The sequence below is a fragment of the Corvus hawaiiensis genome, chromosome 1 (genome assembly GCF_020740725.1).
Source record: "Corvus hawaiiensis isolate bCorHaw1 chromosome 1, bCorHaw1.pri.cur, whole genome shotgun sequence".
Taxonomy (NCBI): domain Eukaryota; kingdom Metazoa; phylum Chordata; class Aves; order Passeriformes; family Corvidae; genus Corvus; species Corvus hawaiiensis.
The window spans coordinates 52,382,258-52,526,436 of NC_063213.1; the positions used below are offsets into that span (position 1 = coordinate 52,382,258).

General features: G+C 39.8%; 2 protein-coding genes across 4 annotated transcripts; both read right to left on the reverse strand.

The window, feature by feature from the left end:
- Positions 1-9,011: 9,011 nt before the first annotated feature.
- ARL4A (ADP ribosylation factor like GTPase 4A) lies at positions 9,012-12,242 on the reverse strand. 2 transcript variants are annotated; one of them, XM_048304527.1, is made up of 2 exons: positions 12,151-12,242; positions 9,012-11,553 (listed from the first exon to the last, which is right to left on the reverse strand). In XM_048304527.1, exon 2 carries the CDS (start codon positions 11,485-11,487, stop codon positions 10,885-10,887), a length of 603 nt encoding a protein of 200 aa, XP_048160484.1. In that variant the 5' UTR covers positions 11,488-11,553; positions 12,151-12,242; the 3' UTR covers positions 9,012-10,884. The 2 variants fall into 2 exon arrangements, with proteins under 2 accessions (XP_048160484.1, XP_048160475.1); XM_048304518.1 differs by lacking the exon at positions 12,151-12,242 and adding an exon at positions 11,786-11,911.
- Positions 12,243-28,278: 16,036 nt separating this feature from the next.
- Positions 28,279-101,503, reverse strand: SCIN (scinderin). 2 transcript variants are annotated; one of them, XM_048304549.1, is made up of 16 exons: positions 101,326-101,503; positions 73,755-73,909; positions 72,114-72,275; positions 59,520-59,669; positions 44,082-44,174; positions 42,116-42,248; positions 40,268-40,356; positions 39,854-40,069; positions 38,609-38,730; positions 38,335-38,425; positions 35,749-35,919; positions 35,076-35,253; positions 34,024-34,145; positions 32,250-32,327; positions 30,913-30,973; positions 28,279-29,965 (listed from the first exon to the last, which is right to left on the reverse strand). In XM_048304549.1, exons 1-16 carry the CDS (start codon positions 101,360-101,362, stop codon positions 29,832-29,834), a joined length of 1,992 nt encoding a protein of 663 aa, XP_048160506.1. In that variant the 5' UTR covers positions 101,363-101,503; the 3' UTR covers positions 28,279-29,831. The 2 variants fall into 2 exon arrangements, with proteins under 2 accessions (XP_048160506.1, XP_048160496.1); XM_048304539.1 differs by lacking the exon at positions 101,326-101,503 and adding an exon at positions 77,589-77,816.
- Between the last annotated feature and the right edge of the window lie 42,676 nt (positions 101,504-144,179).

A 144,179-nucleotide genomic window follows, 5' to 3' on the forward strand; every position in this document is an offset into this window, starting at 1 on the left:
CCCCCAGGAGATACACCCTCACTGTGCTTTCACATGATGATAGGATGATTTAGGGGATGTAGATCTCCCCATAAGCCTGCACAACAGCTTTCTTTTAAGACCAAGCAATTACTTCAACAAAACAAAGTCTCACACTTTCCCCAAGCTGACAGGAATACACAATATGCTGTTTAGTCATTTGCTGAAATCCAAAGCTCATAGCACCATACCCTAAAATCTCCACTTTCAAGGTATCTTCCTCTCTCTACCCCAGCTTCTGGCATTTCAGTTGAGTTTCCTAAAGAAATAAGTTATATGCAATTCCAGAGTATTATCTGTAGTGGATTTTGAACCTTTTAGGCCACAAGAAGTTTGACCATTATAGATACTTAAGGAAAACATTAAACTATTACAACTTTCACAACACAGGGACAAAGAAGCCCCTTTTTCATACTCCCACCCCCCCAAAGTTAGGGGGTTCTCATCAGAAAGGTTTTCAATTACTCATACCCTATTAGACGGAAGGAAACCTGGAGCCAGCATAGCAGGTTACAATCTCCTCTGTTTCACAGAGCTCTATACTCACACCTTGTTTCTATGCTCAGGTCAGACCTAAAGACCAGCTAGCAAACTTTCTTTCAGCAAATCCCCCTCACCCTCTAACAATTTCAGGCTGATTGCCAGTAGCCTTTCTGTGGTCACACCAGAGCAATTGCAACTCCCAACACATGCATAAGCAGGTGCGGATGCTGCTAGACTCAATTACAGCATCAGTGAGTAGGTGGAGATCTACTTGCATTTTTAAAGCAAAAGAAACAAAGTTTAATACTTAAAAGCTTTTCTAGATGATTTTCTAGATGACAGTTTTGTTGTACAATTCTATGGCCTTATCTCCCATTCACTGAATTTGATGGAAAATCTACCTTAGCATGCATAAGTAGATTTACTGAGACATAAAACACTCTAAGAGGAAGTAATTTGGTTTACGATTTCTCTGACAAGAATATCTGGACTGTGAAATGTGGTCTTCATGGTAAATAAAACATTTCACTGCACTTTGTAAAATACATATTATTTAATATACTGGTCTTTGTGTTTTCCTTCTACAAAGACTGTTGCCATTGACCAACACCCAAAAGCACTGGGATGGGTTTGCTATGGCAAAGCACTGCATGAGGCTCTCAGCTGCCATAGATTGACACAGATTTCAAATGGCAGACACCTGCATTTTCCAGCAGAGGGGCTGGCACAAATCTAGAGCTATCATTTCAGATATAAATATAGACAGTTGGTGTAAAAGGCAGGTGTCTATATTTGAGTTAATCAGCTTATGCTTTCTGTAGAGCAGAGAGAGAAACAAGCCACAGCACCAGGTGATTTATCTCACCTCCCTTAGATACTGCTCCTGAACTAATATGAATCACACCCTAAACAAATATGTTTCTTGCCATGAATTGTAAAAAGACCTAGAGATGCCTGAATTGAAAAAGAATACCTAATTTTTATAGCTCTAATATTAAGTAAATTGAATCCTGACTGTATTATACTGAAAACGCACCACATTACTTCTGCAAGGATATTATAGATGTGGTGAGATTCCCATAGGTAAATAAGAAAAAGAAATCAGGTTGATTGGAAGAGTACTCTAAACTTAATCCTAAGTGCTTGAAGTAAGGATTTTCCAACACAACATAGCTAATTATGGTCATCCCACTGAAAGTGGGAACTAACAGGAAGGAGAAAAAGAAAAGTGGGGTTTTTTTTCAGCTATAGAGGTTTTGTACCCTTTATAAAATTGGCTGGGCAAAGCAAGAGTGAAGAGTATGTCTAGTCTTCTGAGCTGATCAGTGCTCCTTGGTGAGGAAGAGTGCTTTGTGCAGGCATGTACGTGCAGATGAAATGAATGCAAAGGAAGAATGAAGTATTGCAGCTTCAAACAGCCAGATTCTATACCCCCTGTGCAGAGGCTTAAGTGAATCCATAAGGAAAAAAGCCAGGAGTGATTTAGGTCAGACTAAAGCTATTATTAAGACAGGATCTCTGTATTAGTTCTGCCTTTAAGAAAAAATGTACATCTATGCAAGAAGATATTATAGCCAGGCAAGATATGCCCTTAGTAACCTTCAGAATAATTTCAGGGTTATCTAGATGGGGTGAGCAAACATCAAAAGATTCAACACTTCTATTGACACTAGAGGCTGCTCCAATTTTTATTTTTTTTAATGGTTTTGAAAACAGCCTGGAAATTTTACAAGCGTGGGGGTTTTTTTCCACAAGATGGAGAAAACCCTGCATTTGATTTACTTCACCATCACCACTGCTAAGAAAATGTACTTTGTTAAGGAGAGGACTTGAAATTATTAATCAAAAAAAAAAAAACCAAAGGAAAAGCAGGTTCGTGTTTCTGTTCTCTGTACATGTTCAATTTTACAACTCTTACTGCACAGAAACAGCTCTACTGACACTGATGAGAGAATTTCACTCACTGTGAGTGAGCTCCGCAAATTTGTGTGATGTGTGTAGGCCTGATTTGCAAATGCTAACTGTTACGACTTTTAACTTAAGAAAAAAATTTCAAAGGTTTCCATTTGGAGCTGCAAGTTCAAACCATTTCAATTCATAAACAAAACTAAAAACTTCTTTGAGATAGAAGAGGCAGCAAAACACAAACTTATTTTTTGTTTATTTACATTCCCCTCTAAAATAAATATATATTTTTTTTATTTAATGTGGTAAAAGGCAAAATTAATACTCTGTGCCAAGTTTCAGACAAGTATGAAATTTCAAGACTTGTTATGTTATTACGCTTCTGAAATAAGGATTTATATTTATTAAAGAAGTGCTGACACAACCTGAACTCTGACCAGTAGTAATGCCACCACACACAAGAGCATGGTTCACATGCAATTCAAACAGCTCAGATTACCTTAGCCTAATAAAATGAAAGATTTAAAACAGAGGAAATAATTGCAAAGTATCATATTTCTAGTACTGTCATGTTTGCAGTCACATTTGGGTTTAAAAAGATGGGAAAAACGTGAATCTATTTATATATTCTCAAATTACACCCACAAAACAGGATCCCAGAGAAATTCTCACAAACAGGGTTTGCAAGAACACAACAGGAGTGTGTGGAGGTAGATGTGGGTGTCTGGATGGATTACATATGTAATCAACATGTAAAGCTCTATAATACTGAAAATAATAAATTGTTGTGAAGGGGTAAGGGTGGAAAGTGCATATTACATGGATTATCTGCCCTAGTTCCTGTTCTTATTTTTGGAAAGCAATCAGCTCTTCGTGAGAACTCAGCACCACGCTGAGCCACCCTGGGGCTTTTCATGGCCCAGCCCTTCACTTTGCTTTATCATCTGTTAGCAGCCACATCCTGTGCAGACTGATTCATTACAGCCAAGAAAGGCTGTGAGAAGAGGAGACCCTCTGAATCCTGAGGTCTGAAATCACACTAACATACTTCTCTCAGTATACTATATAAAATAAATCTACTTTTTCAAAGGCATTTCCAGTCATTTTTGTAATTATTCAAAATAAAAGCTTATTTTAAGACAATGTTATTTTAACTCAAGATCTTTGCAAATCACCTTTACTTGAAAATACTCATATGCCTGATTTGGATGCCCATATGTTCATCCCAATTTAATTTAGACATAATACCAAATAATTTTGACCACTTTTGCTTAATAGCTGTGGTCAAACGCAAACAAAAATCAGGTAATCATAAACTGATACAGTTTATGAATATTTATTCATTGATGTATATGAAGTACATTATTCTTTTCAACTATGGTAATATTTTTGTTTTCTGTGAAGCTGAAGTGCATGCAGTCAGAGATAATACAGTATGTTGAACTTGTATTTTTAAACTCTAAAATGCATTACTTTTGAAATGGTATGATTTCCTGATGCATAACTACTGAACACAAATACATTGCAAGTCAATTGAAAAATCTGAATTAATGTCGCAGTCTATTACTTTCCTCTTCACTGTGTTTCTAAATATCCTAATATCTCACAGCAGCTTTAACCATGAATTTAAATGTAAGAGCAACTATGAGATTCTTGTTTTACATGTAGATAAAGAAACTTCGGGAATAAAATGACCAATGATCAGTGGCTGGGCTGGATGTACCAATCTTCAGTCTGAAACTTCCAGTTTCCTGCATTAACTCTGGGACTTTAAATTACATTCTTTGGTGTATTTAAGTTTCAATGTACAGCTGAGTCTTTGTATAGAATTTTTTCTGTCTCCTATCATGATTACAGCAACAGCAGGACATAAGCAAACTCTGTACATAAGCCAGTTCTATGACAGAGTGGCAGAAACAATTGCTGAACCGTGTAGAAGCAGAGTTTGCTGGTACCAGTGCTACCATAGCACACAGTGAGGGATGTATTGATGTGGCAATAGAAGAGCTGTCAGAAAGCATCAGTCTGGGCGCAGTCCATGAATCCCATTTGTCTCCAGTGTAACATGACTGATTACAGCTAAATTACAGTGACTTTAAATGTACAAGTCAATTTTCTAAGGTAATTAGAATCAGGGAGACTAGTACTTCTATGGTTAGCAAAATTCAGCTCCTATACAAAATACAGTATAATCAAGGACAACGGAATATATATACATATCTGATTCAAATAGAAGTTAATTGGCTGGAGTTCAAGGGAAACAGTGCTATTAATAATCCATAGATTGCCATTTTACTGTATCCTTTATAAGAGGAACCAAATAGGAATAAACTGTGTTTGCAGATATATTAATATATTGCGTTTCCCAAAGAATCAAGGTTCTATTAGAAACTAAACTGACCCACAGGAATACCTCAAGACAGCTAAAAACATATATCATAGATATATATATTCAAAACCACTGTGGAGACTTTACACTCATTGTCTGCAAACGGTTGAAGGCATCTTAGAAGTCATCATGCAACTGGTGTCAAGAGAACAACAGCAGCCAACGGCTTCAACAGCATACAATAATTGTAAGACTAGTGTAGTTCAGTTCTTGTTAGAAACAAGAAGATATTTTTTGAAAATTTCCCTCTTTAAGGTCATCTCCATCCCGTTAAGCCTGCTTTACAAAAAGATTCGTTTTATGTAGCCAAGTCATTGAAGCACAGGTGAACACTCTTTCCTGATCCTCTCCATTCACAAACTCATCCTTCTGACACCCAATTCATTGATGCTCTAATATCAAAACAACCTGTTAAAAATTTCAAGGCAAATGACATTGAAACAGGAAAAGGTTGAAAATGTCAAGCTCCAAAGGAAAAAATCCTAAATTATCAATCCTAAACTGGTAACAGAAGATAAGCAGTTACAGGGTTGGTGGTACCTCTGGACTATGTGCAGTGTCTGAGGTACCAGGCTTCACACCTTTACTTTGTCTGACCTAAATTCTACCATTTGGTATTTTTAGAAAGAGCCTCGAAATACAGCAGCTTGTGAGCCAGCCAGGAGCCCTCAGCACATTCAACAAGGCTCAACAACCTTGCTTTCTCTTTTGTCAATTGAGATTAATGCAGTGATTAGGGGACTTTCTTAAATGAGGTATTGTTTCATTTCAGCAATAGGAAAACTAAAGTGTATAAAATAATAAAGATTTTGAACCAATTAAGCAGTCTAAAATCATATCTATTTCCCTAGGGCTCAATGTGTCTTGAAAAGCTAGGGAAACCCAACAGTTTCAAATCCTCTCTCCCTCCACTCACCCCACAGGCAACAACTGTACTTGACCTTCTCCTTTCTAACTATTCTGTCATCTTTAGCTCTTAATTCAGTGGAGCAGCTTTGTAAATATAGCTGGAGCTAAGAAACCGTAATCTTCAAAGCTCAGGGATTATTCTCTCTTACTTTTCTGAGCTGTTTGCAGGCAGGTATTTAGCCTGGAAGTACTGTCAAGCCTCCCTGCCTATTTCTTCTCCTTAGATTTTGGGTTTGCCTTTGAATAAAATCAGTGTGTGACTACTCGGCCCTGCAGTGAGCAGGCAGGCAGCATCACCCACTCACCCAGAGGTCCCTCTCTCACTCCCAGCCAGCACCAATAGAACAGGACACTGGCAGGGAGAAAACTTAAGTCCTTCATTTGCCGTGTGGGTCTTTTGTCAACTAGGTCTACAAAACTGCAGTTTTGCTTCTTTACAGCTGGTTTAAGAAGACTAACTAATGCTTTAAAGAAGGACAAGCTACCAGCTATGTATTGGCGCTTTATTTTGTTCTCAGATAGGCAGAATGGCTGTGGGAGCCCACATGACAACCCCTAGCATCACCCTGCTGTGAAGCCAGGCTGTGTATTTCCCTCCAGTTTATTCACACAGCTCTGCAGTCTCATACCGCTCCTAAAAATAATCACAGCCTGCAGAGCAGCATGAGGGGCAGGCCTTCACATACCTATGTCAATCAGGATTTAAAAAAAAAAAGAAAAAAAAAGCCTTCCTCATCCCCCAGACTAAACAAACAGCTCCCCACACATCCCTTCCAGCAGCAACAAGGGTTGTTTTGGCTTGGGGACACAAATCTATCAGAGCGGGCTGTAAACTGTGACCCTCTCAAAAGATGAGTCAGTAAAGTGAAAACACTGATCCTAAAAACACTGATTCAATGCCGAGATTTCTCTCTCAGAAGTTAGGCAGCATTATGAGCACACATTTGCCAGCCTTCATGCACTGCAATCTGACAGCTGACTCACGACTGCATGTTAGGACTAGTGCCTTATATATAGTGGATGCAGATTGCCTATGTTTTCCACACTCTGCCTTACCAAGTCCTTTGTAGCATCAATTTGTAACATCTAAATCCTCCCTCCATGTCGAGAATGACACTCACCTTTCAACAAGTTTCAGCCAGACACTAATTAACACTCTGCTATTAGTAAACAAATGATCCAAGATACAGACAACACGCCCCATCAAGAAGACAAAACTGCCTTCAGTCAGACCTGCTGAAGTCCAGAAGGGCTTAGCTAGCCCCCACCTGACTGCTTTCAGCTCCTTGCTGGTCTCTGACCGAAAAGTCCTGGGTAATGAACTCCTGCAGGACCAGAGTGCTGCATCAAAGGGTACAGGAGCACCCAAGTCAGGCTGGGAAGCATGGGCTGGCTGTGGGTATTGCTTTCTACACAAAGGATCAATCAATCATGCCTCACTAAAACATGAAAATTTGAAAAGCGGGATGTTTAACTTTTTTTTTCAAATATAAATGCACATTTAGTGCAATGCAACTTAAAAGTGATGTTAGAACCTGAAGCCTCATCCCACAGTATTTTTCCTAGTTGACAGTCCTAAGCTAACACACTCACAGCTAGAAAACAGAGACCACATCCTGAAGGCTGGTTAACTGTAAACGACTGCATGTGCATAAACAGCTGAGGCAATGCCATGCCAACTTTTGTAAGCTAAACCAAGTGATGAGGTGACAAGACCTTGTAGTTAGTTCAATAGCTCCAACTCAGATGCAATTCCTTACCTCCTTAAAGAAGCAGCTTAAGACAGTCACCTGAAATCTTGAAGAACAGAGTGTTTATGTGTAGCCCTTTTGGCAAAAAGTATTTTCAACTTTAAGATTTGTAACTCCAGCATTGTAACAAAATGACACCTGCTTATTCAGCTACTCTAAAGATTTTCTTACACCAGTATTTAGGCCCGAACAATTAATCATATGGAAGAAAGTGATCCCAGGCTGGCAGGACTGTGCCAGCAGAAACTCAATCAGTTCAGATACCAAATGCTCTCCTTCAATTGTTGTTTTGTTCATAGCTGGAAGACTTTGTCATAGTAATACAAAACACAGTTTCAGAGGTCCAGCTACATTTGTATACTGTACTCTCAGAACTGTCACTGTAAAATCCCAGCAAAACAGTTCTAGTATAGATAAAGGCATAGCTTGAAAGTAAAACTCATCCCTTAGAGTCTTCTACTTCCAAGTCTGTATTAACACAGGAAGAACCATGACATTTTAGAAACAGTACTCTCTACCTTCTCTCACTTTTTCCTCCAGAGTGCTAGAGCACAGATCTGTCAAGTCTTTGTAATTAAAATCATTCAGTGCTGTTTTTATGCATAGAAGAGTTTAGGGAGACTGCCACCAGATAAAACACAAGCATGTTTAATATGCAGAACAAAACACAGTTCTTTTTTTTTCAAGCAGTATGCCTTTTCACCTATTCCCAATAGAAGCCTAATGAGTACTGAAAATGAAGCAATTACTATTTGGTATCAGTTTGTTTACTGGGTACAAGGAGCCAGCCTGCCATCTCACCTTCCTTAGCCTAGGAGTACAGTGCATCCAATAAGAAGGAAAATATTAGCCAGATTATACCAGTTATACACCACATTCATAGGACTCAGCATCACTAACATAGCTTTTTCCTCAGGACTACGAGTAACCTACATTTTGATGTGCCATCAGTTACATAAACAGAAACCAAAATATCAGGGTTTTGAGAGAGGATTGGGTATTCTTGTTCAAACTCAGCCATTTTCATTTGCAGGCTAAACAAAGTTTTTCTTGTCTATGCTTGCGTCCTGAAACTAATTAGAAGCTTCCCGTATCGACACATTCTACTCATTGCTGTAACATCCCAGAAGATTCACCCAAGGCTTAACTGCAGATGAATCCCTCAGACAGCTTCAGACACACAAGCCTAAAGACACTAAACCACGTACCACCTGAGAGTACATGTGATATATACCCAACATTGCCTATTAAGTGTTGCACATAACACAATAGGTTCAGCTATATACAAGATTTTTCAAATTATGCAAGAGCCATCACTTTGGAAAAGAGTCACTACAGCTGGTATTTCTTCCGTGAATATAGAGACGAACCATTGATCTAAGGTTTTCAATGAGATACCTCCAACTTCTAACACCATGACATTTATAAGCCTCACCACATTTTAAGACTTTGGTTATTCGACAGAAATACTGATTCAAATAACAGTAGAACTATGTGCACAGAGGTTGGTAAGAATGTACCACTGCAGTACAAGAAGTCAGACGCCTCTCTGCAGGCTTGTTTGAATTGTTTATTGAGGTTTAAGAAGTCATCCACATTTCTATAAATATAGACATTACTTGAGTAAGTGACTTACAATGTCACCAGTGCAGGTACATATATAACCAACATACAAAAGCTCCACTGGAAGCTACTTCAGTTTATTCAAAAAGGACCAAGATGTCATTAAAAAAAACAAACAGCTGTCACTTTCAGTTATTGAAGACACTAAAGTGCATTTTTGGTTACCTCCTGGTCAAACAGCTGCTGGTTAAAAAGTTTGATTTTTTTTTTTTTTTAAACATAGCTAAATTACATCGATTGACATTCAGGTTTGTAGCTGTCATCCTCCTGATACATGGCAGCAGGTAAGAAAAATGTATTTCTTTGCTGGTTGAGAGGAGGAAATTGATTTTTCTATTTTTTACTTTTTTTTTAATCTGGTATTTCCAACAAAAGTTTAAAGATAATCTAACATTCTGATTAATTTCTACAGCACCACTAAAGTTAGTTTTAAAAATCCAGGCTCTGCTTTAGCCCTTTTAATTGCTAACCAAGTATCTAGAAAGTCACTTGAAGCTCTGTACCAGTAAGAAAAACTACCCTCCCTTTTCTGTCAAGCACTATCCTGCCCAGTTAACACTGTTTGCACACTCTGTAAACAAGAACAGCTTAAAGCGTAATTAAAGCAGAACACAGGCCCATCTTGAAAATCTTCTTCCCCCTTTCCCTCCCCCCCACCCCCGCACCCGGTAGTGTCTAATGTTTGAGTGTATAAAGCATTATTACATTCCTAACCACAAAATACTGTAAGAGTCACAACAAAAAAAGCATACGTTGAAAGTGACATAGCAATACCACTTTAATAAAATGGGGTATTTTGGGGAGATACAAGATGTGCTCTGCTAATTTTAACTCCATCTTTACTTCATTATAAGTATGTTATATTGCCAGGAAAGTCACCAATAGGGCAAAGAATGCTGCACTGGTTAGAACCACAGCAGCCATAGTTGTTCTTTACAGCTCTTTTACTGAAATTCATTGACTTTTGATACTAGGAGGACATAATACTCACCATTCAGAAATTAATTACTAATTTTGAGTAACAGTTTAAACCTGATTAGCACTGTATAATGATGAATGGCTACTTCTAAAAAATAAAAACCTTACATACCAAAAAACATGCTATATGTTGGGAAACCACTTTTTCATGCTCCATCGTGTTGTTTAGAGTTTTTACTTGTCAAAGTCTTTCTTTTACCAGTTGAAGAATCCACAGCACTTAAAGTTTCAAGTATATGAACTGAACATGATTCAATTTCAAAATGTGCCAAATTAAAAAAACCCTACACATGTAGCCAAGCTTTCATAGAAATCCTCAAACAAGGTAAAAAACCAGCCTCAACGAAATTATGGGTTACTAGCTTCATCCATGTTTTTAAAGCTGTATAATGTTCACCTAAGCACTCCACTTACGAGCAGTAGAAGTTTAAAAACACAGAACACCTCCAACGCAAATTGCTTGCAGAGGGCACCCTCAAACATATGAGTACAACACTAAGCAGAAAACCCTCATTTTATTTGGCTATTTAGACATCCATGTCACATATACCCACCCATCCATTTCCTGATAGCATTACATCATCTATTAGGGCATCTGAAATAATACAGAGCCAAAAAAACTCAGAAGAGACTAGTTTAAAAAAAAAAAAAAAAAAAAAAAAAGTTCCACAACTGCACAGCCTTCCTCCACACAGCAAGGTTGTGCAACTGATTGTTTAACATAATTAAGCTTAACGGCATCCAAACAGGCAGGCCTGGGTTTGGAAGCTGTCTTGCGTCAAATTTTGACCATATAACTACTTTAAAATAGATGGGTCAAAAAAGAACTCATCTTTTCTTTTTCTGCTGCCTCAACATTTTCCTTCGCTTAATTATCATATCATGTAGTTTCTCCAGTCCCTCTTTAAGTCCATCTCCAATGATTGCACAGGTAGGCTGCAAATGCCAGGGTGTTGAAGAACTCAGCTCACTCATTGCTAACATTTTCTCGATTTCAGAAAGGGAGAGAGAGTTCCTCAGGTCCTGCTTGTTAGCAATGATAAGGACAGGCACTCCTTGATTCTCAGATATCCTAGTAATCTTATGAAGTTCTGTTTTGGCCTCCTCCATCCTCTCAACGTCGACGGAGTCCACCACAAACACGATGCCATCGGTGCACCTTGTGTACGACTTCCACAGCGGCCTCAGCTTCTCCTGGCCGCCCACATCCCAGAAGTGGAAAGTGACCGTCTTCGAGTTGCCCAGCGTCACTTTGATTTTCTCCGTATTAAATCCTTTAGTGGGGACAGTGTTGACGAACTCATTGAACTGCAGTCTGTAGAGCACCGTCGTCTTCCCAGCGCAGTCCAGCCCTAGGATGACGATGTGAAAGCTCTGGAAGGAAGGCAGGCTGGAGAGGATCGGCGTCTGGTCCGAGAGTCCATTCCCCATTGCCAGAAGGGAAGGTGACAGCAGGCTGCCACGAGCAGAGGCGGCTCCCGCGGCTGCGCTCCGATCCTGCCAACGACACAAGCGACGTAAGATCCCGCTCCGCCAGCACCGGGGCTGCGCGGCCGCAACGCGCCGGCCACGGCGCCGCCGCCCCGACTGCGGGGGCGGCCGCGGGCAGCGCGACGCGGAACGCCACGAGTCCCCCGCCCCGCCCGGCCCGGCGGCTGCGGCCGCTCCCGGCACTGCGGCTCGCCCGGCACCTGCGCGCCCGCCACCCCTCGCCGCGCCCCGCGCCTACCGCTGGTCCCTCAGCGCGGGGAGGCGCGCGCTGCCCGCGACCCCATGCCCACGCGCCGCCGCTGCTCCCGCTGCTGCCGCTCCCGATCCCGCCGCTACTGCCACTGCCGCTCCCGATCCCGCCGCCACTGCCACTGCCGCTCCCGATCCCGCCGCTACTGTCACTGCCGCTCCCACCGCCGCCGCCCGCACGCCTCTCCCCTGCATCTGGTGGTGGGAGCGCCTCCCAGCGCGCGCCTAGCCCCGCGCGCCCCTCCCCGCGGCCTCCCATTGGCCCCACCGCGCGCGGGGGGCGGGGAGCAAGGCGCGCTCCGCCTCGCCCATTGGCCGGTGGCGCCGGCCACTCATGGAGAACCCGAGGCGTACCGTCCGCAGCCGAGCGCTTCGGGCCGAGCCTCGCCCACGCCCTGCCTTGAACGGCCCCCGCTCCTCCTCTACCCCCCGTGAGGCGGAGCCCTTGCCTCACGCGGGGTGCCCGGGGAAAGCCAGCGCGGCCGCGCCCTCCGCCCACGGCAGCCCCTCCCGCCCCGCGGCGGGCGGCACCGCCCCTCCGGCGGACCAGCGCCTCGCCCCTTCTCCGGGAGAGCGCGCGCTCATTGGGCGCGAGTGCTGTCACTCCATCGCGCCCGCGGCCGCCCTGGGACGCGCCGGGGTTGGCTCTGCGGTGCCCCGCCCCTTCCCCGGGAGAGCGTGCGCTCATTGGGCGTGGGTGCTGTCACTCCATCTCGCCCCCCGCCGCCCTGGCGTTGGCTCTGCGGTGCCCCGCCCCTTCCCCGGGAGCGCGTGCGCTCATTGGGCGCGGCTGGTGTCACTCTAGCACGCCCCCTGCCGGCCCGGGCGGCCGCCGGGCGGTGCCTCCCCGCGCACCTGCGCCGCTGCCAGGGGCGCGCGGCCCGGCCGGGGCGGGAGCGGCTCTGTGCGCGCGCCGGCCTGCGCGGCTGAGGGCCCCGACAGCGCCCTCAGCACGGGCGGCCTCGCAGGTGCTACTTAAATAAAAGTGCCCCAGGCCCGGCTCTGTGCTGGCATCGTACGTGTTGTATGTGCCTTTGGCCTGTCCCCGCGAAACCGAAGACACAGACCGGGAGGGGCCGAGTGTAACGTAGTGGATGACACCGTCCTGATGGACGCCTGGCGCACTGGGCTGGCAGCAGTGCTCGGGTCTGAGTGAACATGCAGTAATACTTGGCTTAGTTACAAGAAAGGTTTCCCACAGCACAGGGAATATGTTAAGTAATTCTGCATTTTCATATCTCAGACTGATTTGAGCAGTAAAGTGTTTCCCAGAACTAATTACGAGTGCCTGATAACACATTTACTACATTTACTGTTTCCAGAGCATACAGGTGTTAGAGGAGGCCTGGAGGAGTATTTTATCTCCACTCTTCTTGCTGTCTCACCGTGGTTCTATTCTTCCCACTGCTCTTTTCGCTTCCCACCTTTGCCACTGCCGTTTGCACGGCTGTGGCAATGCAGATGGTTACTTTTGCATGTGTCAGATGTACCCTGGCTCAGTGTAAAATAGCACACAGAAGGATCAGAGCAGAGCATATTACAAAAGTACACTTCATCTATAACCCTTAGATAAAAATTTAATAAACCAATGTTTATGATAAAAGCATATGTTTAACTGTTAGCTAAAGCTATTGTGCTGCTCTAGTCTACCAGTCCAAGTGTGTGTTTCTCTACTCGGTATCGCAATCATAGACCCATAGAATGGTTTGTGCTGGAAGAGACTTTAAAGATCATCTAGTTCCAACCCCACTGCAATGGGCAGGGAGACATTTCATTAGACCAGGTAGCTCAAAGCTCCATCCAACCTGGCCTTGAACACTTCCAGGGATGGGGCATCCACAGCTTCTCTGGACAACCACCCAAATCTTCGACCAGCTGGGTTTCAGTAAAAGAGCTGAAGCAGCATTTTCAATATTAGTCTTACCTTTTTTTCTAGAGGACTTTAAGATTTCTTGATGTGGCTGATGAAAAGTGTTAAATTATAAGAATATTCAGACAATCATATTTACTTTTTTTTCCTTTTAAAGTATTGTACTCCATATTTTAAATCACAGAGAATTTTGTATAAAAGAGATGTAATTTAATAATAACGGGACATATAATAGCAACAAAAATTCTACCGTGTGCTGTAGGCAATGTTTCCTATTATTAAAGTAAGATACCCATTCTAGTCCTACTAAAAATAGCAAAATTCTAATTTGCTTACATCTGAGATTAATATTTCACTGCTTTTATCTTTGTTAGTTATTTACATCCTGATCTTGCAGCTGATTCTCTTTGGAGGAAGTGGCCTGTTTGTATAGGAAGGTGATTTTACATCTATGGAAAGGAGGGGTAAGTTACTACCGCTAAGGCCAACTGGTACCTTTCTGATTTGGCAGTATTTTACACTACTTTTGCATAACATAAAGAACTGCACAGCATACAGTGTAATAGAAAAACATTTATAATGACAGTAAAAGTGGGCCTTAATTATTTCATGGATGGTTTTCAGTAATTTAAAATTGGAGGAAACCAGCTAGAAATACCTTGTTAAGGAATATTACTGCAGATAATAGATTTATTCATAAAGCTTGACAAGCTGAAATAAATCAAATTGACCTTTATCTCCACCTACAAAATTAACTATCCCCTGTTTTAAATGGAGAAATAAGTCAATTAGATATTACAGTCTTCTAAACCTTCATGTCTGATTGTTACCAAGATCCGTTCAAACTTTAACGCAGCTTCCTAGTAATACATTTTACAATTAATTCCATGAGGATGGATATTGGCTAGCTCCTACCCTCCCTGAAGGTATTTTGTTTTTAAACATAAAATGCATAAGGCTTGTTTTTAATCTCTTGTTCTGCTGAAAAGCAGTCAGTACATAATACTGTGTTGAAAAGAGAGGGATACAGAGCTGGTGTTTTTTTTGAGGTGTAGCATATCCAGCACAGTAGGTGGAGAAGGAATCTCATAGATTACGCGTTTCTTTGGAAAAAGAGTTTTATGACATCAGGGAGGTCATTTTAAGATTAGACAGAAATTAACATCTTCAACAACATGAGCATACCTGTATTTGTAAATATATACATGTAAATAATCCATGCTCTCCAGACAATGCTTGGACACTCCCTACAGTTAATTTATCACATTTACCTGTTGTAACTTGCTATGAAGTGAATTATGATCTCTCTGGGGCTGAGACTATTTTTTACTGCAAGTCTTCTTTGCACCTTGATCTTAATTAATGCCTGTAGGCACTTCTGCAAAACAGCTATTAAATAACAATCCAAGTGGATCAGCTCCTCCCATACACTTCCATGCTACTTTAGAAGTCAAACGTGCAGACTGGGCAGGTATTATGGAGTAATGGTATCTAAATTAGTGGGAGTGTAGTAGAGTTGACACATTCAACCTCTGATAATTGAAGGTAAGGTTAAAGCAAGGCTTTGATTATCCTGTAGAAGCCTTGAATGGAGGTGTACAGAAAGAAGTGTACTTACTTTCTTTTCAAGTGTGTAGCTAAATGGGGGGGAGTGGGCTGTTCTTAGATGACAGCTGAAAATAACTGCAAGATGCATGTAAGAGGAAACAATAGAAAACGGCTCAAGCCATGTGCAGAATTTTTAATGCAAAATAAGGAGGTGCCTAACTTCTATGTTGGGGTAATTTCACGTTCTGATACTTTTCTCATTTCCTATCTAATGTCTACGGATCTGAGCTCTTTCTGGCTCAGCATTCCTTAGCTCATGAAAACAACTGCAACTTCAGATTCTCTGGGCTAAAAACCTTCTCCCCTTTCCTGGATACCAGTTTGCCAGTGTAAATCATAATGTATTATTTTCTACACAGGTTTCATACATATATGCTGCAAGTATTTTCCGCACAGAAGAGGGCCTGGGACAAATCTTTGTGTTTCAAGAAAAAGAAGTAGTACCTGCATAACATGCAGCTTTTTCACTATGGTAAAGTAGTTTGGTTTTTGTTTTGTTTCGGTTTTTTTTAATTCCTTAATGGTCCAGGGGTAATTTTGGTTCAGGGCAAGTTTGAGAGGGCCAGGCTTCCAATGCTGCAGTTATTACTGCCTTTGTGAAACTTAGATAGTCCTTATTAGGGATATGGACCTTGAAATTGGTTGAAGTGTTGCCAAGAAAGAATTGGCATACAGTGGAAAGATAAGATTCTTGGAAATTTTAATATTATTACTCAGCATAGACTTAGATTACCTTTTAATACATATCACCTCCTTCACTGCAGGAGCTGTCTCACAGTGCCCAGGTAACAAAAATGCAAAGGATCATCAAACATCTACTTGCAAGGCTGCGTGTATTCTTCACAATAGATTGTCTTTCATCTGGAAATAACAATTCATGGAAATTAAAAGTTAGCAGTTCATGAGAGGTTCACTGTAGCAGGACATTAAATCAGAGCCTTCACTTGTACTGGTCATTTTAAAGTTAAATTCCACTCAAGTAGATATGACTGTTGTTATACAGCCACATCTAGTGATGCAGCAGATGAGAAATTCCTTCCAAAGCAAAGATAGTGGGCTTGAATGTCCATGGCCGGATAAGCACAATATTCCTTATATTTTCATTAAGTATCATAATTCTGAAGAACAGGCTAATAACATTTATTATCCAGGGCAATAGCTAATCACCTTAGAGTCGTTTTATAATAGCACCATGTGTTGTGTGTAGCAAATCTGATGCAAATCAAATGAAAAATGAAACATCAGACAAATGATCCTGAGGCTGCATAGTGCAGATGCAGAGGGATATGGCCGGCCAGAACTATAGAACAGTAAAAGACAGAAGAAAATGTGAACAAATGCTGAAGGAGGGATAGGAAGGAACCTGCTGCATCAGAGAGCTGAATTAGTTGTCAGACACAAAGGAATGAAGTCATAAGAAGAATGGAATTATTGCAAGGACTGTGCACTGCCAGCTACTGGTAGCTGACATATAGCAATGGGATCCCAATGCCCCATCTTCATGAGAGAGATGTGTTAGCAACCTCACACCACCAATTATTGCTGCTCCATGTGGAAATCGAGCAGATTTCTCAATGTATATGAAAATCAGTTGCATTTCAGTACAATGACATAGCAGACCTAGGCTGGGGCAATATGTGTTAATGTTTGTGTAATAGCAATAATGTTTATTATTACAGTAACCAATTCTCTCTCAGTTGTACATTCAAAAATTGAAGTTACTTCTCTTCAACTATACCCTAAATCTCAAATTAGAGCTAAAAAAGTACTGCTTTGAATTGTCATATGGTTCTGAAATGCTTTGTTATATGGTATATAAAATATTACAGCAGTTTCACCATGAATTTTGAGAACCCCCTTGAATATGAACAGGAAGAACGAAATAGCTGACAAATTTCAACACATGAGGTTTTGCTCTTAAAAATTATCTCTAAATTGATGTACAAAATGTTTTGCACAAAGAAGCCTTTTATCATCTTTGCTACATCTGCTGAATTCTTTTATAACTTACGTGCTGCATGAATTACTTTGCTTTGATTATTAAAAAGTAGTTGGTGGTAGAAAATATAATTTATTTCCTCACAATAAATAACAAAGCTTAGAGCAGTAGGGAGATGGAGTCACTGTGTGTTACGATTTAAGTTACCACTCTGATTAGACCAGTTAATTAAACTTACTCTCATTTCCTACATACCTTTACATGAAGTCTAACATCTGTGTTTTGCTGCTTTCATTTTCATAAATAAACATAATGCCACATAGCAGGCTAACAAACAAACAAAAAGCCTCTTCTTTGATACTGACAGTCAGACTTCGTTGCATCTTCAATTCTGTTCAGGTGTGTTAGCTGAAAGGAAAACTGTAGTAGCTCATTAATGTTCTTAGTCACTCTGTGCAAGTGCTGGCTCAGGGTAACTGAAATTGTAACCTCCACTTTACAAGCTCTGTGAATTTCGGTTGTTTCATCCTCTGATGGGATGGCTGTAGTGGTGGTCACTCCATGTCTGCAGAACACGGGGAACAGTCTGACCACTTTGTGTACATGTGGTTGTGCAAGTAATGCAGCTTCTTCCTGTGACAGGGTGGGACAGCAGAAGGGTCGTCCCTGACAGCATCTTTGTGTTAAGGACTTGAATCACAAAACTCTCAGCCACACTGATTGTTCATTTAATAGCAGAGTGTAATTAATAAAGGTTAAACATAGATCCACTTTTCATATGATTCAAAGTTTATAGTCACAAAATCCAAATCTGGTCATAGGACTTGTTATGGGGCGGTTTTAAAGAGTAGAAAGAAGCATTTTTGTTACAGGAACCCCTGGTTTTCACCCCCACTTCACTAAGCAGCTGGTGCTAAAAGAACCCCATCAAATATGTTTATTTAATAAATGGATAAAATATGTTGTACTTTAATCCTTCAGTATATGAGGTAAGACTTCTGCACCGTGAGCAATTCCAGTGTTCAATGTGTGATACTACATACGACCTAGCCTTGGCTTGCTTGTTTTCTTCAATGGTTGTGTACTGATCAAAGACTTATATTCACCTCAGCAACAGGTTCCTCACCTCCTGCCCCAGGTTTGTGACAGCACTTTTATTTTTATTGCTTTTTTTTTTTTTTTTTTTTTTCCTCTGGAACTACTGACTTGAGTCAATCACACTCTTGCTGAGAATGCAGTACTACTTAATGCTACTGTTTGAAAATCTTGTCAGTTAGAGAATGGCTTCCAAGATCTTTATATTCCCCCAGTATTTTCTCCCCCAGAAAAGCCATGGGCACTTTAGAGGTGGGGGTTTTTTTGTACGTCAGAGTAATTCTAAACAGTTTAAAATTCTATTAAGCTGAGATTTCAGTATCAGCTGCCATCTTCTCACATTGCTCCCTTTGAAAAGGGTTGCAGAGCTTTTAAATATATCCCTTTCTTACAATGGGAGCAGTTTGCAAGCAGATTAAAAGTACTACAAAATTACAAATACAAGAGCAGCATGTTATATTTTGCCCCTGCATAAGCAGATTTAATATGTGAAGGTATTTTCCCAGCTCCAGAATAATAATGGAAATGTTAGTAGTATAACTACTGCTGTTTGACATATTGCTAGCACAGAGCAACAATGAAGGAAAGAAAAAACTGCAATTAAATGTTTTTCTTTTCTAAAGAAATTTATAAATATTATATAACTCTTTCGCATGTATAAGGGTGCTGATGTTTGCTGGAATTGTAATAGATAGGAAAAAACAAACAGACCTTGGACATCAGAATGAAGAAAGTTTTTCTTTGATAAATTTATATCTCAGTTGATTTACTGTAGTGGAAAAAAAAAAGATACAAGTCCTGACTGAAGCTTCTGACTAAGTGTTTATGGGATGAAACATTCATTTAAGCCAGTTATTTCCTAACAATCCATCTGTTTGCAACAGTTACTTATTTAAAAGCTATGCTTTGTTCTTCAGGTGCTACATATATCCAAAAGGAAGTGCCAGGACAGGAAGAAGCACACAGCACTCAGTTCACAGAGTGGGGGTAAGTATAGGGTTAATTAAATACTTAAATGGCAAGTATAGTGCGCTGACACCTGCCATGAGAGAATTTCAAAGACAGTCACAAAAGACAAAGCACTGAAGCTTCACTAATTTGCAGGGTCTGGCCTGTCCCTATGGCTGGCTGGAGCAGGGAGCCTGTGCCTGTGTGGTGTGCACAGCTGGCTCTTGGATGTGTTCCCACACATCGACACATCCCACACATTTTGGCAACAACTGAGAGGTGATGCCCACCCAATATACAGGGTTCACTGTGAGAACAAGCAGGCTGTTGATCTGTAATAAGTTTTCGTGTAAATCAAGTTAAGTGCACGCCTTGGAGAGGAAATTCAGTTGCTCATCTCTCCTAAAAAGGCACAGCAGCAATAGAAACAGATTTCACAGAGATTGCACTGTATGGAAATAAAATTTTATGGGAGATATGCCTAAGCTCTCAGGAGAGCTGTGAAAAATCTAAAGTCTCTGCTTCAGTGTATAATAGTGTACGTAATACAGTGATAATGTCACAGCTCCTTGAGCCTGGTGCTCAGAGGCAACAGCTAAGAGAAGTCCCCACTGAGACAATGACATAGACCACAAACAATCTGTTTGATATTTTCCAACCACTGTTTGGTAATTTATCAGTGTTCCTAATAATAGGAGTTTGCGAGTGCTCCTTATAACTCCTGGTCACATACAGAACAAATACTATGGAGTATAACTACTCTCTGGCTTTCTGAAAGCATCTGTTTTATAGATGAATGGAAAGAGAGACCTGCTGGCTCCCTAGATAGAGAGAAGGGTTTTTTTTTAATTTTTAAAGAAAGAAACAATTTATTATTAATTTTAGTCAGATAACTGAGCTCAAATGTAACATCTTTCATGAGGTAATTAATAGATTAACAATGTTCCTGAAGAAAAACAACAAATGCATGCTTTAACAAATAAATTAATTTGGTCTTTTTAAACCACAGAAGTCTGGTAAAGCCCACTGAGCATCTGTGCAGTCCACTGTTCTCATTCTCTGCAGTGCTTGCTTCACTTCCTACCAGAAGTCTTTCCCAGGCACTTCATTTTAGCTCTATAGTTGTGAGGCATTTGTGAGTTTTCAAAAACTGTGTCACTGGATGGATCTTTAACCTGTCTTTTTAGTCAATAGGCATCTGAAGTGCACAGTGAAATACTTAATGTGGCCCAGCAAAATAAAACATAAATTTTCACTTAAAATTATATATGACCCAATTCTTTGCTTGCAAAGAAGGTCATAGTTCTGAGTGGATTTCAGTTGGAGACTCCCAAGGCACTAGGAGTTTTGAGCTAAGACTTACCTGCATTTGCCCCTATTCCAACAGCACTCCCAAGTGTAATACATACAAGCCCTGTTACAGGAGGTCCTACAGCTTTGCCAGCTGTGTGGCAACTGCATCCAGTCCCTTTTGGATTTTGACCAATACATTAAATTCTGTTTTGAAGCAAGAGAGTGTTAAAAATCAGCTTTACAGGAGGGAACGGAAAGAGCAAATACTCCTTTGCTTTGATTTCTGGTATGAAAAGTAAACTTCAGTCCACAGAATATGAGTGAGAGCTAAGCATTCTAGATTGGATTTCTCTCAAGCCCCAAGAGAGTTTTTTGGCTGCCAGTGATAAGAACTACAGAGTTTCAGTGCCTTCAAATGAGTTCTTTCCTCCAGGGCCATGGACAGTTTCACCAGCTAGCCTGAAATGTGGCATGAAGGTTTCAGTCTCTTCCACTGAGAAATGATGGACATCTTATACTTAAGTACTGGATATTTATTGCAGTTTCTAAAACTTAAGCCAAGAAAAAAAAAAAGTAATTCTTCTCAGTTACAATACTTACGAGTTTCAGTGTGAAATCTGAGCCTATTACAGTGTATTGTAGCAAAAGAGAAACCAACCCTTATCCTAGGGAGGTCCCAGGTTTGTATTTATGATTAGATGAAAAAGGGAAGAAGAAACAAACCAAGGAGAGGAGGATGAAAGAATAAGGTTTCGGGGAAGACAAACATTGTGTGGGTGGGGAGGAGTAATTTCATCTCCTTGCTCAGCTGTAGTCTAGATTTTTTAAATCTTATCAGCTCACCATGTCTTCTTTTTAAGTTAACAGTAAATCTCAAAATGACTTTAGTGATTGCAAGATTAGGCCTACTGTTTGCTAAACGTTAAAAGCTAAGTCACTTGAAAACTGATTTGAAAGCTAATCATGGGGGTGCTAGGCAGAAAGCTTTCTTTCACACTCCTAGGTTTCAATTCTTGGAGGGAAGCAACAGTAAACTCACTTTGAAGGCCTTATAAAACCTGTCCCTACAAAATTGTTTTTGCTTTCCTCTCCCAGGCAATATGATTCAAACAAACCACATCATACATTCCAATTCCATAAAACTGAAAAAGAGAAGCCTTTCAGAGAATTTGGCACAGCTTCTGCCACTAAAATTGTAAACTCACATAAAACTCTGCCAAAATATTAATTTTGAAATGCTTTTTTAAGCCTTTGTTGATATCACAGCATTTTATCAGAATATAGGTTTCCTCTTCTCTGGCTCTCATGGCCACACCACACTACTTAGCAGGCTTTAAACAAAGTAAGGAAGGCAAATAAACAGACTTGTGGAGGAACAGATTATTTAGCTGAGATTTTAATTGTGTTACTGAACCCCAGTGAATGGAGGCAATACTGCAAGAGCCAGTAGCTGAAGTGCTGCAAGGGTAAGCTCTACGGTTTTCATCGCATCTTTGAAGGCCTTCCTCTTCACCTGTACCAGGACTGATCATAGATTAGGGAAGAGTCCGGGCAGGACTCTAGGGAGCGGAAGCAGCAGTAGGATACTATGAACATAATCTTTTTTTTTTTCTAATTGAATTATTCCATTCAAAGCCTTTCTACTGCTGGAAAAGAAAAATAAAACAAATAATACCTCCTTATGTAAGATAAAAATAAGCATGGACATATCGTAAACAGAATCTATTTAAGGAAGTCTGCATGCTTTGAAAATTTTGTATTTCAGATTGCAAGTGATATGATAAATATGTGATACGTTCAGCACATGAGTAGATGCAACCCCAAACTGAATCTTCAAAGGAAGCATGAGAAAGCTTTAAAGATGACAAATGGTTATATCCCTTCCTCCTGGTTTACTGATGGAATGCCTCTGAAGCCATAGGTCATTCTGTGAAAGCCTTTTACTAAATCTGAGAGATCCTGCCTGCTGAGGGTCACTTAAAGAGCTCTGCCCTTCTGCTTAGGGACCCCAGCATCTGTACAGTCTTTCATCTCAGCACAACTGCAGATACAGGGATTTTTAGGTTAGCACCGCTGTACTCCCTATAAATCATTCATCTTTGAGTCCTTGCTGAGGATTGATTGAAGGCACAGCAGTCTGGCACATAAAGCATATATGTGTTTCTGTATTTTTCAGACCTGTGATAAGTCAGAGTTGAGATAAAACAATAGCCATTAGCAGTCACCACAGAGGCCCTAACTCCAAGCTTTCACTGGGACAGTGATGAAATTGTGTGAAACCAACAGCAGCAGCCAGCAGATATTTGTTGAAGAATGGAGACAGCATTTAAATGTGAAACCAAAGCCTCAAAATAAACAAGAAATTTGGTAATCTTCATCCCTCTATCTTTTTGTTTCTCTTAGTTCATACCCATGACTGTGGACAGGACCCCTTATGCTCAGTCTCTGGATTGAAGCCATGTCAGTGGGTGTCTGTTACCCAATATAATTCAGTAATAATAAAAGAAAGATCTAGTACCTTATCAACAGCCACAGTCCTTAAGTCAACCACGAAACAACACTTGCCAGAAACAAAATGAGCTGTACTGCAGAGAGGCCTCCTGTCTTTAATAACAGCAGCAGAAAAATTTCAGGACATGGGAGATCAGACAAGATGCCATCCCTTTTAAAAGCAAATGTTCTCACTTTCCAAGCTGAAGTAAAGAAACACCTGAGGATTTTGCTATTTCTTTGTAAACACAGCAGAGCCTTCTCTTTGCTTCATACTTATAATCCCCAGAGCAGTTGCTCCCAATCTGGAGAGGAATTTTTATGGACCTGATGCAGACATACCCATAGCTACAGCTTTGATGGAGTGTCAAGGCTGAACAGCACTGCTGTGGGGGCGAGGGATCTATTTTAGCTTATATTGTGTTATAATATAAAAGCTTTACTTCTCAGTTGAACTGGCCTCTGCCCTTCCTCTGCTGCCCTAATGTCACTGCTGGTGGAACTGCACCCATTCTTCAGCAGGTCTCTGAGGCATCGCACTCGTCTAATCCTGCTCTGAGCAAGTCTGTGCAGCATGGCACCAATAACCCGGGCAGCTGTCTGGATTATGAGCAGTACCTACAAGACGACAGTGTTGAGAAGTGACTTCACTAGGTCAAGCATTGTACAAACACACGGTAAGAGACAGAGCAGCTTAAATAAACAGGGAAAAGATTGAGGAAATCCTCATTTAATCGGTAGAGAATAGAAGCACTGAAATTCAGTGATTTATTTCACACTGACAACAGGAAATACAGGTATCAGAATTCCTGTTTGCTGCTTTGAATATCAGACAAGTCTTCATCACCTTTCCTCACACAATCTTAAAAAAAGATCACTTTGAGCTTTAGGAATTCACACATGAGATTATTTGGATGGTGAAGCACATCTGCAAATGCTAGGATGGGACAGTCTGGCAGCAGAAGGCTACCTGGGTGTCTTGTTTTGAACGACAGGTGTCTGCTAAGGAAGGCAGGAGCCTCCCTTGGAATGGCAGATGTGACCTCCCTTCCGTCTGAAATTAAGGGGCTTTTAGGCAAAGATGTGGGAAATAGGAATAACAGTTCTTTACTATTAAATATATATAACCAGTCAAACAAAACAACAACAACTATGGCAGTAACAGCAATCACAAACCCAGTGCCAGCCTTCCCGGCTGTCGGGCCCTTTCCCCTCGGGTGCAGTTCCGCTCGCAGCCGGCAGGGGCGCTGGCGGCTCCCGGTGAGCAGGGCAGGTGCGATGGTTCCCCCGCGGCTGCAGGGGGCGCTCCGGAGCGAGCTCGGGGAGCACGCGGCACCGGTGCCCTGGGATCCCAGGAAGGGATGGGACAAAGGCTTCACAAACCGCTGGGCAGCCGATCCCGGTGTCCGGCCGGACTCTCGGGAACACCAGGCTGGAACAGCAGGCTGGAACGGCAGGTACAAGCACAAATCCCGGGTGGCAGACGAGGTGTATCCAAACGGAGAACACCTCTGGGGGTCCGGGCAGGCAGGACGAGCACGGCTACAACGCAGCGAAGGCTCGGAGCAACGGAGGGGTAGGGCGGCCACAGCCCGGCTCCCAGCGGGGCAGGGAAGGTGGGCTGGGGATCCTGGGATTTCTCTGGCAGAAGGAAAAAGCAGCCGAAGGAAGCAGCTTCCCTCTCTGTCCAAACAGCCAGGGACTGACTGACCGCACACCCAGGTGAAACAAAAGAGTAGCCAGATGCACCCCTCCCCCAGTGGCTAGGTCTTTGTTTTTCTTAAGTATCCAGCAATTTGTCCCCCTAGCAACACGTATGGGGAAAATTCCTTTAACAGAAAAAACAAACCAGGAGAGCTCCTAAAACCCCAACACTGGGCCTATCTAGAAAGTGAGTAGGGGATTGTTAGAGTGGGCTTCTTGCCTGTCCTTGCTGGTAGGACATCACTGCCACTTCTTACCCAAGTACAGTAGGAGAGTAGCTGGTTAGTATTGGAAAGGACAGCAATTTTTGGTGACATTAGAGATATCTGCAGCCCACTCAGCTGGTTAAATGGGGACTCTGATTGTGCTGCAAGGCCCATTACAGGAAACCTGTGACCTTTCTGAGACACCACTGTGAAAATCTAAGCCCCAAAGGAAGTTTGTAATCTTCCAATCAGTGATCTGTTTTAATCACAATTGTTTTTGTCGCTGCTGCTGCTTCTTCTGTAGCAAGGGCATCAGACAGCACAAAGCATGGTCAACTGTTGGGCAAATGATACTAAAATCACCTGATTGCATCCAGCCTTGATGTTAATATTGCCAAATGCTGGTAAATCACCCTGAGTCACCTCATATCTGTTGAAGAGCAGCAAGGAGAGCTATGCTCTTCCAGCACTGGTCAAGAGGCTTTTTTTAAAAATAATCAAAGCATTGTTGCTGCAAAAGCAAACATGTCTGTCTCTGGGCCTTTCAGTGGGATACTGTTCAGATTGTTTCAGTCTCCCCTGCTTGCCTCCATGTGGCTAAATTTTGAGGCAATGATCTGCAGTCTAACAAACAATAAAAATCAATGCCTTCACCTAATGCTTTCATTTCATGTGCACAGAGGCCCAGATTTCACTGCTGACGGATTAAATGTGGTGGTAAAATGTACAGTGTTGTGGTTCTCAGTACACTCATAGCAACCCTTTGAGGAGAGAACACTCACAGGGTGGTAGTGTAGATGTGTTTAGGAAGAAGCCTGGTATAGACTGTTTCACCTTCTGCTTATGCCCCTGGAATAATTCTGCCTACTATTATTTAAAAGTAGAAATCAGCTTACATATTCTGTTCTGTAGGGGCAATTTTTTTTCCCTGCAATGCAAATATGCTTTAATGTCAAGAGGAAAATGACATGCAGAGGGAGAAGGGCCAAAACAATCATCCACTAATTTTATGCCATGGTGGGTCTCCCAGTTCCCATTGGTCAGCCCTTCTCCTCCTTGCACATTGATAGCTTTAATTGAAGTGAGTGTAGTATGTTCATTTTTAGCATAAAGTAATGGGCTAACAGGCAGAGAAGGTCAAAGTAACTTTAGGCCAGTCAGGAGAGGATGTATTTAGACATCAAGGACACGTACATAAAGATCTGATTGTGTTTTCAGAAGTTCCTTTGATTTTAGCATCAGAACTCCTAGCCGTAAGACTGGAAAAGTGCACTATTTCTTTATCTAAAGACAAAATTATTGTCTTTAAAAAAGAAAATGCAAGGATTTGTCAAGTCAGCCCAGCAAAGTATTATGCAGCTCTGGTTTTATCAGATAATAATTTTTTGGCTTATATACTTGCACTTGGCTCAATTAAGCCATAAAGGCAGAACTTCAGTGAGATGCTGATGAAGCAGCTATATCCTAAAGCAAAGTTTGAAAGTTTTTTCAAAGCTTTCCTATAGAGAAGTTGACTCTGCAGAAGAACTTCAGTCCATGGAAAAGAATAGGCTTGTTTAGGCCATTTTTAAAAAAAAATTCTTTTACATTCAGTAAAAATGAAGACAAGAAGATTACAAAGTTCATAACAAGAAGTGTTCCTGTAGCCTATAAAGATGCCAAAAGATGTCTGAGAGCATCTCCTGCTGTAGTCTAGTGAGCAAAATATTTTCTGTATGATTCCTCAGTTCTCCTGTGAGAGATAGTACCATAATCCCACTGTCTACCATCTTCCATCTCCAGTATTTTCTTGCTGCAGTTGAAGCCTGTGTGAGTCTGCACTGGCAAGAAATCATACCGTTCAATTTAATTCAGCTGCATTTAACATAATCATTTACAGCAGATGTAATTCTTTATAGCACTATGTGCTATGGTCAAAATGGGTATTTAGAGCACTGGTTCCAGAAGCTGGCTCCTGTCCTGTGCATAATCTGTAGTTGTGCTCTAAGATTATGGTATTTTGTGTAATATGAATACTACCTAGTACTATGATGTCCTGTTAGTTCTAAGGATTCCTAACACCTTTCTGTTGCAATGAAGTAAAGATGAAAAATGATGCTGTATTTACAACCAATAGAACATGAATGCTTTCTGTTTGGTAGTAGCATAATGAAGCTCCTAAATCAGGGTCTAATTTTGCCATTACAAGTAGAGTGAACATACTATTACTGTGTGATAATACTGCAAGACGTATCTTATTCTTGAAGGAGCTTGACTATATATAGATCTGCACAATTTTTTCTATTATGAAAACAAGGCAGATAGGTTTGCTATGTGTATTCCTAAAGTTATGTGCTTAAATACTTTCTTGAAAAAAACTTAATCTTTAACATTTCCAAGCCCTCATAGTCTGTCTTCCTTCCTTCTTTTCTTCTTGAGAGAAAGAAATACATCTTTGTGTGTACTGTGCATATATGTATGAAAAATAAACTTCCTCACTGGCAAGTAAACCCAAGAACAATGTTGCTAGCAGCTGTTGTGCTTAAAGCCTAGTGGAGAACACTGTTCCCTTATGAGCTCTCAATGCTCTTCTCAACATCAGTAATCAATATGCCAGAACAATGTATTACGAACTCAAAAGCCCAGGCTAGGAGACCACAAAAGCTCCTCTGTCTCATGTGAGGGAACTGAAAAGAGGCTTTCATAGTGCTGGAGAATATGCTGGCAGACTGTGCCAGTTCAGAGCCCTCAGTGTTCCGGAAGATGTTTATGTACAAGAAGGGCAAATCTTGTCTAATCCTTGGTTCAGAAGCTACTATAACTGTTATTATTTAAAAATGAGAAGAATCATATGTATGTGTTGAAGACGACAATCAGATAATTACAGGCTACTCAGTGGCTGAGACATTGAAAAGGTCTTTGTGCTCCTTCCAGCAGGAGAAGGACATCTTATCTACTCTCACAAGTGAAAAGCAAGATGTATCCTTTAAAAAAACCCATAAATCTATTTCCTCCTATTTTATAAAGTAGTTATTTCTGTAGTCAATTATTTTTGCAAGCAAAAAGTTATAAAACCGAAGAGTTGGATAACAACAATGGTGTTTTTTCTTAAGGATGAAAATAACAACCTAATAAGCACCCAGTTCTCAGATTTTCACTTAGGTTTGTAACTGTCAAGTTGCTGAGAAGAGTTAAGCTTCCATTGCGTAAAATGGCACCAAAGTAAGAAAAAGTAACTTCTCACTGCATTGTCCATCTAAAAAGGAAGGTACCTACTTGGGTTTTCAGGAATTCTTGCTAGACACCACTGCCCTGCAATATGTCAGAGAGAGGAAGATCAGCTTGGCATATAGAATACTGGTTTTTGTAACTTTATTTTAAATGAAATTACATTCAGATACAGCCCAGCTATATTAGCAGACATTTAAACAAATGTTTAAAGCTAACTTCTATGATTAATCTCTTAGCTTCACAATTCTTTTGTCATTGATATTACAAGCTCAGACTAAATTCACTCTTTTGCATTACCCTGATTCAAAATCCCAAGCATGTTAAAAAAATACAAAAATGTCTAAAATTTCACTTTCCAACCTAACTTATAAGAATAATAAAACTACTAAAATGCTGTCATTAAAAAGCCCCATTGATATGATTTACAGCTGTACAAATTGTTTAAAACAAGCATTACTGGATAAGTGATCAAAGCAGTGCTAAAGATTTGAAGAAGTTTTCCCACTGCCCTTAAGCAGACTTTTCTGGCTAAGTTACAAATAAAAACCACTTTGAAAATGTATTCTTAAATTCACCAGAATAAAAAAAAGCCCAAGTGTGCCTGAGAGAAAAGAGAAGGCCATATTCTATAGTGCATATTCACACTCCAAATTCCCAGAAATACTACCGAAACCAGGGATTTCCTTCCCTTTGATGTGCTTGATATTTGTCTAAGACCTGCACAGAAAATTAGAAAGACATCCTGCACCTGACAAGGTGAACAGTCTGCATGCTGAAGAAGAACTGAGTACTGCTGAGTAAGGCAGCTGAGGTGAGGTATGGCTTAAGAGCAATCTGGTTAAGGCAGAGTATGTGTTTTTGAAGCTGTTACTTTTGCTTCCACTTCAAAGCACTAGTGCACTACAACGTGTTTAAGAGCTTTAGTTAAAAAGACCTGGTGGAGCTGGAGCTGGTTCAGAGATAAACCTAAAGGAATTCATTACAATAGCTAGAAAGTCCCTCAAAAAAACCTCTGTCGATTTCATACTCTTAACGGTATTCAGTCTACAGCTCCACACATATATGTATTAACAAGGTAAACAAAAATGTTAAGCACAGCTTTCTCAAAATATCCATCCATTATTTGCCGCTTGTGAGCCACAACTCCTACTGTGGATCAGACATTAGCTGAAATTTTCAGTGAGTGTAGCAATATGCGGGCCTAGTAATTAAATCAGGTGCTTTCTTTGCAACAGATAGTCCTCTATCAGGCCAAATACTGCACGGTATTATATCGGCCTTAATCTAAAGGAATTTATGTGGCATTAGTTTGGATTTTTAAGTGAAGAGAGAATTTGGTCCAGTTTAGCACATTAAAATAAACTGATCCACAGCTTCTCTTTGAAGAATCAATAGATTAAAGACAGTGTTTTTCTTTCTTTTAAGATTAAAGATTGGCAGCACTTTCTGTATTTACTACTAGGAAAGCCCACTTACCCCATTTGGCCAGTTTACAATTATTTATCCTTTCCAGTGCTAAGAATTTCTAGGTTATTCACAGAAATACATCAAAGGTCAGGAAAGTGTAACAACAGATGCACCGTATTGTTGCATAAGCTTATGCTTAAAAAGACTAGAAAGTAGCTGGGCTCTGATCATTCTTCGGCTTGAAGCTGGAGTCTCCTTGGAGAGATCAGTTCTTCCATTTGTTGGAGTCCCAAGCCAGGAACCAGCCTGTGAATGTGGGGGGTTCATGCCCTTGCTTCACAATTACAATGGGGGTTCCCTTATCTCTGCCAGAAGGATCTGTTTCGATATAGCGTTTGGCTAAAAACAGAGAGGAAATAAAACATGGAATATATTAGTTCATTCCTTTGGTATAAAAAATGCATTAAAATCCATAGTGAAAGAACATAGGGCTGCTATAATACAGTATACATTTAATTATTTCAAAGGCAATGAGATGATCAGGTAATTGCTGATTTTTCCCAGCTGGCAGTGAAGGAATTTTCCATGAAGTTAAAACAGAGGGATTGCTCTTCTGATCAGTTCGTTGCCATACAGGTGGGTTTTGCCTCTTAAACAGGAGAAAGCATTTGCTGGTGCTGTGAGGATGCACGAGCTTCGTTCCCATTTCATCCATGTAAAAGCCAGTGTAGTTTCCCTTGACATCCCAACATGACATCAATACAGAAACACAGCCAGGTAACCCTCGCTGCTCCAGGGAAATACATGCAAGGGTTTTCCGCACAAACTTCGTCAGAATAGCTCAGCTATGTGAAGTCACACCAAGGATGACACATGGTTTTTCAAGGAGGCACATGCCACTTAAGTTGTCTTGATTTGTTTTGTATTTGTTTTGTAATTGGAATTTCCTCCTGCAAATTTAACTTAGTGAAGGGTGGCACTAAAAGAACTTGCTGGCAATCCTTTCTCAGTATACATTATTGAGGGTGGAGGTTAGTAGGGACCTCCTTTTAAATTCCTTCTCTTTTCAGTGCAGTTACTTTTCATCAGGCTTTCCTACATATTATTTAAAAATCTCTGCAGCCCAATAATGCTATCTTGATTCATTTTATCCTTCATAAACTTACAGGGTTTTAAAGTGAATTTAAAGGTGAAAATAATCATCTCCTGTATTAAATCCTAGTAAGCTCAGTAACACTTATAGACACAGTAAACATAACTAGATTTCTTCTACATCATATTTTCCTCTTTGTTAAGTAATATTGATGCTACTTCACTCAGAAATCTGCCAAATTGATTTGATTTACCTGATTTAAAGGATTCCTGACGCTCAGTTTCATTAGCATCCTTCCCAATCCAGATGAAAACCTGCAAACAGACGAAAGATATAACGTCCCTGGTGTTATAAAGATATTGTGTACAGCTGGTAAAGCACGAAATAGTTGATTCCACTAGAAGAAAGAATATACACTATGAAAAGACTGAAGAGATACAGAGCTCTCACAAACCACAACTGATGTTTTTTTTCTCCCTTGTGAGAAAGTGTAGTTATGCCCTCTATGACACTGGAAGACCAGACCTTTATTCATTCTGATGAAAGGAACTCCAGTTACCTTTTCCATAGATATCTTTTATACTTTGCCAAGGAAATTGCTCTTTAGGTGCCGATAGTAGTACTGTCTCTGGTTTGAGCTTTGTGTGCACATCAACATTTTTGCTTTGTGATCTGTGCTACCCTGGGTGACTGCTAGATAGCCCAGTGAAAAACCCAACACCCAGAGCCTTGATCTGCAATCCCCCACATCCCCTTTTTTTTTTTCTCTGAGGGATTCTCTTGGAAACCAGCTACATGTCCCAAGACTTCTTGAGTCAGTATGTCCCAGCTATCCATCCAGCTCTTCCCCCACCATCTCCCATCACTCCTTTCCACATGGACCATGGACATTCCTCCTTATTTCCAAAAACCTCAGCCTTTTGTTCGTTAAGGGTTAGGCTGAAGAAGACAAATAGGGCATGGGCCTTCTCCCCTTTCCCTCCAAGAGGAGAGGAGGGGCAGAGACAATGTACTGTGAAAACAGATGCATTCCCTAAATCTGCAGTGAGTTTGCCTGTCATTCAAAAAGCTCTCCACATTTTCAGTTTTCAGTGAACTGGGAAACGATAGAGATTATTTCTGTCACCCTCCATTCAGTTTCTAGTATGGAGTAATTTTTGTAAGGGTCTAGTAGGTTTCCCCTTTCTCTACTAGGACTTTTTGTAGGTGCTCCTGCTACATGGATTTAGTGGATTCTAAATACCTTTAATGCAATAACTTTTTAAAAAAATCAATACATTTTTGTGATAAAGTCAAGAAAGCTATTAAGAACGCAAAACACTGCTGGGTCTTATATACTTGTGCAGCCTCCATTGGTTTAAATAAGAAGTGCCTGCCATGGCCTCACATTATGCTTGGAAATTCAATCTCACGTGTGCACACTAGCACGTCATATAGCTCAAAATATATAGCTCCTTTTGGTATAATTTAAAGAAAATAAAACTGTTTCCATTCTGTCAAGATGATTGTTCCTCCCATCTTATGAACTAAGTTATTAAGAATAAACTATCCTTGTTATCACAAAAAGCAGTGCTCAAGTACACAGCTCACCTGCTCCCAAGCATCCAGCAACATGACATCATCTTCAGCCAAATCGTCCTGAGTGAATTCTCCTGGGACCTCTTCAATCTAGAAAGGATAATATGTTTAGAGGGGCTTTTTTTGTTGTTTTCAATGATTTATCAAGATATACAATTTTGCAAAGACCTAAGATATTTTTATAATGTGCAGAGGCTGATGAACCCTTCTTTTCACTCCTACAGGATCAAGCCCTAAACTGATTTGATGAATGCATTAAGGCTTCTCTGAAAGAAAACAAATCACATAATGTCATGTCCTATAAAATCAGCTCTCCGTTTCTCAGAATTGGTAAGATATCCTAAGGAGAGGCAAAGACTTACACTGTAATTGTTGACTACTGTTAATTGGGACTGAGGTCTGCCAGAAGAAGGAGACAGGAACATTTCCATAGAGCACCTTGAACCAACCAAGCTGATATCAGCTGATACATTCATGCAGTTTACATTCATTAATTAGGAAAAGAAACTGCTTTGAATTCGCAGTGGGTGAGCCCAGTGATGAAACTCACATCCAACCAAGCTTCCTGGCCACTTGACAATGGGACATTACAGTTGACTAAGCCATTGAGGATTAGTCCCCAAAGAAAAGGCAGACTGCTTGCTTCTTCCAAGGATGTACATGCAGATAAAAAGGCAGTTTATTATTATTTGGTATGAGAAGGAGAGATAATAATGTAGCTAATGGTTCCAGCTCTTAAAGGATTGTCAAGGGTTTGGCTATGTGTGGTCATGTGGAGTGCTAAAGGGACGATAAGCAGATGGTGAAAAAGACATTCCTTTTCCCCACCCTGTGTTATGGTGGCCAGAAAGTCAGAGTGGTCTGACCTGCCTCTTCTGGGACCTCTCACGGTGGTGATTCAGTTACTAGAGAAATGCTACAGGAAAGAGGGGATTTCACAGAATTTGGAGGGAATTTAAAATAAAAAGTACGTCCATAGCTCCCAGCAGACTACTACAGAGAGGTTGGTTCCTATTACTGTATTTCCCAGGAGTATTTTAGAAGCTTGTTAGAATACACTTTGCTATTCTCCTAAGATTTTAAAGTCCTTATTAAAGGATCCTATTTGTTTTATCCCTCTCCAAATGACTGGGCTGTGCCTTAAGGAGACTTCCAGCTATGTCCCCTACCTAAAACTGAGCGTGTCCTTGCCAAATGGTGACACAGCATTGCCCTCCCAGAATACAGTAAGTAATTAAGCCTGAATCACAGACTTAATATCCAGTGCATAGCTCTGGGTGTTTCTGCCACGGAAGTAGGTCTTCCTAGCTCCTTGAGCACAGGCCAATACCTTAAAGGCATAATTACACATCTTAAATCTCTATGGAAAATTTCAGACTGCTAGAGATTTTTGGCAAGCAGCATTTATTTTCCTTGCCACCACTGTCAAATGCATAAGGGGCAAGGCACTGAGCTGCACTTCCTCAGCAAATTGATAGCAATCTGGTGATGCTCTGCAAGAATTAAATTGCTTTTGACTGGGAAAATACCTTATCTTTTTGCATCTGCAAGCCTCTATTTCCAGGCTGGAGCAGGCTCTGCATGCAAACTTCTGCTGTATTAATTATTCTGTTCATTCATTGCATTTTGACAGTTTAAAGCACCAAATGTCCACTCTCTAGCTCTTGCCAAGCCTGGCTAACTAAGCCAGTTCCCCAAATTCATTTAATGACCACTTATTTCCAAGGCAAAATACACCAGAAACTATATAATTAAACAGAGAGGAAAGTACCCATCATATACTCACAATAAATCTGCCAGTCTTATTAGAACAACCATACAAGCGAGGGGGATGATCTTCAGCCTTTGTCAAGAGTTGTGCTGAAGTCTGGTATTTTTTTTTACCTCCAAGTGCTTTCCAGAATTCCTCTAAAATACAGAATATATAATTTATTCACCAGCTGATTTAACATTTGATGTTTTAGCTTGTTAGATAGTGTTCCAGAAATTCCCAAACAATCTCAAAGATGAATGCATTTTCTTACAGTACTTCCTGCAGTTTGTCAAAATACCGATATCAGTCGCATACCTAGTGATGCCATGAAGATTTTTTGCCCTTTTCTTTTATACCCCTTTTACACCTTTTTATAACTTCTGTATTCTTAGTGCTTTTTGCCTACATTCTTGGACTTGTTTGTCAAGCTAAGAGATTAAACATTTTAGAAGCTTCGTAGCTAGGGATCAGTGTGCCCCAGACCCCAAGGTCCTCTCCAGAACACATTCTGTAAACCAAGATAGAACCATCCAGGGGAAGGTTCCTTGGGGAGGGGGGGCTCACTTGAGCCTCTCATTGGGGAATCTTTGATAGATATGCTAATTAGTAAAACCTATAATGTTATACCTGATCTTTTGGGGTATACTCAGTGGGGTGCATCTCAATGCATATGACCAGGAAGTGTGCACCTAAGGATCCTTAAAATAAATACCAAAGTAAAATCCCTTTTCCCCTTCTAACCGTGTTTGACTCTTGATTTTAAGACCAGGAAAAGGCATCACTAGAAAGATCATAGATTTTAGAATGGCCTGGGTTGGAAGGGACCTTAAAGATCATCTAGTTCCAATGCCCCTGCCATGGGCAGGGACACCTTTCAGTACACCAGGCTGCTCAGAGCTCCATCCAACCCAGCATTAAACACTTCCAGGATGAGGCATCTACCACTTCTCTGGGCAATCTGTTCCAGTGCCTCACTACCCTCACTGTAAAGAATTTTTTCCTAACATCTAATCTAAACCTACTGTCTCCCTGCAGTGCTCTGTATTCTCAGCTGTCTATTAGCAGCTACGTGGCCTCATACGAACCTGGTTCCTGGCCTTCATTAATCTTAGCAGTTTGGCATTTGAGAACATTGGCAATGTATTGAGCTCCTTGTTCCTCTTCTTTGCTTGCTCCTTTTCCTACCCAGGTGTAGCCAGAGTTGTTTGGCAGTTTCAGAACAAAGACATCATTAGAGTTTAGTGACATTGCGTCAACATCAACCTAGATTAAAAAAGAGATTGTTTTATTCTTCAAATTTTCAAATAATGTAATTACTATTTTGCATGTTTATATAAAATGTGTAGACATGTGTTAATCTGCTATGCTTTTGGTCTTCAGTTCTTCCCTAGTTTTATACTGATACAAATTAGAGAAGAACTTAAGTCAGGGAACTGACTTGCAGGGCAAAACTTGGGACTGTTTGCAGTAGGAAAGACCATCTCATAGGGGTTGCTGACTTCTTGTCTATTCTTTGTCAACTGACTGTTCACTGTGTGTATTCTTACAGTTCCTCTGAACGATGTAGACTGGTTCCAGCCAGCTACAGCATATTCTCTTTGGTTTATTGGGTGGGTTTGTCAACTAGAGCAGTGGATTGGATTTGGAGTTCTGTGTTCCAAACAGATGTGACTCCTCAACAAGATTAGTTAGAGGAGCTCATGGCAGCTGTATCATTTCCCACTAGGAATGGCTGGTTTACTTAGCAGGTGACCTTACCTCTGCAATCCTAGTAATGGCTGCTAGGTTCCTGCGGATTTGGAAGAGTCGTGTTGGTGGAGCAGGTTTCTGACCTTCCTTCTTGGATGTCCCATCCTTGTAGACAACAAGTGGTTTGTTTTTGAACAAGCTCAGTAAATGTGCAGGCTCTTTGCCTTGACTGACTCGGATCTGTACGTATGTAGAGAAATGCAGAAAAAGAAATAAAAGGACACAAGTGGTTATTTTTGGTCTTTGCTGAATAGCTTAGGGGATCTTAGCCAACAATGCTAAATATGTTAGCAAAAATGAGAAATAGCAAGCTGAGGAGATCTAAAAATATAGTTACAGACATATAGAGTTAGAGCATTTGTGAGATTTTTTTTGTCAATCACGCTGACACAAAGACGAGATTCAAAATTCTAACAAAATATTTAGCTGATTAAAATGGCTGCTATCTACTGTAATAAGAACGTCACTCATTTTCAAAAGAACTGTCATTTTATAGTGTTTTATAGAATTACTTAATTCTCCTGAAAAACTATCTTGGAAGTTTAAGTGCCCTGTATTTAAGCAGAAGAGAAAGTTTGTTCATTTTATTCATTACTTCTGTATGTATTTTATCTGCAAGAGGATGAAAAAGAGCAGCATAAATTTCTCATCCAGAAGATAACGTGGATGATGAAAATAAACTTCCATTACAGATGTAAAAGATGTTGTGCCATGAAGAATATGAAAAATGACCATTTTTAGGTTAATGTACGGTAAAAGTTATTTGTATGCAACCATTTAATCTTCCTTTGTAACAGTGCCACTGGCCAAGGTAGAGGGCTGCAAATCCCTGCCTTTCATTCCCAGAAAGAAAAGGAAAAAAGGGAATGAGACATGCTGTGTAGCCAGCAGACTAGGAGATGTGGAGAACCCTCAGTGAGGCCTGGGGCAGCTGAGAGCCAGGGTGCCCAGAGAGGTGGCTGCAGCTGGGCAGGAGCAGGTGCTTTTCCTGATTTCACAGGCAGAGAGACTGCTACAGTTCTCTGGTAAGGATAACCTAGGATACATATACTTGTAAGGGACGAACTGCAGCAGGATTTTACAAATGGGAAAAAAACCCTCAAACCACAAAAAAAGCCTCAAAAACCGAAAACCCAAATAAACTCAAAAAACCCCAGTTCCCCCAAATTGCAGTGAAACATTCCTGCAAGCCCAACTTTTTAATAGTCATTTGTACTGTTGTGCCATCTAGTGACCACACAAAACAGCACACTTAAAGCTTTCAAATAATGCTGATAGAGATGTTAGGCACAGGTAATATATTCTATTTATTTGCATAAAAATACACACATACATACATACATACATATGTGTATATATATGCATATAGGGATACGTACACATATATATTCCTAAGATCATTGCAGGCTAAAAGTACTTTTAGGTATCACATCTACTGCAGTGAAATGGATCTTCTTCAGCTTTTAAGCACTTTACTATTGCAGTTGTTAGTAGTAATAATGTTATTACTTTAAGATTAACACTGGCCTTGGGTATGAGACAGGACCACATTGTGCTGGACACTGTCCAAATATAGAACACACGTTAGGAATATTTCAAACAGTAATTATCTAAAAGTGTTCTAATCCTTAATATAATTTCAATCAGAAATCATAACTGATTAGAGGCTAAAAGTATGGGCTGCCATCTGAATTAACTGTACCTTGGTGGGTGGGGGAAGCCTTTTGCTTTTGTAAATAAGAAATGGGAATCACAGAATTATCTCCTGCTGCCTAGAAAATCTCTGCTTGTCCCTTGTCATCTTACAGTTCAAGCTTTTCTGTGAGAAGAGACCTCTCAGGTCTTCACCTACCAACCACTTCTCAGTAGGGATGTAAGGAGAGCACACCTAGTCAAGCTAAGGACTACCTTATCTACACACCCCTTTTATTTGCCAGTGTCCTGTGCCTTGCCTTGCACACCCCATTTCTGCAAGTGAGGATGTGTATCCTGCTTTCATGGAGCTGCAAGCACTATGGGATGGGAAAGCCCAAGTTACGTTCCTCACTGAGGCAAGGAAAAGTCAGACCCTGTTGCACAATTCCAGCAGGCTTTCCTCTTTTGTCTGTCATGTGGCTTTCATATCTCCCAGTTTTGGCCCTCTAAAAGTCAGGTGTCTTGTCTGGGCTAAAGATCACAACTTCCTCCATAATGAAAAGGAGACAGGGGAGCTCCCAAAGGGCTATTGACTTGTCAGAATCCTGCTTTGGAGTGAGCTGCCCTGGGACAGTCTTATCATTCCGTCTCCACTGGCCATGCATAGGGTCTGTAGGTCTTGTCAGGACTGAAACCTAATTTTAAAAGAGTGGAAATCAAAGGAAAGAAAAGGCAGTTTTAGGTTCTGGCATATCTGTGTTCTTTTAGACAGCTACATCCAGGAAGGATTATTCAAGTGGGCAATCTCTGGCACCTTTAACAGGATCCCATGGTGCTTGGCTTGATACAGACCTGAGCAATTGGCATTTCCAGTCTTTAAATGCTAGCTCCTCCTTTCAATTCTCATCGAAATTTGCATATATCACATGCTCTGCTTGATTTTATCCAAAAGACACAAACCTGCACAGCCTGATCACCTAATGACCGATCCAGCTGAACAGTCAGAAATGCAGAGGCAGTCAGTTCATCTTTTGTAGCGTGGGCTCCTTGCCTGAGGAAGACAAGGAGAAAGACAATGGTTAAATTCAGCTTCAGAATAACCCAGAGTTTATGCTGTATGACAAACTCACAGTGAACAATCTTACATTTTCATGTGTTCTACTCAAAAGGACATAAAGCCAACATAAAATAATATCCACACACTGCAGGCCTGTGCAAAGGCAACCAAGCATACCATGTATAGATGATCTGCCCTCTAGGGTAAGTGTAGAGGATAATGTAACAGTCACCCCCATAGAACTGTCCATATGTCTCAGGTCCCACAGGAACTCGGCCACTGCTTTCCACACGCCAGATCTGGGGAAACAGGGAAATCATTGGAGATTGCTGAATTTCATCCTGAGACTCTTCACAAAGCACTTTACTGTCTTATCCCTTGAGTGTCCTTTCTGTTCCCAAGTGTTATTGAATAGAAATAGGGAGGATTCTTCATGAAGGAGGTAGATACACCCTGCCCCCACTGAATGAATGAATGACAAACATCAACAAGGGACTACAATATGCTTTTCTTTGTCTTGATGCTTTAGTGCCACATGATCACTTCGTAATGTTATGCTGAACTTTCTTGACACCTTAAGGTGACAATATGACATGGCACAACATTATGATCCATCATAAAACTAATGTATCATTTTGGAGAGGCACGCTGCAGTAAGATAACACACTGTTAGGCAGATTTCTTCCTATTTCATTCACTACAGCCCAGTCCAGTCAACAATAGGCTGCTCAAGCCTATGGACCGTCCCAAGTGTGAGGTCAGAAACTAGAAAATACACCAATGAGACTGTAGGTATTCATCCCTTCTTTTCTTCCAGAAGCCCAACATGCAATTTTCATTCAACAGGCCATGTTGATACAATGCCATGCCAGCCCTGTGTAGTCCAAAGATAGTCCTGAAGTGGGAAAAAGATGGAGAGATCTAGAAAGACTGTACAGTAATCTTTCCTCTTCAAATCCAGGCTACTTGAGAGACACACTAGGGACAAAGAAGGTTCCTCTAGAAACCAGATTGGATACATACATAAAGACATAGAATGGATTTCTGACTCCAAGAGCAAGTCTTCCCATTCCAGATTTCAAGCTGATGTGAGCTTGAAGTTTCTTCTTTAGACTAAGGATCATATTTAAAGTATCTATTTACAAGGTATTGTGTAGAATGGGGAGTATTTCTGCTGTGTGATTTCTCTTGATGACTGGTACATCTTTCATAGGCACCAAAAGAACACAACCCAGCATACAGCTGATATTCACCGACTACTTCTAAGTATCTTTTCTGATGCTACAAGTAACACTTCCACTAATGTAGCATTAATGTAAACAACAGTATAAAAATTAAAACACAGAGTAGCAGCTTATCCCATTACAAGTAGCAGAATACATTAGTTAGATAAGATACAATTTATCACAACACAAACATTACCTCTACTTTCCCTGAACCGTCATCTACCATGTTATGCTGGGCAGACATTTGTGGAGACTCATGTAACTTGGTAGCATCAAATTCAATCTGCTCGATTTTAGCCACCCTCTCTGTGACATACACTTTGCCGAAGCCATCGCTTTGATCTTTATCCTTCCAGTCTTTGAAAAACTGTTTGAAAATTGGTGTTTCGCCTCCTTCAGGAAGGACTTGAATCTGAAATGAAGGCAGACACATCAAACAGAAGGAAAACAAAACTGGCACAGTTACTCAGAAATTTTCTAGGTTATATGTTAGTGAAATATTGCCCTTATGTCTTATAAGCCCTTAAAAATATTTTTTCTGGTGACTTAAAAAAAATGTCTTTAACAGAGCTCATGCTCTCCTGGTATCACCTCCATAAATAGATCGCACCTGTGTGTTAGCAGGATAATTCATCTGCTGTATGAATTGTTCAGCATTCTTCATGGCAGCTTTTCTCTCTTGAGGGTTAGCATCCTTGCCTGATTAAAACAGAAGGATAACAGTATGTGGGAAAGGGCAATAAGCTCACAGAACCTTCAAAAACAAGAGGTCCTGGAGCCAGGTTCTCTTTGACATTGCTCTTATCTCAGTCTTGAACAAACACAAATGCTGGACATGGCATGAGCAAGAAGATTCACATGAGGTTGAATGGCCAAAACAGTGCTTCAGTAGCTTTGAAAACAGTCAATTTAAAGGAAGAAAAAAAAAAAGAAAAAAAAAGGGAAAAAAAAAGGGAGAAAAAGGGGGCATTTTGTTTTGCTTAGTGTTTCTACAAGAATAAAAACCTGTTAATAAGTTAATAATACCTGCTTGGCTCAAGGTATCCTGGGTTTTTTCTCTTCCTTTGCTGGGCAGCAATATGGTCAATAAAGCTGAACTGCCTCCACTTCTTCAGGCAGTGCAAAAGAGTAAAAGAAACTCCTGTTTTGTCTGGCTGGGCTTTGCAATTTATCCATTTCCCAATCCACTACTCCTTGTTCAGCCTTGCTCCGTGTTAGACATCTCTGGAAGTCTCTGTGGGATGACACTGTGTACCAGGTCTGTGTCCCAGCAGGCTGCAGTGACTACATTCCATAGACCTCTTGGTCTAATCAGGTGCTCTGATAAGGCATTCATTGTATCCCATTTTGAATGAGACCATTGCCGAAGTAATTCACACTTCTCACCTTTAGTGGCCTGAAGATTGCCAGCAGAGATGACAACTGCAGTCTCCCGTGCAAGAGTGAGTCCAAGGGGGGTTTTTCACATATTATTTTTACTGGCAGTGGCAAAGTGAGGATGCACACAGGAGCACACAGGGCCACAGCCAAAGAGCCTAAATCATATTTTATTTATTTTATGCCTGAGCCTGTTGGCTTGGTTCTTCTGGAGCTGTCATATACAGTTACAATAGGGAATCAGGGGGTCAGCTAGACCATAGGCCATCTGAGCACAACGCTCCCCAAATGTTTTCTTTTAAAGGATGGTTCCCTAACTGCAAATAAAGTTTTCAAGCAAAAGGCTTACAATGCTTCCTGGGCTGACTTGAGAGGCTTGACAAGTGCATAAAGTAATTACGTGGTATTGCATGCAGTAAAACAAAACACAAATGCCACAGAATAATTAATAAGCTGCCTCGTACCAAAAAAAAAAAAAAAAAAAAGGAGGTACTTAGCACTGGATTTTAATGGCAGCACTACAACAATTCAGCTATAAGGTGTCAAGACCTCATTCCACAGTAGTAGTATTCTTCTTCAGGGAAACATTCGGACAAAGCAATTGCAGACTGATGATACCTCAGAGATATATTTACAAGAAAAAAAGAGACATCAAAGCATTTGCAAGCTTATGATTTTAGTTTATGCCTTGGACATGCACCTTTCAATTTCACACCTCTGTGGAGAGATCTACCCAAATGGAATGTTCAGTGTCCAGATTTTGTCCCAGAAGATAGGGATTTGATGACAATATACAGAAGTCATAGAATTATTTATATTTGCTTTGTACTTGCCACTTACATAAGCGTTTAATTTCCCAAGCTTACAGATGTCTCAAAAATAGGATCCTTAGAAAAGACTCAGTCTTGAGGCCCTTATAGAAGTGAGCAACCCTTGTTCACAGACTGCACCAGGCAAGAGCTGTGTGCAGGGCTCTGTGTCCAGCCAGTATTAAATCCTTGCTAGTGTCCCAAGGGTGTTGTGTCAACTCCTTAGGTATCTCTGTGTAGCTTCTGCATTTGCAATACAAGTAACCTCTTACCTTTCCACACAAAGATCTTCCTGGCAGCACCATTGTCCAAAATGAAGCACTCCTCAGACAAAAGCATAGCCATAGAGAAGGGGTTTTCCTCTGCTACCACGGACACTTTCATGGATCCACTTGCATCTGACACCTAAGAAAACAATAATTTCAGATTTAGATCAACTCTGGCTTTTACAGCCAAATTAATTTGTGCTCCCAAAAGTACTATAAAAATCAGTTGCCATTCCTATATAACTATATGGCTATATGAAATTTGTGTACTGCTGGAAAGTAAAGTAGGCTAAGGATTATTATTTTTTGTTTCATTTCATTTTACATCCAATAGAGGGAGATATAGTGTTAATTTTAGGAAGTTTGTTGGATCCTTGACTCACAACTTCTTAAAATAAATCTGTTTGTCTTCCACTTCCACTTCAACAGCTCAAAGTTAAAAATCTGTGTTTTCTTCAGCCCCCCCTACATGCTCGGCTGAACTGGTATAGTCCCTGCTGCCAAGCAACTCACACGGAAGCCAAAGGTACATGTACATGCTGAACAACAGCACTTGAAACTATAATAAAATAGTCCTACACTGACACTAACAGGTGAAATGCCTACATTTATAACCTACTGTTCTTTAATTGGAAACTCTAATGTAAGACCTGTTGCAGAATCTGCTTTGTAACCTCTACCACCACCATAAGTTCATGTAGACCTTCAAAACCTTTTAAAAATCACTCCTGTATAGCTGAAAAGACCAGTTGTTAGTAGAGAAAATAGATTATTGCTATTGTAATTACTTTTCTAGTAGTCCTTATTTCCTTTCATAATTAAATATTAATTTTAAATATGCCATTATATCTTACATTTTATATTATGGAAGCACAAGGAGGAAATTACCACTGCACACAACAAATAAAAATCAGCTATTATACCTACTCTGAGGGCTCACCATAGACCCATCTCCTGCCTTTGACATTCACTGTTATCTTGCAACACATTTAAATCTAGCTAGCAGAGCTCTGTTAGCAGGACCTATGTACTTAGACTAACTTATTAGATATCCACAGAAAGTTCAGAGAGTTTTCAGGATTCAAAAATTCACTTTCCCTTCTCTAGTTATGTTTTACTACAATGGTCCTGATCATCTATGCAGGCCTTCTTCTTTTGTTTTCCATTTTTGTTCCCTTAAACCGCTGTTAGGAAGAGAAATATGCACCAGATTTTTGGTATGAAAGGAATAATTAATGTGAACTAAACACAACACATAGACAACTATGACAAAAAACGGCCTTGTAACAATGATCACCACATTCAGGCTTCTTGTAAACCCCAGGTACACCTATAGGTAGTGGAAAAATCATGTAAGAGGCACGTAGAGAGGCGGCTCTATCCTGTGGTCGGTGTGGTGCAGGAGCTGCAGAGAGAGTGACTGATCCCCTCTCACACTTCACTGCAGCTTCAAAGTCATTGTAAACAGCACCTAAAAAAGGTCACACACATGGGGATCCAGTAGCACTCCATGCTGCCAGAGTGTTGCCCCTTGTTAGCCAAATCCTCCTTGGTAAGCGATGATGGGGAAAGGAATAAAGTTATAGATATATAAAATATAATGTAACTGTCTGTCTCTTAAAACTCTGCTACGAATAACTAAACCATATATGACTATTAAAACTCTTCCTGTTAGAATTAAGAAGACAGGATGATTTTAGAGCAGTTAGTTCTTCTTTGACCTGCACTGAGTGGTTCATAGGCCATGCTTGTTTCCTGAGTAAACAGAAATGTAATCCATTTTTTTTCCCCTCAAATTACCTGGACCATCTTGATTGACATCCTTTGAGAAACTTGTCCATTGGCTGCAAATAAACTAAAATAACAGCCATTCTGTAAATGAAGCCAGAACTCCATATATGAGGAAGGAATGAATGAAATCATGACTACTGTTGAGCATACCTAACTGTAAGTAAATAAATAACTAACTTACCATATATAGTTTAGCACTTCTCCTGTTTGTGATATCAGCCAGCTCATCCTCATCATCACCACATTCAGGCAGCTCTGGCTTGCTCCCTAAAACCTGTATAAGGGAATAAAATTCAAAGCAGAGAGAGTAGGTGCAGTAGCATAAATGCCTAATGTATTATAAATGCCTAATGTAAATATTGATGTATTGTTGCTGTAATCGAATAATTGGGATCATCTTTATATATAATACAATCTAAAACCAAACTCATGGTTGACACAAACATACAGATAATTTTTAAAAACTATGTCAGATCTCCAGCAACATTATACCTACATGATTTCTTTTCCACAGGTCAACTTGCTGGTTGTCTATACTCCACTAAATACACTTAGAGAGGTGTATGTGATCCTATTCTATGTGTGTGTTTACATGTCTGTCTTCCCTTTTTCTTCCCAGTAACTTCTAAACTGTTGACAAGCACATCTTATAATTTTTGGAATGACATTACTCTTAAAATGTTTAACAATACTAAAATTAAAACCGACAGAGTGAAATATATTAGTTGACATTATGAAGTGTTTCCATTAACAGTATAAAATATCAGATTATGAGTACTAATAATCTTAAAAGTTACAGATTCTTAATCTCATTTTAAGGGGAAAAACTTAGCTAGGGTCTTGAAAATAATTTATCGTGTGAGGAAAATATTTTCTTGCTCTACCACTAGAATATCAATTTTAACACTGTGGTAGTTTTACACCACGGGCAGTATTGTAACAACTATCACTACAAGAAATGTACAGAGGTTCATCAAGAATATGTTAGGTCAGGTAGTCTTTATTAAATCCTAGTTACCCTTTCTTAATGATCTTTCCTTATTGATTCATTTATGGCCAGATCCAAAGGTTACACACAGAATATTATGGATTTCTCTGAAATTATGTCCCAGAGTGAAGGCAGTAATTGATATGTCTGAGAGACTAAATATTAACATAAAGTACAGGGGCAATGCCAGCCTTCCTATGAACTTGTGCATTTTCTGTATAACATGCTATGCAGTATAACATGGAGACACGTGCAAAAACACTGTAAATATTTGATAATGGGGATGCCCAACAAAGCATACAGCTGCAAAGAATATGGAAAGAAAAACAATATAGAATAAATATTTAATAGAAATCTGCCATCTGTTGCATATTCTGACCTGGTAAAGTCAGTAAAATAGTAAAATAAAATAAAATGAAAATAGCCTTTTCAAGTGTGATTTTTGCAGTTTAAGCTAAAAAATTTTATCTGTGACTCACTGAAGACAAGAAAGCAATGCCCTAAGTGTTTAAGAAAGATGTTACCCATAGCTCTTCAGTATCTAGCAGTCAGCATCTCATGAATTTACACTACATGGCTGCAGATTTGCTACCGTGTAGGCCAAGTCGGGCTCCATGTCCACAGCAGAGTGCCACTGTGCTGCTGAATGGCTAAAACAGTGTGCACATGTGGTTTATTGGCACCGGCTTTCTAAAAATGTTTCCCTTCCTACCTGTCTTTGTAATGCCAGGGTCACAAAATTGCCAAGTAACAGGCACACATCTTTACCTTAACAGACACTGAACAAGTCTGAGGGTTTTATAACATTTGACTTCCAGTAGCAAATAAGAGGGTAAAAGAGCCCTGTTAGTAAAACTCTCAGAAGTCTGTACTAGTTCTCTCCTTAATTACGCATTTACAGGAAAAGAAAAAAAAAACACAAAAAAACCCCAACCAACCAAAAAAAACCCAAAACAAACAAACAAAAAACAAAAACCAAAAGAAACAAACAAACCCCACAAAAAATTTGATTTCTGACACAGTTAAAGTCAGTGTTTCCCCTTGCTGTGCATATAGAATACCTGTGGCACCACAATGATTTTGCAGCATCTTTGTAAGTCATGCAGAGTGATATAAAATGCCTTTTTTGTTGTTGTTGTTTAACTATGCAAGTATCATTCTGAGTATTTCTAAACAAATAGTGCCTGTTGGTGTTTGTGAAAGCATCTTGACAGAAGCAGCCTCTCTATTCACAGCAAGGTCTAGGTGCTGCAGTCTGGCAGCAATTCAAGTAAGCAGTCCCTCTAATTTAAAAACTGGGCTTTGAATTTGGGCCCAGCACAGGTTAGATTGCTGACCTGACCTGTTGTTGTCTTAAAACCAAATGCAGAAACATTTTTCTGAACTAGATAGAGAATTATTGTCAGACTCACAAAGTTTGGTCTTAGGAAATCTCAGTGCATTGGTACTATCCAGGGAGCGGGGTCAGAACCTCCTTTGCACAGGTACAGTTAGAGGCATGAGATGATCTGCCCTGGAAAGGGTAGAGGCATTATGGTTCCAGGGAGACCCATCCACAACTCATTAAACAGCAGCTTGCACAGCAGCTTCTCCAGCCAAAGAGAGCTTCTCAAGCCCTGTGCTTCAGCACAGGCAAGCAGAAAATACAAGTGACTAATTTCTGTCATTCTTTTTCTCAGAAGAGCCCAAAAACAAATGAAGAAGGGCTTTGAGAGTGTCCCATTCTCCTGCATTTTAAGTCACAGTTGCTTGTAGATCCTTCTACAAGCATTGTGGTGACCCTTTTAAGAAGGACACACTGCGCTTCTCTTCCCACCAGGTAAGAAAACACAAGACTTGTGAGGAGGGCTGTGCAGCCAACACAGCTGTCAGAAAATGCCTTGAGCTGAATCCCTAGTGGTACCTGCATGTGTTGTTACCAATACCAGAAGATGATACAAGGTTAAAGTACCTAAAGCCTGTGAAGGCACCAATTGTGAAGACATGTAGCATATATATATATATATATATATACGTATATACTCAATATATGAAGTGATATTGTATGAAATATATATAGTCAGTACACATCTGTATTGCTAGGAACAATTTATGCAGTTTCCAACATGCATTTGTTTCCAGTTTGTCTTATAGACTGGAGGAAGAGACAGATCATGGAAGGAAAAATTCTGCGCTTAAACACGAAGCACGAAAAAATGCTGAAAAAATGTTGAGTCCTTTCCCAAAGAAATGCCTTCTGGTGAAGTTGTCTTTTCTCCTCCTAAGGCAGATTCCCATGCTATGTCTCCACATGTCTATGTCTGCATGTTACAACCATAAATAGTTTTATCAATAAGATTACAACAGTATTTAAACAACAGCTAACTGCTATGCTGGAACTGGGTTGTATCATTACCTAAGCACATGCTGGCTGAGCTCCGGGACACCTCCCTTTCTACAGATAATTCTCATGTGATGGATCAAAAAGAAGACAAGTCACACCAGCTGAGACTGCAGTCAAAGGCTCCCAAAGCTTTGCAGCAAGGTACCCCAATAAAATGATTTATACCAACAGACCATTTGAAGGACATTGGGTCTTCTGATACTTCACCTACATACACTCCTGGTTTCACACAAATCTTGTGGTAGCTATATACACAGGACTTAGCTCACATCATCCTCTCTGTACAGTCAGGCAGCTCCTCTGGGTCTTGACACTGTTTGGCCCAGTGTACTGACAGCCTTAGGCTGGCTCTCCTTTTTGCTCTGAGGTGTGAGACCCTGACTTACAAACATGCCCAGAACTCAGACCCACAAATCCACCTTAGACACCTGGAAACAGCAATGCCCTCCTGGGGACACAAGACAACCTAGCCACCCTTTTCCCCAGATGTCCAATCATATCAGCAATCTTCAGCTTTACATCTCATAAATACACAGGTGCATACACAGGCCTTGAAACCACTTTTTAAATCATCATCATTATTATTATGTTTATCATATTATCATTATTCACTACTACAGTAATAATAATATAAAGAGTAATTAGAGGCCCTGAAAGCACATCCATGCCCCATCTTCTTCATTCTTTGGGCTTAGCATTGTTTTAGCAAAAGTATTCATTAACTCCATACCTTCAGATCTTGTCTGAAGGTGTATAACAAGAAGTCAGCCTGCATTAATCTTAATATTTTGGGGTTTTTAAGCTCTGTGACACTTTTGTGTTGACACTCTTAGGTTAGTACAAGAATACCATTATGCAAACCAACAGAATATCTCTTCCTCTACAATTGCTCAAGTTCGCTCTTGTAGTAAGTGCAACGTAGCTTATCCTGCCTGCAAAACCTGTTTCATATTTGCATGTGCACAAGCTCTTCTCTGTGAATATCTGCACCCCCTCAGAGAAGTGCAAAATACTGAGCCAATGTTTTTACTCAGAGGTGAAACTCCACCCTTAAAAAAGAATAGAAGAAATCACAGACAAAATGTTTTTAATCTAAAAGAATGTGACAAGGTAAATAATTTAAAATAAAGTAACTAGAAGAAATTTGGCAAATATTTTCATCATAACTGGAGAAGCCAGCTCTGCATCATAAAATAGTTGATATTGATTTAATGGGAGCAAGAGGTTTAAGGAGTTCAGTGAGGCTGAAAATCCACCTAGGAAAACAATACCTGAAGAACATGTCAAGTGAAGGTTAATTAAGAGAGAAAACCGGTTTTATACAGTTTAACTTGTGTACACTAGCATTGTGTTTGATTTTCTTCTTCATGTACACAGTTTGGGTTAGGTTTCTGGGTCTGAAACTGAACTGTTTGTTGTGGCTGTGATCCTGAATGTCAGATCTCAATACCACTCGAATTCCCATCTTTACATGCTAAGAGCAATAGAAAGAAAAACAAGAAATTTACATAGCTCAAAGCTGTCTAAATGACCTGACAGTTTATTTATTACTTAATACTTTTGGAAAACAGTCAGGGTAGTTAGTTCATCATTTACTTTCTTGTATGGTTTGACATAAGCAAGTATATCCTGGTCCACAACTTCAAGGCACACATGTAGGCTGTGAGAAAGAATGAAGCCACTATGAAAGTCTGAACAGATGCAGTATGAGCTCATTGGTAGATAAAGGCTTAGACTTTTGTTAGCCTTCAAAGCAGAGAAGAATATTACACGGAACAGCTCTGAAATAAGTATTCTCTCAAGTATGTACTTGAGCAGCCAATAAAAGGAAAAAAATCCATCAGAGAGAGGAAGGGATAAACAAGATGCAAGCTAGTAACCACCTGGCTGACCCTGGGTACCAGTGCAGAGGATCATCAGGCAAAGGTGGCTTTAGGGCTTTGGTGCTAAAGTAGCTGGCCACAGCTTAACTTCTAATTGTTTTGGGTTACTGGTTCCTCTGCCAGAGCACAACCGCTGCTGATGAGATTCTGTGCCAGACAAAAATGACTTTTGACATTGGTCAGATTATGAATAACCAAATATGCTTATTTTAACTGGTTATTGTAGCCTGGAACGCTTCTCATCAATTTGAACAAACATTCATTGTCTTACAAAAAATTACACTCCCAATGGGAAAAACTTCTCCTTTCACTGAACTGCTCACAGTGTTTCTGCCTGAAATTGCCTCTCACTAGCAATTCCAGGAACAACAGATCTCATCACATGCTCACCTTGAGCAGACGACCTCCCACCCTCCTGAGCACAGATTGAAAATAAGATGGAAACAGCCATAATGCACTGAGAAGTGGGCAAAAGGATGGTTTATGGCAACAAATGGTTCTGGAATGCTGTTAATTTCTGGGTGTTTACCATGTAATTTATCAAAAGGACTTTCTGGAATTAAGGTCTAAATCTGATCTGTATGAATTCAGATTGCTATAAAACAGCAAAACACATCAGCTGCTCATGGCACTTTTGATGCATAAATTATGGCCTACACTTTTAGCCAGTTTCTGTTGTCTCAGGAATTTCAAATGAAAAGCATAATTTTTTCAAAGCTCTGTGCTTAACTACCTAAAAATAGGCCATTAGGCTTTGGCAGCTTTTAATAAAATATTTCAACTTTGCATATCTGTCTGGGATAATTTGAATATAAAGCCTTTACTCACATGATAACAACATTCTAACATTAATTGTCTGTTCTGTGAAACTGGCCATGGATAACATACTCACAAAGAGGTGTCTAGATCAGTCTTAAGAGTACAAATTTGATTTTTTTCATAGTTTTGCTCCGAGGTGAAACAAGCTGCTTTCTGTCGTGCTGGGACTGCACAGCTGGCAGTATCTAAGCCAGTTATTTACTCTGAGACTGGGTGTGCATGAAATGAGGAAATCCCCTATCTATATTATCTTCAACTATCTGGCTTTTAGGATGCCTCCAAGATGAACAGCGATTCCGTGCTAAAGAAGCCAGGAGGGTGGATGGCAGTAACCATGCAAATGCAGCAGTCTTTTTCTAACCATTACTGCTGCTGAATGAACATGGGAGAATTGAGCTGTTCGTCACCTGCCTACCTGCAGCATAATTAAAAATGAACTAATCAATCACCTCCACATCTTTTTTGCATATGTACTAATCCTTCCTACCTAAATGTTTAATCTCACTCCTTTGTTATCATCCTCTGATACCAGGAGTAGTATTAAATATGGGACCCAAATCCTGCAGAAACTTGCACATGTACTTGAGATGCCCATTTTTTCTGCTTTATTGGAACATAAATTTAGGCACACACTGAAGCCTTTGCAGCTTTGAAGATCTCTGTTTGGAGGCCTTGTGGATAAAATATCTTATGTGCTGCATGACAGTGCATGCTTATGTGTTGGATAATAATGAAATAAATCAGTAACTAATGCCAACAGGGAGCCACAGACATAAAGAATATTTATCTGATAAAATCCACAACACTCTCAGCTTTTCATTCCTTAAGTGCCTCCAGTTTTGCAGCTGGTCCCAAGGCTGTGGCAGGCTGGACCATGCCAATATGGGAGTAAAAAGAGGAGTATGGCAAACCATGAAACGAGCTGGAGGCAGCAGCCCATGATTGGCAGCCAGAGACCCTGCTAGAAAATCCGTGTTCCCAGGGGATGCACAGCAGTTAAGAAGAGCAGCAGGCAGCCATGATACACAGCAGCATCAGGGTGAGCAGAGGAGCTGCAGCAAGGTGTTTCAGCACTTAATCCATGAGACAGGAAGGTAGAAGAAGCTACTTGAAGGCATTGGAATACTTTTGCAGGGCAACTCTGACTGTATTCACAAGCTCAGCATTTCCAGTCCCATACAGCAAATGGACCAGGTATGCCAGGGGATCCACTGTGATATGACATCAAACTATTCAGTCCAAGACAAAGCACAGATTGAACTCTAAGAAACCAATTCAGAGAGTATTTTGATGGATTTTCTCTAATGACTCCTGCTGATGCTTGAAATAAACTAAATATTTATCTGGACAGAAAGAGAGAGCAAGAATGTTCGTTTCACCTGGTTGTCTAGGAGATATATCCTTCTTAGCTCTTTGAAAATAATTCCTCCTGCTAGTTTAGGTGCCCTTTACAAACAGATTTATGTCTTTAAGTTCCTACATGTCCCAAAATTTTGTGTAAAGGAGCCAAAATGTTCACCTATGATTTACAGCTCTTTGGAGTTAGAAGCTGCAGCACTCAATACTGCAGTATTAAAATCCATCTTAACTTACCTACCTTTTATTTTTAAAGATAAAGCGAGATAATATCAGTCATAGGCAGTTGTGTAAGCAGAAGACATGGCCCCAGCAACCTGCTCTGCAGTACCTTCAATAATTATATTTACATATTTCTTCAGCATCACACACTCAATGGTGGTGAAAATACTGAACTGATCCCACAACACATGGGATGCTTTTTTCCATACAACTGTGCTTCACTCTTGCCCAAATGTGAGAGGACTTTTATTCCAGTTTTACATGGTCTGGACATGGAACAGCAATCTGTGCACATGTGGAGTTCTTTTTAAAAAACTCAGCAAAACAATTTACATACTTTTTCCTCCCTGAGCCCTTCCTGCACTACAGAACTTCCACTTAAGACAGTTCAAAGGCAACCTTGCACACAGATGCCAGTTGCTCTGCAAGGGGTTGAGAGGACACAGGCCTGCAGAAAAAAAAAGGAAAAAAAAAAAACCTTCAAGCTGCATTTCTGTTAGGGAGATACAGGATTCCAGGAAAAAACTATCTCTGAGCTTTTTATACAGCAAAGAAAATCTACCCTTTCATATCTTCTCCATGAAATTCCACTGCTGCAAGACAGTACCTTGAAATAAGAACTAACAACCCCACGTGGAGATAACTGCTATCAACTCGTCTTTAGCCTTCTCTTAATTATGCTCATTTAATAACTGAAAATTATAGTACTTTTTCATCAATAGATTTCTTGATAGTATAGCACAGAAAGGAAAGAAGCCATTACAAACTCTATTCAGATTCTAACATGTAATTATAACATTATAATTGACTTACGTGGTAGGCCTGCAAGTACTACAGCTGCTAAAGAAGGAAACGTAACAAAGATGAGCAGTTTTCTCACTCACAAGAACTCAAATGAGACACTGCTATAATTTGATCGCAAGCACTTCCAGAAAATCATTAGGATCTTAGAAATTCACTGGAATACCTAGTATAGAAGCAACTTTCCTAGCATAAGAAATTAGATTTTCAACCATCTGCTAGTAGAGCTGTTCATAAAGAATTTAGCTCATGCCATGCAGTATGATACACCTGAACATTTTCTTTTCTGAAATTAAATTTCTAATGCAGGCATTGAAATTCATATTTAGAGACTTAATTAGAAGCCCAGCTTTCAAATGTGTTTGCCACCTACAGCTCCTATTCAGTTCCCTGTCATTTAAGTACCTGGCTTCGGGCAGCCAAGACTGAAAACTGCAGCTTGAAGAATATTATGGGTAACTCTCAATGTTTTGGGAGATTCCTCCTTACCAGCCTCTGCCATTCTCTGGCAAAACCCCTCTTGATTTTCTATCTGGGTCCGGGGAAAACACTGGGCCAAATGCTCAGCTGGTGCAAAGCAGCTAAGCTGTACTGGAATCCAGGCCATGCATGTTTTGTCTCAGTATGAGTTGTGTAATTTAATCATTTATATGCAAATTTGCATCAAGAAAAGGGATGGTCCTTAATGAAGGAGATAGGCTCAGTGGCTGTAAAGAAAACAGGACTCCTGGTTTTGACAGCTTGAAGCTGGCACCCTGCAGGGCAGGTGTTTGTACTTTGTATCCACATTCAGGGCCCGTCCCATCATAAAGTTCATTTAAACACAGGAATGTTTGGTAAACTGCCACTACTCAGACTGAACAGGTGTTGCTGCGAAAGGTGCACTGTCAGGTGTAGGATTTTTTACCCCTGTAGATTTATTCTCCTGGACTATTTTGAGCTGTATCCAACAAACTCTTACTGCTCGAAATGATAGAACCCAAATGCTTGCTGTTACCTGCATATATCCAAAATCACTCCAGTGAAGAAGCATATTCTCTTCCTGAGGGGTAAATTTGACCCATAGATTCAAAGCAGCCTGACAAAGCTATCTGTTCATTTGAATAGCCAATGCATCTACTAGAAACTACAGCTAGTAGTTCTGCTATTTGCTGTGCATTAGCTTTCTTAAGCCTTTGCATTCCCATTAAAATGTAGTTAACTTCTCTGTGCGCTGTGTTACTGAGTCTTTGCACTGGGGTGTAGTACAACTTCCATTGTCCTCACCCCTCTCTCAATGCATTCATTTTCCTTTGTATGTGACTGTTTAATACTGCCTCTACCCTGGGACTGAACTTCATTTCTAGTATTTCACAAAATTCCCTGGAATAATGTCTATTTTTTCCATCTGTCTCAATTTAGATAATAAAAGACATTGCTTTGGTTCACATATTTCCAAAGCCATAGATAGGAGTTCCTTACTTTTCATATTGGGCATTTTTTTGGTGGTGAACAGGTCAGGCTGAACCAGTTATATGCAATTCATAGTTTATGAGCAGGTAGCATTTGAGTAAAACTGTGTACAGGCTACATGATTAAACAATTGTTTAATCCCTAACAAATGCCTGGAGTTTTTAGTCCACAAAAAGATAGAATAGAATATTATTCTAAGAAGCTACCCCTCTTCCTCCTCTTGCATCACCCTGACTCCCACTGTTCCTCCACTCCTCCGTATACAAAACAAACAAACCTCCCCTCGGCATGACTTGAGCTCATAATGCAACCAAAAGCAAGGGAACAAGAAGAAATGCTTATGCTGAGAATAGCAAGAGGAGTTTTTGCTTTTGCAGAGTTGTGATGACATATCCTGCTCTTGCTGGCTCTGGGAAAGGAGCAGGTACCAAACCGGTACCTTCACCAGTGGGGCACATGCTGCTCTCCCAGCCTTATGTAATGATCCATGTGACAGGGACAGAGACTGCAGGAACCTCCCCAGCTTCTTCAGAGCAACACGTCCTTGCACTCTCACACCCACTCACATGTCACAGCAAGCCTCATTTTTCCCCAGCTACCTCACTGTGCTCCATGGTCCCTTGGAAATTATCTTCAGTTTGTAAAAAATAGTTTTTAAGGGCTGCTCTTCTGTCCATATGGGCAGATATCTATGCAGTTAATTTAAGGATTACTGGAGCTTCATGTTTTCACTCTGTTTGCATTATTTGTGTCTCTAGAGAAACAGCCTCTGGAACCTGCATTTGCAAAGGGATCTCTCTATTGTCTGTGCTCTTGGGATTTTATCCACAGGGCTGAGTTAGCACTGTGTAGTGCTGCCAGTCCCTTTCCAGGTAGAAAGGTGTGACTGGCTGACATTCGATCCGACCATTCACATGTAGTATTTATTCACACTATAGGCAAAAAACAATCGTCACTGAATACAATGGCATTCAGGAATTCTTGTGACTAAGCATTGCTTAGGGGCTTTAAAGAAAAAGCAGGGAGGAGAAAGGCTGCTTTATCAGAAAGGAGGAAGAGGTTCCCCCTGTTGCTCAATATTTACACTAGCTGAATCTTTACACAGGTATTTTATGAGAGGTTTGGACCCACCTGTTCTAAGGGCACTAGAAGCTCACAAAACCAAGCACACGACAGCTGCAAACGTTGAGTAAATAAAAGTGGAGGAGCTTTACATTTAAAGGCAGAGGAGTGATTCCAAAGATGCATACTAACATGATGATTCTTTTTCTTGTGGTTTTGGACCTCAGCTGTCACATTTCTCAGGTTTCATTGTTTTCAATCAAGAAAATCACAAACCTTTACAAAACCACAACAAAAAGTCTCAGCAGTAAAATGCACAGCAATCATGTAGTACCAAGAGCTGCAGTTTTAAGGGAATAATTTGTAGGGGAACAATGAAGCAGTTCTATGAATCAGACAGGCTCAGAGAAAACAGAGCCATCTTGACAACTGTTAGCTGAATATGACATGTTTAACTAGAAGGGGCAGACGCAGGCTCAACACTTAGTTTAGGTAAAACTCAGTCTATCCTACTTTTCCATTGGCTCTCATACCCTACAGCCTGATACACCTCCATGGCATACTTGAAACGTATCCCAGGGAGATGAGTCTATATAGGCAGAAAGTACTATCAATATAAAAATATTCTAGGGTGTCTAATATTTCAAATTACAACAATATAGGAAAACAAGTATACTAAGACTTTCTCCTCCCCTCTACTTCATCTCTAGAGTTAACAACACCAGATGAAGGGATTGGTGCCTTATGAATGGAGGATTGGATGCTTTGCATCTTTCCCTTGGGTGACTTAGAACTGAATTTCTATGTTTCCTGCATTACTGCAAGCACCTTCAGCTTGCTGGCTGACTAGAAAACTTCACAAATACAGTCATTTCTGATTCCTTGTTTCTCCAGTTTGCCACTACTCCACAACATTAAATAACGAGATTATGGTAAACTTTTTTTAAAATACAGCTTTTCCAGTTTTGTTCTCTCTTCAAACTTAGAGCAGAGATTCCAGCTAGAGTTAGAAAATTGCCCATCCTGAGCATGGCTGCCTATTACTTTGGCCGCTCTCTCAGTCCTCAGGGATCTCTTGGGTATCCAAAAGAGGTGCTGTGAGATCTCTGCTTACCACTGCAAGCAGTCAGAAGGATGAGTATCAGTGTCAGCACAGTGGGCCCAAGGGGGCAGACAGGGCTAGCAACTGACACTAGAGGATTTTGGTCTTAGGTTATCTTTGAAATCATACATTTAGTCTTCCTGATTTAAAAAAAAAAAAAAAAAAAAAAAAGAAGTGTAGGTAGCTCTAAGCCTAACATGGTCACTCTACAGCTACCAAACTCTGTCAAGCATGCTAAGAGTTGTTTTTGGATTGGTCCCATGAAGGTGAAAAAATTCCTGTAACACAAATCAAACATTCAGGGCTATGATTCAGCAGAATGGGAAACCATTCAGTTGTTTACACACGAAAATCAGAGCAGAGCTGGCATCTGGTGAATTTTATTGTGTTCTGCTGAGACTGGTGACCAGTCACAGCAATGGCAGCAATTTGTCCAAGGTGGTCTGTTTATCTCTTAATTTTCCAAGGCAGCAACCCTATACAACACTGCTTATTTAAACCTGCCTGTCAGTACCTCACCTAAAATGCAAACATGGAGGTGAAGCCAGATCCATAAATGTATTTGATGTGCTTGGACAGAAATCTTCTGCCTTGTCTTCACAGTCAGAGTTCTAGTGATCCCTGAAGTATCCCATGAGAAATTTTGCGCACCCACTGCAAGTCTGAGCTTTCCAGACATGCTGTGTTTCCAGACTGCAAGCACAGGATGGTCACTCTGTTTTCCCAAGTGGCCTGTGGTGGCTTGCTGCTGTCAAAATTACTCACATACCCAGCTTCTAGTAATTTTCCTTTCCCAGGGTGAGCGAGCTGTATCCTGCTGGTCTGCCACAGCAATTCATCCAGTCCTACAGCAGCTCCAGACAGTTCTCTCCCATGGGCAAATTCAAGCAGTGCAGCCAGTTCCCAGTTCTTGCTAAAAATGGTAGTTGGGAGCAGGTAACTGCCCTTGTCAGACAAGTTCAGCTCACCCACGGCACCACAGCTCCCAGGAGGAAACTAGGCTGGCTGGGAAGCACTCCTCATCACAGCACTGCTGCCTCTGCTACTCCTGTGGCAGGACAGAAGTGTGGCAGGGTTAGTTCAGCCAGCCTGTGCCTTGCCTCCATGGTGGGGTGTAGGCACTGAAGTCTTGATTTTCAGGTTGGGTGTCACAACTCTGCTTATGGAGCAGGAGTCAGATAACTGCTGGCTTTTTCTGCTGGTACTCGTGGTGGGTATGTCAGCCCATGCCTGAAGCTTCTACTGGCACTGCATGAGCAAGTTTGGCCACTGATATGGAAGCAGATTTCTAGCTCACAGGAAGGGGAATCATTCCTGACATTTGTCAGAGGAGATAATTTTAGGAATTCTCATTCTGATTTCAGTGGCATACTGGATGACAAAATGAGTATTTAAAGTATGCAATTCTTTTCCCTAGAAAATAAATCAACCTTGGTCTAAGAAAGCTGGAGATGCCAAAAATCCACCCTTCCTGATGTGGAGGGAAGAAACAAACACAATTTTAGCTCAACAGCAGTTAGCCTGGGAGAGTGTAACAACAAGTTAAGAGACAATTTTGTGGGAGGAAGGAGAAATCCAAACAAAGAGCAGCAGGAACTGGACACAATTTGAGCAGGAATAAGGATTAATAGGTTTTACATGTTTGTGAGGTTAACTACCCTCATGACTTATTAGTAGCACATTTCAGAGCTTGGACTGGGCCACAGCTGAGCTGCAGACCCTGTTATGGAAGCAGCATTTCCAAAGGCAGGGCTAGCACAATGCAGGCTAGAAGGTAATCCCTGACTGCAGACACACTCACTCAAACTTGGCTCATCACGGTGGTGGCAATAAAAGCAATGAATTTAATTGCATTGAACTACCCATTTTTGTTGCCTCTATATTCACAATCTGAAAGGAAAAGCAGAAACTTCTTCATACACTGCTGCACAAGAGAAGAAAGGATTTATTCCCTGATACCAGAACAGTGCACTACAGTATCCAAATGCAACCTTGATGTTTTCCTGCTCTTAATCATGTGTCAAGGGTGCTACAAAACAACAGTTACACACAAATGAAAGTCTGGCAAACAGATGCAGGGGTGAGGGCAGCATATCCCTGCCCCTCAGGGCCTATGGAGGGGGGCAGCAGGGAGATAGCCTGCAGCTGGCTCGTGTCCTTGCTGGGGTGGCATAGAAGTCCAACTTCTCTGCATCTGCACTTTAGCCAGATATGAGGAGCAGAGGGAGCTGCTCTGATCAACGCTCCCAAGTCACACACGAGCTTATCAGAAGCTCCGTGCAGAGCCTCCAGTGGAGGCCCACAGGATGGGCTTGGCAGTAGCAGCTGTGGCCAGGGGCAGAGTCCCAGTGCCACCCAGACACAGCTGCAGCAGGATGCAACCCAATGCTGTGATTCAAATCAGGAGCAGGAGGTTGCTATCTAATTGTCAACCTGTGCTCTTTCCAAAAGAGTTATACATGTAAAATATGTGCTGCATCAGAGCCAGTGTGACAAGTCTGTACAAGGAAGTAAAAAACCAGATAGAGGATTGTTTGGTTGGGTTTTTTCCCCCTTCAAAAACCTCCAGTACATTGGGTGCCACCTCCTCTACTTCTGAACACAGCCACATCTGTACTCACAGGCACAGGAAAAAAGGTCTTTGCAAGCATATGGACAGTCCACCCAAAGGGGTCACCACAGCCAGCATGACCATGGCCTGGTAGCTCAGCACCTGTTTTGCTGCTCAGGCAGTAACCAGTTATGACCACACTGAATGTAAGCACCACAAAAAATAATTGCACACCTGCATGCACCATTGGCTTTACTTCCTGAACCTAATCTGGAGCACAAGACAATATCTTGGCTGTACATAGTCCATTTTATTGACGGACTGCTTTGAGACCCTGCTTCCCTCTTCCTTCTTTTTAGAACCAATGGAAAAAGCTTAATTTAGGACACAAATGTCAAGTGACAATGCTTTTATTAGTATGTGGCCTGGGAAATTTTTTTCCACTCTACTTTGATCAGCTCATTGGTATCTGAAATATGGGGGTTTTAAGTAAATGGTTTAACTTTGTAAACATACAAGGAAAGGGCTCACTGGGGTTACTAGAGGCTAGGTGCATACAATCTTGAAATAGCAGAAGTATGCAAAGCAGTGTGCTTGGCCCCTGCATCAACATGTAATTTGCTACATTTCTTACTTTCAACCCACAGTAATCCTATGTCTTTCCTTGTTTGGTGCTGTCCCAGATGGATGCTCATTCCTCACACAGAGCAGATAGTGTGCCTCAGGTATGAGGCATGCTGTTAATTCAGTCACTGTACAGCTAACTCAATAAAGCAAACATTTAGTTCTTGGAAAAGTATTCTCAGATGATTCATTATCTCAGACTCTAATGACCAATTAACTTAACACTGCTTGGATAAGGAAGGAAGGAAAAGCTATAAATTGGCCTACTATAGCCTTTATCTGTATTCCTAGTGTCAGCCTAATCCAATTTAGGTCCTGAGGCGCAAAAACTTTTAATTCAGAGCTATGTCAGCAACTGGTTTGCACATTACAATACCTGTATGAGCTGGTCTGGCTCACTCCCTTCTTCCACAGTAATTAATTTAGACCTTCCATTTCGCTCATTGTCCCGAATGCCAACAGCAACCTGAGTAGCCTTCAGCCGCTCGTATTTATTGCATGATGAGCCACACCACTGATAGATTTCCTGAAATAATGAAGAGAACACACACATTAGCAATAGGACTCAACACAACAAAATTATAAAATTATCCTACTGGATCTAAATCACCAGAACATCAGTGAATCTAGATCTTTCAGAAATGCTTTCTAGAAGTCACGTAGATATTTGCAGTATCTATGACACAGTTTCAAACTGCACCAGGAGAGATATACATTGGATATTAGGAGAAATTTCTTCGCAGAAAGGGTGAATAAACATTGGAACGGGCTACCCAGGGAGGTGGTGGAGTCACACCCCTGGAGGTGTTTAAGAAAAGATTGCATGTGGCACTCAGTGCTGTGGTCTGGTTGACAGGGTGGTGTTCAGTTGAAGGTTGGACTCAGTGACCTCAGAGGTCTTTTCCAACATATTTCATTCTGTGATGCTGTAATATGCAAGATGTTTACATAATATAATTTAGCTTCCACATACTAGGAGATCACTTGAGCTGAGCTCACAATAGTCAGAGTTTTGGTTTGACTTAGTTTCATCCCAATTACAGATACAGCTTCAGCTAATTAAAGAACCAGAAAATCCTAAATTTGCTACTGCAAGTTTTACATGTGTCAGCTCCTCTTCTATGGTACTTCAGCAGTGCTGGTACTCATCTGTGTCAAGAAACAAATTAATTTCAAAATCTCAAGGCATATCCTGGTTGTATGTGTTACTCAAAAGTACAGTTAGACCTTTCAATCCAGTTTTTATTTGCTGACCCTTTGCAGAATGCAGCATGTTCCCGAGGCTCCTCTCAGGAAGGAGAGCCACCAGAACCAGCCTAAGACAGGTCACCTGATTCAGCCATACAGACCAAGGACACCCATTGGCAACTCCCATTATTCATCCAGAACTTGAAGCACTTCAGAATGAAGAATTTAGATTTCAGTCTTGATGAAAATTACTAACAAAAGGCAGAACATAAGGGATGTTAGAGGCTGGGCTGGAAGGAGCCAGTCCAAGGAAATTATTCATCTTGGCTGGTTGCTTCCACCATGTTCTCTTGGAAGAAGGTAATTTGATTCTTCACATGATTCTATCAAATAGCTTAAATAGTACAGCAATAAAGGTATACAGTCATTTTCAACTTTTAAAAAGGTTGAATTGGTTTGTGCTCATCTGCAATGCAAATTTTAATCAGAGGCATCACTGAATAAATTACTGGGGCTTAGTTGTTTTATGCTGTATGTACAACTGTATAAAACTTAGATTTGAGATGAAAATCTGTTCCATTAAAAAAAAAAATCTAGCTCTTTCTGCTGACCACTGTTGGTCTTTAACAGTACTTGGAATGGTGGGTTGAGACAAGTGAGGGATGAAGCACAGCTTCTCATTGCTAGCAGATGCAAATTTTTAGAAGACAGCTAACATTGATGGCATCTGCATGCAAAACAGTGCTAGGAACTTCCAACAGTTACTTTTCACCAGTTTGGACACAAAAAAACCCACAATGAGATCTCAGTGATCTCACTGTGCCCTTCCAACCTCCCTTCCCCTCAAAAGCATCTCTTCAAAGACAAAGTTTTAAGCTTCATCAGGATTACACCACAGATTCACAGAACTGTATCCCTTTCAACTTGCACATGTCATGCAACAAAAGCTGTGAGTTTTCAGCTTGCCTTTAACAACTTGACTGTAGGCTTAAGTAAAAAAAAATGCTTCTAAGTTCTGGTTTAAATACTGACAGTTTACCAAGTGTCCAGAATCTGGAGACATAGCTGGCATCAGGTCTCAACCTTATCTTAAATCCAACTTTCTACATTTCCCCAGGAAAACAAAATGTCTGTTCATACGTAGGGAAATAATTTCCTAGAGAACTGAATGTGTAGAAAGTAAAACATTCCAATCTGAGCAGATTTTTTAATACATTTGTAATTGCCATGCACAGCTTCAGCCATTTTCTTCCAAATTCATGCAGACTTTCCACAACACAGACTCCTTAGCATCATTCTCATCTTGGCCTACATCCTACTAATTGAGCTGATTTGCAGCTATGTGAGGAAACAGGAGTCACGAAGTATAGCAGCAATAAATGGGAATTCTTTATTTCCCATATTCTATAGACGAAATAAGGAAGAGAAAGAAGTCATAAAATAGAGAACTAGAGGAAGAGGTAAGGCATCTATTGCCTTATCTCAGTGTTGATGCAGCAATTGGTGGAGATTGCTTGTTCAGAAAGGTTAAAAGTGCAGCTTCAGTTGTACCCATCGGCCTTCTCTTGGTTTTTGCTAACTGGTGATGGAACCTCAAACAAGTAGTTGCATCTACAAAATAAATATTTTTGCTGTACTGACCACAAAGGATATTGTGAGACTTAAATTGCCACTGCAAATTACGAAGACCTTTACTTCTTGGACAATAAATTCACATTTTCTTTTCCTAGTATCTCCTAAAGGCCCCACTACACCCAAGTTACTCCACATTCACAGTTTATTCTCCCTGTCTGACTAAACCAAGCTCTCCTACAGTCCACAGGCTCTAGGCTTCAAATGAGCCTGAGGAAGGAGAAGGATCTTTAAAAATCTCCAGTAATGGATTTCAGATTTTTAAATTTGAAGGTTTCATTATTTTCCTCATGGAGTCCATGTTCCACGTTTTCTTCTCCGCATAAACCACCACTTGAATCAACAAGTAGTGTCTGAAAACATTCTTGATCTGGAGATTCACAAGCTCCATCGTACACGGTTATTTAAAAAACACATATTGTAAAAGCTAGAGAAATAAGAATCTGATTCTTTTTTATCACTAGAGAATAAAGACACTATTCTTTATTAAAAGCCTGAAAGTAAAACTTCATGTACTGTATAATCAAATAGAAGGAAGTGAGCAGCCACAAGTCATGAAAGTGTCCTGAAGTATACAATATTGTCATATTTTTACTATGATCACTAAAATATCTTAAGCATTCAGTGCTAGAAGCTTTCAGGACCTTGGATTTAGTTAATTTTCCCTTCTGAACTATAATAATCTCATTTTCAATGTATCTAATTTTGAGGCCTCACAGTAGAGAAGCCGAATATCTACAAGTTTGCCTTCCTGATAACTTATCCATTTCATCCTCTAGGTAGATTGGGTTTCTCAACAATTTAAAGCCGCAAAAAGGTTTTTAGAAGTTAAAGCCGCTTCTTGAGAAGGCTAATATTTAGATATGGATTTACCTGAAATACAGTCATGTAGTTATCTAACCATGTCCAACAAATCATTTAGCTTTTGGGACATATTTTATTAATTATGTATTTCTTTTTTAGACATATAAAGTGCTCAACTATGGGCAAAATATGATATTTAGCTTTAGCTCACTCACTACTTTCACAATTTCCTAGCTGTACTACACCTTCACTATTTTTAGGCTTGTTTTGCTAACTTTATTTTGAATTGGCAGGTTGACAAAAAATGTTTCCATTAAAATAAAAACAGACTTCAAGTGTTCACTCCTCTCAAAATAAAAGAGCTTCATTCATCAGTAATTCCTGAGCCAAGCCCAGTTTATTTTCAGAAGTTTGCACTAGGAGTATTTATTTTTTTAAATCTCTTAAAGAGAATTCTGAGAGAGATGCCCTATATTAATGTTTGTTGCTATCAATATGGTTATCAGATCACAGTGGGACAATTAACAACTGAGGGCAAGAAAATGTTATAATGAATAATCACAATGACCACCCCAGAGCTCCTGAGTGGGCTTGGGAAGGCAGGCTGGCTCTGTGCCATGCACACTGTCATCAGAACAAGGTCTCCCCACAAATGCACATTTTGGGGACACAGTTTGGTCTTTTAGCCATACAGTGTCAGAATTCACTGCTCTTACTCCTAATAGCTTCTGGCCTGCAGAGTGACCTTGTGCAAGTCACATGAGACTTCTACAGCACATTAAAAATGACCCAGCATTTAGCTTCTATACAGAAGTTGTGCATCAGGATGATTATGCATGGCTCATGTGTAACCCTGAGCAAGAGCACCTTGGCACTTTTTCCTGTATGGAAGGGGACTGTGAAAGCACACCTCCTGCTTCCTGCTCCAGCCCCAAATGGCATGCAGTGCAAGAGAAGGAAAAAAAAACAAAAAAAATCACTTATTTCAGAAGTGACATAAAAAACGATTTTTCCCTTCTAAACTATAGCCACCTCTGCATTCAACTGGCAGCCTCCTTAGTCTGGAGGCGAATGAAAATATACTCTCTTTTCTGCATCTTTTGTGGTCATTTCTGTGGATCATAGCCAGGACAATAACAGCAAAAGCCAAGAAGCTTAAATCCATGAAGAAGTTTTTCTCTAGTTAAACATGCCCTAAACATGTGTTTTAAACCTATAAGTCTGTTGCAATACCTACTAATCTCCAGGCCCCTACTGTAATTGCTGATTTGCATTCTCTTACATGAAGAGACAGTTAAAAGCTAAATAAATTAAATAGGTTTCAAAACTCTAATTTGAAACAAGTTTGTGGTGAAACTTCAATTTAGGTGGAAAATAACAGTGAAATGTTTGTCTCATTAACTTTAAAATATTGAAATAAACTTTAAGCTTTCATTAAGGAAATAATTTAAGTCAAGTATCACAAGCTGGTATGCCTCTATTCTTTGGAGGCCCTGATACACCTTAAACCTGCCCACCTTTGCCCACATATACAGCAGAACACTCTCTCAGAATGTAACTGCACCTCAGTTAAAAAAAAGACCACTTTTGGCTGAGAGACAGCTAAAATCTATAGTGTGTACCTTTTCATCTTGTCATGATGCAAGTTATGCTGACTCAATGTCTGTCAGTCAGGATGTCTTTCGTTTCTCTAAACCACACCATTTGGTGCAGCAGAGGTACAGCTCTAATGCAGAGGGACTCAAAGCAAGAAAACTCTTCAACTAAATCTGCTCACTCCTGTGAAATGCCATACTACATTCTCCTTACCCCCACAACTCAGACTAAAGGGCTGAAAGCAAGAAAAGAATGGTTGTAAAAGTTATAATTGCCTTAATTCCTCTTTTCCCTTTGGCTTAGCTGCTGCTGTTCAGAAGCAGATCAGAGCCTGGGCAAATAACCACATCACAGAATGCCACTGCAGTGGTTTCACAGCAGGTAGAAGAAAGGCTGATGCGGCTTGTAAGGAAAGGTGGGTCAGGAGGAGAGCAGCTGTGATGTAGGGGTCCCCAAAGGAGCCAGCACTCCTAGTACTCACCTCCTGAGGGAAGTAGAGGAAAAAGCCCAGCAACACTAGAGGCAGATGGAACATACATGTATATTGGCAAAGCTTTATAAATATCTTATCATGATATTATCAAAATAATTGGCAGGCATTCAGCTGAGACTCTTCATGGTCATTAGTGAACAGCTGCTCTGATAAGGCACAAGTTCCTTTTAGCTAAAACTCTACTTTGTTAAAAGTCTAGTCCTGTAATTAAACTTAATATGTTTAAAGGAGAAATGACAACACAAAATAGAAATAAACTTGGAAAAAGTTCATATATGAACTGCAAACAACAGAAATACTTCTAATGCCTTTAATTTTAACTATCTGTAAAACAGTGGCATATTACATTGGTATTTGTATTTCAAACACCAAGTTTTTGGAAATAAAACAGGGAGCCCTAAAGCAAGAGTGTGGAGCTTTTTAAAAAAATTTTTTTTTAAGTATAGAAAAGTGCTAAATCAAGGAAACAAAGTCCACATGATGGGGAAAATAACTGAACAAAAATAGCTAGAATGCAGCTCTTTTCTGTCAGTTCATTGACATTCAGGCTGTTTTTTAGGAACTAATAATATGTATTAAGAAGAATGTTTGGATTCAACTGGATTAATGTAGACCTCCGAAGGCATTTTTCTCCTTAAGTTATTCAATGTTTTTATTTCTTGAGTGTTGAATTCTTGATAGAGGCAGAGAAAAAATCTCTCTCATTTCACATATCCATCAAATCTACCTTTTACATTTGTTGAAACTGTAATACAGTGAACCATTGAAAGTTGTGGAGTTTTGATAATCCAAAACAAACTTCAAATTCATTCAGTCAGAATACCTCTGAGGCCACCATGAGCCTGGCCCTAGTAAAATTACAATAGTGTCTTTGTAACCAGTCTTTGGAGTCTCCCACTTGACTCAAATGGAACAAATTTTCAGACTAAAAATAACTCAGATATAGCACAGTCATGCACTCAGTACCTTCATGTTTCCTCTCCCACCTGTTTTGCTAGTATGCACTAGGAATAGCCCTTGCTATACCACAGTGGATTAAGGCATTAATACCAGGATGATCTTAATTCTAAACAACAGCAGCTCAAGCAGCAAAACATCTGGATTTCCTACAACATCAGGAAGTAAACTAACTTAACTGAATCCTTGTGGATACATATATGTCCAGTTCACCTGGAGCTTAAAGGATGACCTCTGGTTCAGCTACTCTTCTGTGTGCAAGTGGGGGTGAGGGGAAATTTTCCAGTCCATAGAGTATGAAGAAAAAAAATCCATACTCTGAATACTTTAACTGAAGGCGGGGGTGGGAGGGTGGGGTGGGGGGGAAAGGACTTCCTTTTGTTTTTCTCCATCTGATGACTTTGAGACTATAGCAACTTCCAGAATGCTGGCATTTACCCTGCTGGAGTAACTGGTTCACAGAATTATAGAAAAATTAAGATGCTTGCTTATCAAGATACACATTGTATAGATAGAACAATATTTTAATGCTGTTAATAAGTCTATAAAGTTAATAAAGAACCAAAGCACTTTAGTTCTTCAAGCTCAGCTACTTCTTTGGCAGCTCCCTGCTACAGCATGAGCAATAGTTTAACTCTCAGTGGGGGAAACTGGGGAAGAGGTTATTTGTAGGAGAAACATGTGCATGGAAAAACAACATGAGTCAGTTGTTAGAGCCAGGGAAAGCAACTAGAAACATACAGTGATAAAATGCAAGAATCCACTCTTCCAGCCCTATTTATACCTTAACAGTGACTTTATTAAAGCAATTAATATGTCTGTTGTGAACTGCTTTATCCAATGGAAGAGAAGAAAAGAAGCTAAAAGAGATAGTGAGGGAAGAAGATTACAGAAGCCTCCAAGACAACTGTGCTTAAGGTTGCAATGTGATGCTGAATCATACCTCGTGGTCTTAATCATAAAGCAAGTATCTGTTCTCTTGCTCTTTAAAAAGCAGAAGTTACTTTTCTTTTTGTAAACATAATTTAATCTATACCAAGTTAACAGTTGTTATGAAAAGCAGCTGTCATAAAAAGCCAGCCTTTTTGCCTGATGTATTTCTTCTAGTGTCTTTGTTGCACAGCAGCAGTTTTTCTTCTTTTGACCTGCTTATTATGCCAGATATTCTAGTAGGAACATGCTGACAGATACATGAGAACTCTGTTCAGTCTCATACTTTTGAGTTCTAACTTCATAATTTTCATTTGGATTCATGAAGCCCTTGAGAATTATACGCATTGATTGCTAGATAGCACAAGGTGTTTCTAAGAACATTGCGGGTTCTTAAATTTCAAACCAGCAACCTCTTAGCTGTTTATAAATCAGTTTATAACCACCATTATGGGAACAGGAAGAATGGACAACTGAGTACAGTTTACCTTCAATTTTCATTTAGCTTGAGCTATAGTTATCACTTCACCCATCTGCACTCTTCCTTTGGGAGAAGGGTAATGTTCTGTCTGCAGAACTTTTATTGTACTGACAAAACTTTCCAGCTGCAATCAGGCCCAAGCTCAAACCTCAGTGGTAGTTATCACACATCGTCCTTCACCCCCTTATTTTAACAATTGTCTCTTAATTTCTTCAAGGTGGCTGAGCAGTGCGCATCCCTCTGCCTGCCCTCTGCAGTCGCCTAGCTCATGGCACTGCTGCTGTCTCCCATTAAGAGATTAATCAGACAATCAAGCCTTACATTTCACAGAGCTCTATCCAAACACACGCACAGAGGATATTTTTGCTGGTCACTAAGGATACAACTTCAGACAGCCTTCATACAGCAGGGCTTCCCATAATGAGTTGGGAAGGTTTCAATAAAATCAGCTGATCAATTCACGTTGCTTTATTTCATTGTTATTCCCATTACTTCTGCTGCATGTTTTGATAACTACCCAAATTATTAACAGATCTCAACATTCCAATTTTGTATATCACCAGTATACGCCAATATTTCACAATACTGACCAGTTTCCTTCCCACTTTAAACCAAGAAAATTGACAAAAGATGACAAAAAGATATGAAAGACTTTAGCACATCTTATCAGAAATACACACATATACAGTATATTTACATATGCATTGAGATAAAAACTAAAATAGCCTGGAAAACTGTATGTACATGATTCATTAAATGCCACAGTGATTCATCCTTTTCCTTGCCTTCTGTGATCACTTTCCATGCCCTCTCCTGCTCTTTGCTGTTTTGAGAATTGTCTTGGTGATGAAGGAAGAAAATGGGTTGTGCCTAAGGGGAGGTGGCTGGAGGATGGGGTGAAACAGAGAGAGCTGCATCTGGAGGTAAAGAGGAGCACAGAGCAAGGTGAGGCAGTTTAAGGCCACCAAGAACTGTCAAACCCATCCTGGTGCCTCTCAGGTGGGATACCAGCAATAGCTCAGGACAGGATTGGAAGGGTCTTGAGGGGAAGCCGTATGAGGAGCAGCTGAGTTCACTTGGTCTCTTCAGCCTGGAGAAGAGGACGCTGAGGGAAGACCTCATTGCAGTTAAAACTTCCTCATGAGGGAAAAGGAGGGGCAGGTACTGATTGATTCTTTCTGGTGTCCAGTGACAGGACCTGTGGGAGTGGCTTGAAGTTGTATCAGGGGGGTTTAGGCTGGGTATTAGAAAAATGTTCTTCATCCAGATGGTGGTTGGGCACTGGAATGGGCTCCTCAGGGAAGTGGTCACAGCACCAAGCCTGACAGAGTTCAAGAAACATCTGGACAATGCTCTCAGGCACATGATGTGACTCTCGGGGCTGTTCTGTGCAGAGCTAAGAGTTTGACTTTATGATCCTTGTGGGTCCCTTCCAACTTAACATATTCTGTGATTGTGTGGCAGAAGATAACAGCTCCTGGAAGGCCTTGAGCAGAGCTACACCAGGACAAGATGCACTGAGCAGCACCCGACAAAGCAAGGTGTGCTCTACTCCAGGCCTTTCAGCAACAGCCCTGCTCTTGTCTTGCCTGCCCCAAAGGCTCCCTTACAGAGAGGTTCCCAGGTTCATCAAAGAGGTGTTGTGGAAATCCCATGTAGAAAAAAACCCCAACTTAAATTAGGGTCTGGCATGCCAACACTCTCTTGACTCAGTCACTGTACAGGAAGATCAGTACAGTCACAGCTCTCAGTTCAGAGTGTTACAGAAGACTGCTTGACTAAAAGGTCTTCACACATTACCAACAGATAATAACTCCCCTCATATCACAGACAGTGCTTTCTCTGCCTTTTGCATCTATTTTCCAGCCAAGAGAGTTCAAAGGAGGCAAGATGAGACCTGGGCATGGTATTTGAAGTGCTGTAAATGTGGTTTAGTAACAAATCAGCCAAGGTCCTGTGTGGGTTGTGCACACTGGATACGGCCCCATGGGATCCCAACCACTTTTAAGAGAGGGGTCAGGAGACAGGCAGTTACAACACTATTTTTTAATCTTATTTTTAGCCAAGGTTTGAGTCCAATACCTTAGAAGACTGGATCAAGATAGAATAACCTTCATTCAGGATCAGGCTGAACAGGGCTCAGAGTAACCTGAACTTGTTGAAGACATCCCCGCTCATTGCAGGGGGAATTGATCTAGATGACCTTTAAAGGTCCCTTCCAACCAAAACTATTCTATGATCTAGGTATAGATAAACATCAGAACAGAGATAAACATCAGAACATGAACTGTAAATATGTGAACCTAGCTGGAAATGCACACACATACTTTTTGCTTAAAGCATTATCCCTATCAAGGAAACCCTAGCGATTAGTAATGATTTTATTCCTAATCATTATTACCTTTCATAATTTCCCCTTATCTGTTCAAACCATGAGTTTAAAATACTGCAGTAATTGAACTCCATGAGAAAAGTGAAACAATTTTTTATTATATTAGGTAAGTGGCTTGATAAAATATAACAGGAAATGAACAGCACAAGCAATTTTTCAATGCCATAGAGACCATCCTTCTGGTTAGCTAAGAGACTGGGGAAAGTAAATCTTGGAAATTCATCTTATTTGATACACTACAGTAATTTGATATTAAAATCACTGACCATAAGCTCATTATTTTATGAAATTACTGCCCATTATTCTTGGACAATGAGTCTGTAGTGCTCTGCAATAAATCCCAAGACTCAAAAGCAATCCTATTTAAGATTAATTTTATTTCAGCTGTTAAGCAAGGGAATCTACTTTAGCCAAAATACTTTTCTTTCTTCAAAGGAACCTTAAATTCAATTAAGAGCTCCTGTAAAGACTCATAAAGCCTCGCCCATTTACAATGGGCCTCTAGTCATGGAAAATTTCAATCTGAAGTACAGTTATTTCAGCTTGAAATATAGCTCTTAGAAAACTTGAGCAAGATTTCTCCTGTGACATTGTATTTTCTATCACTCCCATTTATTTAGAGGTACTTCACTAGACTTGTATATCTTAATCCTGAACTATGGCACATATGGCCTTTTCATCTCCCACAAGCACGGTCTGGTTTATATAATAACCTACGACTATGAATATCTAGATGCTAAAACACTTTTTTCCTTAACTTGTCAGTACATCTAAGAAAACCCTTCTCCCTTACCAAATGACATGACAAGACCAAGACCTGTCTTAGTCATGTGATTTGACTGACATTTCCCATAGAATGGCAAAAAAAAAAAAAAAAAAGGGTTCTAGATATTGTTCACACCTAGTCTTTCTCCCTACAAAGGCACATTGTTGCACTGCTGCTTGACCTCCGTCTTGTCAAACAGCGGATCAGAAGCCAGTGACCTTACACTAAAAAAAGTAAAAGGCTCCCAATGTACATTCAGTATCAGGTAAAGACTATAAAGCCATATTACCTTTAAATTGCTTGGTGACAGCACTCTCACTGAAAGGGATGGGCCCCAAGTGATACATGTAAAACTGCAATACACCCATAGTGCATTTCATCAGTGTCACTGCCACACCTGCAGTGTGGCCTGAGTCATTACTCAAGGCCATCTGGGTAACTGCAGCACAGTAAGGGTCAGGACAAGTGGAATTCATGGAGTACACCCAGTTCCACATCATGTCCATGGGAGGTTAACTCCAGAAAACTCAAGCCCGATCACAGCCTTACTGTAAAAGCAGCATTTTCTAGCAATGTTTAGTTCCAAACCTTGCATCTCCCATGGGTTAACTCTGAAAGGGAATAGATGATTTGAGTTTTCTATGCAAAGTGGCAAAATTGAGAGATTACTTTGGATATTGATCGCCAGGGTATTCCAGATGATTAAACCATATTGACATATGAGGACTAGGATAATATTCAAAAAACACTATTTGATGTTCCATCTGAAGGCTGTGAAGCATAATAAAAATCAAAGACATTTTGGTATCAAGTAGCTATACTGATTACCTTCAACTGTCACACTAGGGGCCGCTTTTCAGAGGAAAAAGCCAAATGAACACCGTAAATTCAGATGAGCCCATTTTTCAATAGGTCAGGAGAACACTGAAATCTTGAAGCAGCTGACCTCTTCCTTGTGAAGCAGTACAGTTAAAATCAACTGCAGATAAGCTATTTCCTTTCACATGCTTTCCATTACATGTGAGCATATCAGGCATGGGAACAATTTCAAATTGGTAACTAGCATCTAATTAGTGTGGTCTACATCCCAGCTGCTTCTCTTGGTATCAGAAAGTCTTAGCATGTACTCTGAGGTGACAGTACTAAACTTTAAGTCATTTGAAACAAGCAAAATTGTCTTATCTGTCAATATTCTTCTGTGCTGTCTTTACTTGTTTTCAGCAGAAAGCCTTGAAGCATGGCATTGCTTCTCGAGTGATCTCTTGAAATACTCAAGTAGTTTTATAACCACTTTTGCATTTATTTCTTTAGGGTCAACTGTCACTATCAAAGTTTGATGACTATGAAGAAATGCTCTTAAGAGAATGGTTGAATCTGTGTTCTGCTCTGAGCACTAGCACTGATCCCATTCATCTGGTAGAGACTGCAAAATTCAAACTGGACTTATAGTGAGCTGTTTAAGCTCTTCAAACACTAGTAGTGAAAAATCACAATGCCTTGAATGGGAAAGAGAACTGTTTCTTGATGGATAATCTGTTGTACACTCCAGGAAACATTTAGGGCAGTCTGAAACATTTCAAGTGGTGTGACACTAAAACTAATTCTCTAAAGTAGATTCTTTCTGCTGGTTCACATGAGTGACAAAATCAGTTTTGCATTTTAGGGGATAACTCAAACCTTAGAAGGGATGCAACTTTTACTTCTCAGTGTTTTGCTCTAGAAAATACTCACATTTCCGAGGTCAATAATGAAACAATCTCCTTTGTTGAAGCTGGTCCAAGCCAGGGGGACTTCTGTGGCTCTTACAACTCTCCGGCCCTTGATATGCAGCAGCCTCTGGGCACTCAGATCATTAGTAATGACATGATTAAATCCAGAGGCAACACCACCTGCCTGAATAAAACAAAACAAAGCAGCCAGCTTTATTTTCAGTTTGATTTCTGCAAAGTTACTTTTTTTTTTTTTTGGCTACAGATGAGGAGCTAGCAGTGGAAAAAATAGTTTATGCAGTGAGAAGCAAGCCAAAGTAATGTACTGTTTAAGAGTGCTGACCACAGACCAGACAGACACCACTGCTGCTGAACTGGCAGGTGTGAACACTTAGCCAAGGGAACAGAAGTCACCCTCCTTCAAAGGCTTTTCAGATAAACAGGGAAAGTGAAAGCACAGAATTTACAGCACTCTCCAGCCACTGTCAGAGGATGAAGTAATACTGAACCCCATTGTCAGGACAAAAGTCAAGGACAGAGGAAAAGCAGAGAAATATGGAGCTCCTTTTGAAGTTTTCCAAACTTGAATCTCAGAGGTCCGGGTGGTTTTAGTCCCTGGTTACATGTAGATGGACGGACAATTCCACAGCAGCTCTGTAATTTTATGGAAGGAATATTTGCAACTTCAGAGTGAACCTGGCAAGGAGTACCACACTAGGAGAAGTGAGAGCAAACTGTTGATCTGTGAGTGTAAATGTAAGCATAATCCTGTAAACTGGCTTGGATGTCTGCCTCTTTGAGGCAGCATTCTCCCTTCCTCTGGGAGAACCAGACCTTGGGTTGGAAGAGAAACTGGCTCTTGAAATGACAAAGAAAAAAATTAAAACATAAAAGTTTGGGCATGTCACTGCCAACATCACTTATGCAGACATAAAACCTTGGTTGTGTAGACAGTGAGAAGTTATAAACCTTCATAATGGGGAAAAAAAGGCTGAATGAGCCATGGCTCCCAGAACTTCTACTATGGAGACATTCTCAGGAGATACATTACTTTATTCTTAAAAAAACCCCACATATGTTTAAAAAAAAAGTTACCTTTCAGTTACTCAGCTTCTGGAAGTGACACAAGGACACTGACATTACACCTTTCCAAAAGATAAAATTTTTCAAAAATGTGTTTGGGAGATTGTAACTGCAGTAGGACTGCAAAAGCAACATTTTTAGATCCAAGTGAGCTTCTGGTCTTTTCCACTCTCTGCATGTTTCTAACCACTTGAGCACACTGGGTTCTGCATTTGAACACAATTATTCAGTCTACAAGACAGAAATTATTTCTGTGAGATTTAACACCTCCCAGACACAGAGAGTCCCTACTGTGAGCTCTCTTAGACACACAAGTATGAAATTTCAGGACAGCTTTATTTTGTGGGAAAAAACATTGGGAAAGATTTTCCTATATCAGAAAAGGCACTGACAAACAAGCTGCTGCTTTCTGTACAAACTCTGGGACTCCTACAGTTTAAGATGGGTGATTCAGATCTAAACCCACAAAGCATTGAGAAACTATTTTAAAAATCTCCATTTACAAAGAAAACCATTTGATTTTTATGTGGGGAAAAATGTTAAAATTTCATGTATGAATGTATTTTGACAGACTCTTTACCTTGTATTTAATTCCTCCTTTGAAGTAACCCACAAACTCAGTAGACTCATATCCTTGAATTTCTCTACTCTGCACAGGCTTTCCTCCTAAATAGTCATCCATTTGAACAGCAAAGATAGCTGCAGCTGTGCTTTCATCCTGGGTGCATTCTTTCCCTGAAATAAGAGGAAATATGTCAATAAAGCATAAATATAATTTTGAATTCTGTTGGAGAAATTATTTCTGCAACAATTGGGCTCTGCCTGCAGCAGGTTGTATAACCCATGTTTATGTGGCAACAAAGCACTGAATCATAAGCTTGTTCACCACCAAATAACATGATCTTCCAGGCCATTTTTTGACTACTTGCAGAACTGCATTCATAAGGAAAAAAGAGTGAAAAGTAGTGAAGTTCATCTTCTCTTAGAATCTTCAAACAAAAGAATAATTTAATTGAGTTTAGCACGGCAAGTGTCAGCCATAATGATTTTTGGATTTTGAGCTGAAGTTCAAAGAAAGAAAGGTCATGTCTGGATGGTAAACCATATATTTATGCTAAGAACAACTCACCAAGCCAAAAAGCTGAAATAATTCAAAAGCAGTCCTCTTGACACTATAATGCAAGCAAGATATTTTGCCTGGTACAGCTGGGAGAAAGCAAAGCAGCTTTGGGACTCAGATATCTGCTTCATGAGGTCACACTTTGTTTTGTACCTTATAGACATTAGCCTCTTCCCAGGACTGTGGCAAAATAGCCTCTTGACGTTGTGTGCTGATGCCTGTACATGCTGAAAACAGGCTGTATATTAAACCAAAGCTTTTAATGAGTGCCCATACATTTTTGATGAACATTTTCAGCAGTTTTAATTGTTTCAAGGAAAGCACAAATAGAATCAAGTCTAAAAAACCAGGCTTCTCAGTAACTATAGAAGAATAAGGAATCCTTCCATTTAGCCCTCAATCACTCCATGACAGAAGAACTTGCTATGTTCCAACATGCTTCCTCAGACCTGGGTACCACCTTAAAGTTGGTTTTGGAGGTTTTAGGGGTGTTTTGTTTCTTTTTCTAAATAGGGGTATTCATATCCATTAAGACTAGATCCTTCTAAATTATTACTTGCAATTGCATTAACAGGGTTCAGGGTTAAAGAAAATGGTTTTTGAACAGAGATAAGAACTACTATCAGACTTGGTCTCATAGCTGTTACGCAATAAAATACTCGGTAAAACTCCATTAAAAAAAAAAATCAAGACAGCACCAGTCCAAGCATAAGTTATTCAAGCTTGCATGAAAACCAGATTTACCTTACAGTCTAAGGCACAAACAGCTATGAGTAAGCCAGAGCATAAAGTAAAAAGAATAAGTTTTTACCAAACTAGATCCTGGTTCACATGGACAGATCTTATGACTTCATCTCTGGGAACAAGGGTTAAAAAATAGTTAAAAGACACCATGAATGATTTTATTAAAGATACTAAGTGGGGTATAGCCAATCTCATTCCCACAAGTAGTCTCATGCTGGCACAGTGCATGCTGTTTGCACCAGTGACAGTTTCAAGTCCAGACAGCTCCCTTAGGATTAGTTCAGCTACCAAGGCATCCCTCAAGTGCCAATAGAGACAACTGAGCCAGGATGTCTGGGCAACCTCAAAAATGGGTACAGCTGCAGTGACACAGATCCACACTGATTGCCTGCCCATGCCAACAGTGTTGATACACCCAGGTTAGCTTGCTCAGAAATTATCCAACGTCAACAGCCTGTCAGTGTATGTGAGACACTGGCTTTCCCACAGGAAGCTTCAGCATAGCAGAACAACTGTGTGGGGTCACTTTACCCATAGAATGCCAGTCACAGCTCAAGACTCAGTACATCGAGGTCACAGACCATCATTCCATGGTCTAGACCTTCTTTTAATCCCTTGGGTGTGCCTAAGCAAGGAATTAGGAGGACCTTTACCACTATGTCATTGGAAAATTTGATGTTGGGGGTCTTTTTTGCTGGTCAGAATCCATTCACACTCACAGCCACTGTATGCATCTGCCACAATAACATACTACAGATGACTGGCAGGAGTAGGACTGTGTCACCAAATGGCAAGGCCCTTGTTCTTCAGTGTTTCCCCCATCACAAGAATTCTTTCTTTACATCCCAAAGTCTGAGTGATAGTCACTGCTGCAGCTGTCCAGAGACACTTACGGGAAGTCCTCAGAAAGACCCTATTGTGATCTTCTGGCCCACAGGTTATACAATCTTTGCTTACAAGGGAAAAGTTTGGTGCATGAAATAGCACTGTGAATCAGTTAAAAATACCAAAATGATTCTATGGTTCTTACCCTGGCTGTGACTGGCCCTCCCTACACACCTTGTTTGAAGTTCTGGTCTCCTGTTTCTATTAAGTGTGCAGCAGTGTTTGAGATTTTACCACCCTGCTGCTGAAGTATCTTGCAAGCAGGAAGGGGTTTGCCAGCAGTGAGCCTCCCTGCTGTCACCTTGCCAGCTGCACAACAACAGTGGGTGCCCAGATCACCCGAAGCCATTTAGAGTATCTGGATAGCACCGCATCAGCACAAAATGTGCATCAATGTGAACAACTAAAGCTCTTCAGCCACCAGCAATGAGGTTTTAATTGCTGCAAATGTCAGTCACTGGTCTACCTTCCCTTCCCAAAAGCTGCAAACAGTCCTTACATCATGTCCTTGTGATGTGTCTACTAGACCTTCACTAAGACATGAGTAGTTCCATCTTCATTAACAAAGGTCTACACAGCCAAACCCTGCCACTAATTAGCAGCACTACTCACAGAAAAGCCTCTGCCAGGAATTCATTTACACTGCCATCTATGATTATACTCTTACCAGAGACAGACACTATGTGCTTGCCAGCTGGAAAACTCCTAACACATGCAGAACTCAAGGCTCAAACATTTATGCAGAAACAATCCCAGCTTTATCTGCAATTATTTTTCAGTGCATGCAAAAGTACAATGAGAACTACAGCAACTCAAGCATATTAATGTTAATACACCTATCGTTATTTGTATTCATTGAGATGATTGCCTACAAACACAAACTTGTTGGCAAAACAAGAAAAAAGTATTAGGTTTCAGGCAGCTAAACAGTAACCACTGTGGCAGGATGACTCTATGGCCAGATGGGGAAGTCACAAGAAATCTCCAGGAGATGAGGAAGTCACGCAGAACACATCCTTGTGTCAGACTTCAGTTTTTATGTAAAGTGTGCTAGTCAAGGTGGAAGGCAAAAGACATCAGCTCGGTTCCAATGCCAGCAGGCCGTCAGATTGATATTAAAGAAGTTTTAAAGAAAACCTGGTGCCTTTGCACGTGATCTCTGTATCATCAGAAAGCAAGATTAATCTAGCTGAAAAAGACAACACCCAGACACTAATCAGGGCAACAAGACCACAGGGAGATGCCCAAGAGGAAATTTTGATCCAGATGGAAACAAAGGCAAGAAAACTCTTCACGTGAGTGAAGGCAGGATTTCACTCCAGAATCTCTGTCGAGTGCAGCCAAGATTTGACTTAAACACTTCAGCGCTTTTCCAAACTAACAAGACGAAGAGAGCAAGCTTTCACCTTTCTGCCATACCCCACTGTCCCACCACTTAGTCCCTCAGCATCGCAAGGGATGACGCTTGGCATCACCCTGATCCTTGGCGGCAGCCCTACTCCTGCCTCCACCTCGAGTATCTCCGCTTGGAAGCCGCGCACCCGCAGCCCTACTGAGAAGGGCGGGGAAGCCTGCCGCGGTTCCCTGGAGCCCGGCAAGCCCTTCAGCAGCAGGGTGGGCACTGCGGGCTCCCCCCGGCCCGCCCGCGGCTCCCCGCGCTCCTACCGAGCCAGTAGTGCAGGCGGTAGGCGACGCTGGCCCCGCGGCGCTCCGTGCGCAGCACCAGGTACGCGTCCCCCACGAAGAAGTCGCCGTGGCGGCTCGGGGGCACGGGCACCAGCTCCAGCCGCTCGATGCGCCACACCTGCAGCCCGCTCTGCTGCCCGGCCTCGGCGAACGCCGGCGGGGGCCGCTCGGGAGCCATGGCTGGAAGCGGAGAATCCGCGGGGCCCCCGCGCCGCCTGTTTATAGCGCTGCGCGTGGGGCGGAGCGGGGCCGGCCCCGGGCGGGTGCGAAGGGATGCGTCTGTCCCACCCCTTCCAGCGGCTGAGCCGCCGGTTACTTTTTCGTTTCTAACACTCTGTAAAACAAGCTCACCCAGAATCCCTTTTGCTTCTGTGCCCAGCGCCGTAGCACGGCGTTATAAAAAAATCAGCCACCCTCACTGCAAACAGAGGAAGTTTCACTATTCTAAAATAATAGGAGAAAACCCCATAAAGGACAAGAAAGAAAAGTACAAGTGGGCTAATCCAGTGTCTGCGGATGTTGTAGCACTGTTCGGTTGGCTTCTATAATTATCACATCTGCCTTGTTTGTGTGAACTGCTCATACCAGAGTACAAAGAGTTCCTACAGCTTGCACTTGCGGCAGAGCGCTTTTTCATCCCCGGCTGGAATGGCAGCGTACAGCTCTCATTCACCCAGTAATCTCATTTCTTTTGTTCAATATTGATAGGAATCTTTCCGGGGGGGAGAAAAATCTTTTTGAAGATTCCAGATGAAGCCCAGAATTTATATAAATTTCCCTTTCTCAGAAAATTTAAAGAGTTATGCTGGTGTTTTTCCAAAACTATGCAGCAGCCCAAAAGGTTTAAACCCACATCCCGCTTGTCTGTCTCCTTTATAAATGTTTGGTACATCAACATGACAATTGCAGTTTTCATTGCAATATGAAAATTACAGCAAATCACTGTTTGCCATCTGATATTGATGGACAGTACATCAGTCTGGGTACAATACAGGTAGACACAGTGCAAGCTGTCAGTATATCAAAAGATAAATTTCAGAAAGGGTTTTGTTTAGCTTCATCATCTTATCCACCTGGATGAGTTTTGAAGCTCATCATTTCCCCACTGGGTTGCTTTATCAAGTTAATACAAGAAGAGTGCAAGTATCCACCCGCAGGCAGATCAGAGCTTCCTCAGCAAGTGGGAGAGGCACTGCAAAATGCAACAAAGCAGCTGGAGAGCATCTTTGCAGGCAAAAAAAAAAAAAAAAAAAAAAAAGCACACCACAACTAAGAAATTTGTGTAACTATCTTACCATCTTCTCTTTATACCTTCTTGAGGAAAAAAATGACCTTACACTGTGTGTACCCACTATCATCTCCCATTTTGGTGGGCACCCTACCATCAGTTTGCCAGACAGACGTGCACAGGCACCCTTCTGCTTTATCCTCACTGTTTAAGAAAGTGAGCTGCATGTGCTCTGTTTTGTCTAAGGTCCAGCTGAACATGGTGCATCTTCAGAAGTTCATGGCCAAGTATTTTATCCCTCATTCTCCAAGGGTTGTAGTAAGCCTGTTTGATAAACAATATAATTCCCAAATAAAATACCTTTCTCAAGATGTTCATCATGTGAAGAAGGAAAAAAAATTAAGGAAGAGTATCCAAAAAATTCCAGCAGTTTCAGTTTCAATATGGTATCAGAAATATTTTGAAATATTCAAAAGTGATTTGTTAAATTTGCCTTCCCATTTATGCCAATTGTTCTTCTGCTTACTCACTTAATTACACTAAGCAGTTTTTCTAATTGCATGCCTTTTTGCATTGCTGAGCATTAGTTTGCTTCAGCCAGTGAGGGTAGAACTTACCACATACTCTGTAATTGTAGGGGTTTACTATTTCTTCTGAAGTTGTCCCGGTGAACTCGCTTTGCAATTGTGCTGCCTTGCCCATACAGGAGCTCAAACCAGTGCAGTGTTATGCAGCCTCATGTCTCCTACAAGTTCTACTTGTCTTGCCAAGATAAAATTGTTCATGCACAGATTGCACAGGACAGGTTTGTTAAATTTATATCTCCTTATTACAGCTTTAAATTTTAAATCTACAGGCTGCTGTAAGTGGAATGCCTCTTGCTGGCATGGGATGCATGCTAATGCTGTTTAGCATTGACCATTCCCAGTATCACACACCAGTGGACAAAGGTTAAAGACACAAGAGCAGTTTAATTGTTTTGTCTCAGTGTCTGTGGCACTACTCAGACACAAAGGATGTTAGTACTGACAGCAGAGCTTTCTCACGCCTGAGTTGGTCTTACTAGGATTATGTAATCACTTACTGGCTGCTGGAAAAGAAAACCTTGGATTGAAGTTTGTATTTTAAGTGCCAGGATACTTGTTTGTACTCTTCAATGTAATTTTTGACTGTTTGCAAATCTTGCTTTTGCAATCTCACTTCTAATGAAAGTTGGACTGTCTTCTATCTTGATCCATCCATTTTTTGTAGCAAAAGCAAAAGCTAACATTGTTAATGTAACAGATTTTCATAAAATTTCAAATAATTAAAAACTTTCTAACATCGTTAATCAAAAGTAAAATTTTGGAGAAACAAAAGAGAAGTATCTTAGAAGTTGCACATTTAGAAAGAATATTTATACTTAGTTTTTATGTGCTTTTGCACGTCCTTTGACATAGTAATTGAAGTGGAGAGGACTAAAAGTAACATTGTTTTTGTGACTCAGAAGTCAATTACTACGCTCATTAGAAATTGCACTGTAATGGAATTTTAGACTACCTTAAGGTTTCAAATAATTTTTTTCTAATTTACTACGGATTATATCTTGCTGGTAAACTGTGGCTTTCCCAGAAGGATGGCAAAGGCCTAGCACTGTTTTAGCTTTGTAGTAGCAAGGAGAAATAATTTTGCTTCACACCCTTTCCTCTGGGGGAAGGGCGGATACAGCAGTTGTCTGCTGTCACAGCCCAGGAACACAGTTATGGGGTAAAGATGCAGCTTTCTGCCTGCTCAACTGCGCTGTTTGAGGTATGGCCATCTTTAAATGCCTGTCTTGTTCCCAAGTCCTGAGAGATCACACAGGACTGTTGGAAGATGTTCATGCTCCTCATCTAGTCCTTGAAAAAGCAGATTCAAATGTATTGAATTTAAAGCTTTGGCATGACTCAGAGAATTCAAGGATTTATGAAGAACTTTGCCATTTAATTTTGCTCACTTATTTCCTGAGTATTTTGTTATATTGAATAAGGGATCTTTTTCCCTCAAAGTATTGTTGTCATAGACTGCATATATGCAGGGCTCATGTGTGTACACCACAATACCATAATGCAATGTCCTGAGTTCTGACTTTTGTCCCAGTCAGCAGAAAGGTTCACAAAAACACAGGGTGGTGTTTCCAGCTGACATACACAAGGAATCCAAAAAGGGTCCCAGAAGTTAAGCCCCAGCATCTTTCCCAGCAGGAATAACTTTCAGTCCATACAAACTCTAAGGTTTAAGCCCTTCTACAAAACCTGTATTACAGTTCCAGGAGCTCACAATGGAAGGAATGAAAAGGAATGTGGGGAGAGAATATTTTCAAATATCACACGTATTTCCTTCTACAAAGCTTATTTCTTCTTCACCACAACTGGCAAATACCCTCCTGACCTCTATAACCCTACCTAAATAAGGAGATTACAAAAGTTTAGTTTTGCCTCGTTTCACATGACGAAGTTTGCTGTATGCAGAGTATGTGTCTCAAAAGCACACTCTTGTCCAAAGAGTCACAGAAGTCAACCTCTCTTCTCATTTGTTCTGTTGCTGAATTAAGAATTAATAGTAATTTCAGATTTATCCTAAATACAGTAAGTCAGTTCAAAGATCTGAGCTAAATTCTTATTCCAATATTAATCTAAAAAATAATGATTATTGATAATGCAAGAGCTGAAGGAGAATTTGACCATCCACCTTTATAAACCAAGTTATCAAAACAAGCTGTAGAATTAGGTTACCATTTGCTAATTCTCTCTGTTCTTTCATCATCCTTCCATCCTGTGTGGTAACTCAGCTTCAACCAGAGAGAACATGCTGAAGAAAGACTGAAACCTAGCTTTCCTCCTTATTGGCAAGGTTTGAGTTATGAGGCTGCCAGATGAGAGGTATGAAAAACCTGGCATAAAAATATCAAGTCCTCCTTTACCTTCAAGACAAGAATCTGGTTTTAATCCTTGAAGTCTAGAGCAGAAAGGGCCTTAGTGTGTAGCTCTGAGGCAGGTGTCTAAGACACAGAGAGGATAGGATCACAGCTACACTGTGTGCACCACTTGGCAGCTGGCTGGCTCCTACCTGCGTCCTGTTCTGCTTGCCTGGGCACTCTCACTCTCTGTGGCAGTCCCTGTGCTGCCTGGACAGGCCACGAGGGATTCTTCAGTGGCATCCACCACTCTCATCTGTGCAGGCAAGGACACCACATGCCCAGCAGCTGAGAAGCTCTGACTCTCCAAATTCATTCTTCAACAGTGGGATTAAGTGGGGCATGTAGAGAAAGCAATCTGAATGTTGGCTTCAGTCAGAGAATCTAGGCAAACATTTTTGACAGTGGGGTAGTGAGAAGTGAAGTGTTAATTATTAAGTATGTTATAGCTCCCTGAATTTTTCTTATGGTCTTCTCTTGAAATATTCAATGAGCAGCATAAATTTTTAATCAAGAAATTCTGATTTTATGTTCATCTCAAGCCACAGTATTATAGTATATATTATATTTCAAGGAGTAAGAGAGAGGGAATTGAAGCACTCCTTCAAAAATCAGAAGGTCTCCTTTATGTTCCTATGACATGACATTTCACGTGATGGTCATGGGAGTAGAAAAGATTTAGCAAAATATATTTTCAAGCTCATAATTTTATCCACCTTGGCCATCTAGACGGAGAAGTGCTGCCATGATTCCCATCTATGATTAATCATCCTGTCCGCATTACGTGCTCATTTGGTCTACCAAAGGAATAAATCATGCTGTTCTCTATGTGGCCCAGTAAGTTTCACCAAGACCATCTCAATGATCCTTAGGTTTGCTTTCTTTTATTTAGATAGAGTGGTCTCAAGTTCCATGGGGAAAATATCCAGCCCTTTTCAAAGAGTTCAAATTTTAATGAATCAGTGTATGTTTATTGAAACCAAAAAAATGGAAAGGCCATTATTTATTAAGAAATATTCAGAAGAACTGACCAGAAGATATTACCCAGAAAATTTAATTAAAACAAGACTATTTTATATCAGGTGATACCTTTGATTATTGCTACAAAACCTCTTTCACACATTTTTATCATTTTCCACAGTATTGCTGGGACTCAGGCACACACTGCTTTGTGAAACAAACATTACAAAGGATGGATGGTAATTAAACCCTGATTTCTCTATTTATGTATTTAATTATTTAGAAAATTTCAAATACATAGCCTAAAGAGGCCTACTGTAAGGTAACTACAGAATTTGTCTGCATAGACTGATATTCTGTAAGTGTCAAAGAGTATGAATATCCATTTTGAATTTGAAAATACTCTGAATTTGGTCTGATTATAATTTCCTAATTATATTTTGCATGCTAAGAAGTGATAATTGAAGTTTCTTATTTCTATATTGCAGCTACAGATTTCGATGATGGTCTAAGTCATTTTTGAATACTTGGAAAAGAGGGATAAGGAAACAGCCACACTTCCATTTACCATCAGTGCAGTAATTAAAGTTAAAAGCATCTAAGTAAAACTGAAGAAGAGAGAAGAGGAAGAGAATTTTATTCAGAAACAAGAACTCAAGAAAAATTTGAAGAAAGCACAGTCATCTTCTGGACCCATTTATTAAATATGCAACATCTATTAAGCTCAAATTCTTCATCAAGAGGTCCTTAAATCTGTTGAAGGAGTGCCTAAAATATTGGATATGGCTATATGGAGAGTACAGAGAACCCAGGGAAAACCATCTTCTCCATCTGTATACACCAGTGGCTCTTCTAGGCATCTACTCACAAAGAGGGAAGGGATAACAATCAAATCTGTAGAAAAGTGGCAATAAGTAAAACTGATGGTAGTTATCTAAATGGAGGGAAGACTTCAGTTTTATTCATTTCATTGCATTCTTAGAGAGTAGATGTTTCTCTCACTATTTCCTTGATACTAACTTGTCTGAGAAGGTTACTGAAATCAATACAGAAAGGAGCAATCTTTGTGTGATGTTAAACTAAGATCCTCAGGAAAGGATATATTTTTTTAAAAGTTTCTAATTGCAGTCGTGTTTTGAAATAAAGTTTTTCTGAGATAGCTTTTTTTCTTGCATGAAGACAGTATGCCAATGTTTTTACGCATTTAGAGGTGCTGGGTGTGAAAAGCAGAGTACTCATGACATGTGAATCTTCTACCCCCATTAAGCAAGTAGTATCTCTAAATTCTCGAAGAAGGAATAAGATCATTCATTGTAACTGATTTCAGTGGTAGATATGCATGGAATAGGCCAGATTCTCTGTTCTAGGCAAAACAGTTCTAGGATTATTTAACCATGAATATAAATAGGATTTAAACTGCGTTAAGCTTTTTAAAATTTTCAGAATACCACAGTTCACTGCAATGGTATGGCTGTTTTTTAAATACAGAGTAGCTCCTCATTTTCATCAAATCTCACACACAAACTTATTCTGGATTTCGAAACCGTGTATTGAAGCTAATTTTTTTTAAAACATTCATTGACATTCACGTAAAATTTGAAACAACTTCTAAAATTTTGCATCAGTTTTTAATTCACTGACCATGAACACTCACCTAAGTCACTCAAATATCTGAAGCAGAAAAGAAGGGGAGGAAGAGAAGAGGAAGACTTTCTATATTCTGACTTTGTGAAAAAGTCTGCTTGAAGGTTTCTTGAATTTGGTACACCAGCTTGAGAAAATAAACATTTTCTGGACTTCAAAATATCCAGTTCTCACTAAGCCCATATAGGAAAGTGTTTATGCCTCACATTTATTTGCTTAAAGCACAAGTGTATTGTTATACTTTCATTAATGGAAGTGGTTTTAAACTCTCCAAGAACAACACATTTGAGAATTATGAACTTTGTTACTGTGTGTCAGCATTTATGTATTAGCCAAGTTGCCAGCACACTAAGATAACTAACAAAAGTCCTCTTACAGCATTTTAAAGTTAATAGTCTCAGCACTGCTTCAGTTTCAACAGGGCAGCAAAACTTCCTTGATCAGCCCTCTCCAATTAAACCAGTAGTTTCTAAGATCATAGACATTTATTGGGGATCAGCTCATTGAATCTAGCAGATTTGAAAGCAAACTTCTCTGAAGAACAAAGGCATTCATACATCTGTTTCTACATCAGGGGCACCAGATTTATAAAATTAACTTCTTCCTTTTCTCTGAGGTATTGAAACTATACTAATTTGCTAAAAAGCTGCTGACATTTGCAATCTTGCTGGAGGCAGCTTTTAAAAAAATTATCTCTTGGTAGCCCATGTTCAAGATAGGATCTTAATATGGATCAAGAGGTCTACAGAAAGATCTATTTGAAATCAAAACTTGGGACTGATTCCTGTTTCAAGAATCTGAGACATACTTACTGGAAAAGAACCCAACCTCTTTGTTTTCTGATTAGCATTATACTGAGAAAACATGGAGGTGCCTTGACCTGCCAACACAACATTTATTTTGAAGTTGATTTCATAAGTCTAAGTGACAAGGAAAGGCATGGGGGAATATATTGTTAGGCTTTTTTTCCACTCATCAGGAACAAGAGAGAAAGTCTGAAAAACACAGATTTCCTATCAGCTGAAGTCTGATTGGTAAATCATACACCTCCCTCAGTCCTAGATGCCAACGAAAAAGTTAATCTTATGGGAATCAGTACACTTTTCTAGTGCCTTGTTTTAAGAAGCCTGTTATCCTCAGGGACACAGTACATTATCTTTGCAGACCCTGTTCTCCTGATTCCTCTTCCTATGTGATTGTCCACCGACAAGGGTGGACAATCACCAGATACCAGATAAAATAAAACTTAGGGTAAAATACATAACTGATTTGAAACAATGAAATGTGTAGTCTATTTACACACTCTCAATCCTAGCTAGCATTAGGCATAGTTCCCAGAATAAATGAATTTTCTCACTAAAAATGTCTTAAAATCTAATGTCTCCGATATCTGTCATCCCCTTATTTCCTTCAGGTCAATAATACATGAGAGACTGGGATGTTAATGGTAATGACTCAAAACAATTGGCCATTTGCAAAAGCAGCAGAGTGCTCTGCTGACCTTGGGCAAAGCAACCACCCGCATGCAGAAGGGATGCACATCCCCCACGGAGGCTACAACCTGGGGTTTGAGCCAGTTAAAGGAAGAGGCCAATAACAAGCAGATCCTGCAAGGTGAGATAGTACTTTTTATCATGCCAAGGTTCTCTCTTAGGTACTTGGCTCAGATGTGAAAACTCCCCTCTGGGGAAGTACCGGGACATTCACACAGAGGCCATAATTCACTCAACTACGCTGACGAGAGTCAGCTGTAATGTCTTAGAAGGGGTCATAAACCATCAAAGACCAACAAAGTGCCCCATGATCCACAGAGTTACATCATACAGTGTAAAACTCCTTGGCCCAAGAAGAGGTACCTGGGCACTTCCACCAAACCCAAGAGTATGTTAACCCATTGACCTTTGTGTTTTGTGGGCTTCCCCCATCCCCAATGGATCAGGACTGCCACCATCACTCATCAAAATTGCAACCAAGTCTTGCTGCTGGACCCACAGATGGTAGCTACATACCTTTTTACTCTTATCCTTTCTTTCTTTTCCCTTATAAATTTTCTTAAGTGTTATTTGTATGCTTTTATATTATTATAGATAGTAACCAAAATGGTTTCATAGTGCTTTCCATTGCAACCAAACTGTTCTAAAATAAACCCTATAGATATATATTTATAAAAATTGGTCATGCAATGTTGTTTCACTCTAATACACCCCAAGGGATCTATTATCAAGTACCTGGTTTACTCTCCCTTTCTGGGGCAGGTTGTAACAAAGACTGTATATGCTTGTGCTCCCAAAGAGAACTACAGAATTCACTACTTCCAGAATAAGACTGTTGAACAGATACCAAGCAGCCTTTAGCTTTTCTTCCAGATCAGTACTTTAGGTCTTTTCCCTGGTTCTTCAGTTTATCATACTGACTTAAATCCCATCCCACCATCTCTGTGCAATGCTCTGAGGTTTCTGGCATTTCCTGTCCCATTTCCAAGCCTTCTTGACTACACCTGCTAGAAGCCAAACATAAATGTTATCTCTATCCCAAACATTCCCCCTTCCTATATGACTTCTGAGGCTACATCTCTCAGATTCCTATTTCTAAAAATAAAATCCTGAACAGTACCACAAAAGAACGGGCGATGCCCACTCTTAGAGACCTACAATGTTGTGAAACTGTGATATCCTGTGTGATGTTAAGAAAAAAATAAACCAAAACAAAACAAAGAAACAAAAACCCCCTAAGCCCCATCACAGTAAAGTCAATAAATAAATTTATGAATTTTGTGCTCTTTTTTGTTCAATGACACAGCAACACAAAACTATGTGTATGGAGAGTGTTGAAATTGCAGATACGGAAGGCATTTGAGGCTTTGTCCTTCCTGGATTCAAGGGAAGTATTTTCTTTGCTGAATCCAAGGTAGCCAGTATGACGCACTTACACAGCACCTGCATGTTAGGGTTCATGTATCACACGGGCCATGCCAGCCAGATTTTAAAGACGCAATCAGAGGGACGGGTTTATACTGTAACATTCATTCCAGTACAGGCCATCATATCCCCTTTCCTTCCTTGCCTTTTAGACAAGGTCAGAAATTTCCTCTGTTGGGAACAGAAAAATCCCTTTGCTATCCTTTGACTTTCTCTGTTTTTAGTTACTTTCACTCGTAACATTTTGTTATTTACTTTCAAAAGTACGTAGCCATCAACAAGAACAATTATCCTCACAGGAAAAACACACAGGAACATAGCTTTTTATGTCTCTGAGTTTTGACATTCTGGTTGTTAGGTGGTTGCTGTTTTCCTATCTGTTTCTTGAGATGAACATCAAAGATGTACCATCACTACTTGGGTACCATTTCTTCAAATAAGCAAGTAAGAAGCAAGTGAAAATAAACTGTTTCTCTTTACAAAGTAACAAATGATAGGCAACGAGTCAGTTGAGGAACACGTTACTACAGATAAGTTTATTTTCCAAAGCATAATTTTAGTACAACCTGCATGACAGACACTTCCTTGATTTACTTTTTGCATCTAAGAAAAGGCCTCTGTAGAGGAAAAGTAGCACTTTGATGTTATAAAGCTCGATGTTTTAAACAGTTATATAATAGAGTTTCTGTGTTTCACACACTGTCTGTTGGTTTGTAACTTGAGGAAATCCCAGGGTACTAAGACTAAACTGGCTCTTTATGAAAAGAACCCTCTACAGGCAGCCTGCAGCCACAGCTGCCTTTCCAGCTGTGCACATCCCACTACCTCTTCCAAAGCTCTCTCCTCATGACTCCACGGCTCCCCCTTCTCTCCAGTCATATCCCTGCTTGTGGTCCTTCACCATGGTGTGCACAAAATTCAGCCAGAACAGTCCCAGCACTTCCTGAGATTTATAGTGATTGGTGTCAAAGGAAAAGAGGATATTAGTCTTACCTAAGTCAAAAGAGGCATCCCACAACATTTTTTATTTGGCTTCACTCCTTTATTTAGCCTTGCACAGGTTTCTATGTGTCTTTTGGGATGCAGTTAGTGCCTTTTTAAAGACAGTCCCTTATTTAAAACAAATTAATATTTTTTCTTCCTTATATGAACTAAATAGTGCAGTGTTAGCTAACTGCAGTTGTGTTATTAAGGTAATAAAATTACCCCACTGCTATCAGCACAACATGATAAGGTATAATGCAATGCTCAAAGCAATATTCAATGGAGCTGAGAAATATCTAGCAGAAAATTATTTGTTCCATTTTTTCCAGTACATTAATTTTAATTATGGTCAATACAAGATTATTTTTATTGCAAACCAACCTGCTATCTTTACCATCTTTTGTAAATCAGGTCTCAGAAAGATTTTAATAAATAATTCTTTAAATGTTAGATTTTTAGACTATTGTTTAGTTGATTACTTCATGTCTTTTTGATTTTGTTCCACAGGAAAGGCATAAAATTTGGTATTTCAAAGGCTTAGAGTAACAAGGATATTAACACTTTCAACATGACCAGTATAATCCTAGAACCATTTAAAGTACTTAAAATTTAATGACCACCTGAATGCTCTGGGTGTGTGTTTCAAATACATGTTTTCAAATATAAGTTTTCAAATATATGCTTTTGAGATGGGGAAAGGATATAGAGAAGTGTCTTTTAGTTGAACTTGGGCATAAATTCATGACAAAGAATGTAATCAAAGTTACAGAAGTACTGACATCTTAGATGAGAATTAAGAGTCATAGAATCACAGAATCACAGAATCACAGAATCACAGAAGCAACTAGGCTGGAAAACAACTCTGAGACCATCAAGTCCAGCCTATGACCTGGCACCACCTTGTCAACTAGACCATGGCCCTAAGTGCCACATCCAGTCTTTTCTTAAAGTCCTGTGTGTAAATCAAACAGTGATTTTAGTCTGCATGGTAATAATTCGTGAGTTCCAGAAATCACAGAAGATGCAATCTAACCCAAAGTACAACAGTTTTAGAGATAATATCGAGTTTGAAGTATATGGGGGATGGCAGAGCATGTCCTCAGAAGAGACCTTGAAATCTGTTTTGTTATAAAGTTTGTTTTATAATAAAGATATATAGCGTAAGTTCTACACATACGCAAAATATTAGTATTAATAACTTACAGAATCTACTCATTTGTCTTTATAGAGTCAGTATGTGTGGGTGACAGGTCTGAACATACTTTTGTATAACACTTGCTCCTTCTGGTCATTTACGAAATCACAGTATTTACAGTTAGCCTGTAAACCTGCTTCTTCCTTTTAGGATTTCAGAAAGTATCCACATTCTCTCTGCATCTACATAAGCTGTAGATGTTTTCATAAAGCAATTTATAAAGGAACAAGCTCATAGTGCTGCCTAAAACAGAAGAATTCACCTCCATTAAGCCTGTTTCAAATCACACTGAAGGTAATGGAAAAATACTGACTGACTGGAGCAGATTTTAGGTCAGTAACATTTTTGGTAATGGCTACTGTGCATTTCTCGTACACTAGGCTGAGGGGTGTTCACACTGAAGTTGACTGTGTGCCCAAAGGCTGACATAGCTGTCAGCAGGATTTACAGTGCACTTTCATCCCCACAATGAGCACGCAAAAGTAAAAAGGATGAAAAGATTTTGCCTGTATCTCTAACTGCTGAGGCATGAGAACACCCCTTTAGCCAGCCCTTGATACAAAAACCACACTCCGCTTCCTCTGAAGTTTAACACCTTTGCAAAGTGTGTCAGAGGAGATGGAGATCAGCCTGAATAGCAAACATCTCTGCAGGGCAGTCTTGGGCCCCTTCGGGCTCTGAAAGGATTTAAGTGTGTAACAGGGGGACAAGTTGATGCTAATCTGGGGCCAATGTGAAGAGTTGTCTCTGCTCGGGTGCTGTACTTCTTCCACATGTACCTATAAACCGCTACAATGGGCAATGGTGCAGAGACACAGCAAAATGTCAGTGACACTGCACTCTTGCTGGGCTCTGCTGGATGCTGCCATGCACCAAGCCAACATTGCAGTGCAAGCAGAACTGCTCTCTGGAGAGCCTCTCAATCTCCACGTTGTAAAGCAGCATTACCAGCATCTTCAGATCAAGCTACTGCACTGTACTGGTAAGCCTGGGAGGGTAATGGGGGCTCCTACCTGCACAGCTGGGTAACAGCACTGCAGCTGCCTTCCACAATAGCTAGAGCTGAGTGTCACACCCCTGTAGGAGTGTGGAAGCAAGATATCTGTCCTGTCAGTAGCAGTAATGCTCTTAAAGCTGCTTTCTTGCATGGATGTGCCATTGGAAGAAAAGAAAAACACTATACTTCTTCACAGTGTTCTTAACAGGAATAGTTGGGTTTTTCTTACTTATATATATCACATATGGTAAAGGCATTTAGCATAAGCAAGGCAGGTAAACAAAACAAGCCAGCATTTCCAAGGAACTCTCAGTTTATATTCTTAGGATATTTCTTATTGTATATTTGAGAGTAAAGAGGATTATCCATGCATAGATTTACTGTAGGCACTTTTGTTTCCTTAATAACCTTTGTACCCCTGGGTCTCCAGCAACTTGCACTCTCCTCACTGCAGAGCAGCCCTGTGGTGTTTTCCTGACTCTTCTAAATGAAAGAGTAAAGTTGCCTAAGCCAGGAAATGAGTGTCTGTAACATGTCCATGCATCTCACTCTCCACTGCAGACTAGCACAAGGGGCTACCTCCATCTTGTGGGTCATAACAAAGACAACCACATTTTTAAAGACACCCACATTCTTAAAGATGAGGTGTCATGCACAGAGGTTAAAGACAAGTTCATTCCTCTTTTCCTCAGGAGCACTAGAAGCGCCTTCACATGTGTTATAACAGATCAAATTTACTTGCAATAGTTTGTCTGAAATTGACTCTTCCCTCATGCTTTTGGGGTAATTAATTTACCTGCTCTCTGCCTCCTTTTCCCCATCTGTAAAAAGACCAAATCAATAGCACTCCTTTGAAGGACTTCCAAGTGTGTCACTTGATTATACTGTCACTCCTATCCCTATGGGGAGGCCCAGCTAAAACTTTATCATTATCCATGTTTATTACAGATACTAGGCTATTATGTCTACCAACAAGAGATCAAGATCCTAGCAACCTCTGGATTTTAATTTGTCCCGAGTCTTTCATTTGCCATGCACAGAGAAAGCACATGGGTTTGCCTGGCATTCAGGAAATGAGTAATTTACAGGCAGACTGGGGACTTTATCCTTTCCAAACTGAAATTTGGGGAACTTCAAATTTCAAACAATGTCTGGAGATTCAATGCATTTGACAGGAAGCTCTCTTGAACAAAAAATATGCCCTTTTTTATTGTCAACATCTTACACCATTTTTATTTTCAAGTGCTGCATCTGGGAAATCCTGGAGAAATGCCAACCTCCACAGCAGTGCACACAGAGCCAGAAGATCCTTACATGAGGGATTCTTACTAGTGTCCCTAGCTTTCCACAGTGGTGTATAGCTCACTGTCTTTGGAAAAGGCAAAATGATCCAATATGCAACTTTCTATGCTAAATCACTTCCTGGGTGCATTTACCACACAGCTTACACACGGTTTAAGTCTAGAGATTTGTATCCAAATACGGCTCTGGATACACCTCCAAAGCCCTCAGCAATGCAGACTATGACTAAAAAGTGCTTCCCCCCTGTTGCATTCAACACCCACATGCACTGCTTAGAAAAGGAATTGAAACTACCTGACTGCGTGGAGCTTTCAGTACTCCATTCCTCGTAACTAGAATCAAGAGCAAAGCAGATGTGTCTATTGAAGGAAGAGGGGATGTCTGAGGGTTTATTTTGGCACAGTCTGCTGATCACCAGCTCCTGGGTGCAGAGGACAGGCAGCTTCCAAAATAAGCTCATGTTGGCACTCATCTGTAGTTACCAGAAACTTCATGGGCTGTGCCATTTCTTTTATCTCCAGATAATTGAGGGGCTGGTTAAGGAAAAGAATTAGTGAATTGGAAGTGTTGGTAAGTAATTTTTAACAATAGAGAGGGAATTAGACAGGAATTTAAGTAGAAATAGATAATAATATTGATTTCCATGCTATTTCAGAAACTGGGACCTAAGGGAAAGAGGTCAAATACTCACTAATATACCAGACGAAGTGCATTTAGAGTCTTTCTGCTCCATGCTGGTATTTACAATTATATATAAGTTATTTTCCCCTCAATGCTCTATTTGTTAATCCTCAGTAATGTAAGTGGGAGCTGTTTTATAAGCAGAGGTATTGCAGTTTGGAGATCTCTACATTTAAGAGTTTGGTGTATATATGTAAACCATAAAAACATCCATCCAGCACCTGCATATTCTGAAATAGTCTGTCTTTGAACAGTCTAATATGGACATCTTGATTCCTGAAAATGAATTACCACATGCAATGCTGTGTAGTTTTCTGCTAAAGGATGAAATAAGAAAATGTTCTACAGCAGACTATCTTTCCAACTCCATTGAAGCTCCCAACAAGAGCTGGAGAAAGAATTACACTCTTGAAAATCTAAAAGAAATTAATGGTCCGTGTCCCTAGATACAATGTAGTACAACGACATTTCGCTTAGGATATGCCAGCTGTCCTCTCAAGACTCAGTGATTCAAAATATTCTGAAATAAATATAACTAGTAATATATTATTGTTGTTGTTGTTGTTGTTGTTATTTCAAAATATTTTGATGCAGAGAAAAGCGAGAAGCTGTCTTTTAGTTCGACTAACTGTAAATGAAGCAGATTTAGGTGGCTGGGGACTCCTAGGTAGTGGCAGCTGTGGATCCCATTTGCTTTCATGAGGTTTGTATGTAAGAAATCTCCTATCAGGGTCCTTTTGCTTTCCTTTCAGTGGTTCAAGTCTAGGATCTGAAAATATTAAGCAAACAGTATTTATAAGCAATAGGAAAAACTGTCTGGATTCTAGGATTTGAAAAGCTATGCTTATTGTTAATCTGCTAGGATCCAGAAAAAGGAGCCTTCAGAAATATATAGTAAACGTTATAAGAAAAAATATTCTGTCCATGGCCTTGCTGTGGATGAAGCCTTGCCTTTGCCTTTGTGTACAAAGAAAGTAGTGCTTTAAGCTGTATGGTATGCATGTGTGTGTACTTTAACTTACGTGTAGTTAATTATTTTCAAAGAGGCTCTCCTTATAAAAGGGGAAGCTATAGCAACACTAGAGGGCAGGCACCCCATTATGGACCATCCACCACAGTAGAAATGAAGATACGGACTGTTGTATCCACAGTGGGTACAGCAGACATTGGACTTGAATCAGTTGCCTGGCAATAACCCCCCCATTACAAGGCTGAAATTGCAGTCTTATCAGAAAAATCAACATTAATGAGCAGTTTTCAGCTAGTAATCCTGCTTGTATCGGGTGTCCTTAAATCTAAGTGTCTTTGCATGAGTAAACTAGTGTATTTCCTGTGATCTGAGTCGGTTATTTAGAGCCTGGAAGTGGACTTTCTCTGATATTGAAACTCAGGTGAAAAACTACTGTTTACTCTTCAAGTTTCACCTAAAGCCACTTAAGACAGGTTGGAGGGTTCTGCGCTCTTATTCCCACTCCCTACTGTTGAAGTAATGTTACTCAATTCTCTAACACAATAAATGTGCCTGTTGTGAAGGACTCACCTCTGTTTAAATGCCGTGGCTTTAACTTCAGATTGAAAAGATCTCTGGGGTAACTTGTCACAAAATTTGGTAAATTAGCTTCATAGTGCAGTTGTAAAGGAAAATATATTTTAACATCAGAAAAGCCACCATGCCTAGAACAAAGACCATTGAAGTTAGCTGTAGAGTAAACTTTACATGCTGTTTTTAGGTAAGGTAAAAATACACTTGTAAAATTTCTGTTCAGAAAAATGCAAGATTTAGGAGATTTAATTAATTGTTAATTAATGGCTGTTGAGCTGACAAGAGTTACAGTTTTTCATTACCCTAAAGTTCTTTATTTACACAACTCCTATCACCAGAACTGCAATCTCAAATGAGTGCAGTGGTCCCTTGTTACAATACAGGAAAGGAATAATAACAGAAACAGAACACCCTTCTAGAAAAAGGAGCTGTGATACTAAAATCACATGGGATGCAGTTTCTTGGAATATGTATTGCACAATCATAGAATCTGCTGAGATGGCTATTTGCATTATTTTTCAAGTCTTTCCAGTGAATTTAATTAATCATTAACATACCTTGCAGTCATCTGCATTACAATGATCTTAAGATCTCTCTGTTGCTGGAGAACTCATGAGAGGCCTAACAGGAAAGCTGAAAGATGATGGTAATTTAACATCAATGACATATCATCTCTTTGATGTGTATTCTCCTTGTCTGGAAGCAAAAGTGATTTTGAATTCAAAGTGGATAGGATTTGAAATAGCTGGTAATATTTTCTGCAAGTTGCAAAAGGAATTTGTCAGTTTGGCTGTGGGTAGTGCTGTTCTTCAGGAAACGACACTTTGCAGAGTCAGGTAAGTGTAGGACAGGATACGACACCAGCACATTGGTCTTAAAATCTTTCTGAGACAAGGCTGACTCTTAAAAGGCTGACTACATTGCTAGTTATGCAGATTTGACTAACGATATCCCCTGATCTTTGCAAGTTGAAATGGATATCTTAATGGTTTCTTGCGAGATACAAGATGGAAAATCCACAATGGTCATGTTTTGAAGGTATCAGTATCATCTGCATGAATAGGAAGATATGTTTCTTTGATTAATTGAACAAGATAAAATGAAAATTCAGGGTTTAGACAACATAATGAATGCCCTGTGAAATCAGGGAGGGAAGAGAAATGGTATGTGAAGATACATGTCGAAAACTTGATTGTATTGAATATTTATCTGTGAATTAATAGGTGTGATGCACATCAGAACTGCACAGGAGAGAATTACACACACAGGAGAAAACACAGTACACTGGTAATTTACATACTTTATTTCTTGCCTTTCTCTTCTTATTAGCCTTTCCAATTCTTTTCTGATTGAGTTCTGGTTTCCATTTAATAAAGCATGTCCCATTGGCCTGAATGGTGAGAAAGTCTAAGTGAACATAGACATTGCCCTTTTTTGTTTGTTTAGGATCAAGCCTATACTTAAGAATTTTGGACCAATGCTGCAAGTCCTTAGGTATATTTTTGATGTAGAGATCTTCCACTGAGATTGATAATTTCCTTTTAAACTCCAGTGTTACCAGGAACTTATATTGGAAACTTTTGGTTGCAACTTGCTTTTTTCGCTTTTTTCTTGTTTCTTTCCAGAAATGCTGACTTACAGATACTTGTTTCACTCAGGTAAAATTTTACCAAAGAAAACCTTTAGTCCTGAGATTAGAGCACTGACTGGTGACATTAAAATTCTCAAAATCTCCTGGTTTGTAACAAAAGCCTGAAATGTGATTTCACACTCACAGCTAAATAACTTGGTCATGTAGTTATCAGACTTTCTGGAATTAGCTTCTGGATCCAGTCAAGTTATTAAAGCATTCCTGATATGGAACTTGGGGAAAGTTCTGAAACCTTGAGAACATTTCCTGTATGGAAAGCTATAAAAAATGTATGGAAGCTATAAATTATCCTGCTAGAGTCAGGACATTTGAAGTGGTGATGTTAGAAAGCATAACACTGGGGTTGTGGGAAAAACATTTTTTTTTTTTTTCCCTTCTGCTGGTTTTGCAAATTTACATTACTGGTCAAGACTTGAGGGAGAAAAAAAAACAACAAAAAAACCCATGATTACTCAAAAAGAAAAGTTTTGTTGGGTTTTAAGAGAAATTAGCATTTATTTACTATTATGAAATCTTGGTCGTCTTTTTTTTCAATTGCATTTGATTTTATCATATCTCCTTTCCAGAGTGTTTGTTACACTTTGTTCTTTGATTGCAAGATTTCAATGAGTTAGCAATTTGACAAGGTTTGGTCCATTTCCCTGCACTTCTTGTCATCCCATTCCATTTCGTTGTTTTCACTTAGTTTCAAATTTTTTTTTTAAGACATTTAATTTCTTCAATTTCTTCTCTTATCTCTTCACTTCACTTGATTTCAAGTTTTCAATGAGTATAATTTTGGCAATTTTCAGTCCTTTTCACTGCACCTCATTTCATCCCAAGACATTTGGTTGTAGTCACTCCTTTTCCAAATTTTCTTTTTTTTTTTCCAGTTGCATTTGATTTTATCATATCTCTTTTCCAGAGTGTTTGTTCGACTTCCTGCTCTTATTTCAAGATTTTATGTCCTTTCATAAATGGAAATTCTCCACAGACACAACCCTAACCCCTAACCTTAACCCTAAAATGGCACTGTTAGGGGTGGTGCTGAGGGTGGGGTTAGCAGCGGCACTGGAGGCAGTGTGAGGGGGGGTCTGAGCTGTGGAGGGTGGTGTGAGTGGAGGGGAGAGTCTGAGCGGGAGGAGGTTGGTACCCTTGACCACTGACCCTTGAGCTTTGATCCTTGACCCTTCACCCCAATCTTTGACCTCTTGACCTTTGACCTCCTGATCTTTGATGCCATAATCTTAGACCTCCTGACCCTTTTTGACCCATGACCCTATGACCTTTGACCCCAGGCCCTTGGCCTTTGCCCTCATGACCTTTGACCACATGACCTTTGGCCCCCCCCCCCCAACCTTTGACCCTTCGCTCCTGACTCTTGAAACATGACCCCAGGTCTGGATCCCAGGCTCAGGACCTTGGACCATTTGATTTTATGGTATCTCCTTTCCAGAGTGTTTTTTACACTTTGTTCTCTGATTTCAAGATTTCATTTCCTTCCATGAAATGAAGAATTGGGAAAAAAATGGAAAAAATTGAAAAAAAAGAAGAAAATTTGGAAAAGGAGTGACTATAACCAAATGGTGTGGGATGAAATGAAGTGCAGTGAAAAGGACTGAAACTTGCCAAAATTATACTCATTGAAATCTTGAAATCAGGAAGCAAGGTGAAGGGACAGAAGAAATTGATGAAATGAAATGCCATGAAAAAAAAAGAAAATTTCAAATTGAAGTGAAAACAATGAAATGGAATGACATGAGATGGAATGATGTTTATTGATAAAGAAAGATATATGTTCCTACTGAATGGGTATAGAACAGTGTACAGAGAAGGAAAACAAGAGACGAAGAGAGAAGCAGAAGACAAGGACAACATTGCTGCTGCACCTCGGGGTGCCCCATAGGTGTCTGACCGGCACATGGACCGTGTGTGCTGCGAGCAGCTGTGAGCCTGTGCAGCTCTTGTGAGCAGCTGGGCGCTACTTCCAAGCGGTGGCGAGCCAGGATGTGGCATTGGCCAGGATGGGCTGGCTGCTGAGGGCACTGCAGGAGACACGGCGGTGGGGGTGGGCTGGGTGCAGGCGGCGTCTGTCCCACTGGGGAAACAGCAGAGCACCGGGTTGTCACAGTGACGAGCTACCTCTGGGAAGCACCGAAGCAGGGCAGGACAGGTGCAGACAGGACAGACAACTAGGGAAGAAGCAGCACCACAGAGAGAAAGAGGCAAGAAGGAGGCAGAGCTAACCCTCCAAGCGAGCCCCCGCTTCCTCAAAGAAAACCGGGAAATGGCAGCCCTAGGGGTGCAGTGCAGGTAACAGCTTTTATGTGCTAAGGCTCCTCCCAAAGCCCAATTTACCTGGCATTTTTTCTGGGGAAACAGGTGATCTACCCCACCTGCAAGGGGAAGCCGCTTAAAGCCCAGTCGTGGAAGCTTTCTCTCCCTTTTGGCTGCTAGACAAAGTCTCCCCAGGACTGGGCTCCTTTCCATCTCAAGTACAGTGCCTAAAGTAAGTTTTCACCTCATATATAACATAAGTTGAGGCATAAATAAAAATCAGGTTATTCCCTTCGTGCATGGCTGGTGCCAAGAAGATGTGGAAGGAGCAATGTTTGGCCAGTGCCATGCTCCCCTTGGCATGCCTTTTGCAGTTGCAGTGTCCCTGGAGCTCTGGGCTTTGTGGTTTTCTCAACCCTAACCCTAAGCTCAACCCTAAACCTAAGCACAGCAGTAAAATCAGCATTTTCCTAGGCTGAGGTGCCCAGCACGTGGATGGTGCCAAGGAGCAAGGTGTGCAGGAGCCATGCTGGGCCAGTGCCGTGCCCCCCCTGGCACGCCTTTTGTAGTTGCACAGTCCCTGGAGATCTGGGCTTTGTGGTTCCATATTGAGGCAAGTCCCTTTTCTTTTCCAGAAGAGGAGAGAGCAGCCTGGACCTAAGCCTGGAAAGCTCTTTCATGCCTGTGGCCTCAGAGCTCCTTTTTGGCTTCAGTTCCCCTTTTCCCTTTCCTTGTGGCTTCTGAGGAAGGTTGGATGACTTATAGAGCCAGTAGCTAAGATCAGGAAGTTGCTTCAGCCATAAATCAATATTGGCTTTGGATTGCTGCACTGCAGTTTGCTGTGAGAAAGGCCTGTCAAGGCTTGCAGAAAATTTTCTTTGAGTTTCAAATAAAAATTTTCTCTCTTCTTGGTGGAGGATGAGCATAATGGCCTGATGATTAATTTTTTCTACTCATATATTGCAATCCCTGGCAAAAAGAAAAAGAAAAAACCCAACACACACACACACACACACCAGAATGTTGTTACCGATTGCTACTCTCAGTCTGGCTATGCCTGTCTGCACAACCCAGCACGTTCACTGAACATAAAGGTGTGGTTGTAGTTTAATATTATGTTGTACCTGTGCTTAGATGAAGAAGTACTGCTTCTTGGTTCTGTCTTTCACTTCTGCAAAGTTACCTGCCAAAGCAAACTCCTGACCCTAGGGAAAGCCCATCTGAAGCCAAAAGCTTGGATGTTAAGAATTTAAACATTCATACCAGCCTGTAGGAACAGGACCTCTGAATTTATTTTGCCTGAAATACTCATCACTATGTAACAACTCAAATACACCCTTTTTTCATCTTTTAATTCTTGTCTCATTAAACAATACATCCCTGACAGGAGACTAAACCTGTGCACATGCAGGGGAGCACAGCACAGCAGGGGTTTGGGGTTATAGTGGGGCACAACTGGGTGCACACTAGTCTCACTTTGCACAAGTAGAAGTGACAAAATGAACCTCAAAAGAGGGAAGTGTTGAAGCTCTGCTCTCCATTCTTGCTGATGCATTTTCATCTTTTTCTACATTCCTGGGCACACCCAGGACACAACATTAATTAGAGCAACCCCCTTGCTACCCTATTATGTGCCCAGGTGTTACATCCTGCCATGGGCTATCTCATCAGCCAGTGCCACGAGCTTCATCTTTTTGCCCAGAGGTAGAGGAAGGCCCTTTCCTACACCCAAGGATGCCCCTGGGCAGGATGAAAGACAACTGGAGCAGCATTAACACTCTAAATAGGCAGTAAAGTATTTAGCTCTGTGCATGAACTAGACACAGATACTACCTTATCCATGTTTTCTGTTTTATCTCTGTGATCTAAAAGCCACTCCCAGACTGTTACCTTTCTTACACAAGAGCCCCTTTTATGCCCTGAAAATCTGGAAGAAAGACATGGATCAGAGGGGTATTGCAGCAGGCCAAAACACAATACAAACCATATTTTCTTATTCTAATACTCAATGCTCAGGAAACCTGAAGGAAAGCTCTAACATTACAACTTTCTCTTTTTTTTACTTGTTCATTCTGAGAATAGAATGGGTTTTTTTCTAAAAGAAGGTCATGGTCCATTGAAGGTTAAGGGCATATGGAAATATGTCCTAACCAATAAAGCTGTGTTTCTGAACAAGGATTTGAGAGGGCAGCTTACTGGAGATAAATCAAGTACCCACAAATTACTTCTGGAAGGTCACATTTCTGTGCTCTTTTTTTAAGGTGATTTTGGTTCCCAGGCCATGCTCAGATGTGCTGTGCTGCCAAGACAGGTTCCTTCCAGCCTGGGACCACGTGGCTGGAACACTTCCAGCTGCAGCAGATCCCTGCTGCAGGACAGCCTTTGGGAAGGGGCCAAAACTCAGTTTCGACTTGACAGATTACACTCAGGCTATCCAAACACTGAAGCACAACCCGGCCTGGTTCCTGCTTAGGAGGAGGTGAGTAGGCTTAGGTGGGCACTTTGCTTCCGCGTTCTAAGGTGGCCCAGGCTTCCCATCAAGTGTGTATGTGGGCAGTCTACAGGAAAACCAGCTGTCCCACCATAGCCAGCTGCTGTGTTTAGCTCATGATTTAATAAATTGTGGAGAAAAAATGACAGTTTATAATTTATACATGTAAGGCAGCCTTTTCTTGGTTTTCAACTAAACTGAGATACTGGCAGACTGACCAGGCCAGCTTTAGGTCCAGGTAAAACAGGTACATGCCAAGGTCAACAGGACAAACAGCACAAGTGCTTCTGTTCATCTAGTCTGTGCCAAAATTACAGCATCTGAGACTTTGCATTGTTACCGTTGCCATCATGGGAAGACGATGTACGCACCTGGCCCTCCACAGGTGTCAGGAGCAGAAATGTTCAGCTCTGCAGAGCTGTGTGTCCTTCTCTGCCCCTTTTCCTCTCCCTTGTACTCCTCCCTCTCCATGGCAATGTTAGTCTGGAGGCAGCAAAATTCAGAATTTGCCTATGTTGCCAAAAAGACTCAAAACTGCCTAACACTTTGCAGGGACTATGTTAAAAGGGTAACTTTTCTCCATTTTGTACACAGGGTAACACACCACTAACTTGTTAGTTGCATGAATACCCATTTCCTCCTTACCTCTCAATCCTCTACCCATTTTCTCCAGCCCTAGTTTCCTTCCTAAAATCACGGTATTGCACCCAGAGGTTCTAAAGCCATGCAATTCTATGACTCTCCATTAATTTCACCGAATCTGCGTACTTTCACACATCCCACCTCTGCCAGCTTTGTTACCATTGATTTTGATGCTTATGTTTGTATCTTAGAAACTGAAACTCAGTGATCCAAAGTACCTACAGATCCATATGCACAGTGGTGAATACAGACCCCAGAGAGATGCAGAGAACAGAAAAGATAGACTCACCACTCTTCAAAGACAGGGACTTCCAGACAAATTTCATCTGCTGAATTTCATCAACCACAGAAGGCTTCCCTTTCCTCTCTTCTAGGGGGAGGTAAGTGAAGCAATGAACTTGCAGCACACCCTTACTCAGGGAATTTTTTATTTTTCCATTGTACAAAGGAGCTGGAATATACAGTCTACCCATCTGTGTTGCTAAGAAACAGGGCACTGTTGCCTTGGGACTTGATTCAGAATTCAAAAACGAGAAGAATGTCTCAGTAGACTGCATAAATGCAGCTTGAAACCTAGCAACAAGGCCACAAGTTCAATATGCTTTTCTTATATGCTAGAAAACAAGGGTATTAGAAGGAAAATATATGGCTGAGGGAAAGAAAACAGTAATTTGAAAACAAAACAGTGGTGTTGTATCGCCAGTTATCCTAAGAGATGGAACTATGTTTTACTAAACATACTTTTATGACCTCTAAGATCTGATGATGTCCTGTGTTTTGAGCAGATTCATATTTACTAAAACAACTGAATACAAAGCAGCATCAGTATTAACCCCAGTATTTCCTAAAAATTCATCTTGTTCAGTATAAGTCACAGCACAAGAGTCAGGATAGCAGAATTAATTTCCATTTGTATTTCAGTTTTCAAGCCTCCTGCCAACAGAACAGTTGAATAGTTGCTACACATGCCTTGAAATAGTCACTTGAAATGGCCTGGATTGTATAATTGGGTGTGATTACTTAGCCACATACACACAGACTGCTTTCTCTATTTGCTTATGTGCAAGTGAAGTATAAATTATAAATCAAAAACACATTATACACACTTTCACCTTAACAAATGGTCATTATGTGCTGTTGGACATTACATTGGTTCAACCAGCTATTTCACTGTAAAAACTGTTCTCTCTGGTTGCAGAATGTCACTGCATCACTGAAACTCTGGCCAGCACTCCAGCAGGGAAGGCCAAATTTGAATTGAGTTATGGTTCTCAGCTGATTAAACAGAGCCCACTTGGGTTTTTTTCCTTTTTGATGTTCCATCATGAAATTATAAAGAGATATCTTCAGATGATATGACAGCGTACATAATGGATTTAACTGGAGATGAAGAAGGAATCAAAATTCAGCAGTACAAATCACCTACAGCCTATCACATTTCTTCCATTGTTTTTCTTCTTAAAAAATATACTATTTCAAAACCAAAGAAAAGAACAAAAGTTTTTATCCTTAAATGTTTTGAAGTATACAGCACTCCCATGCAGGTCCTTCTACATTTATATTTTTACAGTTTTTCAGAGTCAGGACCAAAAGACTATCTGAGAAAATACATTTTTGTTTGGTTGGTTTTGAATAACATTCAAAATCCTTTGAGAGGGTGCACATTTTTCTGAGTCTTTAAGGAAATTCATATTTTTTCAGGCTTTTAGCTGAAAATGAATTTTCAGGTCATAGTTGAGCTTTGTGATAGGACTTGGTATCCGTTCAAGTGAGAAGGATTTCACAGGGATCCTGAAGTAAATCGTAAGATACAATTGAACGGTCCTTTGCAAGTTTATGCTGCTCAGATACCTACAGTTTAACTGAAGAAAAAATAACATCAAACAAAATTCCTTAAGAATTTGAAGATTTGTATTCCTTAAATCACTTAAGAAATAAAGTAATTTCTCATTGCCAACAGATGGCAGCATGTTACTTACTTTGCAAAATAAAAGCGTTTTAAAACCCAGGATGGCCAAAGATTAAGCCTTTTTGCACTACCAAGCAAGAAGGCTTGACATTTTCCTACACAAAACCACCTCATCTTTTCAGCTAAATATAAGCTGTTTGTAGACTTAGAAAAGATTAAGGAGACCTTAAGACTTCAAGCTGGAAAAAGCAGTAAAGCTAGTCAGGATCCTAGTCTGAACTGCAGAATCGTCTTAGGGACAAACAAGCACAGATGGAGTATCATACCAGATTTAACCTTGAAAACTGGAGCTGTAGCCAACAGTACCTATACTTTTTTACCTTGAGAGAAGGTATTTCAGGGGGAAAAAAAAGAGATAAAAAATCCAGAAAGAAAGAGAGAAAAGAAAGTAAAATCTTCCCATTCATTATTTCTAAACGGTGAAAGAAAAAGGGATTAAATATATTTTGTTCAATAACATTATCAGTCAAATCAACACTCTAAGAAAAACACATCCCTTGACATGACCATTAGCATGACCTTTGGAGCATGGTGTGTTCTTTGATTTTTTAGGGTTTTTTCACTTTAATTGTTCTATGCTGTGTTGATTCCAAAGAATCAACAACAACAGAGAAAGAAATAAAGAAAAGAGGAAATTTACTTTTGATTTTGAAAACAGCTAATTCTTATCACCACTTTCCAGCCTGTGTTAGAAATAGAATCTTTCCTCAGGCTCTCAGCTTTTTAGGGTAGTGACCTACTTTTTTCCTGTATTTCTGTGTCAGCTAAGACAAAAAGATTCAGGGTCCTTGTTTGGGATATATCCTAGCAATGCTCAAAAAAATCAGAAAAAAAGGTGTTTGTAGTTCTGATTAAGTCCTTGCACTCATGCAGAATCTGAGTATGTCCACTGAAGTCATTGTAAAGGCAATGTGAATCAGAATTAATTCTTGAAAACCACTGCTGGAGCAACAGGAAGAAAGATTACATTATAGCAGTTTGCATTCTGTGTAAAATGCTGATCAGTATGTGATAACAGGGTAATATTTCATTGTTCCTTAACTAGGATATACAGTGGTGTTTGAAAGTAAATGGGGGCTTAGTGTTCCCTTGCTATAACTCATTTAAGTAAGGAACAAGCCTACAGATTTCATAAATCCACTTCTTAATTCTCAAATCTTATTAGAGACTGAGTAGAATGAATCCTGGTTTACACTAAAATAATTGCTTCATTTCCCTCACTCTGAGTAGTTGTTCATCAAACCAGGCAATGAAACTCTGAAATATCCCAGCTAACTCCAGGATCAATGCCTACAGGCCCAGGCCAAGGTTACACACCCATTGTCTCTAATTAGTCTTCATATTCAGTGTCATGCAAATACAGCTCTTTTGCACTTCAGTGATGGAGTTGAGAAATGCAAGCCATCTCAGAGCTATTTTAGGCTTTTCTGTGCTGTTCCTTATCATCATTCCTTTCACAGAGATGCAGGAAAAACAGAACAGTCTCAAAGTCTTGGCAGGGTAAATTCCTATTTCTTGAAAATGCAATAAACATGAAAAACAGCCAGGATACCTAGAATAACAAACCAAACAATAACAAAACCTGAAACCTTAAAACTAGCACCAACACTTGTCAAATTTGAGTCCTTATAAATTTCTCCTTTTATCTGGGTATGCCTTCAAACATCTTCATTATAGTTTACCTTAAGATATTGTATGACACAAAGATAAAAAGTCTCATCAGGTCTGACCGTAACAATTACCACAAAATTATTTTTAATGGAAAATTTAGAAAGAGACTCATTAAAAATAAAATCATAAGAAAAATTATTTTGTTTTTCTAATCCATTCTGATAGCAGTCTTTCATTCTGCTGTTTCCAAATGACACAGAACTGAGAAAATAAACACACAATAAGTCAGCAGTAGAAATAATAGCAAAATATTCTCTTATGATTTGTAATGTCCTTCTACAGCTCAATTTAAACTGGACAGCAATTTCCTCCCCCTTACACTTCTCCTCTCCAGTAAGAACCACAAATTTAAGTGTGTGCATATGTGTATAAAATCAGCTTGTATATATTTGGTATTTCTACATCTTAAAATAATTATCACCTGTACATATTTAGTGTTCCTACACCTTAAAACAATTATCACCCCATAACCTCAGTCTAAGCCAAGTTACAGCCTTAGCCTTTATCACCAAGTTCTAAATCTTTCACGAACAGGATTTAATTTAAAATTGCTGACAAAACCAAAACAGGGAATCTACATTGCTATGGATTTGAGTCATTGCATTAGTTGCTGCTGAAATGTTCTCTTTTCTGAGTTGGAGTCAGTGGGATTGAATTCTCTCAATTTTGAATTAGTAAAAAGCTAGACCCTATAACAGATAGGCACAATGATTCAGAATATATAGATTTTTATTTATTTGATTAAATAATTTGACAGATGAGAATGGTGCATCCACAGCTACTCTGGGCTGCCTGCTCAAGTGCTTCACATTCATGCATGACAAATAGTTTAATGAGCTTAAGCACAACATATGAACTACATATAAAATATAATAGATGTTCTGAAAACCTGCTAGTCTATGAGGGTTTTATTTCAGTCAAAATTACAATGTCATTCCCACCCACTGAAGTAAGTAGGGGAGGGTTGGGAAATATCTGTAAATACCCAGGAAAACAAGGGTTTAACATCTCTTTACAGACCTTGTCTTCTTTAAACCTCGCAGAAGTGTATATCTGTATCAGATATTTATGACTCAGACCAACTTCCACAAATTAGGAGCAATTTGTAACAAAATAATAATCTCAAGGAAATATATCCAAGAATGATATTTCTTTTTAAAATAAGAAAGAGAACACTAGAAGAAATGGCTAATCCCATTTCTTGATTTAGGTGCCCCTACAGCCCACTGGATTGTTGCAAATTGAAGTCCCTGCTCCATATGCTCTGTCTCAGTCTTGTGAATCACTTCTACAGCCAGGCACCTAACCTGAGGGTGTTAGAGCAGTATGCAATATAGTTCCTAGAATATTCTGTTGGATACATCCTCGTGATTCTTCACACACCACTATCTTTAACAGGCAGTACACTGGGCAGAGGAGAGAGTGGGTTGCAAGAAAAGCAAGAGGGAGTGGCCGAGTCCCAGAGAGCATCACAGGCATAGACATGTGGTATGGGAGGAGGGACTGAGACCAGCCTTCGTTAGCACTACCTTCAGACTTGCAGACAGTAAGCAAGAGAACACCTGCTGGTTCTGTCCACTGTGAATAGGTAGGGACCTAATAAATGTTCTATGCAAATTGTCTTTGAAAGACAGTTTCAATCATTAATTTGTTGTCATTTGCTAAATACAAATGAAAATAATTTTCTGCAAGATGGTTTTACTGGTAGGAAACTAATTTCTTAAACAGCAGACAAAATTTTCTTTTACTAGAATTCAATAATTTCTTAATAAAGATAATTAATTATATAAGTCCTTTCCTCTTACAAATTAATTTTCCAGTAATCCTTATATTTCTCTAACAGATGAAAATAATTATATTGGCTCTGCTGAATAACTTTAAGTCATTAAAGTCCTTTAGCTAAGCAGAATTTTATGACACAGCCAAATGAACACTGTCTTTGTAATGAAGATCTGCAATCCTGAATGCTCTATAGTATAAACAGGAAATTCTACCATTAGAGGTTAGATATTATTTCAAACAGCCAGGACTCTTTCAGGTAAATTGACTAATCATTTTTCAACACACTAAATTGTAAACCACACAGTAAGGATTTAAAAGTTCTGGATTCACAAGAGTCTTTTTTCAGTTTCAGAAGCCAAATCAAGTATAATTTGCATTACTAAAAAGGTGTTAAAAATATACACTGCTTCCAAAGGCTGAATATAAACTCAGATTGTGCATATGCACAGCTCTAAATCAGATTCATTTATAAACGGAAATCATTAATTCAACCTCTCTATTATGATAATATGTCACATTGCAGGACCCGCTATGTATTCACATCAAGGTGGATGGAGTTTGTTTTCATTATTCAATAGGTTTAGCCTCCAAATATAAATGGAAAACAATAATGAGTCAGACTGATGTGAGCAGATGATTGCATAAAAAAGCCAGGCTTTTATTTATTTAGCAATAAAATAAATTTCAAAAGAAAATACTCATCTAACAACACCCAGATGTTACTTTTGTTCTCTTAAAATATCTCTCTGCCAGGCTTTTCTTGTTGTGAAAAGAGTGTTGGTGAAAGCACCATCTCACTTATGAACTCTGTATTAGAGTTCCCTTGTGACAGAACCATGAAAACACATAGTCTTTACCACCCTTTGCTGAAATGCCAACTTTAACATATTCTTCTATTAATTATTTAAAGTTTTATTTCTCCATCTGTCTCTGTTTTAGTCCCTTGGTTTTTGTCTTCTTTTACTTTATTCTCTCCCCCCACAGGGGTGGTAGGACTGTGTAGCATCTGTTGGTGGCTCTGCAGAGGCTGGGCACCTTTTCTCTTGACTAAGCTGAATGTTGAGATATTAGATGTACAGCATTTTTTAGTGAACTGCTCCAGAATTCATGTCTTTATGGGCCTTTATACAGGGACTGGTGCAGATGCAGGAAGGGAAAGCAAGAAGCTGTTCTTCATAACACATTCGTACTTTGTCCTACCAAATGCAGCTTTTTTCAGAGAAAATACCAGATTCTATGAATCTCCCAAGTGAACATTTTCCCTGTCTGAAACTGTTCAATTTCAATATTTCCTTGTATCATCTCAAAGATGTTGATGTCACGTGGAACTCGTACACACTTCTTTGTACACAAAACTGCATCTACTACAGTTTCAACTTGTATCCTCCTGACTTTCCTCTATCAAATGTCTCACTCATTAGCTCTCACTGAAAGGAGGGACCACTTCCTAGAGTAATTTGAAATTTGATTATAACAGCAACACATTCAAAAAATTTTGTTATTATCTATTGTTTTATCTTACCAGTCATTCAGCAACTAGCTACTAATTTGAGAATGTCAAACCCATTGCTTGGTGAAATGCAACCATGTACTTAAGAGATTCTCTGAATAAATATGAGTTTAATTACACAGATAAGGGCCTTAATGAGTTGAGGTGCTTGTCCTAAAACATGAACCTGTGTGACACGTGATTAAAACCTGCCAGTGCCCAGTACTGGCACTGCTGTGCCAAATCTGATAACAGCGTTCTATGCCTGGTATCTCTGTGTGTGCTCTGGTTCCAAATGCAACTCCTGTAATGCAAGTACAACAACATACACTAGAGTTTGACTTTAGTAGTCTTGGCAAAAAGGTAGTGAAAAATTTGGAAGGAAAAGCTATCCTTTGAGCATCTTTATTTCTATGACTTTATGAATGCTATCTATATAAAAATAAAACAGGGCAGCATCTTTGGCACTCACAATACTGCATATTTATAGTCAAAAATAAAGTTAAAATTTTCCCTTCAAACCAAATGATGATACACGCTCATGCTAATAGAGATCAAATAAAAATCAAGAGTCTATTGTAACAAGAAACTTTAGATCTTGTATGGTTGGCTGAAAAACTCCCTTTAGTAAGGACTGATGCAGAGGATTAGGCAGTAAAAGCCAGGGCAGTGAAGCAAAATTCAGTGGAAGCTTACGAGTGAAACCACAGGAGAGTAACCCCTAAATCCAGATTGGGAAGCGTCATCTGGCAGGCAAGGCTTATCTGGGTGTGTATCCCTCACTAGACACAATTTGAGCTGCTGTTCTTTAAGCAAGAGATCAACCGCAGATATCCCTCACTTTAAAAGACAAGCAATTCATGTTCCGGGAGCTTCACATGACGTCCCCCAGCTAGAGATGTTCTGGAATATTTCCCCAGTGCTGCATCTTGAAAAAATAGGTTGTACTAATGAATGCTAGCAATGAATGTTAGTAATGAATGAAATTACTAGCAATGAGGGAAGTTACTACATATCAGTAATCATCTGAAAATTCATAACAGGCTTTATGCAGAGCTTCTGTGACAGCGATTGGTATGGCAGAAAACCAAAAGCTTCTCTGAGTTCAAATTGCTTTGAATCAGGACAGTTGAATGTACAGATGAATAAGATATTAACAGAGCTTTGAAAACAGCTGGACACTTCCATCTTGAAATGGAATGGAAACAAAATCACTTTCATAAAGTAAAAAAGAAAATAGAAGTTAGCAAAGGTGGAAGTGCTCTTTTATGTGCATCTGTGCTGAGGTCTCTTCACCTGGATGAACTACTCTTCATCTGCACAATATGACTGCAGAGAGACCTGGCTAAAAAGAGCTGTGAGTATAGCCATGTAGATAAGTGTTGTTGCTGGAATGAATATTAATACCTGAAAACCTCATTTTTATTGTTAGTTCACTTTCCCAAGAATAATGGTGGTTAGCTTCTGGGAGGAAAAATGCATTGCATAATCAAGTGGAATTGACACAGAAGTAGAGATACCAGAGAGCTCGAAATCAGCAGTATTTATTGAAGACAATGCACGGGCAGGTCATGTATCACAGGTCTGATGGATGCAGAAAGGCCCAGATTTCTTCTGGATTATAAATCTGGAGGGCATAGATAGAATATAAACATTCATAAGAAGTATTCTGCCTAAATTGTGTGCTATGATGAGGTCATGGTGGAAAAATTCCAACACCTCAGAAAAGCCAGGATAAAGTTACAGGAAAACCTTTTTTGTCTCCTAATCCCACTCATAACGACAATCATAACTCATAATGACAATAAATTAATTTGCTGACATGACTGATATTGACTTAATTTAAGGATGTTGAGATAGATAGATTATATTTCCACCTCAGAAAATTCCTTTTACTGTTTGGTCAGTGTAGTATTCTGAGAATCTATTTCAGACTGACAGAGACTTTGATCTGAATGGTATCACTCTGCCTCCAGCTGCCACCGAGGGTTACTGCTGGCCTTACAGGGAACAACAGAGATGTTTTTCCTGATCTGTAAATACTGAAAAACAAACTAGAGACGGACTGAGTTTCTAAATCAGCTGTTACCATTACAAAAGAGACACAAGAAAAGCCTTGTAGTGACTTCTTATTTCCGTCTGGTTTTTGACAGTAAAACACCTGCTTTCTGCCCAGTTTCCAGGTTCAGTGTCTAGGTGTCAGAACATAATTCTGACCTCTAACAAAACTGAAAAAAGTCAACAGATTCAAATAAGTCATACTTCCATTTGGGGTAGGGGTATTCTCTCACTTCCCCACCCCATGTATGTTGCAGGATGCCCAGGTCTGGAGACATATTTTATTGATATGATGAGATATGTGAAGAGGATTGTAACACTGTGGTTAAGCCTCTGGAAAGGTCAGAACCTTTAGCTTGATTAATTAATCTCATTCACACCTGGCTCTGTGCCAGCTTCAGCTCAAGACACAAGTTGCAGACAGGATGCTGCCTTACACATACAAAGCAGAAGCAGCATCCACCAAAGAACTTGTTGTGCATCCTCACCATGTGGAAGGGAGGAAAGAAGGGCAGAGCTGAAGCCATAGTTCCTAATTTTTAGAGAAGTGCTGCAAAGGATGGCAGCAGAAGAGCTCTTTGTTACTTCTCCTAGTGAAGCACAACCACCAAGAAATCATCCTTCCTGGAAGAACCAGGAATAAGAGATTAAAAAACTAATGGGCTGCCTCCATCACTCAGCAAAGGTCATTGTCCTGGAAGATGGAATTGTGAGTCCTCTTACAGAGGCCATATATGTGTCTCCATATCAGTCATTGTAGTAATATGTTTCCTGTGCCTATTACTCAGCCTCACTAGAGGCACAAATTCCCTTGTGCTCCTCCTGTCATATCTGCCCCAACCAGGCATGAAAGTGCAGTAAAAAGAACATGGGTTAGGTCTGAAGACTGAAAGGTCTTTATAGATTTGTGCTCAAGCAAAATCAGTTTATTCCCAGTCCAAGGCTTCAGAATTTGTGTTACATCTAAGTAAAATATGCTTCCCACGTGGTTACTCAGTGATAGACAGGAATCAAACAGGATAGTTTTCCAAATCCCACAAACAGCTGTCTCGACACAGCTAGATAGACAAGAGCTTCTCAAGCCAACCTATTATGAAATTATGGTTTACCATGTCAGGAATTAATAGGTTTACTCAAAAAAAGAGCACAACTTGTTTCCTATCACACAGGTCTTGCAGCTTCCTTTCTATTGGCTCATAAATCCAGAATTTCACACAATGTATTTCAGTTGAATACTCTTAAGGACAAGTTGCATGCATAGAGATGGTAGGGTTATGTTTTTCAGTTCTGTGGCAAAACACAAGTCCTGAAAGATATATCTGGAAATCACAATACAATCTTTATATTCCTTTAAAACGCACTGCAGGCTTTACATTATGTATATTGTGTAATTTTGAAATAAATCGACTATCCATTCCTTTCCTTTCAAAGTTAGAAAGTTTTCTTGTATCATGATCACTGGAATAGTCAAACCTTCCCTATGTCAAAGACCTTAAAATCAATTAATTTTGTTAAAAGATTTATGACAGGTCACTGGCTCATGGCTGAATTCAGTTCACAGCTGAGTAATTCCTGTTCTTCCCTATCTGTGTATACAGCTGAAATCCACATAACTAAGCCCTGTGAACATCAGAAAAAGCTTTTTACTGCTCCATGGCAAAGGGCACTTCAAAAATTAGTCCTCAGTAACCAACAGCAATGCCTGGTCTGACGTCAAACACCTGTTAAATGTGAACTTAATTTGTGACAAGAATGATGTATCTGAGATTTGCTTTTTCAACTTCCTGAGGCCACTTTTTGACTTGTTAGCAAAGTTAAAGACATATAGTATGCCAGGAAAGATACAGTTCAGTACATAAACCAGCAATATTTAGTTTTGAATAAAAGAATTTGTGATTTACTGTTAGTCTTTGATATATCCCTAATTCTAGTCTAATTATGGAGTGTAACAATATAGTTTGCTTTTTCTAATGACTGTTTTTCCAACTTCGTTTACAAAATTTAACCATCCATGTATTTTAATGCAAGGAAAAGCCATTCTGATTTGACATCTTACAAAAATAGGATTTAAGAACCTCATTTTTTTCTTGCTACCTATTCAAGCTAAAGGTTAATAAAACTATTTTATATTGCTTGTAATTTTCTGTTAGAGAATTTTTGGGTTTGCTATATGGTGAGCTGTCTTAAGAAGTATCCTCCTTTACGAATGGAGTAAATAAAATACGTATCTGTTTAAAACAATATCTTATCACAAGTCTGAGACAAGAATGGGAATGCTAAATTTCACTTCCAAATTGAAAGCAGCTGTTTGCTTTCATGAGGAAACATTGTAGAGGGAGCACAGGTTGACTTATAGCACAAATAATTTAGATTGAGCAGAACATCACACTAATGCCACTAAAGGGTTTCCAGAACTTGACTCATTGATTTTCAGTTGTCTCTCATATTTCAACACATGGACATTTCTAATGTCTCAGTAAGACATCTACTACCAAATGTCACTGAGATTAAAACCTGCACTTTTTCACCAAAGCTCATCTCAAGCAAAGTCTGGATCCCTGTTAGCATAAAACTGCAACTTGCTCTTTCACTTTGGTGTTTCCACCTGTAGTGTCTGACTGTCTTACATCTTATTGTAATCAGGCACCCCAAAGTCAGGGTGTAGCTGCCTACATTTTATTTAAAGGCATTTGAGACACAGAATGTCTTGGTCAGGTAATGTAAGAGGAAGCATACATTTAGGTGAGGTCCAAAGTTTCCAGGAAAATTACAGATATATGCAGAAAATCTTGTTTCTAGCAGGACTAATAAATTGCATAAGAAAAAAATGGGATGAGTTTAAACTGACACTGTCCTTGGTATATCCTCCTAGTTTTGTCAGTCTTAACATTGGGTGCAGCAGATGTCTTTCAAATCTCTCACTGATGGTGCTCAGATGGGTTTCTCTGACAAATTTCTAGAATTCATTTTTTGAACTATTTAAAAGTCTGGTAGGCCAAATATTGTTTTAATTATGCAGCTCAGAAAAAATACTTTTTTTTTTTTTTTAACTGGAAACTTGGTTATTTGACCAAAGGCCCTCTAGTCCTTGTTTTCTGAGGATTTTTTTGCTATTTGTTTTCTTCATCCCACACAAGTTTGATAAATCCTTACCATGTTCCTCGCCTGAGTCACTTCATCTCCAAGCAGTAGAGTCCCAGCTTCACAGGGGCTGTTCCCTGATCAGGAAGCCACTCCTTACCCTTCACTGTATATGAATGCACACAGACTTCATCACCCTTCACTGTACATGAATGCACACCGACTCTGAAACGTGGGCACCCATGCGCTTGTGCACACTCATAGCAAGGTCTTCTGCTCCTTTCCCAATAAAGCTAATATCCTGTTTGCTGCTTTTTGACTGCAAGTGAGCTTTAAAACTGTGTTTTCAGAGAACCATCTACAATAACATGTTCTCTTTTCTGAGTCGCAATAACTAAGAACCTTTTGGGTACAGTTAAGATTGTTGCCTTGTCCCATGTTCATTCCTTGCATGTATCAAAGCAAAATTTCATCTGCCAGTTTACCACCCCACCCAGACATTCCCTATATTTCCTGATGGTCCATTGTTGGAATGAAAGCTTCTCTGGACCCAGGCCCAGAGGAAAGCCAAAGCACATGGGTTGAATTAAAACCTTTGGACAAGTTGAGATGCATGAAGCCACACCAAAGTGAAACAGAAATATAGATTTTTAACTTTTTGTAGAAATATATGCTAAGTGCCTTAAACATTAAGAAGCTGCAGCAGAGACCTTAAAACACAGTTGTTACTGCAGCAGTGTTACCTTTTCACAGAATTTCTTTACTTTAGACAAAACATAGAGAGAACTGTACTGTTCAAGTTTTTTAGATAGGGTGTTCACATAAACAATAAGAGCTGATAGAAACTGCATACACAAATCTGTGTAATACCTATGTAACTTGTGTAAGACTTATGACTGTTAGAATTAGACCAGGATAGGTTAATAAAAGGAAAACTAGAATCATGTGTTAATCTTACTGGTCAATTAACAAATATAATCCACACTTCTGTAAGAAAAAAATATTAGAAGAAACTAGAATTAGAAGAAGCAGCTGTTTTCTGCCTGCTGTTTGCCTGCTGCTGCTGTTGCCACTTGCCTTTGTCATGTAAGCCCCTTTGAACTCTGCCTTCAAGAAAGCTATGAGACTATGAAATAAAGAACTTAGCAGAGAACAGCAGCCTCCTCTGCTCTTTTACCCTGGTCTGAGAAGGAAGGGTATCCCATCAAAAGCTCAACAGTTCGTTTCATTTTGACTACCCTGAATTATCTGGATCATCAGCAAATTTTCATCTTCCTATTCTCCTTTTTATTTCCTAGCTCATGCTTATATTGAAAGTTGTGCAGACTTCTGTGTTTCTTACTGATAACCTCTGCCTCTTAAAATTACTAATTCCTGCCCAGTGTTTCTTCAGCCATTTAAAACAATTTGTATTGTACAGAAACTCAGTTCCTTCAGAACATCTGGAGATATGACCAGAGCACCAATCACAAGAACCCTGTGCTCAGCTTCAATTGCCACATACTCCTAGGTGCTCAAGCATCTTCAAACAGCAATAACGCCACAAATTTAGGTCAGCATTTTTCCAGCCCTTTTGGAAATGATCAGTTGGAGATCCAAATCAGGGTCCACAACACAGAACCAATATGCCTAGGATATTAGTAGGCTTTAGCTGCCAGATGTTCTTGCATGTGTCTAATAGTATTTTATGAGATGGTTCCCTTTGAAATTCAGTAGCACCTTTCACTTTCCTTTGAACGAAGGTATTCTTGCACTTTTTATTTGATGAATATATGGATTATATGTATGCCATGGGACAAAAAAGTAGTGCAAAGCCCAGGGCAAGGGCCAGGTGCTTTCAAGTGAGTGCTCCCCATAAGTATCAGATGTAAACTCAGGCTTGCACCTAATCCCTAGAACAGTAAGGTTTTTCAAGCAAAGTCTTGTTTTCAGTGTTTCTCAGTGTCTCTAAGCTCAATGCATGTCTCCTATGCAGAAGACTCTACATGTGTTTTTTGCTTTTAGCTGTCAGGCACAGTGCCACAGCCAGCACTGTAACAGCATTCAGCAGCACTCCAGGGTTACCTCCCTGTTACTCTGTTGATTTCCAGCAGTTTAGCCTATACCTTCTACCTGTATTCCATTAAGAAGGGGAAACCTTTTTGATGGAAGCAGAAATATTTCTGCTCTCCCACTGGCATCACACTAAATGAAACATGAAACCAATACTGAAGTGATGAGGAATAGAGATTGTCAGAGCTTCAAGGGGCTGTTTTATATTAAATGTTACAAAAAATATTTTAAGAAATCTAATTTCCATTTCAAATGTTTATATTTTGCATTGGATGAGCCTGATTCAGTAGAACAAACACTGTTTGTCTAACAGGATGTAGACTCTTGCAAAGTGTTCTGGTAAAAAAAGCCCATTATCTGAGAACCATGGGGTCCATCTACTTTGTTAATCCCTCATTCTTTCATCTTCGACCAAAGACAATGACACTGTCCCAGCAAACACTACTCATTCAATGAGTCTTTTCTTTGGGAAAGAGGCTATACAAAAGGAAAAAAGCACCTTAATCCAAACCAAACATTCTTTCTCTATCAAGTTCCTTCCTGCCATCAGTGTCAATGTCTGTTTTCACTAAATAAAGATTAGATATTACTTATATAGGGTAAATGCAGAACTGCAGAAACGTTTTCAATAAAGCCAGTGTATTTGGCATCTCAGAAAAGAAACTTATTCTGCATCCTATTTCAGAATTACAACTGAATATTACAACTCTTCCAACTAAATTGGTGGAGTTGGGGAGCCAAGATGTGCTATATACCTGAAGCACCATCAAAACTTTTCAACTTGTAAATAATATACACATTTTATGGATCAGCTTTTCTTACATATGAGAAAAATGACAAATATGGCAGAAGTTCTAGAGAATTTAGTGATCACTACCAAAACAACAAAGATTGAAAGATTACGTGCTGTGAGTCCAGGAGGAAACCAGTTATGTCTCTTTTACCGTCTGTCTTGGTTTCAGGACACCTACCAAGGTTTTGGGTCCCAGTGAGAGGAAATTGGCTCCATAAGGGAGCTCATTTTTCTTAAAGATAGTGCAAAAATGCCATTATAGCTTCTCTGTGATTACAGTTTGTGATGTCATGTGATTATGATGCATTTCAGAAACTGCATATTAGCATATATCAGGTAAATATATTGCATATTCATTAAATATAGGTAAATACTTTATTTTGGAAAAGAAAGGTGGACAATTACAGTTACAGAAATCCAACCATAAAGGAATTTATTCTAGCTTAAAGTGTTCCTGACTCAGACATATAATTATTGTGTGACAAGCCAGAATCAGCTGCTATTCTGGAGTCAGAAAATTGCACAGATCAGCATTACTCTGATGCACTGCCTTGCTGGGGTTTCTTTGCCATGTGTCTAGCCACCATCCTTACTCCAGTATGCACGGGCCCCTTGTCCCTTACCTTTTTTTTCGACAAAATACAACTGCCCCTCCCTTCCCTGCAGTGACAGCCTGGCTGCCCATTTCCTCTTCATCTACAGAGGTCAGTTGGCTCTGAAGCCTGGCTGTCATGCAGCATGCAGGGACAGAGCTGTGGCTGCCTCTCAGCTGCTCTGCCATCAGCTGTGGCCGATGGCAGCGCGTTCCCTTGCCAGCCATTCCTGCCTCTGTTATCTGCTGAGAGTGGTAAGGGAGAGAAAACGCTCAGCAGCACATATGAGGCCCACCTGCCATGTACCCTATAGATACATTCTAAAGGTATGTGTAAAATCTGCAAACTATGCATACAAACAAGAAGACTTCCTCCTAGGCAGTTCTCCATAGTTCCACAATCCCTGTGATTTTTGTGTTTTGATTGTATTTTTTTTTCCTGTCTCTTTGCAAGACAAAACCTGTAAAAGTATGAGGACTTCAGAAACAGACTAAAGTGCCAAGAAAACTTTGAAAGCAATTTCTCAGTGGTTACTGCAAAGTTGAAGAGTCTTCCTCATAATATTTCTTGTTTATACAGTAAATAAAATATGGTATCTTAGGTTTTATTTTCCATACACGAACAGAAGTGTTACTATAGTCTAAACTCTAGAATAGGACCTTTGAATTAACATCACTTGGAAAAATGGAAAGCTTATCAATAAGTTTCTTTTTATAAGTAGTGCCAATATAATGTTAATATGTATTTCTTTTTTTTCACATACCCTCCCATACCTGTTTGGAATTAATCTTATATTTTCTGATTCTTTGTAGAGAGGAAGAAAATGTAGAAAGCATTGCACATATCCAGCAATACAGAACCATGCTCCAACACTTTTGGAAGAATGTACATTAAAAATTAGTAGAAATTGGTTTTCATGTCTGGCCAATCACACACAAGCATCATCTACAATTACAGTTATAAAGAAGCATGTGCAAAAGCATGGAAGAAAATGGACAATAAAAAATACCCTGGGAAAAATTATAAAGTAAGAAATTATATTTTTCTGTTTATTAAAGAATGAAGCATAGGCCTTTCACAACATTACTGTCCTTAAGAATGACAGAATTACAGAATCATAGAATGGTTTGGGTTGGAAGGGACTGTGAAGATTCCAACCCCCCTGCCATGGGCACGGGCACCTTCCATTAGACCCGGTTGTTCAAGGTTTTCAATCCATGTGAGACAGAATCCAAATGGATTGCATGTGCCATACACATGATAAATACCCCTTCTCCACCAGCTACATACTGTGCACCCCTGCTATATAACCAACAAAAGAAACAACAGCCTCCAAGTTCACCAGGCAGGCACCAACAGCTCTTATGGCACAGAGCTATTCTTCATTCCCAACCCAAATGATGTTTTACTGTTTTTCAATCCTTCAATACCACAAAGACAGTCACCATCGTGCATAATCCAGTGCACCCCACTAACTGTAGGTCTGTACCAATGCCAGACCTACCATCCATCCAGAACTTTTCTGGCTTTTTACCTATGAAATGTTCACCTCAGCTAATTAAGGACTTCATCTGTCTTTTAGTAGGGATCCATAAAGAAAATTTTGCAGAAGACAAAAACCTAGGAATTTTTAAAAGCAATCAGTCCTGGCACTCACTCTAGTCCCTACTGCAGTCTGTAATAAAACTTACTTGAATGTTAATGTGCCCAAATTTATTTTGTCACAATTTGAGAGACATAAAAGAAGACAGCAGGAGGGTCTGAAGTGATCCAGTGTTTCAGAAAACTGAAAAGTCACACAGAGTAGAAGAGACAAGAGGTACTGGAACTGATGTTCTCCTTAAATATGACCCTGTCACTGCATGCAACTAAGAATAACTACAAATAGCAACTTCTCCCATTAATTTTAGAAAAGCCTTGCACTGTTTTTACTTCTGTGAGAAACTGCCTAGTCAACAAAAGAGATTGTGACAGAAATCTCATGCTTAAAGAGATAATAGATGAGATATTTAACATGCACAGCACTTGGGATCCAGTTAAATGAGGAATGTAGGCTGCAAATGCTCAAGGGGATCTATTAGCAGCAATGTCCTGCAGTGAGAGTACCCAGCAAGGTAACAAAATCATTTGTAATAAGGGTATTCCTCAGAAAAAATAAATCATTAATGTGTTCCTGCTGTGCTAGGAGTATTCATGACTTATGGAGACACAGCAGTGGTAACTGGGCTAGAGGAGTAAAACAAGGCATCCTTTTTACAAGATTGATGGTGTTATTTTATACCAACCAGGTATAGGAGGGAGTAAAACCAAAATGTCTAATGACAGCTCACGAGAGGGGTTATTTATGCTGTGCCAAAAGATTTCAGGTGCTGAATTTAAACAGCCACCCACCAAGGAAGCGTGGAGAAAGAGCAGTAAGACTTGAGACTTAGTTCAGTTTCCAGGCTAAAAAGGTGTTTATTGGTTTTATATAAACAGTGAGATTTGATGGGTGTTTGATCTTTGAGTTTCTCTTAATCAGTGCCCGATCCTACTGTAAAGATTAGAGTTCATCAGAGGCTTGGCACATGACCCAGAAATCTCAAAATTTTGGAATTCTTCTACCTCAGTCACTACTCCACTGTACATGGCCAAGGGTAGGAATTCGGTTCTAGAGTCAAAAAATGCCACCATTTCAGATGCTTTTTCATAATTTTCATAATTTTCAGAAATCTTTCTGGGTAGGGGAGCCAAGTCCCTTGAAAATGAATGAGAGAATTCTTCTCAACATTAGTGAGCGTTTAATCAGAACATAAAAGGAAAGAAACTAACTGCATACATCAGCTTTTTCTCAAGTTATACCCTTTTGACAGTAAGAGTCTGTGTAATCTGTGACTGATTTTCTTCTAACATACTCAATTTTTCATAGGCTTACTGTGGGATGATGCCCTTTGATAACAGAGAGTTAATGGATTTCCTGGCACTTACAGACTTTTGAACATTCTGACTATCTCCTTTGCAGAGAATTACTTAAACTTGTTAAAGTTTATTGAGTGTTTTTGTATCCTCTGAAGGAAAGTTTTAGATAAGGCATTGTTGTTTTTTGTTTCTGATAGCTTAACTTGGGATTTGCCTTGATGCTGAACAGAGCATTCAGGAGAAAGCTAGAAATCTTCTGGACTTTGGAAGATTCAATCTTACTTCTTAAGCAAGAGAAGGAAAAAAACCTTGGTACTCATTATTTTTACTTCCTGGATGATATATGCAGTTACAAAGAGCTTCATTTTTAAATTCTGGGAAAACAAACAGAAAATTGACAGCATCTCTCACTAGTGTCCTTTGAAAATGGTCCTGGAAGGTAAGAAAAAATATTTTTGATTTATTCCAGAAGCTCAGAATTTACATGAATAGGAAATATATCCCATGATGGTCTCTTACAAGCAACTACCAAAAGCCAGGAAATTGAATGTACTACTTTATGCTTTTCAACATGGGCTTTAGGAATTTAGAAAGAGTGACTCTTTCATGAAAACATGAAAATGTCTCTTTTCCAGTTCCTCTTGAGATTTGGGTTTCCTTTTTGCCAATGCATTAGTGTTGTGTTTTTCCTATTCCATTCATTCATTCATTCATTCACTCATTCATTCATTCATTCTGTCATTCTGTCATTCTGTCATTCAATATCAAACTATAATATCAAACTAAATTAGCATCTTTTAAAAAAAAATTATAAACAGAATGAAAAGACAGACATTTTCAGCATATTCATTAACTAATTCAGTAAGTCTATTTTATTCCTCTCTTGGGTTTTGCTTCCTGGAGTACAGTAGGTTACCTATTGTCTTTATCCCTCAACCACTACATATGGAAAAGGGAAAATACTGAGTAAAAAGACTAATTTTTTTTCTTTTTTGCAGCACCACAACAGTATAATATTTCTAAATCTTCCTGTTGCAAAGATGATCCAAAATATCCAATGTAGATTTCTGGTTTCCACTGATTTCTCCTAAGAACACCCCCAGTTATTTCACATTTTCTAAGAGTTACTTGTATGTAAGTTTTTCAGCCCTTGAAAGCACAGCTCTGGTATATTGATTTTGGTGGTCATGTGATCATTTTGAAAAGTTGCTTTGGAGCTTCTGTTCTATTTTCCTTCATATCTACCTTCTAATTATTAGCGGTATAACAACCCAGGGTCCACTTATGAGGTCCTCCATACAGGAGAGACATGGGCACACTGGAGCAAGTCCAGCGAAGGGCTATGGAGATGATTAAGGGGCTGGAGCATCCATTGAGGAGAGGCTGAGAGCTGGGACTGTTAAGCCTGGAGAAGGAGCTCAGGCAGACCTTACCAGTGTGTAGAAGATAGATTTGTTCTCCATGCAGCTTCAGTGTTTCTTGCATAAGGGCTCCAGGGCTGCTTGTGGCAGTAAAAAGTTTAGTGGAGTTCTGCAGTTTCTAAAACAGTATCCCATCAAGACTTTCTTCTATTTTTTGACTGCTCTGTTTAGTCACTCTTCCAATCTGAGAAGTCCAAGACTCTGTGGCAGGATAGTCGCATTGAAAAATTTAATATATTTAGTCACAAACAAAGCAAACTCTCTCTCCATGAGACAGTGTGCTAAGGAATGCCTGTGCTTCTAATGTTCTGCAAATCCCACAATAAGAGATAGAGATAAATGTAATTGGACCTTATAGACTGGGGAAAAAAAGGAAAAGCAAGCAAGCAAGTAAGCTCTATGATTCTTATTGTATTACAGGAACCTGTGATCAGATGAAAACCTGTAGGCTAAGTGCCTTCTTTTGTATGACTCTTTTCGCAAACCATTGTTTATAGCTGTATTTGCCATCGTATTTCAATCGTATTTTCAATCATATTTCAGTTTTTCTGTAATATGAGTGCATGTTCAGGGACTTAAATGGGAGTTCTGTTCAGAAGCAATTGCAGAACTAAGTCCTTAATAATAAAATTGGAACACAGCTATCAAAAATAATTACAATTATATACAGAGATGAGACTGAATTCTGCACTGACATGTACTGTGCAAGGCATAAACCAGACAGCAAAATAATTGATATTTCAGAACCTATCCAAGTTATCTGCTATTCATTTTTCATCTGCTTTTGGTTTAATTTCTTAATACTTCTGATAGGAAAGCTGTCTGATAATATGCTGAAGAAGTAACTAATGACCTACACTGGAACAGTTATAAAGGAAATTACAGTTCTACATGAAAGATTCTGCAACAAACATTGTTTATGAAAGTTTTTAAATGGCATCATGGGTACTACTGCAGAAACAAGAACAAGAAGAAAAGTGCAGAATGCTATGAACTAGAAAAGAGGACTGAAAACATCTGTGGAAACAAGTACCATCTCTACAAATAATATTTTTAATGTCATTTTCCAATTCTTTTAGCATACAGCACTATATCCTTGAGGCAGCGCAGAAGAGTGAGAATGAATATATCCTCAGCACACCAGCTGTTGCTCTGCAGATAGATAGGCTATTTCATGTCAGGCAATATTTAGGTTTATAAGAAACCTCCGCACATGATTTTGGAATAGGTGACTCAATGGGATTCCACTGCCAGGAGCAGCAAGATCAAATGTACTATCTCAGATTACAATTACCAACTCATTGCACAAGCAGGAATTAAATTTACAATCAAGAACATCAGGATGCAGAGGCAATAATCCCACCCCATGAAGCCACCCTGCTGGTTTTTCTTAAGCAAACATAAATGGGTAGATATTCATTGAACTGTTTGGAAAGTGGTAACCTGCCAGCTCCACTGACCACACTGATTTGGATGGGTGGGCACCTCGGTGAGAAATCTGATTAGTAGGAGATAGCACGAAAGCCTCAATGAAATGTTTTGTGTAAAGAGACAGCCCTGCTGTGCAATATTGTTTTATCTCAGCCAGGCCCTGCTGGGATAACAGATAAAGCAGGAGTAGTTATAGCTATAAAAATTTACCATATGACTGCAATGCAGCAAAAGGATTAAATGTCTTTTAGTGACAGCACTCAACTTTAATTGTATCAACATCACCAGAAGGGGAAATTCTGCTGAACAGAGAAAAGAGCCATAATTTTTACAGTTTTCATTGCTGCTACCAAGTATACAACCCAACTCTGGCATAACCAAGTTCTTGCCCATTTTCACTTTTTATATCTGAGAAAATATTTGTTGCACATCCAAATGGTTATCTGATTGGTATAAGTATGACAAAATTCAGACTGTGAAGGAGTATAAACTTTTGAATACACACACTAGCATGCTGATGTAAAATTATGTCTTGTGTAGTTTCATCTGCATTGTGCTTTTTTCTTAAGATAGGGTATATTATGGTGCAAATTTTAACAATTTTAACTCATTTTGTCAAGTACTTTGGCTCAATCTCTTTGAACAAAGTCACTTGTTCTCCTGCATTGTCAAATCTTTGGGCTTTTGACACTCATTAAAAAAATTTTTTAAAGAAAACAATACAGAAATGCCTTTGTGAAAAGCTATTTTAAAAGCTCTGAGTGTCCCTTCTGCTACTGCTCATGTGTCACTAACAAAGGAATAACCAAGAAAGACAGTGCGTTAAGCTCCTATGACAAATTTTGCCAGTTGACACTCAGCATCTGGGAATATGAGTAACTTGGTGGGCTCTGCCTGAGTTTCCTTCCTCCTTTAATTGACAATGTAGTCTGACATTTACTCTCAAATTAGATCCAGACTAGACAGGGGCAATTTTATAGTCATTGCTTTGTTAGGTGAACTCGGAGTGAACCTAAGCTTGAGTGAACACTATTATTGAAATCCAAACTTCTGCATCAAGGCAAAAACTACAGCAGCCAGAAAATACTCTTAGACATGTCCATACTTCAGTAGAGACAAAAGGAAATTTGTCATTCACTGAAATGCTGGGACTTCAGTTGCCTCAGGTTGCTCAAGAAAAACTGCTGAGAAAATCCTTGCTGCCTATGTTGGGCCACGTTCTTGTTCTTACTGTTTTTGGAAATGGTTACAGGGATGATTGGCTTCACCACCTTCCCAAGATTCAAGATGAGGCTGATCAGCCTACAGTGTCTGGATCCTCCTTTTCTGTACTTCTTGGAGACAGGGAAGACATTTGATTTCCTCCCAACCTCAGGAACCTCCCCTGAGGGCCATTACATTTCAAAGATAATTGAGACATTGGCCAGCTCCCTCAGCACGTCTGGCTGCTCTCCACACAGTCCCAAAAAATTATGTCCAGTTTGTTTAGATGTTCCCTAACCTAATCTTCCTTTTACCAAAGAGTTCATTTTGAATGATTCAACTGGCTTTAATTGTTAGATTTTGAAAATTCAGCACCTTCAGTACTTTCTTCATTTATTTCTGGACCTTACAGTAGCTTAAGTAAAGCATTATCAGTAGTTGCAAAGCAATCTTACTAATGTTCTAGAAAAATTTTCAGGTTTCTACAAAAATATTCAAAATTCCAAACACTACAGTTGCATTGCTACTGGAACAAAAGCATTAAACTTTTTCATCCAGAGCCCTTTTCTTTCAGCTGTGATTTCACATTGGATGTATTCTCTGCACAGTAAATATTGAGACCACTTTTCCAATCTGTGGAAATTTATCTAAGTAAAAATAAAATGTATTTAACAAGATATTTCCAGTCTAATACAGCACAATAGTGACTTAAAATTGTAAAAAATGTTGCTACGTGCAAATGCAATAATCAAGCATCATGCATGAGACCTTGTGTCTCGTTCCATGGAAAAATTCACATCTTTCAATGAACACAAGGAATTGTTTATGGTTTACTGTGAGCTTGATGTAAAAGTGTAAGTTCATTTTAGTTTTAACAATATGTATAAATTTGATTTTTCTTAAATCTTGAAGAATAGCTATGACTGTCTAGGCAGACCTTGATGAAAGAAAATGAGGTACTAGAATATATCTGCAAAGTGCTTGTATTTAAACAAGCTGATTATAAACCTGTAGGCAAGTTTCACAGGTTTTCACTAATTTATGTGCATAGAATATATTGTTCTACCTTCTCATGAAGTTTTTGTAACTGTATTCCACGGGCTCTAGAGGGGTCAAGGGATTGATTAATAAGATACCATCAAGACTATGTAGAAAAACATTTCTCAGCTGCTTGGGAGCAGCACGTTTTGTCAGCAGTTCAACACGAAGACGTGCTTTCTGACCTTGGCTGTGTGTCCACCTTGCACTCTGCAGCACAAGCATTTGGCACTGCGGCCGTGAGTGGAGATGTCCCACACTGCAGCTCTGCGGGACTGGGGGAGCTGCATGCGTGTGTGCGTGCTCGTTGTTATTACAGGGCTAGCTGAAGGCAGTTTTCAGTAAAAACTGTTCCATAAAATCTTACTGAACAAACATTCAAGAAGTCTTAGATGAGATGGCTGTAAGCCGCTGAGACTCATTTGTACTAGAAAATAAAAACATCTGTTTATTTCTTTAAAAGCTCTGCTATATCACAGGTTTCTCAAGCACACACTCCAGAAAAACATAACAAAATAACAGAAACCAAAAAAACCTGGATATCTTCCATTTCTCATAGCAGTACATTAATGAAATAAAAGCTACATTTTTGTTGTTGGTAAGATAGCATTTTCCTCCTTTTAAAATGTTTTCCTCTTGTGTATATTTTTCTGTAAAAAACGTAAGAGATAAGAGAACCTTTCAGTCAGAAAGCTAAGTTGCCTCTAGAAGTATTTGCAAGCAAAATATCATGAGGACATGTTTTCTCAAGTACATAGAGTGCTTTAGGGCGGAATTCTACAAAAATGTAAGAAAAACCATTTTGATTACAAACATTCCAATTCATGTAAAGCAGGCATACAGAGCTGCAGCAACATCCTGGCATGAAATATTTCTTTCTCCCTTCTATACACTGTCTCCTGGAGAATCCCCAAGCTCTTTAAGAGCTGCCACAAACCTGGAAGAGTATCAACACTTTTCACACACACCTCCCCCAGTACTTAGATTATTTCACTGTATGTGAAAAATGGGATATTTTAAAGAATCTTGCAGACTAAAAATCACATTAAATAAAAATTTCTTGCATGAAATATGTGAGAAATTGTTTTTAAATCTTGTGACTCAGCTTAAAGACAAGTTTTTCAGGCAAGACTTCTTTTAGGAATCACTAATTTTGTGTGACTTTCTAAACTAGATCTAAATGACAGCAATGTCTGAACATGGAGGTTACCCCATACAGTGATTTCCTTTTCCTAGAAAGCAAAATAATAATTACTCTAATTGGAAGTGACTTTAATAAAATTCTGAATACTTGATAGATGTGAAAATTATTCCTTAGATATTATAGTATTTTTTTACTTAGATGTCAGTATTCAACTAGTTGAAAACCTTATTCTCAAAAAAATAAAATCACACTCTCTGACTGCTTTTCACATATCTCAAAAGCTCCTTCTAAACAGGACTAAGTAGAAATGCAGGAAGCATGAAGAATGCTGTGAAGATTTGGAGCACAAGTAACTTCTTGTGAAGGATGCAATTTAAAAAACAACTTTAATGATGATCTTTAGACAGTAATGATGGCTTTGAAACTGGCTTGTTTTCTTAACCAACTCAAATGCAGAATGTTGCTTCAGGGTACGTGTTTTCCCTTCCATCTCTTTTTTTGGCCATGAGAGTACAAACAAACTAAAGGGCAGTGTACTTCCAGGGCTGATGAAAAACAGTGTGCTGATGGAGGATTGTAACACAAGGCTCAAAAAATGGGCAAACCTGCTTACTGAATGAAGCAATGTGTTACTTCACAGCTTATCTTGCCATTCAGCTCTTATTACTCAAAAGCAAGTGCATCTCATAGTCTCACTGCTTGCTATTATTACAGTGTCAGCAGCAACTGAATTGACTGGGGAGAAAATTTTGTTCAGCCTCTTGTGCCCTTGTAAACAGGTTCTATATATTGTAGATGTATGTAGTGATCATTTTAAGGGGTCCTTTAAAAAGAAAACTGTTCTTCTGCTGCGCCATTCAACGACATGATAGGCTTAATTTGAATTTTGCAGCAAATATAACCTTAGAAATACCTGTGGGCAAGTCAAGTCCTTTATCTGTTTTATGAGTCTAAGAATATCTTTTATCTATATATATGTAAGGCAAAAACACACAAACAGATGTAAGAAAAGGCAAAATTGTACAAAATACATCTTCACCTATCTTATACATGCCAAAAAAAAAAAAAAAAAGGCTTAGGAGTGAAACTGGAAATAGCTGAAGGGCTAGAAACAACTAGAAAGTTTTCTGTAGCCTCTACTCAGCAAAACCCCTCTGGTTTTGAATTCTGTGGTAAAATAAAATATCTTTACGGAAACCTGATTTGTTCCTTTGTTTGTAGATAGCTGTATACTTCTCTGTCTATGAAATCTTGCGCTTTTATTCCTGGTCTCAGCTTTGGATATACATATTTCAATTCCACTCAGTCATCTTAAACATGCATCTGTAGTCATATTCATTAGTAATGAATGCTTACATTCATGTATATTTCAGTTTGAAAATGAGCTCTATTAATTGCTGCTGCATGTGATTCATGAGGAGATGCATAATACGCTGTGCCTCCTTTGTTAGAACTGTTATTGCCTTTCATATCCAGAAATGTGTGGAAGGGGAAAAGTCAGACCACAGGACCTCACTGCATGCTCCTTCTTATCTGGCGTGGGTGGGATGGCAGTAGGCTCAGAAATTTATTGGCCATAAATCCAGATAAAATATTCTGAGGGAATGATATAAAAGTCCAGTGACATAAAATTCCAGTGACGTAGAGATAACTATGCTGTACTTATTCTGAGGCTTCCCAAAATATCAGCATGGACAGGTCTATAATTATGCTGTAATTAGGTCCCCAACTGTGCCTGTTTTCAAGTCCTTCCATTTCCTACCAGGAGGTCTGTGGATGCATGGAACAAGAAAAATCTAGTCCAAATTAGAGCAGGTTGGCAAACCTATTTAACAAAACAATTTTCCCTGATGAAAAATACCCTAATTCCTGTGAAATTTCAGTGAAGCAATAATCTGGGGTTTTGTCAGGTAGGATGCTTAGGAGACCAGGTCTCCTAAGTCTGTCATTGCCAACAGCTTCATCATGATTTATTCTGAGGCTAAGAATCCCAAACAATGAAACAGTGAAGCTAGAAGTACACAACTCTTTTAGCTAAGTGTAGTGGGTTGAGTCCAGATGGCAGATAAGCCCTTCCCTAATAGGATGGGGGAGAGAACCAGAAGAACAGAAGTAAGAAAACTTGAGACTAGAGATAAAGATAGATGAATAGGAGAAGGGGGAAGAGAGGGAAAAAAGCAAGTGATGTGAAAGCAATTACTCACTACCAGCTGACTGATGCCCAGTCTCTGAGCAAAGACTACTTTGGAAAAACTCCCACCAAGTTTTATTGCTGAACATGACATAATACGGACCCTCTGGCCAGCTGGGGAGAGCTGTCCCAGCTGTGCTCCCTCACAATCTTTTGCCCATCCTCAGCCTACTGGCCTTTGGTGGAGTAGCTGGAGAGAGAGCCTTGACACTGTGCAAGTGCTGTTCAGCAACAGCCAAAACATTGATGTGCCAAAAACGTTGTTTTGGCCATGAATCTAAAACACAGCTCCGTATGGGCTGCTGTGAGGAAAATTAACTCCACCCCAATGAGCCCCTGTACACTAAGATTTTTAATAAGTGTTTGGCCTTGAATTCCACAAAACCAATGCCATTTCAATTACAACTGTTTTCTAAGGAAGACAGAGTGTTCCTGCTAACATCCTAAATCCCTAGGAAATTACTAGGATGTTACATAAAAACACTTTTGCTAATCTGCCCAGTTTTCACAAGGAAGTGGTGATTGCTTGAAAACAGTGATGGCTTCGCATTTGCAAATGACTTTTCCCTTAGTCATAACTTCTCCTTCTCGTGCATGTTTGCCAAAGAAGAGAGAAGTTAGGAAAACATTCCTATATTCACAGCTTTTAGATTGAGATGTTGTATGCTATTTGCTATTTTCTGCCTGCCTGTATTTCCAAATCCCTTTTTTCCATATTGTCATGGTTTTACACTGGCCCAATGCCAGGCACCCATGAAAGCCACTGACTCACCCTCCCCTGCTACAGATGGGCAGAGGAGAGCAAAATTTAAACAAAGGGTCAATGAGTTGAGATAAAGACCAGGAGAAAAACACTCCAAAGGCAAAACACGTTCAACTTAGAGGTACAAAATGAGCTTATTACTAACAAAAATCAGAGGAGGATAACGAGAAGTAAAATAAGCCCTTAAAAACACCTTTTCTTTCCCCAGCCCCTCCCTCCTTACCACTGACAGTGCAGGGGACAGGGTGTGGAGGTTTTTGTCAGTTCATCACTGGACATCTTCCACTGCTCCAGGAGAGGAGTGTTCTCCTGTGAGGCCGTGGGGTCCCTCCCACAGGAGACAGTTCTCCCTGAACTTTCCCGGCGTGGGTCCCCTCTCAGGAGCAGCAGCCCCACCGCCCCTGCTGCAGCGTGAGCCCCTCCCACGGGCACACAGCCCTCCCAAACTGCTGCGCCATGGGTCTCTCTTCTGCGGGGTGCAGTGCTCCAAGGACAGGCTGCTCCAGCCTGGAAGCAGGGCCCTCTCTCCACCAGATCTCCCAGTGGATCACAGCCTCCTCCAGGCATCCACCCACTCCAGCATGGGCACCTCCCCCACAGGCTGTGGGTGGATCTCTGCAGTCCCCATGGACCCATGGGCTGCAGGGGGACAACCTGCTTCCCCATGGGCTGCACCACGGCCTGCAGAGGAATCTCGGCTCCAGCACCTGGAGCACCTCCTGCCCCTCCTTCTGCACTGACCTGGGTGTCACCATGTTGTTGTCCCTCACATGTTCTCACCTCCTCCCCTTCTCTGGCTAGAAAAAAACTGCGCCCCATTTTGTTTTGATCTTCTTCTTAAATATGTCATCACAGAAACATTACCACCATCTCTAACTGGCCCAACTTTGGTCAGGGGCACGTCCATCCTCAGAGCCATCAGAGATTGGCTCTGCTGGACGTGGTGGAAGCTTCTAGCAGCTTCTTACAGAAGCCACCCCTGTGGCCCCCCTGCTACCAAAAACCAGGCCGTGCAAACCAACACACATATTCAATGTGCACCTACATAACTTGGTAGTGTAGAAAGGGGAGGAATGCAGCATGAGTCATCTCTGCAAAAGTTAGCACGAGGCTTTTGTATCATTAGATACGGATGGTTTAATAAGACTTAAATGATGCACTGCTTTTTACTGGCTTTCACACAGTAGCGACTGTGGGACAGACTCTTAAAATTATGAATTTCTAGCTAAATGTAAATACCTAGCTCTTCATTGGAAGTCAAACAGCTTCTGGGGACTTTAGCATCTTATTTATTTTTGCACATCTTAAACATCTGGTACCAGGTGGCTTTCAGATTTGGGATGTTAAGATTACTGTTTTCTTATCTTAAAGCAAAATTAATCCCACTTGAAATCTGGTGAAGGCGGTGGTGGCTATCTAATTTGTAGTTAATTCTGCTGTAGGATCAGTCCTTAAAGGTTCTTTTACTTTCCTGAATTAAGGGCTATTGCACTATGTATCTACTATGTACTAGTAACATCTTCTATAAGAAAAAAAATTGATGGTTTGTGTTATTAAAGACCATTTTTTTAGAGAAATGAAGTTCACAAATGTGTCACAAATGTGTCACAAATACAGCCTTCAGATAAAAAGTTCTGTGTCAGCAACAGACGCGTTGCCAGGTGAGCAGCCAGTGACATGGGAAGAACTGGTGGGTGGTAAAGTTAGTTTGCTGCCTCACACACCAGCTCAGCTTTTAATTCTCTTTACAATTAAATATCAGAACACATTAAACAAGCAATCAGGCTCAGGGGAACTCTTCTTATTTATTATCCAAATAAAGTACATTGACATTAAATAACTATCATGAAGAAGTAAGTCATTGTCTCCCACAGGAGAGCTGTTCTTTTATCTTCTCTCAGAGATTGATCATTTCAGAGCCCACAGACAGATCTCATCTTCTTTTCCGTGTTTTTCCATTTACATATGCTAATGGCTACTCTGTAGATGGTACCACTTTCCTAAAGCCATTCTTACAGAAAATTAAATTTCTCAGAATTGATTGATGACACAGAAAAAAATGTAACTTTATTAGAAAGTATAATTACTAATATGTGACAGAAAAATACAGAACAAGAAGTAGACTTAAACAAGTGTTATCACAAAAACAAGCAATATAATACATTAATTTTGATCCCTCAGATCCCGTACCTGATGAACAAAACAGCTATTCTACTACTATAAAGATTATCAGAGTTCTCCTCAAGGAAATAAAATTAGTCCTTAATTCTTGTAAGTGGAAACAAAACTGTCTACTTCAAGTTTTATAAGAATATTTTAAGCTTTCTAGTGTACTAGTCATAGACACCAATACAGTTTATGTTGTTGAATGAGGAGGAAAGAAACATATTATGCAGAAATGCCTCCTTCACTACTGTGTAATTTAATGCCATGTTTATTTTCTGTGGAAAATGCTGTGCATTAGGGTTTAAATTTCTCATATACACATCAAAGAGGAAAGAAAGAAGAAAATAGTGTCTGTGTGTACAGCTGAATCTTTTACTGAAACTTGTATGGCACATACTTGAATTTCCAGAATCCAAAGAACATGTTGGCATGGAGAAGATGAAGTGGCACTACACTTCTTCCATCTGTGATGATTTGCTGTCTACAGTTCTTATGTTCAAAGCTCTCAAGTTGCCCAGCTCTACAGTTGAGTAGGGGTCAATACAGATTCAGCAATGTTTCCCTCTTGACTTTGCCAAGTGCCAGCTCAGTGACAAACCACAATCATATTTTATTTATGTTCAAAAGCTGAGGTTGCATTTAGAAGCAAGATATCACATTACAAGAGTACAAAAGATGGGGAAAAGAATGTTCTTAGGAACAACTGGATAGCATAGTTTAGGAAGTCTGCACTGTCTAGAAGGAAAAGAGGACAGATTTTAACTTATGTCTAGGGCTTCTACCAATCTAATATTACACCTATAAGTAAATGGCATAAACATATTTGAGTTAATCAGTCTTGAAACAGAATTTCCCAGACAAGGTACTTAACCAGGCTGGTTTTCATGTTCCAAAGGAACATGTCAGTAGGTTTTCATCTTAGAATAATAGAATCGTAGAATGACCTGGGTTGGAAGTGAACTTACAGATCATCTAGTTCTACCCCCCATGGCATGTACAAGGAGATGAAGATCACACTGTTTCTATGGTACTTCATCTGTTCTAAGACTGGACAACACTTTCCAGAGCTAGCCATGTAACCTTTTTTGTGATTCTTAAAGGTTAGGCAAAGAAAAAAAAACCCCAGCAGTTTTCTTATTGAAGATTTTAAAAATCTTTTGAGAGAATTGATAGTATCAGGTCATGAATGCAAAAAACCACCCCATATATATTAAAATTTTTTTGTCCGTAGTGTGACTTACATGGAACACAAAACTGTATGATATCATGCAGTAAAAATTATGCATAGTTGCTTTAGGCAGATTTACAGTTAAACCATAGGACAAAACAATGAACCTATTATATCCTCCAATATCATTAGGTACGTTTTATATGTGAAAGGTGCATGTGTATGCATTTACACAGACACACACAAGTATATTCCTTATATGAATTTATAAATATATACACACGTGTAAGTTGTGATGAACTGCTTCAGACCAACACTGAATGGAGGCACAGAGAAGTAGAGACGGAATTTAAGATAAGAAAGAAAAAGGAAAAGGAATCTTTGGTAGGTTTGTTTTCTAATTTGTAAACTAAATCCTAGTTAATGGTTTGCAATATTAAAAATTGCTCAGAGCTTTACTAGGCAGAACAGAATACATGGAACCAGTGGATAGTTTATAGAGCTGGACAGAAAACAAAATGTTTTAAAATTTCCACAGAATGGAGGGAAATGTTCTAAGGAATATTTGGCAATTCCTTTCCCTGCTTGCTTTTTTTCCCCCCCGGCAAGCTTATCCTTGTCATTACCATGTCTACATATGTAAGTGCACAAGTACACACATACACACTAAGGAGATTAGATCACTTAAACAAGATGATAAATCCCAGATGCAACCCATGGATGTTCTCCATTTTTACATAAAAGACAACCCCTTGGGGAACCTAGCCACTCTTCAATTGCAAAACATTTAATGGTGCAGAGAGGATGTGGATCTTGATCCTGCAAACACTTAAATATGTGCTGCAGTGTAAGCTGTTAAATAGTTTGAAGAAGTCAAGTGTGTAAAGCTAAGTACATAATTTAGTTGCAAATTGAAGGTTTTAAAACACAGCAGAATATATTGCTTTTAAAACTTCTAATATTTTTTTTCTTAGCAATACCACACAAAGCAGGAAGAGGTAATCATATCTTGAAAGTCTTTCAGTAGAATTCTTGTAAAACCAAAGATTACAGTCAGAAGGGGCAACTGTCATAACCTTTATGTTCACAGATGCCAAAAAGATGCTGGTGGTCTAGGGATTATCTTCAAATACACAATGCTAAGACTCCAGTTGAACAGCAGGATGTCTGTTCTTAGCATTGCAGCAAGTATGGAAACAAGGAGGTCAGAACATCATAAAGAGTCACGGATCTGTAGAAGGGGAATTCCTAGTTTTGCCAATCAGCAAATGTAAAAGCTCTAGATTAAGTCTGTGTCTTCAAAGAGGAAATATGTGAGTAAGGTCTGACTGATTAGATTGCCTGTGCAGAGAGGGCTTAAAGACTGAATGTTTTAACTTCATTAAACATACTGTTAATGGGTTGTGAAGTTTAAAATGACCCTTCATCCTCAAACTACAGATGAGCTGGCTTCTATATATGCAGCAGTATTCTGAAAAGAGAAGCCAAGGAGGTTATTAAGGACTGCATGGGAAAAATATGCTACAGAGGACATTTGCTTAAAAATATGTTCTTAGTTCTAAGACTGTCACTCTATACAAGGTAAATAGCAATCTTTTAACCTCCCCTACATTATATTTCTTCTTGACTGACAGTCCCTTTTTCTGTGAACAAGTAGAGAAAAATGAACATTTTAAACCCTGTTCCTTTGTAATATATGTAAGCATAGACCAGTCTAAATACAGCACAATGAAAGGAAATATTTCATTGCATTAATTGCTTTTACTTCTAAACATCTTCATTTCTAAGAGATAATCGCGTTAGCCTAGTAACTAAACAAATCACATTTGCTTTACGACGGTTAAAGAACAGCACTGACCAGGATAATTGTTCTTTTCATTGGAATGCAGAGGGCATCAGCTTGGAGTAGTCCTGGTGGGACACGGTAGATGTGTTTGAGATACATTTGATCTATCAAACTGTACGCGAAGCTTTAAACTGTGATATTTTACATTTTCACAAGGGACTTGTAAGCATTAATTTCCATTACATTTCAGGGCAGGTTACAAAACAAATTTTTAACAGGTGTTTGAGGGCTGTTTAAGATATGGGAACTTTTATTATCCAGTGCTTTTCATTACCTTGTTTTTCATTTTTACTTTTGCAGACTGTATTTTAAATTCATGATTGTGGATTCTGTGGAAGTATTATATGCAATAGAAAACTAAAAACACAAAAGCAGGACTGAAAGAATACCCACTTAATGCAAATTCTTTTCCTAATTACTGGAACTGCATAAAAATCAGATAAATCCTGCAGCCAAATTTTATCAGCACAAAGTCATGTAATTCTGTGGGGCCCACCAGTGTAACAGGGACTATTACAACAACCAGCATTTTCCATTATTTTCAACCTTTCTCCCCCAACTTGCAATCAGACATTGATGTAGTTTAACAGTATCATTTGGCTTTGATTATTACAGGTTTTTTTCTGATATCTTTTATGTTGATTTCATGTGACAGTTTCAGCAATGATGTGCTGAAAGTACTCTCCAAGCCCCTGGGTGGTCTCTGAGCCATACAAAGAAGGAGTTGAAAATTGAACAGTATTATAGAGCAATAGGCCTAACAGGAGATTATTATTAATAAGGCACATTTATTTAATATTAGGTTTTCATACCTCAGGCCTACAAAGATGAAGACTTAGAATACCAATAGCAGTAGGATGCTACAGTGACACTAATTCTGTCACTCCTTAAAGCACTGCAGCTCCAAGCTCTTCCAGATGATTAATTTCACTTAACTTTAAATTGAGGTATGGCAGGAAATAGGTCTGTTTTTCAGCAGCACTAGCCTTTCCACTGCTGACAGAAGAGACATAGGAGTTTATGGCTTTGTTCTAGTCACCTATCAAAACCTTCAGGTATTTGTCAGTCACATTTCCTCAATCAGAAAGAGCACAAGCTGCTGACTGACGTCTTCTGAGTGCTATCAAGTTTGAAGACATGTTGTATGATACTATGTATATGACACCTTGACATTAGTAATTATGCAACACCTATGAACTCAGGTTAAAAATATTATCTTTTTTACAGCAAGGGAGATAAGTTGCTCCAACAAGTGGGAGTGAATCTTTGCTTAAGGAATGCAAAGAAGGAGTTCATTTTTAAATCACCTTTGTCGGGACCATAGATGTAACCGTAGCAGCTGTGAAGCCAGACAGGTATAATACAGAAAGGGTGCGCTTTTGACTGGAAAAAAACCCCAAGAAGTTATGTTATAATTGTAGGGTTTAGGAAAGGACTAAGGCAAAGACAAATGTCTACACATAGTCTTTGTAGGAGAGACAATTTGGGGAAAGCAGATTCACTACAGCCTTGTGCTAACTGGAGAAATGAAGTAGCTGGTTTGTTGGGTTTTTTAAGTAGTAGTAATCGCTCAGTCTAGATTTTATTGATGAAGTTGTTTTATTCATTCTTGCCCTGTGTAGTCATTGGAACAAAACTTGTTATCATAAAAAAAGAAGCCATAAGGATTTATTTGTTCCCCCACTGACCATCTGGCTTTCATTCTCAATCTACTTATGATCTATTGCTAAAATGACAAAACTGAGGTGATTAACAGTATCAAATGTCAGAATACAGAAGTTATTTTTTTATCCTTACTCAAAGCTCTGTCTCCATAAGCCATTTAATTGTCTCATACAGTTCATATCAAAATTCCTAACCATAGAGGAAGAAAGGTAGTGAAATAGAATCTTCATGTTACAGTAACATTGAAAGAGTTACCAGAAAGACATTAAATTAAAAAAATTACATAGCATTTACCATAGTTACTTATACTTCCAATACAATGAGTATTAATATTTTAAGTTAATATGATTTTTTTTTTGCTGTATCTCTCACCGTAGCTTTCCTTTCACAACATTTCTGTTCCTTCCCATTGTTAGCTTAAGAACCTGAGGTATAGATTCACAAGCCAGCTATGGTTCTCCATGTAAATCTGGCAATAGTTAGGTAGCTGTTTACCTTCTAATTTTATGCAACCCTTTTTTTGCATTTCTACCCTTTACTAAAGATTATGAACATAACAAAAATCAAACCATGTATTGCTCAGTACCAGTGCCTGAGAGGGACCAATATCATTCTGCTTAGAGAAAACAGAACTCACAAGTGAAATAATTCCTTGTCCTGTTATTACTTTTGTCCAATCTGGTGCTTTGGTTTTCCTGAGCCAGACACTGTAGCTGAGCTTAACACTTCTTCATGTTTAACACTTCTTCAGATTAATAGCCCTCAAAACAGTTCATTGTAATTAATTTAACACCAGGCTTTTAAATCTGGTTTACTACTGAATTAATATTTTAATGGATTTTCAGATTTTTTTATTTTTTAGAAATCAAATTAGCAACACTACTTTGCATGAATTTATAAAACAGTTTTTGAACAGTTTGTTCACTTCTTCTTCAAAACAAGGTCTGTGCTTTGTTCCTGTCTCAATAGTCTTCTGTCAGATCAAGTCATGCTCTATTTTTTTAATCATAATAAAAACCAATGGTGTTAACCTAAAAATTGAGATGACCAAACCACCAGAGAGGGAAGTTAACAGGGCACCGGGCAGAGATTGACCTTCCAGTTTCTTCAAACTACAGATGATAAAAACCATTTTCATAATTTGCTGTGCCAAGAAGATTCTATCTGTAGTGAGATGTCTTACTCCTACTTACTCCTATCCAAGAAAAAGATTTCATTTTATCTGGGGAACAGACAGGAAACATATTTTTCATTAGAATGAGGCAGGGGAATCTCTTTTCCTCAAAATACTTGTTTAAAGCCTCAGCAAAGCCCAATGGGAGGGGGAAAAAAATCACATCTGCTTCTTTCTGTGAAGACACTTCTGTTTTTTCTTACTGTATAAAGATACACATGAAAATAGGCATGCTGGGTGAAACCCTCAGCAAAAACCAGTGGAACCTCATGCAATCAAGCTAACTGATAATCTGTGCTTCTGCTCCTTTAGAGGGCATCCGTTCTTGCCATCCTATATTAAGTCAATAAATACTGTCTTTCTCTACAATGCAGGGAAAGGCTTAGAGAAAGTCCCATCCTAACTCAGTGCAGTAGTAAAAGCTGAGGAACCCTCTGCATGTGCTTGCTTCCTTTTATGATCCTCAGTTGTGAACTCCCTCCTTGAGAGACCACAGAGGCCTTTTCACAAAACAAAGGCAAAGAATGTGCTTTTCCTGATTTCGTGATTGCATCTTTTTCCTACCAGGCCAGCCACAGGTTATTTATTTATATATTCACCATTATCAAATAGCCATGGAATGTGGGTAGGATGTGCCCCTTATCAGGGGTGCCATGTCTGTATTTGGACACAGACAGAGGTGGCTGCTCAGTGACCTTACTGACTCATTACTTGGTAAGCTGTTCCCACATACAATGTAAAAGCTAAGAGGAGAAATTATAGGCCAAGAAAGAAAGAACACAGCTTTTAGAACTAGGATATAGGGTTTGGGAAATTTTTAATCCCCCTTCTTCTCATGGGATTTTACTAGAACAGATTTTAGTGTCTACATGATCAGAGCCTTTGATACCTGTTACAGTGCAGATACTTCAACACGATGTATCAGACAACGAGGCCCGTGGAAAAGAAATATATATGGACAGATTCTTGATAGATGTTTCAGAGAGATGTTTATTTCTCCAGCCGCATGGCCGGGATCTGCCGAGGAGCTGAGGCAATCACGGGACCCGAGGGTCCTTGCCCACACAGGGGAACACAAAACAACCAATGGGGAACGAGGCTGAGCAGGGCCAGGGAAACCCCGTGTCTCCCGCCCAGGGCCCCTCTCCCAGGACCACATGGCAGGGGGGAAGGGACCCCGACGTTTCACCTGTTTGTTTTTAACAAAAAGAGATTTAAAACTTAACATTGAAAACAACTGGATAAACATAACAAGAACAGATTCAAAGTAAAACAAGCCACCCTCCTGAGTCTTTAAATGTCCAAACAGATTCTCTGGAACATTTTAAGGCTGACAGAAGGGAGACAGGACTCTCCAGGCATGCTTTGTGGGGAAACTGAGGCAGAAGAGAGTTTAATTTCTTCCCTCCCCCTTTTCATCCTCCCCCGGCATCGGAGAGGAGTTGTAGGGAAAGGGAATTGTATAGGGAAGCCATGGGGTGAAAAACAGATTTGGAATACACTGGGGGTAATAGGATATAGGGTTAAAGGGAAAGGTGGGATTAGGAAAGGGAGACTGTAAGGAGGGGCTTATAATGGAGATATTGTCTAACATGACTATGATTTTTTGCATATATACTGCCTTTTACAGAAACACCATCAGGCCCAGTGACCTCTGCTGCTTGTAACCCTTTTCTACCTTGCACAATTTTGAATTCCACCACCTCTCCATCTCCCAAGCTTGGGATGCATTTTTCAGGGTTATTCTTTTTAATAGCAGTTCTATGAATGAATATGTCCACGGATTCTGAGGCACACTTCCCTTCGCCAAGACACAGCTGACATTGTTCAACAGTCTCGGTAATTAAATAATATTCATGAAAATATTCTTCCATCGGCATATATTTTGACTCAAAAATTAACTGTGTCCAAACGGTGTTCCAAAAGTCTTTGGTAAGAATTAAATCCCAAGAGACGTAGAAAAAGTTCTTAAACAAGCATGAAAGGAAATGTTTCAGTTCATTTTGAGCTTGAATTAAGCTAAAATTTATGAATCGTTGTTCAAGAATCTTTTCAAGTTTAAGATAAATGTCCATATGCGGCTCTGAGAGCCAAGAGTCTTTCCACGGTTCCTCCATAGTTTAGATATGGAATAGCAAAACAAAAACAAGAAGAGAAATCCAGTTTCCAGTGTTTACTCACAAATCAGTCACTTTCCTTATGGATCGGGGATCGTTCTGCTCGCATTACCACCATTTGTTACAGTGCAGATACTACAACACGATGTATCAGACAAGGAGGCCCGTGGAAAAGAAATATATGTGGACTAATTCTTGATAGATGTTTCAGAGATGTTTATTTCTCCAGCCGCATGGCCGGGGCTCTGCCGAGGAGCTGAGGCAATCACGGGACCCGAGGGTCCTTCTGCCCGCGCAGGGGAACACAAAACAACCAACGAGGCTGAGCAGGGGCAGGGAAACCCCGTGTCTGTGCCCTCAGGGTCCCTCTCCCGGGACTACATGGCAGGGGGAGGGCCCCAACAGATACCAACAAAGGTAATCTGAGAATTTGAGAAAAATATTCTGTTATTTGTTTATCATCTGCATAGGATATATATTTTAAGAATACTTTTTCTCGTCTGCATGTTAGAAGACCATATAACTTAGTCAAGATTTTACCCAGTAATGTTAATTTTTATTTCACAAATATCAAAAATAGTAGTGCAAATACAAATAGGTGAAAGCCAGTAAGACTGAATATGAAGTACACCATTTTGCACCTTACTCAAGAAGCATTTACTCTATATAGGGTAAAGAATGAATTCTATGGTGTCCTACTTTTTAAAACTTGCTACTAAAGTGAGCTGTACACTCACTTTATCTTGCATGGAAGACAGAAAGAGAAGAAATAGTAGTTGAGAATTGTATCATACTTAGCTTATCAATGTAATTACATGTCAGTGCTACATTTCATTATGTGTAAAATAAAGATAATCCATTAATATTCCACTAGCCAAGGGACTTCCCAGACTTCAAAATATTCTGACACATTCTGAGTAAAACAGATGATAGACCATGAATTAAGAATATAAAAATACTTGAGAAAAAAAAAATAAAGGGTAAGTAGTTGATCCAAAGATGATTGAAGTTAATAGAAAGCCTAACACTGATTTTATTTGACTCTTAATAACTCCTGGAGACAGATTTCCTAGGATTTACATTAACTCTTATACTGCTTATCAAAGCCAAATTACATTAGATTTTTAAACTGAAGTCCTTTACTGCATAAGTCAAATACAGTGTATACAAGAGGTCAAATATAAAAGCGAATTAGGGCTAAAACCTACTAAAGATGTCATTACTTCTGAAAGTTAAACAGACTGTCAATGCTGAGTACATTTACATGGCAGTTTAAAAAATACCCTCACAAATTTTAAAAGCATTTTGGAAAACAACTGTCACTCAAAAGCCCCTCAGTTTTCTGAAAAAGCCGCCAGCAGAGTAAACATGAGTAAAGTTAACCTCTTGTGATGCTGTAGTTTTAGCCAGAGAATGACCGAAATGAATAAATGCACATGACCATTACTGCTTATCTGTTTTTACTTATATGGTGTCAAAGATAGGGAAGGGGGATATCCCAGATATCTCATTCTGAACTGGAACTGGCAATGTGTCTTAGTGTGTCTTCCTATATTTTAGTGATGTTTTAGGACATTAGTTTCAGAGCTGTTAAACCATGTTTTTAAATCAAATGAACCTTAGCTAAGTTAAAAGTCACACAACCTACAATTTGAAGGGAAGATTGGAATTTGACTTTAAGGACAGAATTGATTAGACAAAGAATGTTAACAATTTATTGCTTTGGAAAGGACGAATTCACTTACCATCCACCTATATGAACTGGCACAAACAAAAAGAAATTATTTTTACACACAGAAAGAACTAAAAACATTAAGGGGCAAAAAGCAAGAGAACTCATCCCTCTCTTATACTTTTTGGATCTGCCTAGGGCTGCAGGCTATCTCTCAGCCATCTGCTCCTTACAGGAGGGGTGTTATCTGCTGAAGGAAACTCTTTCCAAACATTCAGCACTTGGCAATACTGCAGTAACCCTTTGAAGCTTTGCAGGGAAATTTCTCCCAGCTTCCAAGTTCTGCTCACAGCTTTATTTGGAGTTATCATCCATGCTCTATCTCTGCACAGATAACAAATACAGCAACATAGATTTAAAGGGTTTATTCAGATTTACCTTGCCTTACAATACAGACAGGCTTAATGGTACAGCATGAAGGATTCATTTAAGAAAGACTTCCATTTGTACTCTTAGCTACACAGTTGGAAAGAAAAGGCTTATAATTAATCAGATATAGTGGGCAATTTTAGCTTAAGCTTAATCAGAGTCTTCTCTAAGTGTTTACCTGAGTTTACAAAACATGGCTAAGAACTTGTAAGTGTCAGAGCTGGGGATTCGTTGTTCAGGACAGCATCCACCTACCCAGCTGCCTTCAGCACTCAAACTCTGCTTCCCCTCTCTTGTGCCCTACCATTCACACTAATTACTTGTTATTTCAAGGAGCCTACGACAAGTACTGCCTTTCTTGTAGGTGATACCTTTATTTACCTTCGAGTTGAGGGTTTGGATACAGCTAGAAAAAACATTTGTGGCTTTGTCTAGAGGCAGCTACTTTTAAAATTCAAGGGTGATTTTTCATTTCCAGTTTTCACCCGAGCAGCTACACACACCTATTTGGTACACATTTTGGCAAACGCTGCTGATTGTTCTTCTTAACTTAGTTACCTAAAATAGTCTTTAATCAACCTGCTATACACTTGCCTGCTGCTCACTCTGGACTGTTCCCCCAAATGCAATGTGAGATAATGATAATGCTAAATAACCTATAAGACATGTATTTTGTATACATTAAGTGGATGATCAAGGTGCACTGCTGAAAACATCCCACTGGCATGTTAGCAATAGAAGTGTCAAATGACAAAGTTGCTATGTTGGCTGTGTTTATGAAAAAATTCCCTTTTTTCCCCTTTAACCATTTTTTCTGGGATTTGTGTTACCCATGCACACATACCAGAGTTGCACAGTCATGGACTTATGCAGATAACCATTAAACCAGAACAATCTAGTTGCAAATCCAAGAACTTAGCATCAGCAGAGTTACCTTCTTTGTTATCTGAATTTTTAAACTCTATTTTCAGCATTGCCCAAGTTGTGTTCCTTGTCATCCAACACGTCTTTTTTCTTCAACTAATCACTATGCTCTTCCCTCCCTTATGAGACAGTCCTAACTCAGCAAAAGTACTTCTGCTCAGGCTTTGTTCAAAAATTTAATTTAATTTATTCATAGACAGAATTTTGGAATCCACCTTAAAATAAATACATATTTAAAAGCTTTACTGAACAGGCTGATATTACTAAACTCTAAGTTAGCTTTGGAATAATTTTCAAAACCAACCTTAAATCTCTCTTTATTCGTTGTTAATCATAAAATCCACTCCGGGAAATGCTGCCTTGTGCTGCAGTGTCTAAATGCTCCCTAGCATTGATATCATCCCTCCCTGTGCCATGTTTTCAGTTGAATATTAAGTAATGACTTGGACTACATAACCATGATAGTACCGTAAATTCTTCATTCTATGGTCTTGGTTTTCCTCGCAAGCATCCTGCTATTTAGTAATATAAGCATACAAAATTGCAGTCTCACTTCACGTTCCATTGTAAATGAAAGAGGTGTTCTCAGTAGTGCAACACAATTTTACATAGCCTATGATTTATTTAATTAAACCTGTAGAAATTACTGACACAAACTATCTGAAATTTAACCTGCTGGAAAGCCATATTCTCCTATTGTAAGCATGAGACTGCCCTAGAATTACTTTCGTTTTCCATAAATTCACTGTCACTGACACAACTCTGTCACCATGAGCGCCGAGTAGTACTTTTGGCAAGTTGTCAGCTCTTTTAAGCACAATATGCTCTTTCTCTGCTGTCACTGTAAGAGGCTACAAGGCTGATAGTAGCAGAGGGAGCTGGCAGAGTAAAACCAGTGTAGAAAAGATGAAAGGTTCCTGTACTCCCGCAGCCATTACTGCCACCTCTTTCAATCCCCTGAATGATCCATGACAAAAGGTGTTAATCCTCCTGTAAATACACTCCATCATGACTAGCAGGGGTCAAAGAAGTAGCTCAGTGTTTAAATTTTGTCAAAGCTTCTCACATCTCTCTTTCTAGGTCTTGACTTCGTAACTTGTTTTGTAAAATACCTCTATCTTTCCTCTTGTCTTCTTTATAAATATGTGGCATGGGAAAAATGAAAAATAAAACCCAAACTAATTTCAGACATATGCAGCTTTTCAGGATAAAAGTTTGTCATATCTGCTGACAAATAAACCAGAGAGTTGAGTAAACAATTAAAAAAACTCATTATTAAAATTTCCTCAAATCCTTAAGGCAAAATTATCAGCCTTGGAGAACTGACAGGAATCCAAGACGCCAGATTCAGCTTCAGGCTGTGACAGTGATTCTCTTTAAAAACTCACTGCCATCATAGAGCTGAACTGCTCCTTGCCATGAAGAAGCTCAGGGTATGTGAGCAAGAGGACTGAGGTTACGCCCACAATGCTGCTGTGCCTCTGCCTTGAGACCCTGATACCTCCTCCTGCAGGGAAAGCTGCTCTGCAAAGAGCCACCCAGGTCAGTACCGCATGGAAGCAGTCCTCGCTGACCATTGCAGCCTGGCAGATGTTCAGTGGATGGCAGTAAACTGTGTTTGAGTGTCATCAACTTTTATGTTTTAGATTTAGGCCTACATATGCTACAGAGCATGTGAAACATTCCTGTGGACTGCTGTACTGCTCGGTGTGTGCAAAGTGGTTCAATGACTGCACAACGTCAGGCCTACAATGAGAAATACCACCAAATCTTAAATGCTGAGATTTGTACTGCTTTTTGTTCTCTGACAGACATCTGTGAAGAGGAGCATCTCTCAGCAAGTCTTAAAACATGGGCTCTTGGAACTGTCAAATATTTGCTAAACTCAGTCTGCATTAATGGTAGTGAAGGTTACATATAGTAAAGGTTAAAGACATGTAAAATACTCTTGGTGATCTATTGAAGGGCCAATTTGAAACTGGCTCTTCTTCAGCGTTTTATTGTGCATCAGAAAATAACTACAATTCTGGGTTGGAGGGCAATAGGACATTGCTCAAGATGCCAGCCTGCTCTGGGTCTCTTTGGACCTGTTTGGGATATGGAAAAGCATCTTCACGGATCCCCCGACAAGAACCAAGGACTGTTTCTTTCCTTTCCTTGCAAAGAACCCCCACGAGGGAGCCCCGGGCGGAGGATGCCACTGCAGCCCGGGCACAAGCCCCCGGCCGTGGCGGCCCCAGAGCCGGGACGGGGCACGGACACCCCCTCGGCGACCCTGGCGGGGCCGGGCCGGGTGGGGCAGGGGGCCGGGCCGAGGCCCCCGAGGGAGGGGCTGCGCGGGGGAGCGGGGTGGGGGCACGGAGCGGCCGCAGGCGCCGGGAGCCGCGGCCGGGCCGGGAGCGAGT

Bases quoted from the DNA above. Each gene is read 5' to 3' on its own strand.
- ARL4A (XM_048304527.1), bottom strand. From the start codon at position 11,487: ATGGGGAATGGACTCTCGGACCAGACGCCGATCCTCTCCAGCCTGCCT.
- SCIN (XM_048304539.1), bottom strand. From the start codon at position 77,787: ATGGCTCCCGAGCGGCCCCCGCCGGCGTTCGCCGAGGCCGGGCAGCAG. The intron at 44,175-59,519 runs GTATTGTAATGT...TCCCTTATACAG, and splicing joins AGCCAGACCAGCTCATACAG to GTTTTAGGGAGCAAGCCAGA. The intron at 30,974-32,249 runs GTGAGCTGTGTA...GTCTGTTTGCAG, and splicing joins TGCTGGATGCTTGGGAGCAG to GTTTTCATCTGGATTGGGAA.